General features: G+C 43.2%; 3 protein-coding genes across 9 annotated transcripts; 1 reads left to right on the top strand and 2 right to left on the bottom strand.

Annotated features, from left to right (window-relative positions):
* Window positions 1-7652: 7652 nt before the first annotated feature.
* Window positions 7653-17979, bottom strand: Zfp639 (zinc finger protein 639). Of its 6 annotated transcripts, none has more exons than XM_063282536.1 (8): window positions 17855-17979; window positions 15354-15557; window positions 14536-14625; window positions 14175-14245; window positions 13622-13690; window positions 11676-11786; window positions 9168-9302; window positions 7653-8860 (listed from the first exon to the last, which is right to left on the bottom strand). In XM_063282536.1, the coding sequence occupies exons 5-8, from the start codon at window positions 13677-13679 to the stop codon at window positions 7707-7709; spliced, it is 1458 nt and encodes a 485-aa protein (XP_063138606.1). In that variant the 5' UTR covers window positions 13680-13690; window positions 14175-14245; window positions 14536-14625; window positions 15354-15557; window positions 17855-17979; the 3' UTR covers window positions 7653-7706. The 6 variants fall into 6 exon arrangements, with proteins under 6 accessions (XP_063138606.1, XP_038959055.1, XP_038959054.1 ...); XM_039103127.2 differs by lacking the exon at window positions 17855-17979 and adding an exon at window positions 17711-17850; XM_039103126.2 differs by lacking the exon at window positions 14536-14625.
* A 22286-nt stretch (window positions 17980-40265) lies between these two features.
* On the top strand, window positions 40266-54620 carry Kcnmb3 (potassium calcium-activated channel subfamily M regulatory beta subunit 3). Its single transcript, NM_001104560.2, has 4 exons — window positions 40266-40587; window positions 47993-48166; window positions 52426-52624; window positions 53679-54620. Exons 1-4 carry the CDS (start codon window positions 40526-40528, stop codon window positions 53961-53963), a joined length of 720 nt encoding a protein of 239 aa, NP_001098030.1. The 5' UTR covers window positions 40266-40525; the 3' UTR covers window positions 53964-54620.
* Window positions 54621-61373: 6753 nt separating this feature from the next.
* Pik3ca (phosphatidylinositol-4,5-bisphosphate 3-kinase, catalytic subunit alpha) lies at window positions 61374-135142 on the bottom strand. 2 transcript variants are annotated; one of them, XM_039101610.2, is made up of 21 exons: window positions 134998-135142; window positions 91135-91562; window positions 90390-90599; window positions 89643-89893; window positions 87738-87983; window positions 86973-87058; window positions 84714-84819; window positions 83920-84072; window positions 83707-83841; window positions 79145-79269; window positions 77674-77755; window positions 77257-77421; window positions 76969-77072; window positions 75370-75541; window positions 73113-73219; window positions 72593-72714; window positions 71091-71169; window positions 67338-67508; window positions 65769-65886; window positions 65517-65668; window positions 61394-64854 (listed from the first exon to the last, which is right to left on the bottom strand). In XM_039101610.2, exons 2-21 carry the CDS (start codon window positions 91484-91486, stop codon window positions 64584-64586), a joined length of 3207 nt encoding a protein of 1068 aa, XP_038957538.1. In that variant the 5' UTR covers window positions 91487-91562; window positions 134998-135142; the 3' UTR covers window positions 61394-64583.
* Window positions 135143-144179: the final 9037 nt, after the last annotated feature.

Genomic DNA, 144179 nt, shown 5'->3' with positions numbered 1-144179 from the left:
GTTGGGGTATTCAACTGTGACAGGGGACTTGCCTTGCCTAACATTCATGTTTTGATAACCAGGATGTCAGCTACCCTCGTACACATCTCTTTCTGCCAAGTAGGATGTTGTTTCCCAGGGAGGTCTTGAGAGCTTAAACTTTATTTGACACCTACTTTATTCTACTCAAAATGGAAGTTTCTTAGATTGGTGCAGGTGTTTCTTTTTCTTTTTTAAGATTTATTTATTTTATATATGTGCGTACACTGTCACTATCTTCAGACACACCAAAAGAAAGTGCCTAGATCCCATTACAGATGGTTGTGAGCCACCATGTGGTTACTGGGAATTGAATTCAGAACCTCTGGAAGAGCAGTCAGTGCTCTTAACTACTGAGCCATCTCTCCAGCCCCGGTGCAGGTGTTTCTTTTATGTTGGAGTTCATCCCAGTGGTAGCTTATAAAGGTAAAAGAAAAACCATAAAAGCTCAAACATAGGTTCAGTAAGTGCAGCTGGACAGTTGCTTTGGATCGGGTCCCAGCTTACGTGGCTAACTATAACTGATCTCTATGTTTTCCAAGAACACCAAAGCATAGAACATAACAAAATCTGCAATCTGCCAGAGCATGAGAAAGTTTCCTAGTACCAGCATATGAAAAAGTTTCCTTAACATTATTAACAGCTTAAAACAGCTGGCTAGACAGTCAACAGTTACTAGGCCTTAACAATGTCCTCCACTGACCTCCACAGACACAGGACATGTAAATGGTACACATATGTATGTGCAAGTAAAACACCCACACACATGAAGTAAATGTTTTACAAGAAAAAATGAGTAGGAAAGCAGTTCTGTTCGTCTGTAATCTGTTGGAGAGACTTTTGTAAGCAAGACACAGCACTATACTGGGGAAATGTGATGAATGTTTCTATAGTAAATTTAAGAGTTTCCTCCCTTCCCTTCCCACCCTACCATTCTTTTTTTTTTTTTTTCTTTTTTTTTTGGAGCTGGGAACCGAACCCAGGGCCTTGCGCTTGCTAGGCAAACACTCTACCACTGAGCTAAATCCCCAAGCCCCCACCCTACCATTCTTTGAGATAGGGTCTCAATACTTAGGTTCCAGGCTGGCTTAGAGCTCACAAACCTGCTGTTACAGTCTCCCAAGTGCTAGAATTCAGGTCTGTGCTCTCACTTTCCCTAAATTTGAAGATTTTGTTTTGGGTTGTTTAAGGGACGGTGTCTTTCTATATAGACCTGACAGTCCTGGATTCTGGAACTTACTACTTAGAACAAGTTGGCCTTGGACTCACAGAGATTCAATACCTTTGCCCTCCATGCCAGATTTTTTATAAATTTATTTTTTCTAAGATTTTATTTTATTGTATGAGTACACTGTAGCTGCCTTCAGACACACCAGAAGAGGGCATCAGATCTCATTACAGATGGTTGTGAGCCACCATGTGGTTGCTGGGATTTGAACTCAGGACCTCAGGAAGAGCAGTCGGTGCTCTTAACCACTGAGCCATCTCTCCAGCCCGCCAGATTTTTTAAAAAGTTTTTTTTTTTTTTTTTTTGAGACAGGGTTTCTCTGTCATAGACCTCATTCCATAGACCAGGCTGGCCTTGAACTGCCTGTTTTCCAAGACCTTGGTCTCAAGGAGTACTCTACCACTACCCAGCTAAAATTTGTTTGATAAAAGACAACAGATAACATACCGGGAGTGTCATTCCCCCCCCCCCACACCCACCCAGTGGATTGCTTAGAGACAGTGGGGGGAGGGGGAGGCTCAGGGTATAAAGTTTCTGCTATGACGGCATAAAGACCTGGATACCAATCTCCAGCCACTCATGGGGGAAACAGTAAGCTAGGGAAGCATGTGTTATGGCCTAATGCTAGAGGGAAACCTTCCTGGAGCTGGCTGGCTTGGCTATCAAATCAGTGAGCTCTGGGTTCTTTGAAAGACTGGTTCCAAAGCTAAGGTGGAGACTGATAGTGAAAGCAGCTCACTGTGGACCTCTAGCGACTAATGCACTCATACGTGTACCTGCCTACCATGCAACATACAGCTAAATGCAACATACCTAAGGGCTAGCGAATAACTCAGTGACAATGTGTTGTTTAGTGTGCAGAATGTCCGGAGTCTAATCCCTCTGTCAACAGACAAAAACCAGAGTCATCTGGGAAGAGGGAGCGCCCAACTGAGGAATTGCCTTCAACTAACTGACCTCTAGGCATATCTGTAGGCATTTTCTTGATTAATGTGGGAGGGTCCAGCCCATTTTGGGAGGTTTCACCCCTGGGCAGGGGATCCTTGGTTGTTTGTATAAGACAGCAAGCTGAGTGAGGCTTGGAGAATAAACTAGTAAACATTATTTCTCCATGGTTTCTGCTTCAGTCCCTTGATGTCTCTTAATGATGGACTATAAATTGATAGAGCCGTCTCCTGAGAGGCTCTGCCAGAGCCTGACAGATGCAGAGGGAGATGCTCACAGCCAACCATTGGACTGAGAACAGGGACCCCATTGGAGGAGTTAGAGAAAGGACTGAAGGAGCTGAGGGGATCTGTAACCTCATAAGAACAACAATACCAACCAACCAGACACCCCAGAGTTCCCAGGGACTAAACCACCATCCCAAGAGCACACAGGGATGGACCCATCGCTCCAGCATTATATGTAGCAGAGGATGGTCGGGCATCAATGGGATAAGAGACCCTTGGTTCTACCAAGGCTCAATGCCCCAGTGTAGGGGAATGTCAGGGTAGGGACGTGGGAGGGAGTAGTGAGTAGGTGGGGGAGCAACCTCATAGAAGCAGGGGGAAATAGCAGGTTTTGGGGGGTTACCGGGAAAGGGGTAACATTTGAAATGTAAATAAAAAATATCCAAAAAGGAAAAAATTTAAACATTTTTAAAAAACACACACAAAAAACAAACAGAAAACACCTCAAGTTGCTTTTTGGTCATAGTGTTTGTCATAGCAACAGAAAGTAAGACAATCTCAACACTAAAACACACAGAAATAACTTTAAAATTATAAAGAGTCTCAGGGATGGAGAGATGGGTCATCGGTTAAGACTGACTGCTCTTCTAAAGACCCTGAGTTCAATTCTCACCAATTGCATGGTGGCTCGCAACCATCTGTAAGGGATCTGGTGCCTTCTTCTGGTGTGTCCGAAGACAACTACACCATACTACACCATACTCATAAACAATAAACAAACGAACAAACAAATGTTTCAAAAAGTATAAAGAATCTCAAGGTTAGGTGCCTAGCACACACTTTTAACCCCAGGGCTCAGAAGGCAGAAGCAGGAGAGTTCAAGGTCAGTCTGGTATACAGCATGTTCAAGACCAGCCAGGGCTACATAGTGAGACCCTAATCCCAAAAACAGTAACAAAAGATTCTCTCCCTTTACCATGTGTTCTGGGGACTGAATGGGGGTCATGAGGCTAGAACAGCAAGCACTTTTACCCACTGAGCAGCCATCTACCTGCATTCTTGAGCACTAATAGATCTTCACAGCTGTGCTCATTTAAAGATTGTATTATCTATAAGTACACTGTAGCTGTCCTCAGACAAACACCAGAAGAGGGCATCAGATCCCACTGCAGATGGTTGTGAGCCACCATGTGGTTGCTGAGAATTGAACTCAGGACCTCTGGAAGAGCAGTCAGTCTTAACCGCTGACCCATCTCTCCAGCCCCTGTTTGCTCATTTGAAAAACGGTGAAATACAAGCTTTAGGATGATTGATGTAAAATAAAATATCTTGTGTTGTCTGAAAAAGTTGTTTAACGTTCTATCTATCGTTTGTGGTCGTGGTCTATTTAAGCAGAGAGTAGAAACCAGCTGTGCACCTTCAACCCATGCACGTTCTCTTTTAGGCATCAGTAATATTCAGTGGAATCAAAGGGTGTATTTTCACTTTCTCTTTTTTTTTTAAAAGATTTATTATTTTATTATATGTAAGTACACTGTCGCTGTCTTCAGACACACCAGAAGAGGGCATCAAATCCTATTACAGATGGTTGTGAGCCACCATGTGGTTGCTGGGATTTGAACTCAGGACCTCTGTAAGAACAGTCAGTGCTCCTAACCACTGAGCAATCTCTCCAGCCCCAATATTTTCACTTTCTCAAAAGAAAACGGTTTTTAAAGATGCTAGAGATGTTCCTGATGGTGATTGTTAGAGTATGCCGTGCATTCCTGGACATCACATCAGCGGCAGCTCTCACATGGGAGGTTTTATTGGCAGAGACGGCTTCTGATCAGAGCGTGAAGGGGAAGAAGAGAGATGGCGGGGAAGGGGGAAGGGTGAGTCTTTGATCCGGGCCATGACACATGTAATGCATGTGCAAAGGGATGTGCAGTCAGTGCCATGTCAATGGATGCAGGAGTGGTGCTGTCACCTGGAGATGACTTGTCTCATCTCTAGGTCCAGGAGCTGGCTATAAAGAGCTTGTGGCCGTCCACAGATGCACCCAATGCTAACAGTGGTGGTGCATGCCTTTAACACTCACACTCAAGAGCCAGAGGCAGGTAGATCTGAGTTCAAAGCCAGCCTGTTCTAAAGATCTAGTTCCAAGACAGCCAAGGCTATACAGAGAAAACTTGTCTCAGGGGAAAGAGTTGCTAGATAATTATAAATTGTGTTTATTCTAATTTAAAGTCCATTTGACCAAGATATTAGATCTCTTCTTAGCTAAAATTCCATATTCTTAAATTTCACTCATTTATATAGGACCTATCCAGTTTCTCCCATGTCTATATCACTGTCACATTTTCTTTGATGTCAGTTTGATTGGTGTAGGTTGTGTATATATGGTATACATGTGTTTGGAGGCCAGAGGCTGACATCAGGAACCTTCTAATATAGGTCTCTACCAATAATTTTGTTTTATTTATTTTTTGTTCTTCTTTTGAGACAGTCTTTCTATATAGCCCTGGCTGTAATATTAAACCAAGCTGGCCTTGAATTCAAGTGAGAACCACCCAAGTCTGCTTTTCCAAAAACCATTAAGCTTAAATGTTTGGATGGACTACAGCAGCAATTTAAGGCCTATTAACTCAGTGGGATCTGGTCTCATGCTAAACACATCCAAATGAACAAAACTGAATGGCATTAACTTGTTTTCTTCAGTCTCTGATTGCTATCAGTTAAAATACATATTAAAAAATTTAAGGGGCTGGGGATTTAGCTCAGTGGTAGAGCGCTTACCTAGGAAGCGCAAGGCCCTGGGTTCGGTCCCCAGCTCCGAAAAAAAGAACCAAAAAAAAAAAAAAAATTTAAGTCTGCTTCCTGAAAGCCAAATTCCTTGAATTATGTGTTTTCCAACAAGTATAAATAACTGAACTACCAAGAAGCTTGGAGTGAAGTTCTGAAAAGCACTTCAAGGACAAAGAGCCACTGTGTGCAGTGGTGTAACAGCCAGAGCTTTAGGCTATAGTCCAAACCTGGGTAATGTGACCTTGGCTTATTGGTACCTTGCTGCTCTTTTACAAGAAACTATTCAACTGCTAAGACCCTAAGTTTTAGGAGATACTTAACAGGTTATAATCATATGAAGTGACTTTCTAGGAATACAGGCATGCAAAATAGAAATAGTGAATTGTGAGACTGTTCACTGAGTTATTCATTCTCAGTGTTATGGTTTTAGTTGAGACAGGAGCTGTTCTTGTACCTTAGTCTCCTGAATGGTGAGGTTCCAGGTCAGCTCCTCTGTCCATTTGTTTTGAGGCAAGATCTCAGGTGATCTCTGTTCTACTTCCTGTCTGACACTCAGCCATGTGGGTAAGAATGATCTCAACTGCTAATCTTCCTGCTTCTGCTTCCCAAGTGCTGGGATTATAGGACTGCGCACCGTACTCACCCATGGTTCTTGGTGTTGTATTACTACTCCTGGACCATATCGTTATGTTAGTAAAATACAGCGATATACATTGTTCTCTTGATACTGCCATGTTAGAAGCTATTTATTGCATTATGTTCCCTCTAATTCAAATTCTGAAGTCCTTACTCCGGTGCCTCAGAATGTAACTCATTTGAAGACTTTAGCTTGAAAATACTCTATGTGTTTGAGTGAATGCCACATGTGCAGACACCATAAAAGGATACCGGATAACCTTAGATAAAACTAGAATTTCAGGTGGTTGTAAACCACCTAAGATGGGTGCTGGGAACCAAACTCAAGGCAACAAGTGCTCTTAACCACTGAGTCATGCCTCCAGCCCTAAAGATTCTTTTTTTTTTTTTTTCTTTTCCTTTTTGGTTGTGATAGAATCCCAAACTTTCTGTATCTGAAGACAATGAGCTTCTGCTCTTCAGATCTCTCTCCTGAGTGCTTAGACTCAAGTATGAGCCATCGCCTCTTGTCCCAGGTTTTCAGTGAGTTAAAATGAGCATGGTAGGATCGACTATGATTGGTGATTGAATAAAGACACAGAGATTTGGACATCATAAAATCAGGAGAACACTCCTGTGGCACAGAGACAGTCAAGGTCAAACTGAGAAACTAGGGCTGGATCCTTCCCTAGTGGTCCTCAAAAGGAGCAACCTCTGCTAGTTGTTTCAGAACTGAGAGTTGGTTAAATTTCTACTATTTAAGAGACCTGTTGTGGGGGCTGGAGAGATGCTCAGTGGCTAAGAGCACTGACTGTTCTTTCAGAGGTCCTGAGTTCAAATCCTAGCAATTACATGATGGTTCACAACCATCTGTAATGAGATCTGATGCCCTCTTCTGGTGTGTCTGAAGACAGCTACAGTGTACTTATAGATAATAGTAAATATTAAAACAAAGAAATGACGTTTTTAAAAAGAGACCTGTTGTGTAGCTGTCGCAGCAGCCACTGAAATGTAGACAAAGTACCATACCACAAAGCCTTCACGCCCATTCCCAACTGTATGGTAATACTTGAGTGTTCTCAGTTCGTAGGTAGACTGTTGTCAGAAGTTGGAGCATGACTTTGTAGTTCTCTAACTGAGGAGGAAATACCAAGGGCTCTGGTAACAGGTGCATAGATGAAGACTTAACGCCAACTGGATATAAAGAGTACGAGGTGCCTGCATCTTACTGTCTCACACCTTCCTGGCCTCCCCCATTACATCACATCCTTCAACTCAAATAGAGTCTTTAAAAAAGAATTCACTGGATGTGGTGTTTTGTGCCTGCCATCCCTGCAGCTGAGGCGCTGAGGCAGGACAGTTTGAAACCAGCTTGAGCTATAGGATGAAAGCAGGTCTCAGTGCAGTTATAGCTGTTAGTAACTCCAGTCCCAGGGGATCTGATGCCCTCTCCTCAGGCCTCCATGCACTCACACACCTGGTGTGTTTACAAACAGGCAAACACCCACATAAGTTATGAAAAACACCTCCACCTCCACCACCACACATCCATACCCTGTGTCCTACTTCTGTAGTCAATACCTGTAGCCTACTTCATACAAGGTTGTCTTGGGTTTAAAGAAGGCAAGACAGTGAGCTCTTGTAGTGGGTTTCTTCAGTACCTTGTTTCCTTCCAGTCATGAACTTGGAGCACAGGCAGGAAACTGAGTAGCAGTCACTGAAGTGGTAACTGTGGCTGGCATGCGACTGAAAGCACCAGCACCAAGTGTTACATACTGGAAAGTGAGTGCAGTGCCGCCAGAAAACTTGTCAAAAGTAGTTCAGCCCGGCCGTTTTTAACATTAAAAAAGAATTTATTTTACATAAACATTATGTAAAGATAACAGTCAGGTAGTCTCGTGGACTGGAAGGTGACTGATTAATTCCCTCTCATTCCCAAACCTCATCAAGCAGTCACTACATTTATGAGGCAAGTCAGCTGAATGCTTGAAATCTAGATGAATTTTAAGATCTTCAATTTGTCCTGTTGAATATTCACAATACTGGCATAAATAAATCCCTTCAGACAGATGTGAATTTAGATGCTTGCAATATTCCAACATGCTGGAAAAGCCCTTCCCACAGTCATCACAAACATGAGGGAATATTTTAGTATGCTCGATAGCCACGTGTCTGTTGACATTTGTGTGAAGTCTGCTCCGAAAGCCACATACTTGACACACGAAGAAATTTTTGCATTTGTCAAAGGTGATCTTGCTTAAAAGGCTGCACTGCCCATGGCCACCACTGCCGCACTTGTCACTCAGCTCGATCAGTCTGCGAGCGTGCTCATTGACGACATGGCTGTGCAAGTCCTCAGGGTCACCTGTCTCATGCTCACAGAACTGGCACAGGTATTGCTCATCGCGGCTGTGCTCCTGGAAGTGCAGGTAGAGCTCACTGCTTGAGGAGAACTGCACATCACACTGCTCACACCAGTAGAGGTGGTCACTGAAGTGGGTGTCTGCAATGTGCTGGCTGAGGTTCTCAAAGATCACTGTCTTATAGTCACAGTACTTACAGATGTAGGGATCTTCTTCATGAAGTTTGGCGTGCTCAATAAGAAGCATATTGGTAGAGAAGCTCTCCTTACACACCCGACACACATTCGAGTCAGTGCGCTTGTGCTTCAGGATGACATGCTGCTTTAGGTCGGAAAAATACTTACTGTTGAATTCACAAAGTTCACATTTGTAGAGGCCACTGCTGTTGGCTCTCAGTAATGGCCACTTCTGTTGGGCGGTCACATTTGAAGCTTGGCTCTTGTCAAGTATTTTACAGAGTTTAGCTGGTGGTTCTTCATCAGTCTGGTCCAGGAGGCTCTCAGAGGAATTGTTCTCTGCCTCTATATCATAATCTTCAGAAATCGCATGAACTTCCACAGCAATCGGGACATCTTCCGAGGTGTGAACCTCTATAGGGCTCTCCTCGTGGGTATGCTGATGCCCTGACTCAGGGGAGCCACACTCTTCATCACAAATTTCAACATCAGCAGGCTTTTCTGAAACACAGAAAACCCACAGTTATAGTACTGTCCTATATAAGCCCCATTAGAAACAACCACTCCATCAGAGCCAGTTGTCCCAGTGCTGTCACACTGTACTAATAAAGCCCCATTAGAAAGTCTTCTCACTATTGTAGCACTGCACTAAGTCTGTCTCATTAGAAACAATCCTATGAAAGGAAGTTACAGTGTACTGCTTTTAGCTGATCTGAACAAAACATGCAGAATGCTCTTATGAGACTGACGCACTACCTACTGCGCTAACGAGGCACCCTGCAGAATGCTCTTAAAGAGTTCCGCTAACCTGTGGAAAAGACAGTGTGCTCTAGAATCCTAAGCACAGGGCTGGGAACCAGGCAGCTCTGACTCCTGCTTCTGGCCTTGGTTCCATCTGTAAATTTGGGCAAGTCATTTGCTGTCTCAGGATCAGAATCATCATCTGTAAGAAGAATTTGGAAAAATATTTTATATCAAAGCATTAAGCATCATAAAATACTAATTTTAACAGCAATAGAAACTAACAACTTAGACTTAGCCTTGTAGGACTTTTATTATAGATCCCTAAAGATACTGAGAATATGCCAGAATAGCCAACCCACTGTCTTTGTTGATCTGCTACTTTCACTGGAGCACGCTCTGAACGTCCTAAGGAAGAGTAAGCTATTGAGTGAGGGGTTGGGGATTTAGCTCAGTGGTAGAGCGCTTGCCTAGCGTGGGTTTGGTCCTCAGCTCTGGGGAAAAAAAAAAGATATTGAGTAAGATTAGTCTCATTCTCTCCAAGTTAGCACAGAAACTGAAATAAGGGTCAAGAGAGAAACTGGACCGCAATATGTGTGTTTTAATAGACTTTGTTTTTAAAAGAACAGTTTTAGGGGAAAAATTTGTGAAAATAGGATAAAGTGTTCCTAATACAACACAAGCATTTCCCTGCTATTAATGAAATAATATAAATATAAGGCACTTGTTGCAATTAATAACTGACTACTGGTGCCGATACATTTTAGTAATGGAAGCCCACACTTCATCCAGACGTACTTGGTTTTTACTCAGTGACTTTTTGGATCCCACATTACATTTAGTCATGTCTCTCTAGGTAACTGGAAGCTAACTGTTCTAAGGACTACTTTATAAACATTTTGTAATGCCCTATTAATGACATTCTTTTCATGATTACTCATGTAATTATGAGTCCATGGGCAGTACTAGGGCAAAACCCTAGGGTACACACTATTGAGCTCCCCTCCACTCACCTGGCTAATGTAACATTTTGGTTCTGTACTGTCCTTTCCTACCCTACTCCCTGGAAGCACTATGAAGCCCACACTAAGAAGTGGAGCGTGGGTTCCATCTCCTTAAGGAAGGAACACTGATATAAATAAATGGGAATTCTTTTGAATTTTCCCCTTCTATCCCTATTTATTCACAAAATCATTTATAGCAGTTCAGATTCATGTTTTCTCAAATTACTTCAGTTCTGGCTATTGGGAGCTTTCACTTTGTTTTCAGTGCTGGGGTGGGAGCCAAGGCCTCATGTGTGGTAGACAAGCAATCTGTCAACTGAACTCCGCCGAGGCCCTCAAGAGCACCTACAGTTGGCTCTTATGCTCCTTTAGTTCATCCATACTGTGTGTGTCATTTTTGCTTTTCAATATTTCCCTATTTTCCAGCACCACAAGATACTCCAAACACATCTTGTCTATTTCCTCCCCAGCTCTAGAACCAGCCATGTATGTCTATAGGACCCTTAGTTCCTTGGAATTATAAACCAAGATCTGGACATAAAATGTGCTCACTACTACGGTTACTTTTTTTTTTTTTTTCTTTTTTTTCGGAGCTGGGGACCGAACCCAGGCCCTTGTGCTTGCTAGGCAAGCATTCTACCGCTAAGCTAAATCCCCAACCCCTACTATGGTTACTTCTTTTAGGTCTCAACTAAAAAAGCAAACCAGTTCTATGAACTCTCACAGGTATAAGATGTAGGTCTGTGAGCATGCCTATATGTGAGCATGCCTGGGTATGAGCATGTCTGTGTGTGAGCATGCAAGTTAGTACTGTGCCAGACATGGGCTCACACTTATGACTGAGTCACAGATGGGGAGTAACAGTGGGAGCACCTTCTTTTTTTTTTTTTTTTTAAAGATTTATTCATTTATTATATATAAGTACACCATAGCTGTCTTCAGATACACCAGAAGAGGGCATCGGATCTCTTTACAGATGGTTGTGAGCCACCATGTGGTTGCTGGGAATTGAACTCATGACCTCTGGAAGAGCAGTCGGGTGCTCTTAACCGCTGAGCCATCTCTCCAGCCCGTGGGAGCACCTTCTTATCACTTACCAGTGCTCTTAAAAAAGAGCAGGCCAAGACTGAGAAACACCAAGTAGCTGCTTTCCATCCTTCCCCTCCATCAGCATTCCAGGCTGAGAGAAGTGGACAAGGCACTTCCTAACACTTGACTACCAATACTCCAACTCCAGATCACTTGGGTTTATATCAACTCTTAGCCAACTAAAAAGGACTTGAGTTTGCTTAAAAAGGGAAATTACTAATTTGATTTTAAAAAGCTTAATTTTTTTACATTATAACAAAATGTTTGCCTGTCTTGAAACCATAAACTCACATTCAAACTACCTTTTCAGATAGTTCCCAAGGGAAAATACACACAGACAGTTTCTGTTTCTTTTTTTATTTTTTCTGTAGTACTACAGAGGAGTCAGGTCTTGCACGATAGGCAGAAACTTACCCACACAGAGGCATCCCTAGGTCCTGTAAAAGCAAGTTACAGAGTATTCTGGGAAATAGGAGACATACCTTTGTTGTCAAAATATTTTAAGTCTGGCTGTCTCATAGAGCAAACACTGTAACAATGATCAGAAAAAATTCCACTGACTCCATCTGCAATTCTGCTTATTCCAGAAGAATCTGAATGTAAAACAAAATGAAGACAATTCTCAGCACAGGAGACTGATGCATATCTCATGATGTGATACACGAGCTTGCCAATCTTTTGTCTACTTCTTTTTTTAAAGATGGGACGCAATGCCTTGCACATGCCAGGCAAACCCTCCACCCTGACCTATATCCCTAACCCATATTTCATGATTTTAATGAGTTTCAGTAGGAAAAATACAGCAAATTCTTCAGCTTCATACCTCAGACCAAACACTAGCATTTGGCTTTGGAAGAGCTGATTAGACTTAACAGAGCCAAGTGGTGCTGCACGCCTCCAGGGTCAGCACTGCAGAGGCTAAGGTGGATCAGGAGTGAGACCAGTCTGGGCCATACAAGATCTTAACTCTAAAATGAATCTAAATAATATTAAGAACAAAAACTTTATTTATTTTTAGAAACAAAAACAGTGGCTAGAAAGAGCTCAGATACTCTGTTGTAGAAGTCTTGGGTTCAGTTTACAACACCACATGCTAGCTGACAACTGTTAACTCCAATTCCAGAGAAGCTGACATCTTTTACCTCCACAGGCAAAGGTTTGTGATACACGTACATTTATGTAGGCAGAACACTCACACACATAAAAATATACCTTTAAAAGCTTTTAAAACACAAGGAAACATTTGCCTTGTAGTTCAAATCGTATAAAGTATACATATGTAATATTGTGCTAATATTTAAAATAGTGAATTAACTACCATGGCCAACCAAGAAGGCATGCCACACAGTGCCAAGAAAGCATAATACATGAGAACTAGTCTTGAGAGCAGAGGCGGGGGGGCTTGTGAAGAGCAGCATCCCAAAGCCAGGACAGACAAGGCTCACTATCCTCAGAGGGTGCATGGGCATGGGACAAGCTAATGGGTATGTGTGAAATGGTCCTGGCTGTCCTGAAACTTGCTCTGTAGACCAGGCCAGCCTCCAGAGACCAGCATGCCTCCCCCCCACCCCCCCCACACACACTGCTGGGATTAAAGGCATGAACCACCTGCTGCACCACCACCACCACCACCACCACCAAGCCTCTATTTGTCACCTAACCTCCCTCCCTCTTTTTTTGAGATTGAGTTTCCTGTAGCCTAAGCTGGCCTCACTCGATCTTGCCTGCCTACCCTTGTCAAGTGGTGGGATTAGATGTGAACCCAGGGCTTCATGTATGCTAGGCAAGCACTCTATCCATGGAGCTACCTCCCCAGCCCAGAGCTCTTTTCTATATTAACACAGGAGAGCCAACTCAATTATAGATTATACAAAGTGAAAACTGAGGTAGAGAGATGGCTCAGTGACTAAGAGCACTTATTACTCTACAGAAAACCTGGGTTCAGTTGTAGCATCCAACTGATGGTTCACAACCATCTGTAACTATAGTTCCAGGGAATCTAACACCCACTGTTGACCTCCCTAGATACCAGGCATGCACATACAGATGCAAATAAACACACACATAAAGTTCACAGTTCCAACAATAGTGTGTAAGATACAGCTTCTTTTCCTCAATGCAAAATATTTCCTGTTGAAGTTACTGCTGCACCTTAAGTACAAATTATGACTCTGACAGGCAAAATCCAATTCTACCACACGAGGGATAAGCTTGGAAATCTAGTTTTCAGTATTTCAGTCCTCAGAGGTAGGCTGAGTAGAGTGTAAAGGTGTAAAGCGTCCCTGTAGCACTCCACCCGTATGATAATGAATATGCAGAGGATGTAGTCTGGGTTCTCATACCAGGAAATGGTCTAGACTTACCATTTAAAAATGGATGGGAATAATAAGAAGCCACTACTCTTTCAGTAATTCAATTATAGACTAACCTGAATATCGAGAAGGGTGTAAAGTCTTCCTTTTTCTCTTTTTAGGATATTCACTCATATCTTTTCAATCTAAAAACAGAAAAACATTTAACGGGCATCCACCATGCCACTACAGAAAGCACTATGCCCCCAAACAAGCCTAGACAAAGCAAACATACACCTTTTAGTCCCAGAACTCGGGAGGCCCAGAAAGGCAGAGTTCAAGGCTTGCCTGGTCTACATAAGTAGTTTCAGGCCAGCCATGGTTACAAAATGAGACCCTGTCAGACACGTACAAATAACCCATTATGCATATAGGCATACACTTTCTACAGATTTCAACCTAAAGATGGATGTTTCTCCTTAAAAATAAACTTGTGAATCTATATCAACATAATGGCTTCCAGGAAAAAAAAAAGTGTTACACAGAATCTTAGAACATAAATAATTTTCAAGAAAGAAGAATCTTATGAGGTCACATTCAACATTCTACTGAGAGTGTAGCAACTCCAACAACTAAGGTCCCATGAGCCACTGGAAAATTTACTAATTAGTTTGGCTGTATTCCACTTACTTGGTATAACTCTCAATACTGCTGTGAGAAAAATGAACTACAGGCAGGTTTCCACGAATGGCAAGAAGTGCCTACAAGTAAGAGACAAGCAGTCAGATAAGCACAGCGTCACTGCGTGCCTTCCACGCATTAAATTAGCAACAGAGAGAACTCAGGCATATCCCTTACGCTTTCTAAACGACTTTATACACATAAAATATGTAAATATCCACTCATACATACAAGTTCCTATTTCTCTGAAACAAATGTACCTTTATAGTCACAGCTATATCTTGATACCAAAACCACAGAAGAAATCTGTATTAGTTTATGCAAGCATTAAAAAAAAAAATCACAAATGGCTGGTCAAGGTGGCACACACCTTTACTCCCAGCAACTGGGAGGCTGATGAACGGAGATCTCTGTGAGGTTGAGGCCAACCTGGTCTACATAGTTAAGCTTCAGGTCAGTGCTACAAAGAGAGACTTTGTCTAAATCAGATAAATATTACATATAAACACACACACATATCAAGAAAAAAGTACAAATATAGACTCATGCACCTAAAACTGTGCAAGTTTTTACACATCAGTGCTGATTTACTGAATATCAGTTACATACAGATAGTATATCTTCATTCACTCAGAACTTGCTAGTTCTGTTGGTTACACCTTGTTATAAATTAGTAAACTGCGACGTAACAGAGTCAGGCCAGCTGGATATTTAGTACATGTGGTAGGGTTAGATTTGACCAGAAGTCTAACCAATTTTAAAGTACATGTTTCTCAATTTATTGTAGTTTTAGAAATAAGAATAGATATAATGACCCATTGATCTCAAATTAATAAATTAAAGCTCTCCCCTCAGCTTAGCATCTGTCTGTGCTGCAGAGAGCAGGAGGGAACACCGTAATCTGCCTTTACCTCGAGTCTTGCTTTTTAGTTTCTTGAGACAGGGTCTACCTACCAGTCTAGCCCTGAACCCTATTGTGACACTGTCCTAGCCTCCTGAGTTTTTAGGTTACAGGCACCCCAGGCAAATATAAGATAAATATCTCGTTCTAGTGGAAACCTCTCTGAGGGGCATTTGCCACTTCTGTATGTCACATGTCCACACACTTATTAAGCCCATTCTTATTGCTTATGTCATATTCCCAACAATCCAGGGAGGAACACAAAAGGGCTCCCTTATCAAACTCACCTCATTCTAAGCAAGGAAGAGACCAACGCCAATAAAGTCCATTGCAACATAGACCGAACCAAAGGCCCAAGAGTACATGTCTTCGGACTTCTGGCATCAGGTAACTAAGTATGCATGTGTGAACCCTCACTGTTCCATACTGCCACCAGCAAGTCCATCTTGCTTCAGGTTCTTAAGCACGAATAGGAGAGGGGAGGTGATCATCTGAAAATTTGACAGGCAGACTCTTATAGAAATGTTAGATACACAGACAAAATGCCTCATCCAACACCATAAACAGCATTCTTTTGGAAACAGCATTTCTTATAGCCCATATCCTATTACATTCTAATATCAGGGAGAACACAACTGTCATGAGAATATTTCAGGTTGTACAGAACATAAGGAAACCAAGTATGGTATTACAAGTACTTAAAACTGCAATTTGGATTCGGCTTGTCAAATGAAGAAGGTGGAGGGGAGTAACTTTTCAGGGCTGAACGTCACCAATGCTTCATTAAGACCACTTACAACCAAGACCTGTCAACCAGCCTGCACATAAGCAAAGAGTGTCGGATTTGTGTATGCACAAGTGCTTTCATAAAGACATCCGGGTGTAATACATGCAAATGCCACAGTACAGGAGTGATGTGAGTCCTGGGGACTGAACTCAGGTCCTCAGACTTGGCAGCAGGTACCTTACCCACTGTAAAGGGAGCCGGCCATCTTGCCAGCTTGAGAAAGTTGGCTTCTTAATGAAATGATGTAAAAGCCATATAAACTTGTGCTCACTAGTTATCCTATCAAAAAGATTGTGAACCATCTGAAGCTCATCCCTCCCCAATTATACACAGGTGTCACTGTAGAAAATCAGGACATTTGAAATTATATCACTTAAAATCCATTCACTCAGAAAAAAAGGTGGTGATATAACCATAGTTTATTTAAAAAAATAAAATAAAAAACAGCTTGTGGCACACATCTTCAATCCCAGCACTCAAGAGGCAGAGGCAGGCAGATCTGAGTTCAAGGCCAGCCTGGTCTACCAGGACTGCCAGGGCTATTCAGAGAAAGCCTGTCTCAAAAAAAAGAGTATTGTGGCCCATGCCTTTATTCCCAGCCCTCAGGAGGTAGAGACAGAAGGAGGTCTCTGAGTTCTTGACCAGCCTGGTCTATACAGTATGTTCCTGGCCAGCCAGAAGTATATAAAAGAATAAATGGATGGGACGTAGTCATGTGCTAATTCTGATTTTATATTTGGTGTTAGGCAGTTTTTTGTTTGTTTGTTTGTTAAAAGCACACACCACTACTGGCTTGCTCTCCATTTTTTTTTTTGAGAAAACATGGAAGAAAGAAGGAAAAAAAATGTATCTCATTTTAAAAAGGCCCAACCCCATTCTCAGGCAAAGGGCAGTCATCTTCCATATAGTAACAGCAAGAAGAGCACAGTGGCTCACAGCTGACATCCCCAGCAGTCAGAAGGCTGACTCGAGATTACACAGAAAGACTCTTGTGTCCTAAAAATCAAAAAAAGCACATGGCCCACACATAGGCATCTTGGTACCTGGAATCTTCCAAACACTTAATAGTGCTTCCCAGAGACAAACCTTTTCAAAGGTTTCTCATGCAACTTCAGATGGCTTTACACAATGCCAAGATACATGTGTGTGTGTGTGTGTGTGTGTGTGGTCTGGAGGAGTTAGAGGAGATCATGAACCTACTCCAACTGGGTACTCTCTCCAGTGCCCAGCACCGAATTTTTTGAGACTGGGTCGCTGCGTTTTTAAGACATTTATAACTTTATTTTTCACATCCATAAAAATAACTATTTTCAGGGCCGGTGTGATAGCTCGGAAGGTGCTCACTGCTAAGCCTGACGCCCTGAGTGCCATCACCGGAACCCACATGGTGGGAAGAACAGACTCTTTGAAAGTTGTCCTCTGACCTCTGCAGTTGCGCCATGCCACACGTGCTCATGCATACACGCAATAAGCACGTAAAATTCTCAAACATAAAGAGAATTTTCACCTTCTAATTGAAGTCCGGCGTGGTGGCACACGCCTCTTAGCCCAGTCTACTCTAACACGCCTCTTAGCCCAGTCTATGCTACACAAGACCCTGTCACAAATAATAGGAATTGAAGCGGCATTCGAAGAACGCTTGTCCAGTGTGGCCTCTCCTGAGAGTCGCTGTCCGTGAGGACACAGGGCTCAGGCCCCGCTGGACTCCAGCGTCCCCCACGGGAGCGGCCTCCTGCAGGCCGGCATAGGCCTCCCCGCCACGGAGTCCACCCGAGAGGCCGATACACACCGGGCCAGCAGGCCCCGCTCGCCCCGCGGCCCTCGCTTGGCACGCAGGCCCCGGAGGCCGGCCCTCACCTCACGCAGCAGCGCAGCTCCGGAGAGGCCCGCCCGGATGATAGTACGGAGGGGGCTGCCGGGCCACCGCCCGCGCCCTCCCCAGCCTCCTGCGCCCTCCCTTGCCCTGCCCTTCCCTGCCCGCCAGGCCCGGGCCGCACTCACCGGGTCACCCCGCGCATGCGCCACTGCAGGCCGCGAGGGTAAAGACGGGGAAGGAGGGGTCCGGGAACCCTAAGGGTGGGGGCGTGGCCTGAGCAGAAGCGGGCGTGGCTTCGTGTTAGGGGCGGGGCCTGGCAGCCGGACCTAGATTAAGAGAGGCTAGCGGTACAGAGAGGTCTAGCGCCCCCTGCGGACACATTGCCGCCGTGCCACCCTCCCCTCTGAGCTCAGCGCTCTCCTGCACAGCGGTTCCCTGAAAGCCCACAGTGATCAATCAGCAGTGTCTTCAGGATCATTAGTGTTTCACGCATGGTGGTAGTACCGGGCTAGATAAGTCCAGGAACGAGAAAAAACGCGATGTGACTCGAGCTGGGTCCTCAGACCACACCCTGGGTTCATGAAGTCTTGGGAGATTGGAGGTGGTGGAGTTAGAGAAGGGAGGGCTAAAGAAATGGCTTCACCAGTTAAGAGAGTACTACTTTTCTTCCAGAGAAAGCATCCACATGGCGGTTCACAAACGCCTGTACTGTAACTCCAACAAAAGGGATATGATCCCTCCCCAGGCATACACCTCCCCATACCTAAGTACTAAAAAATAAAAAATAAATCCTAAAAGAAGTTCTGGTGGAGAGAACCGAGGCTATCACAAAGGATTGGATTCCGCCATTTAAATCCTTTTCGTCATTAAAACCTTGATCGTCAATGAGGAAAGGATTAAATCAAATGAACATAAATAATTGTGAACGTATTTTTTGAATTATTCCTCGGGCTGGCAGTAGAGTTCTTGTGCTGGTCTGTGCTTGGCAGGGTGATTACTGAGATTTGAGCACTCAACAATAAAAGTAACGGTTCAGAGTACGGCTGTGTGTTTTCTCGCCCCTCCTTCAGTGTTTAGAACGGACTCCAGGGGCTAGAGAGATGGCTCAGCTGTTAAGAAAACTGGCTCCTTTACTAGGAGACCCCGGTTTAATTTCCAACACTCACAATGAGGTTCACATCTACCTTTAAATCCAGTCCTAGGTCACCTGAAGCCTTCTGGTCTCCATGGGTATCAGGAACACAAGTGGTGCACAGACATACATTCTGGCAAAACACTCATACAGATAAAAATAAGAAATATTAAAAAAAAACATTTTAAAATGTAATCCTAGGTCTCCGCTACCTCTAAGGAGGCACTCCACCTTCCCAACCCCTAATCTGGGTGCGAGTTGAAGATGTTTCAGTACAATTAGAAAAAAAAAAAAAAAAAACAAACTTGTGAGTGTTACTCGGTTTTGTAATTTAAGCACCTGGGGTCCAGCTAATTGTAAGTGAACAGCTAAATCGAGTCGGGGTACCTTATTTCCAAGATCACCTGCAAAGTTCCAGCTGCAGTTCGTGTCTCACTCACCCAGCTCCCTGTTCTTGCTGTCAATCACCTGTATTCAGCCGGTCGTCACTGACCCCCGTCACCCACGCCCGGGGAAGTCCAGCTGTGAGATATTGGAGAGACACAGCTTGTTTGCGAGATTCAGTTTGGTGACCTCATAATCTGTAGGCGTTCCTACACAAATAAATATTTAGGCGCACCAGTGTGGCCCAGATACAGTAAGGAAGGATTTGCAGACATTCTTTACTCCTAGTATACCTAGCATCTGGTACGGAATAGGGAATTGAGGCTTGATCAATACAAGACTGTTGAATTTATAAAGATGCTGTCCGCGGCCATTGGTTTTTCACTGTGAATCTAGTACAGGTCACAAGGGGGCGCCATGCGATCTCCGTCAGTTAACAGAGTTTCTCACGCTTGCCCTTGGGTTTGACTTAATTCTACGGAGCAGTTTTATTCCAAAGCATTTTGTAGTAAAAAGTAAACACGCGTCCTCTCTTGCCTGAGTCGCTGGGAGCGTGGGAGGAGGGGAGGAGGGAGAGGTGGAGGAAGGGGGAAAAGAGGGAGAGGGGGGAGAGAGAGAAAGGGAAGAGAGAGAGAAAGGGGAGAGAAAGAGAAAGGGGAGAGAGGGAGAGAGGAGAGACAGTACTTAGAAGCCAAGCATCATTGTCACAAATGATCAGCACGTCACCAGGAGAGTCTTTCTTGATTCTCTCTCTCTCTCTCTCTCTCTCTCTCTCTCTCTCTCTCTCTCTCTCTCTCTTTCAGGACTCCCCCTTTCCCTTCCCCATCTAGTAGCTAGGTAAACTTTTGAAAACCCTAGGATAACATTTTACAGGAATATTTAACCACCATCCTCCTAACTTTTCCCTACAGATGTATCATAGCTTAATTTTTCCCTGATCACACAAATGGTTGTTATACAGTGAATAATAGAACAGAATAGAAAAAAAAGAAAACGACCAACTCCCACCCCCTGACCTGATTCCCTTGGTCTGCCTCTCCATGACTTTATACCTGCATGCGCACATATTTTTCTCAAAATCGGATTATTGTTAAGTGGCAGTTTTTTCAGTTACATACTTTTTCAGACTATAAATACTCCTGATGCAATTAAAATGTTCGTGGCACCTTACGATTCCTGCAAGTGACCATATAAAAGTTAAATAGTGATGTTTAAGTTGTTTGCACCTTTTCCAAAGACTTTGCCAAGCCAGGCATGGTGGCAAATTATTGTAATCCTGGCACTTAAGAGGTGGAGGCTGTACTAGGGTTTTCTAGAATAACAGAACTTGTGGAGTGTGTGTGTGTGTGTGTGTGTGTGTGTGTGTGTGTGTGTGTGTGTGTATAAAGAGAATTTATTGGAATGACTTACAGGGTGCTCATCAGCTAATCCAACAATGGCCAGCTATGAGTGAAAAGTTCTAGAATCTAGTAGTGGCTCAGCTTCATGAAACTGGGTGTTTTAGCTGGTTTTCCGCATAAACTGGGATCCTGAAGAAGTAGGCTCCAGTAGATGTTCTGGTAAAGTGAGTGCAAGCCAGCAAAGAAGAGGAAGGAGGGGGAGGAGGAAGAGGTAGAGAAGGAGGAGGGGAGGAGGAGAAGGAAGAGGAGGAGGGGAGGGGAGGGGGAGGAAAAAGAAAGGAGAAGGAGAAGGCAGAGGTGGCTTCCTTCTTCTACCATATAGGCCTCCAGCAGAACTATGGCCCAAAATCAAAGTGTGTCTCAAGATCTACATTAAAGGTCTGTGTCTTCCAGCCTCAAGTTCTGGATCAAAAGCTTGTGTATACCAGCCTCAAGATCTGAAATCCATTTCTGGATTGTAGTTCATTCCAGATATAGTCAAGTTGACAACAGAAAATTGTAAATTCGATTTTTCAAACCCTATTTTTAATAAGGGTTCTTTAATGCTTAAATCTCCCTTTTAGCCCACTACCCACCAGAGGTAGTGGGAAAGAGAGATTATTAGGATACTGGGGAAGTAGACCTGTTTGGAAATTGATCTTTGGAGCAATCCAATCTGTGTTGTCCGGAAATCAGTAGTTCAGTTCACAGGAATCACCATTGGGAGCTCAAATCACTTGCGAACAGTCCACAAATATGCCAGTGTCCGATAGCAAATATGACCTAGCAGGAACAGCCAGGCCTCCAAAGAACCCACATGAGTCAGCAGGAAGGACCAGGACCAGGACCAGGAGGGACCCCAGAAGTTCTCTGCCATGTCTCTCCACAAAGTGAGGATCAATGAAGATGAAGACTGGAGACCAAGAAGCATTGCATCAGGCCCTGTCAATGTCTGTTGAGTCCTATTTATATTCCTTCCGAATAGTACATGTCCTCCCGCAGGTCTTGCCTCACCGTGTGAGCCTGTGTCAGCTGACGTCATTGTGCCTGAGTCAGTGGAAGTGGCAAGAAGGTGCCTGAACACCAGCAGCAGAGCTCAGCAACACAGTGTAAGGCACACCGATACATGCATGTCCTTAGCAACACAGTGTAAGGCACACCGATACATGCATGTCCTTAGCAATACAGTGTAAGGCACACCGATACATGCATGTCGTCAGCAAACAACATCGAGGAGCAAAGCAAACGAATGCTCCAGCTCCCACTGTCTGTGGGGTCATATTATTTATATTCCTTTACCACATGTCCTTCCACGTGCTTGCTTTAGCAAAACATCCTTTCACCTGTGTCTGCTTCAGGGAAATATTCCTTCATTTGTGTGTCCACTTAAGGAAAATATTCCTGTCTGCCCTGGCGAAACACTATCAGACACAACTGACATTTCAAAGAAACCAAAAGTTTTCACTTCAGAGCATAGCCCTCACAGAGGCAGAAGGACCAAAAGTTCAAGGTCACGATCAGGTACATAGCAAGTTGGAGGTCAGCCTGGACTATGAGGCCCTCATCTCCACCTATATTCCAGGAACATGATTTGGATTCATTAGCGAGCATTTAAGGCCTCCTGTTTAGCATTTTCAAGGAAACTTCAGTTAAAAATATCCTTGTGTTTCTTTTATGACAGACATGAAAGGCCACAGGGGAAATCTTTTCGGTTCTCTGTAAGCTGTAACTGAAGTATTTCCACATCTGAGTTTTGAAATCTCAGCATCAAGTGTCCCACATGCTGAATGGTAAGCCCAGGGACTAGAAGACCCATCTTACTATAAGAGCTAAGAGGTCTATAAAACAAAAATGCCTCTAACCCATAAGCCCCACTTGCCCAAGGACAGACAACTTCTTGGAATGCTTGGGGTTGTTTATGTAAGATACCACACTGTGTTTCCCCTTCCGTAAACAAGTGTGGTTGCTTATAGCAACACACACCTGCATGCTAGGCTCCGGGTTAGACTGGACTATGTTGACGCTGTCTCAAGAAACAAACACAGAAGAAGTAAGGTAAAGAAAAGCAACGATTAGGGTGTTCCCTCCCTGCTCGATACAGAATGTATGCTTGCCTCTGATTGGATGGAGGTAGGAAGTACATAGCACTGTGAGTTTTGCCTTTATAAGGCTCTGACTACTGTAATTTAGTGTCATACTCTGAGCATTCCATACGGACCTGACCAGTATCCATCATCCCGGCCAACATTTAATAAAGCTTGCTTCAAACTTGACTCAAAGTCTGTGGTAGTGATCATATTTCCACCTGGTGGAGTTAACACTGACCTGCTCTTAGCGTTGACTAGCCAAACAGAGCAGCAGAACTTCCCTTACCAGAGGCTAGCCATTATGAAATGATTGCTCCTTGCAGTTTTTTTTTTTTAACTTCTCCTTGTGGAGGCAAAGCAGGACTCCATACATCTTTCCCACAATTCCTTCCTCCTCCTTCCATACCTCCTTTTCTCACCCGTCTTGTCTTCCTCATCCCCTTTCCCCTTCCTCTTCTCTCCTCTCTTATTTTCTGCCCGAATTTCTTCACACAGTCTTCCAGGCTGTTCTGAGACTCACTATATAGCCCAGGCTAGCTTCAAACTCCTGATCCTCCAACCTCTGCTTTACAAATGCAAGGGATGTGAGCTATCACAGGCACATCTGGAAAACAGACATTTAAGATGTAAAAAGGAAAGTCAACTATGGGTAAAGAGCAAAGGAAGGGGGGGAATGGTGGATGTTTCTACTTCACAGGGTCATTCATACTGATGCAGATAAAGGGGGCTCACCTCTCCCAGGGCACTGGGCGGGTGTTCATGTCAGACACTGAGGCTGTCAACTACAGCAGCCTGAGAGGCCCCCTCATCTTTTAGGAACCTTGACTCAGGTAAAAACAGATCCTTAGCTTAAACACAGAAAAGAATTTCTTGACTGGTCAGTGTGAATCAGAGCTGGAGATTGTTATGTATACACACACACACATATATATACATACACACACACATATATATACATACACACATATATACATACATACACATACACACATATAAATATACACACACATATATATACACACACACCACACACATATATACACATACACACATATACACACACACATATATACATACATACACACATACACACACACCACACATACACGCACACACATACACCCACACCCACACACCACACACACACATACGCACACACACCATACACACACACACCACACACACACCACACACACACATCACACACACATATACACACACACCACACATACACACACACCACACACATCACACACACATATACACACACACCACACATACACACACACCCCACACACATCACACACACGTACACACACACATATATATACACACATACACACATACACACACATATATATACACACACCACACACACACACACACACACATATATATACACACATACATATATACACACATATATACACACACCACACACACATCACATACACACACACATCACACACACACATACACATACACCACACACACACACACCACACACACACATACACATACACCACACACACACCACACACACGCATATATATACACACATACACACATACACACACATATATATACACACACCACACACATACACACACATATATATATACACACATATACACACACACCACACACACATCACATACACACACATCACACACACACATACACATACACCACACACACACCACACACACACATACACATACACCACACACACACACCACACACACACATACACATACACCACACACACACACACCACACACACACATACACATACACTACACACACACACATACACACACATCACACACACACCACACACACACATACACACACATCACACATCACACACACACTACACACACACACACACACACACACACACACACACACACACACACACACAGGTGAAGAGTTCTACATCTTCACCTGAAGGCTGCTAGCAGAATACTGGCTTCTAGGCATCTAGGATATCTAGGATAAGGGTCTTAAAGCCACAGTGACACGCCTACTCCAACAAGGCCGCACCTACTCCAACAGGGCCACACCCTCTAATAGTGCCACTCCCTGGGTCAAGCAGTTACAAACCATCACACACAGTGAGAAAGCATGAGTGGAAGCTCATTGTCCTCACAAAAGTCAGGTAAGGGAGTCTGAAGCCATTCTCCTCAAAGGGTTGATAGGGTATTGACATGGGGGTTTCTGTGGAACACCTGACAGGGCTACATGTAACAAGTTAGCAGCCTAGGACACAGGTTGGAAGACATAGGACATCTTCAGGATAAAGAATCTTGTTTGAAAATTACAGGAAATGTCAGGGAGAACGCCCTATTCAGGGTCTCATATCTTCAGGCCTTGATCCTGCTTCACTGTCATTTTAGCATGAAATTGCTCTATATGAAAAAAATGTTCTATGTCAGTCATCTTCACAGCAAAGCATATAATATTAATTATTTGAGACTTTCATACAATGCACTCTGCCTTAGTTAGGGTCCCCATTGCATGAAGAGACACCATGACTAAGGTACTCTTATACAGGACAACATTTAATTGGGGCTGGCTTACAGTTTCAGAGGTTCAGTCCATCATCATCAAGGTGGGGGAAGCATGGCAGCATCCAGGCCGACATGGTGCTGGAAAAGCTGCTGAGAGTTCTATATCTTGTTCAGAAGGGAACCAGGAGAAGACTGTCTCTTGGCAGCTAGGGGGAGGGTCTCAAGGCCCACCCCCACAGTGACACATTTCCTCCAATGAGGCCACACCTACTCCAACAAGGCCATGCCTCCTAATAGTGCCACTCCCTATTGGGCACTATTATTAAATAGGGCCAAGCATATTCAAACACCTAAGTCTATGGTGGCCAAAGCTATTCAAACCACTACACACTCCAATCTTACTTTCTCCCCATTCCTCCCAGGTCCACCCTGGCACCCACAAACACAGACACAGACACAGACACAGACACAGACACAGACACAGACACACACACAGACACAGACACAGACACAGACACACACACACACACACACAGAGAGAGAGAGAGAGAGAGAGAGAGAGAGAGAGAGAGAGCCAAGTTCAATTTGTATTGTCCATATTCTCATTTGATCACAATCAGACTCCCAGTGACCAACCCATTAAAAAACCTGAGAACTCCCCCTCAACATTACTCCCCAGAAGCCAACAACTGGGAAGGGCTACACTTCAACATCAAAGAGTGGAGTAGCAGTGATGGCAGACACAGGCGTCAGGTTGAGTTACAAAAGTAGCAAGATGGCCAGCTATTCATCGGCTGAAACAACTGAACAGTTCAAAAGTGTCCAGGAGGGCAGGAAAAGGGATGACAGGAATAGAGAGAGGGCAGGGGACTGAAGCTGGAGAAACAGAGAAGTCTCTAAGGAGCCAGAGGCCAGATCACAGGCTCTGGTTGCCAGCAGGGTTCCAGAGAACTGTCTTCAAGATTCCAGACCCCAGGCCAAGAGCTGTAACCTTAGCTAGTGTTAAGGGACCAAGGAATCTCTACTTCCTAGCCCAGCACAACAGCTGTACTTAAGAGTCCTGCAAGAAGGCTGTAAGAAGAACATTGTTGCTCTTCCCACCTGTCTGCTGTTGTCAATCACTGCAGCCAGAAGCTGAGAGAAGCAAAAGATACCAAAGGCAGGCACCGGAAGAGCTTTCTCATGTCCCACCTAGGTAGGGAGGGCAAAGGGTCTGTCCACCAGCTGATTATGAACAATATTTGAAACTATCAGGATTAGCTAGGTCTGGTGACATAAGCCTGGAAGCCCTGCTCCTTGGGGGATGGGGCGGAACATCACACGCAGAATGCTTGTTTCATGCCTTGTTTATGTAACTGCAGTCGGTGGCGGTCTCTGCCTACAAGAACGTTCAGAGTTAAACATGTGTTACCTTCGCTGGGTGGAGGGGGGTGTGGGTAGCAATGCAGTGTCTTAGGGTTTCTATTGCTGAAAGAAACACCATGACCAAGGCAACTCTTATAAGGGAAAACATTCAACTGGGGACTGGCTTACAGGTTCAGAGGTTCAGTTCATTATCATCATGGCAGGAAGCATGGGAGCTTCCAGGCAGACAAGGTGCTGGAGAAGGAGCAGAGTTCTGCATCTTGATGGGAAGGCAACCATGGAGAGACTGGCTTCCAGGCGCTAGGAGGGTCTCAAAGCCCACGCCCAGGGTTGGGGATTTAGCTCAGTGGTAGAGCGCTTGCCTAGCAAGCGCAAGGCCCTGGGTTTGGTCCCCAGCTCCGAAAAAAAGAAAAGGAAAAAAAAAGAAAGCCCACGCCCACAGTGACACACTTCCTCCAACAAGCCATGTCTCCTAATAGTGCCACTTCCTGGCATTATTCAAACCACTACAGGCTTCTTGGAGAATTGTTAGGGATTAGCCAAAGGACTAAGAGGAGGACGGCGACTGGGCATAGGGAAGGCGTGGACAAAGGCAACTGTGCTTCACCAGGTGTCCTAGACCCATTCATTCCTGCTGCCGAGATGAACTAGAAAGGCAGCCCAGAGACGGTGCTTTTTAGCTCATAGTGAACCTCCCAGGCCTCTCACTGTATTAATCTGTATTAATTTGTTTTGAAGTTTTAAATTTTCACTACTACTACTTTTCAATTTTTCCCTTTATTTTAAAGTGTGTGTGTGTGTGTGTGTGTGTGTGTGTGTGTGTGTCCTTCTTTAGAAGACATCCCTCCACCTCGACTTTTGAAGCAGGTTACTCATTGGCCTGGAATTCTCCAAGTGGCTGGGCTAACTGGCCAGGAAGCCCAGGGTCCTGCTGTGTCTGCGTCCCCTGCCCTAGGATTACAAACATAAGCCACCTCACCTGGCTTTTTAGATGGGCGCTGGGGTTCAAACTCGGATCTTCATGCTCCTCCAGCAATCATTTTACTGTCTGAGCCATCTCCTAAGGTCTACTTTTACTCTCTTGAGACAGGGTCCTACGTAACTGAGGCTGGTCTGAAACTTACTGTGCAGCCAAAGAAGCTTGACCTCTGACCCTCTGACCTCTACCTCCTAAGAGCTGGTATCACAGGCATGTATCATCAAGCCCAACTAAGGCTCAGTCAGTTCCCATGCTGGGGTAGGGCCCACAGAATCCCCCTTGTGTAGGTTGATGTCTTTATGCAGGTGAAGGCAGACAAGTTAGGCCAAGGCCATGATTGGACAGTAAAAATATTAAGGCGGGGACAAAGCTTTTGTAAGTCAGGAGATAAGGAGAAGAGAGACGAATCTAGACAGAGACGGGGAAGGATGACCCAGATCAGGGTGGTCTTGAATTGCCAAGGTAGCTGGGATGAATTTCTGTAGGCAAATTTATCTTATCTAGGTGGGCAGTTTATATCCTGACCAATTGGTTATAAGTTTATTGTATGGATGTACTGTGGATTGAGAATTTAACATATAAATCTGATTGTTGGGTTAGTTTGTTGAGTCTTGATTTTAATGGGTAGTTGGTAGTTTATTAGAGTATAAACTTCCAGGGGGCAGTAGTTGGGAGTGTGGGTAAAGTCCGTGGCAAGGAGCCTTGATAGGCCAGCCCCACGCTGGACTTCTAGAATCCTGATTTTACTGGGTAGCTGAAACCAGAGAGTTCACAGCTAGCAGAGAGCCACTGGGAGAGATACTAATCTGGGATAAATTAATGCTAGTAACAATGGCCCATTAGAGCCAGAACTAGCAAGGGAGCGAGACCGCCAGGGGTACGCATTCAGAAATATTCCACCACTTTTTTAGTTTAACTGTAACCCTCCTGACCCGGCCTTCCAAATGCTGACAAAGAGGGCTTGTCTGAATGAAATGACTGATCCTACTACTGAGAAAGTTGTAGAGTGTTCTGAGCCTCAATCACACTAGAGAAAGAGACACTCACCCCATCCCCAACCCCCAATGACCAGGCAGGAGACGAACCTTTCCTGGAAAGCTTTGAGAACACATCTAACATGATTTGAATTTGTCACATGAAAACCCAAAGATAAGAGTAAAATGCCAGGGAAAAGAAGGGCTTAGTCCTCAGGCATAACACTCACAGTGACTTGATCCCATGCCTCTTAGCACATCTTAATTTATCAACTTTGTTAAGGCAGGGTGTCCTGTATCCTAGGCTGTCCTTGAACTCAGGATCCTCCTCCCTCAGCTTCCAAAAGTACTAGAATTACGTGCCTACTCTACTGTGCTCAGCTAACACTGTATGTTCTTCTAAAAATTTATAGTTTTAACTTATATGTAGGTCTTTGAACATCTTAAGTTAATTTTAACATATTGTGTGAAGTAGCATAAGGTTAATATAACTTTAAAAATTATATTTAGTGTGTATGTGTGTGTGTGTATACAAGAGAGGGAGGGGGAGAAGGAGAAGGGGAAAGAGGGAGAGGGAGAGAGAGAGAGAGAGAGAGAGAGAGAGAGAGATCTCCTGTGTATTCCACAGTGTACACATTGTTGGATCTGGGAATCACCACACAAACCACTCAGACACCACCATTCTCAGTCAAACAAGGATGGTTTATTGAATGCCACACCCCAAGATTGATCAATGAGGACCACAGACAAGACTCGGTAGCTGATTGGGAGCTGATCGTGACATTGAATTAAGATCCTATTGTACTTTTAAGCCTAAAATCCACAAATATCTGTTGTGCCAATCAGGATTTAGGGGTAGGAGATTTCCTCAGGAACGTGTCTTTGCTGTACACTTATCCTGCTCCCACTGGTTGGGGTATTCAACTGTGGCAGGGGATTTGCCTCACCTAACATTCATGTCTTAACTTGTGAACCAGGCTATCAGTTACCTATGTGTATGCTTCTTTCTGCCGAGTAGGATGTCAGGGAGGTCTTGGGAACTTAAACTTTGGAAACTCGACCCTCTTCTCAAAATGGAAGACTTATTCCAAGTAGCTTCTTTTGTTGGTGTAGGTGTCTTCCTTATGTCGGGGCCCATCCCAGGGACAGCTTGTAAAGGCAAGAAACCGTGAAAGCTCACACACAGGTGCAGGCGGTGCTGCTGGAATGATCTCTGTAGAGCAGTCTGGCCTCAAACTCACAGAGATCCACCTACCTGTGCATCCTGAGTGCTGGGGTTAAAAGCGGGCGCCACCACGCCCGGCTTAAACTTTAAACCTTTAAACTCATCAGGACGGGAGTTCAACTTCATTTTAATTGGACACAAGTATATAATAAAGCCGATTGGTCCGATTAGAAGGAGGAAGACTCAGCACTGCCTGTGGAAGTGCAAACATGGCGACTGAAGCAAACATGGCGACTGAAGCAAACATGGCGACTGAAGCAAACATGGCGACCGAAGCAAACATGGCGACCGAAGCAAACATGGCGACTGAAGCAGCAGAGAGAGTCAGCCTCAGAGGCAGAAGCTGAGGCCAGGAAGCGTAGGTGGCTGTGCTGACAGCTCTTACTGGAAAGGACATTAGAATGACAAGGGAAGACAAAGGCAGGAGATTTCTAGAACCCCATGGTGATGCACTGCCCTCTTCTAACTCACTATCCTCTCAGGAAAAATAACAGACCAACGGAACTGCTTACAGAGTGCGTGGAATACCGTGACCAGAGAGAGCATTGGCTCCTACATCTTTAGAAGTAGCAAAGGCAGGCATGGTGGTACATGCCTGTGGGCAGAAGCAGGGGCGTCAGGAGTTCAAGATCATTCTTAGGCACAAAGTCAGTTTGGGGTCTGCCTGGTCTAGATGGGACCCCGGATAGACAGAGAAAGGGGAGTGGTCTGACTCTATGTGAGTCCCACTGTCTTTGCTGTTGGTTTTTGAACACTCGGGATTGGACCTGTAGCCTTTGACATGCTGAGCATGTGGTACTGAGCTGCAGACCCACAGGCCGGCCCTGAATCTGCATTCTCCCCACAGAACACAGCTCGGATGTAGCTGGTGAAAATGTTCCTGTTGTAGATAGTCCCTTGTCCCTGTGGCCTGCATCCTCCACCCTTTCAGGGACTCCCAATCTGGGACCTACCTGGTCATGGAAATTGATCTGACGAGACAACCAAGTTTAATTTGGAAGTTCAAGCATAGAGGAAGATTTGTCCTTGGGGACACTCCCTCTCGGTTCAGAAGCAGGAGACTAATTACAAGGGAACACCTCAGCCGACTGAGAGGAGATGGAACATATTGGGTAATTAGCATTTCCACCCTCAGGGAAGCATGAAGAAGTCTCATCTGACCTTTGTGAACTAATGTGCCCAGGTCTTAAATCCACTTTAACACTAAAAAGATGAGTCTAAAGGATGCTCAGAGCACATGAGAGACTAAATAGGGATCCCCCATTTGGCTTCCCAGAACCTGTCGAATTGTATATTCTTTCTCCTCAGAATTTCTTTATGTGTCTCTGGTAAGTCTGGAACTCACCATGGAAAGCAGGCTGGTCTTGAATTCGGAAAGACCCTTCTGCTCCTGCCTCCTTAGTGCACTATCAAATATATGTTTTTAGTGTGCATGTCCTGGCCCTGTTTCAGAGTCTTTTGATGAGAGGATTTGGGGCAGCTCTCAGCTGCCTTAATAGTAGAATAGAAACTCTGAGACAGGAAACTACTATACAACATATGTGTGGGCAATGTCTTCTTAAAAAGAACTCCAGTAGCATAGGAAACAGTACCAAGACCTGACACATGGATTTTAGGGAACATGAACAGAAGGAACAGAGCCCGCAGCATGTGGGATATGGGATGAAGTAGCCCCACTGTGAGTGATGCCATTTGTCTTGGGCCTCACTCTATTGCTGTGAAGAGACACCAGGACCATGGCAATGTCGAAGTATAAGTGTGAGCCAAGTAAGCCCTTTGCTCTTTGGTTACAGTGTTTTGTCACAGCAATGAACACCCTAACTAAGACACTGAGCTCGCCTTAAACTTAGTCTCTTCCTGGCATTTCAAGTGCGCACAACCCTGTCAGTTTATGTGCAGTTGGAGATGGAAGCTAGGGCTTTATGAGTGCTAGGTAAGCACTCTACCAACACAGGCCGCCTCCCAGTACCAGCATTCTACTTAAAAATTTTTTTTAGGGGGCTGGGGATTTAGCTCAGTGGTAGAGCGCTTACCTAGGAAGCGCAAGGCCCTGGGTTCGGTCCCCAGCTCCGAAAAAAAGAACCAAAAAAATTTTTTTTTATTTATTTTACTTTATGTATGTATGTGTTTGCATGTGTATCCATGTTGACTATTTGCATGTATATCCACCACATGTGTTCAATGCCCATAGCATCAGATAACATAGAACCATGTGGGTGCTAGAATCTGAACCCAGGTCCTCTGCAAGACAAACAAGTGCTCTTAGCCACCGGGGTCCCAGATGGAGTTAGGTGTTTTCCTCTGGAGTCAGAAATGTAGGCAGAGTGCAGTCTCTTCTGGCTTCCCAGGAGTGTCTGCCCCTCTGAAGGTTTAGCTCTTCCTCCCAAGGGATTTGGGTGCAGAGAACTGTTGACTGTGTCCCTTCAGGTCTGGGCGGTGTCTGGACTGCGGGGGACCTGCCGCTCCAGTGCCCCTATCTTCTGGTTCCCAGGGGCCGTATACAGTTTCCTCTTGGGCCAGGGATGTGGGCAGGGGTGGGCCGTGTTGGTGGTCTCTTCCGCTCTGCAGTCTCAGGAGTGCCCACCTGTCCGGGCGGTGAGCTCTCTCTCCCACGGGGTTTGGGAGCAGTGAGCTGTAGGCCGGGATCTGTGAGCACAATTCTCTTTTTACCCATAAAAAAAGCTGAGGCTTTTGAAGACACAAACTGGAGTCTACCTAAGCCTCCCTAGGGCTGCTTCTGGTGGGCGTCAGTGCCTGGGGTGACCCACAAACCAGTGTGAAATCTTAGTGTCTAAATGCGGGAGTGTGTGAGTTGATGTTGTTAATATATGTTACTTTGGGTTTTTTTTTTGTTTGTTTGTTTGTTTTGTTTTTTTTAGCCTGTAGTTGGAGAAGGATACAATCCCTCACAAGAGGGAAGACAAGGTGGTGGGCAGGGAAGGTGCTTCAGCAGGAGCTGCTGGTCACGGGGCATCCAAACTCAGGGAGCAGAGAAGTAGGTAAGTACATCTATTTTAATGTAGGTGAAATTCATTTTATGTTGGTTTTGCTTGAATGACAGCAATCTCGACTGTTAAGCTGGTCCTGCACACTGCTCTTTTCTACCATAAATTCAGACTTTCTGCCACCTGGAGAATGAAATAATTAAAGCAAAGTATTATTAGCAGAGAAAGACCGGAAGAGAAAGTGTTCTCACCTTGAGCGCAGCGTTGAGTCCTTTTGCAATTATAGAATAATCTAATTTCTTAGCATGTCAATGTTTGACCTAAACGATAATGTTTAAAAAAGGAAATTAGCCGTGTCCTTTCTGTTGGAGAATGGAGTTAAATCTAAAGGTATTGGTATATAAGTTTTGTATTAATGAGAATATTATATAAACCATTACCTTTGACTTATGTAGTCCTGTGTGTATGTGCATACACAAACACACACACACACACACACACACACACACACACACACACACACACATATATGGAGAGAGAGAGAGAGAGAGAGAGAGAGAGAGAGAGAGTCTTAAGTAGCAGACTGGTCTTTAACTGTGTAGCCAAGAATGACCTTGAACTTATGACCTTCCTTTCCCAAGCACTGGAATTACTGGTGTGTACCACCACAAGTCAATTCTCCCCCTCTTCCTCCTCCTCCTCCCCTCCTCTTCCTCTTCTTCCTCCTCCTCCCCCCTCCTCCCCCTTTCAATGTTTTGAAGACATGCGCACACCTGTGATCTCATCACTTCAAAGCGGGAGGCAGAAGATCAGGCCAGGGTTTCTTGCAGACAGTTTGAGATAAGCCTGAGTGGGCTATGGGAAACCCTGTCTCAGAATAGTGTAAACTAAGCTAGTGGCTACCAGTTAAATATAGAATCCACACTATCTGTTACTGAATTGAAAGGAACTACTCTCTAAATTCCTTACATAGCCTCTCATTAGGCTCATGTCTGAGTGGTGAGATTGTGAACTTTTGTTGCCAGAAGTCCTTCCCAGGGGGAGACATAAGCACTGTGTACCCTTCTCCTAAGGTCCCAATGACAAACTGACATACGATTGTGCCAAAGTTCGAGCTAGAGAACCAATGAGTTTATTGGGCTCCCTTATATATATGCACAGATGAGGCATCTACAGAGATTTGGATGCTACTTTCCCAACAAGCAGCACTTGAAAAACTTTACCCAGAAGGACTGAGGGTCCCCGGAGCCACATAGATGGAGTCCCCCAACTCCCCAGCTAATATGCTTAGCCTCTCTCTGAGACCATGTATAATTAAAGCAGAGTTGTATACAATACAACTAGTGCTAGGGAGGGGCTGGAGACTCAGGTGAGGGTCTAGTCACCCGTCCCACCCCTCCATGAGAGAGTGTAAATGACACGTCAAGCTGGGATGATTTTTTTGCAAGAGGAACATGGGAAATCATGGACTTGGTAGTGCTCCAGCATTCAGGATATAGACGAATGGTAGTGTGTGAGGCTCCACATTTTGATCCCCAGAACGAAGGGAGGGTCTGAGGGAGGGAAAGAGCTAGATTGTGGTGTTCTACCACGAGTTAGTTATTTATGCATTTTAAAATGTTTGTATTTTACTACAGTTGCAACCTTTTGTAGCCCAGACTGGCTTCAAGCTCTTCCTCACAGATGCTGGAGTCACAGACACACACTTGACGCACACTTGACTTAGTTTTTGTTGATTGTTTTTGTGAGACAGAGTCTTTCTACTAGCCCCGGCTGTCCTGGGAAGTCACTATGTAGACTAGGCTGGCCTCGAACTCACAAAGATCCATCTGCCCCTCTGCCCTTCTGCACCTCTGCCTCTGCCTCTGCCTCTGCCTCTGCCTCTGCCTCTGCTTCTCTGCCTCCCTGCCTCCCTGCCTCTCTGCCTCTGCCTCTGCCTCTGCCTCTCTGCCTCTGCCTCTCTGCCTCTGCCTCTCTGCCTCTGCCTCTCTGCCTCTGCCTCTCTGCCTCTGCCTCTGCCTCTGCCTCTGCCTCTGTCCTGTGATAAAAGGCACAGGCCACTACATACAGTTCACTTTGATGTTAAAGACTAACAGGACAATCTTCCGGCTCATCTTCAAGGTCATAGATGTGGCTCTGGAAAATAGACTAAGTTTATTTCATCAGTATAATCATCCTTAAGTTTTGGTCAAAGGATATCCACAGTATGTAGTGGAAAAGGAATCTGGCCTCTTGTGTGAGGGGAGGGGTGGAGCCTGGGGTGGGAGGCTGGGTGGGCTGATGGTCTTGAACTCTTCCTGTTCCCAGCATTTGTGACTGACTAAAGAGACTGCTGTGTGGGGCTGGAGAGATGGCTCAGTGGTTAAGAGCACTGGCTGCTCTTCCAAAGGTGGTGAGTTCAAATCCCAGCAACCACGTGGTGGCTCACAGCCATCTGTAATGGGATCTGATGCCCTCTTCTGGTGTGTCTGAAGACAGCTATAGTGTATTCATATGCATAAAATAAATAAATCTTTAAAAAAATTAAAAAGGAGACTGCTGTGTGCTCTACAGAGTTCTTCCAGAAATCCCTCTAAGAACCTCACACAGGCTGTGACTCTCCCTTTTCCAGGGGAGGGAGCTTAGATGCACAGAGGCTGAGGAACCTGCCACACACTCCACATGGCCCCTAAACCTGTGATCAGATGACACTGATGACAGTCTTGCCTCTGCCCTGGGCCTGTGGGAGAAAGGTTGGCAGATCAAAAGGGTTACAGGGATAAAGAGACACGTGACTCAAGCTCCAGCTGAATGCAGGGAAACACTGAAGCAACTCATTAAGACAGAGTGCAGCAGAATTGAGCCCAGCTAAACGTAATGACCTGCTAGTGGTGGTGTGCTCAAGCTGGCCTCTTCCGAGACTTGGTCTTTTGAGACAGAGTGCCGTGTTGCTCACAAGGACCTTGGACACCCGATCCTCCTTCCTCTGCCTCCCCAGTGCTGGGAATCCAGAAGCCATGACATTGCGTCTTCTTTCTTCTGCCTGTTTGTGGTGTCTTGTTATCTGTTCCACTGACTGCTCCTTGCCACGAGGCTCTCAGCTCACTCTGCAGGACCCCGGGGCTTCCCATGGCTTTCCTTTCTTCACCACACTCAAGGATCTGGATTAACTGTACTTGGATCTCTATTTCTGTATGTCTCCACACCAGAATGAAAGGGCCCGGTGGGCAGGAACTTCTCTGCTTTCGCTCACAGTTATACCGAGGGCCTAAAAAATTCTGGTCAAAGTGTGTATTCAATAAACCCTTTCCAGAATGTTGCTGTTTGGTCTGCGTTGCCAAGGCCACAGAGTGCTGTGCGGACCACAGCCCTAGGGAATGGGATGAATTAGTTATGCTGACTGAACTGGAGGCTCCTTCTCTAGCACCCTCTGTTTTGTCTGTGAGCCAGACTTCTATCCAGACCTCTTCTTGCTGCCCTAACATCCTTTGCGGGAGGGGTTGGGGGTTGGGAGAAATAGCTCTGAGTGTCCTGGAACTTATTATGTAGACTACTCTGCCCTTGAATTTAGAGATTCCCCTGTCCTGCCTCGTCCCCACCACGGCCTGGGCCCCGCACCCACCCTCCCCCCTGCCCCCTCCCACCCTCCCCACTCTCCCCTGCCCCTGCCAAGTGCTGGGATGTGCTACATCCTCCAGTGCTGTCTTACCACTTTTGGGCTTTTAATTTTCCTCTTGTCACAAAGCTCTGTGCACTTTCTGCTTACCTGCTTCCTCTCATCCTGCACCAGGAGCTTTAGTTAGAAGGAATTAGGTGAGTCTGTCTGTGAGTCTCTGATACAGAGCTAGTGAGCCTTTGGTTTGTGTGTATTTTGAGACTTCATGTATCCCAGACTGGCCTCCAGTTTACTAAATAGCCAAGGCTGGCCTTGGGCCCTTCCTTGTTCCCCCGCTACTTCCACCTTTTAAACGCTAGGATTACAGGCAGACATGACCACACCTAGTATATGTGGTACTGGAGGTCGAACACAGGTTTTGTGCACGCTAGACAAATACACTACCACATGAGCCACTTCCCCAACTCCATTCCAAATTTCCCTGTGTGGAGCTGTGCCAGTTGAGTTCATCAAGAATCTGAATGTGTGACTGACATAGAGGCATCAAAGCTCTGTCTTGTTGTCAGTAATAAAAATCATGGATTTCAAAGCCATTAATATGTTAAAAAAAACAATAAGAAATGCAAGTGACTGAAGAACGGAGCCTTTGAGATTGTGGTTCATACACTCATTAGTCCGGGTTCTCTAAAGAAATAGAACTGGTAGAACACATGGGCTTTACTAGGTTGACTTCCAGGGTGTTTGAAGGGGTCTCAGAGAACACCTTGGCCAGCAGATGTCATGATCCAGAGAGGCAAAAAGGCAGTTTGGTTCAACACAATTCAGTACCCAGTGATGCTTCAAACTTGGAAAGTCCAACCTGGAATAGATTATTTTAGGCACATTTAAACACATCACAATTAGGTAGAGAGCTTCCTGGTGATAATTAACTCAATCCCATGTGTACAACAAAAGCTTAAGACATGACTACACCAGAACTTCCTGTAAAGTTCATCTTCCATAAAGATGGCTCCTATAGATGAACTGGGCAAATAAGCTCAAGTTAAGGGACATGGGAAGGATCTGGTGTGCTCTCTGCTACACAGGGAATGAAAAGGTCACAAGGCTGTTAACCACCTCTGCTCCCAGTCCTGGGCAGAAAACAGGTTACATCACTCCCTTTGAAGAGACAGCCTTGAATGTTTAACATTCCCGGTTCTGCTACTGCTTATCTGTGAGCACCAGGGTTTCCATGCCATCTAAGTAGTTTAGCAAAGACTGTCTCACATAGTAGTTGCTCGATCCACAGGGCTGGAAGTCTTAGCATTCCCATTGTGGCACTAGCTGGCCTTCGGTCTACATTGGAAGCTCGGAAAAGTTGGTTCTCATATCGGCAAAGGAATGCCACAGTAGCAGGATGGTGAACTTGCCATCACGAGTGAAAGCAAGCAGACTAAAAGCAAAGTTTCCTTCTTCTGAGTCTTTTTATTTGGGTCACCACTACAAGGTGTCCCCAGTATTAACGGTGTATCTTTCTCCTTTACAGGAGAGCCCAGAACTTTGAGTTCTAATCAACTTGACAACCAAGATTAGTGTCACAGTTGGTTATGTGCACAGGAGCTCCCAGCATTCTTTATGGGCCTTTTCCTTAAGTTTCTCTGTGTCATCCTACCTATCCATAAACCTGCATTTACTTGGAAAGAAATTAAAAAAGTGTGGCATCCTGTGCCATTTGGAATGAGTCCAGAGTTGTGATCTCAGCTCCTGATCATCTCTATACACACCTAGGCTCAGCTCCAGTCCTGAGCTTAGTAAAGTAGCCCTGTTGCTAGGAAGGGCATCTACCTCTTCCTGCCTCTGTGTGACTTAGGAACACAGCCTCGTTCTCATCACGTCTTGTCACCTCTCCTCTGCACATCACTTTACTATCTGTGTTGGGAGACCTTTGAGATGGGAGGACACAGTTCACTTGGTAACTTGATGTCATGCCACCCCTAGGATTCTATTTTAATTGGGAAAATCGTGGAGTCAACTATCATTTTTAACATGTCCAGAATTCCATGCATTCTGTAGGAGCTAAGAACAAGGATGAATAAGAGAAACGTCTTTCTCTTTGAAGAGACGCTACTCTGCAGGCCAACAGAAGACAAGGACACAGTGATTTCAGACTCACCATTTGTGGCCATGGTTGGGTAAAGATGGGAAGGTTGAGTACGAACTAGTTAATAACTGAGGAGGAGCAAGGCAGAGTGAAGCTGCAAGAACAGGAGACAGGAGAGAAAGGCTTCTGGAGGCAAGAAGTATGAGAGGGGCTGGAGAAATGGTTCTGTGTTTAAGAGGGCCAAGGTTCACTTCCCAGCAGTCATGTGGTAGTTCACAACCATCTGACACTCCAGTTAGTCCTGGGTCTCATGCTCTTTTCTGGCCTCTGCAGGCACTATTCATGCATGTAGTACCCAGACATACATGTAGTCAAAATAGTCATACATATTAAATGAACAAATTAATTAATTAAAAATGATGGGATATATTGTCATAGAGTTTTAAACTGCTGGGTGTGGCAGTTTAAACAAGAATGGTCCTTATGGGCTCAAATATTTGAATACTTGGTCCCTGGTTAGTGGAACTGTTTGAGAAGGATCAGGAGGTGTGGTCTGGTTGGAGGAGGTGCATCACCGGGGACAAACTTTGAGGTTTTAAAAGACTTATGCAGTGCCCAATCATCTCTCTCTCTCTCTCTCTCTCTCTCTCTCTCTCTCTCTGAATCAAGCTGTGAGTGCTTAATTATTCCTTCACTGTGTATCATGGACTCTAACTCTCTGAAGCTGTAAGCCCAGTTAAACACTTTCTTATATAAGTTGCCTTGGTCATGGTGCTTTATCACAGCAGTAGAAAAGTGATGCATACAGTTAGAATTTTTCAGTTGTAAAAGTAGAATTCTTAGGCGGTTATACAGCTGGCCCTGCTCAAGCAGCTATCACTGGGTCAGATAGTCTCTTGTAGCCCATCTGGATGCAACAGGCAAAACTAGGAAAGGGAAAACTGAAAGGTTCACACATAGCCCCTCACATTCGTCCTATTCCCCAAAGGCCACACTCCCTATATAAAGTCTTCAGGTTCCTCCCATCCTTGCAAGCACCTCTTTCCCACAGGAGAGGGTCCACCCTTTTGAAATAAGAAGTATCTTCTCTTGAGGTCAGTCTGGACACTTGCTGCCTCCTGTTTCTTTAAGCTGTCTCAGAAAGCTAATAAATGCACTGTGATAAACCAACATGACCCAAAACAACCCGGGGTGAAAGGGTTTCTTTGTACTGGGTACACTGGGACATCACAGTCCATCAATGAGGGAAGCCAGGGCAAGAACTCAAACAGGACAGGGACCTGGGCACAGGAAGGGACCTTGGAGGAGTGTCGTTTACTGGTTTGCCTCCATGACTTAGCAAGTCTGCTTTTTTATAGCACCCAGTGCTACCTCCCTGAATTCTGATCCTCTTGCTTTTTTTTACCTTCTGAGTGGAAACTATTGTGTCTTCGATAAAACTAATTAAAAAATTAAACTAATTAATATTATGAATATTAATAATAATAAAACAATGTATTAGTGTGTGTGTGTGTGTGTGTGTGTGTGTGTGTGTGTGTGTGCGCGCACGGGCACGTGCACACACAACCTGTTCAAGCCCGTGTGTGGAATTCATGGAAGGACATGGAAACCAGGCTTGGCCAGACAATCTTTGACCCACCAAGTCACCTCACAGATTCGTAAACCTATTCTTTTATTTAGAACAGACAATTAACCAGAAAGGGCTACTATATTGAGCCTGTACTGTAACAATTTTTGAAAAAAAGAGAATGTGTCTGGGACAGAACATTTCCTCTTCTTATACGTTGTATATTAGGTATGTCTGTCCCCAATTACACAGAGTCCCTGGGGGCTCAGAACTTTCCACAGCCCTTTTGGTCTCTATGACAATGCACCTGGTGACTTCAGAGGAAACACGGGTGACAGGCAGAAATAGGTGCCAGGCAATGCAGAATTGTTGGCTGTAGAACCACCCAAGTCCTCCATGAGCATCTACTCTTGAGCTCTGCCTTTCGGCCAGGCTGCCTGAGTTCCCACCTCTTTAGGAAACTTCTAGAGGCCCGGCAGATCTAGATGCAGCAGGGGTCCTGATGGCTGTGGCTAGGCAGGGAGTTGGGAACTCCCTCTGGGACTCCACTTCCGATGATGCGTAAGCTTCCTGAGCTTGCAAAGGGCACATCCCAGGCGAGGAGCATCCGATCCAGCCAGCCCGTGGCCTCATGCAGCCCTTCAGCATCCCGGTCCAAATCACACTACAGGGTGGTCGGAGGCGCCAAGGGAGGTAAGTCCCCACCTGAATCTCCCATCAGTGTGCATCCTGTCCAACAAGGCCAGCGCAGCTATAATACGGCAGGCTGAAAGCTGAGTTTGGTAGGCGCTTTGAGGAGTCCAACTTGCAATGCCTGTCAGGTACCCCCAACCTCCACCCCACCCCCATCTTTGGTTGCTAGTTTGAGACAGGCTCTCGTGTAGTCCAGGCTGGCCTCAAGTTCTCCACACAGTTATGAATGAGCCTTCTGTCTCCTCTTCTCCAGTGCAGGGACTCCAGGCATGGACCAGTGTACCTGGATGCATAGGTGACATAGGCGGGGTGGGCTGTGGATCCCAGCACTCAGAGCAGTGTCCAGCAATACATCTTCTGTATGAAGGAATGAAGAAATGGCACAAGCCTTTGGTCCTATTGCTGGAGCCTTAATCCTCCAGATCAGGATTCAGGTTCTGTCTTCCCACCTAGGCAGCTGTATGACTCTGGGTCTTTGCCCCTCATCTTATCCTGCACTAGAGACGCTTATCTTTGTATGCTCTAGCAAGAGGTGCCTTCCTGGAATTCTCTAAACTAGACAGGTCTGCATATCTTATGTACATCATCATCATCATCATCATCATTATAACTATTATTATTTTGGGTTTTGTTAGTTTGGAGGTTTTGCTTGTTTTGTTTTCTAGTTTTGTTTTGTTTGTTTTTGAGACAGTATCTCATGTGGCCTGGGCTGACTGAAAACTCACTATGTATTTGATGCTGACTTTGAGCTCCTGATCTTCCCGCCTCCACCTCCCAAGTAGAGATTACTGGTGTTAACCGCCCAACTATGCTGAATAAGTGGGAAGTGAAAAAGATTATTTTAGGACCTTTCTCCTCAAAGCAGAAGAATTTTGAGGTTCAGGGATGTGGGGCCTTGAACTCCTGTGCTAGGGTTGGGGCAGCAGTGCAGTCAGAAATGGGCAGAGGAGAGGAGAGCCATGCCAGGCTTTTGAGATAAGATATTAGAGAGGTTCTGGCATGTTCATGGGACGGGGACATCTTGAAGCCAAGCTCTCCCACTACAGGAAACGTGAATGCCTTGTTAGTGCTATAAGCAGAACTCGGAGCTGGGTACCCACCAACCTCCAGTTTTAACTACCTTCCTGGGTATTTTGTTTAGGGCATGGAGGAGAAGAAGGAGAGGCAGTGGATGGGTTGGGGGTGGGTTCCAGGCTGGTAGAAGGGCCAGATCACAAAGTAGAGAGGCTCTCCTAGCTCTGAATTAATGCTTTTACGAGCAGATCATTACAGCGAGCGGCTTCGTGGTAGGAGACCGAATAGCAACCAGCCAGCAAGTGAAAATGAAGACGCTCCTCATAACACAAACAAGAAGGAAGACAGTCCAGTCAGTCCCCAACTCACCCCGGTCTCACTTTCATTCCTGAGATGCAGAGTTGAAGAGCTGCCCTTTGTGCCCACCCTGAGGTTGGTGGTAGCTTTTATCAGCCTCCTTTACTATTTCAAAAAAAGTTGCTAAGAACTTTTGTATTTACAAAACAAATGCCCAGAAAGGTTTGAGAAATGCCCCAAACCTCCTTTCAGTGGAAACAAACTTCAGGGAGGTGGCAGTTGAATACACAAGCCCCTCGTCACAAATACATGGGGATCCTCATGAGGTGAACCATGATGCATGCCTAAGCTACAGGGAGTTCTCGCATAGTCCAGATGTCAAAGGGCAAGGCTGCTGGTTTCTGTCCCAACCACACCCAGGCAAGCTATGGAGCTAGGGCTAGCCTATTTGTGCTGTTAGCAACTCAGTTTGCCTCAGCCTGAGAAGGTGGCATGGGAGCTTCTGCTGTGCTCTGGTCTGATTGGAAAGTCACCCTCTGCAGGGAGGACTGAGCAGAGAGGATTGGGCAGAAAGGATTGGGCAGGGAGGACCAAGCAAGTAAGACAAGGCAGGGAGGGAGGAAAGGACACAGAGGATACTGGTTGATGGCTCCAGGACATCAATATCCCTGGTGAAAAAAAATTAAAATGCTATTGACTCATCTCACTGACTAGAAAACAATGAGATCTTCTTAATCACTCTGAGATCCTGGGATTAAAAAGTGCTTTTAATACCACTGAGTTCAGCCCATACAGTGCTGTTACAGTGTCAGAAACTGAAGACAAGCCAGTGATGTTCAACTCTGAGGATGCAGGCAAGAACCGCATGCCTTACCTGACTGATGGACTGAAATCACAGGGAGCTTACAAATCATTGCTAATGGCATGGGGATTAAGTGGAAAATACGGGGTAAAGAAAACTATCTAATAAAACAACTCTATCTGATGTGATCATATTTTCTTAAAACAATATGAAGACAGGAGGGGTTGGGGATTTAGCTCAGGGGTAGAGCGCTTGCCTAGGAAGCGCAAGGCCCTGGGTTTGGTCCCCAGCTCCGAGAAAAAGAACCAAAAAAAAAAAAAAAGATATGAAGACAGGAATAATCCAGGAACCGGACTGTACTTAAACTGACAAACTTGAGGAGCTGGAGAGATGGTGGAGTGGTTAAGAGCATTGGCTGATCTTTCAGAGGACCAGGTTTGGTTCCCATACCCACACAGTGGCTCACAACCCTCTGTGACTCCAGTGTGTGTGTGTGTGTGTGTGTGTGTGTGTGTGTGTGTGTGTGTGTGTGTGTGTGTGTGTGTGTGTTTCTCTGTCTTTCTGTCTCTGTCTCCGTCTCTGTGTGCACACTCATGTGCCCTTGGAGCCTAGAAGAGGGCATCCTAACCCTGAGAGCTGGAATTTCAGTCAGTTGTAAATTCTAGTCTAACATTGGTCCTCAGCAAGTGAGCCATACCAACTCTTAACTATGAGCCGGCTTTTGAGCACTTCAGCTTGCTTTTGTGACATTTTGACTGACAACTTTCTTTATGTCTGTGTCTTAGATTTATAAGAAATTTAAAACAATATTATCTCCTTACACCCAACCCCTTCTCTTCCTATCTCTTATGCAGTCTCATGTAAACGGGGTCTCCAGCTCACTGTGTAGTCAAGGGAGAGCTGCCTTCTTTCCAGCCCTAACCACAGGAATTCCAGGCCTGGGTCTCTGCCTCCCTACTTCTATTTCCTTTACCCTCTGATTTAAACATCTTTAACCTCCCTTTCAAGAGCCAAATGGTCTACAATTTTGATATTTGTAGGCCCAGATTCTTGGTTAAAGTTTATTATAGTCTTAGCACTTAGGGGGCTGAGGCAGAAGGATCAGAAGTTTAAGGCCAGCCCTGGTACACACAACCACACAGAACCAGAACACGGAGCACGAACTCCCTGAGGATTGCCACAAGTTTATAAAATTCCAGGGACAGTTGGAATTTCCTTCCTCTTCCCAACATCCTGTTATAAAAAGGATTCTTCTTGTGGTCACCCATCTAAGGGTGTGTGCATTGTGTCTACCCTTCCCTGGCACTGAATCTCAGGTCCTTTGAGGTCCAGGCTCCCCCTGAATGGCACATTAATCTTTACTTGGCTAGACCTGGGTGTGATTTCTGTCTCTGTCATTGTATAAACCTGATTGATACACAGAAAGTGAAGCTTTACTCTGCCTTTTGTTCTTTGTGCTCTTTTTAAAAAACAAAACATAATTTTGCCCAGCCTCAAACTCATGGTCTTCCTGTCTTTGCTTCTGACACCATGCCCAGGCTAGGGTTTGGGTTTTCAAGTACCTTTAGCCCTCCCACCCTCATTTTTAAGCTCTAGTCGGCATTGACCATGTGAGGCAGAAACCCATCGCTTCCACAGTCATAAGGTACTCGGGTGACTCCCCTTCTTCCTCATCTGCCTGCCAGCCTCTGCGTGCACTGCAGAAACCACCCTTTCTAAAGAGAATCTGCACGCAGATTTCCAGACCTTAATGATCACTTTCTCCATGGAATCGAGTCCTCACAGTGGAGCTCTGACTGTTGGCCTCCTGCAAACACTCGGTATTAAGTGGGAAGAAATAGAAGAGACGCCTCAGGACACTCCTGCCCCTACTCCTGACTCTTGTCAGAGTCTGACGGGTCTGCTGTTTTCCTGCAGTTGGCCATGTGAGTCAGGTATAAGAAGCACACAGACAGTCTGGGGAGATGGCTCTTGGGGTAAATTGCTTATCTGAATGCAAGAGGACCCATGTTTGACCCTTCAGAACACACACCAAATGCCAGATGCTGGTGGAGCCTGAAGGAGGAGGATCTCTGGGCTTGCTAGTTGGCCTAGCTTAACCCAGGAGCTCCAGCCCAACCCATTGAGAGACCATGTGTCAAGACATAAAGTGGAGCAGGCTGGAGAGATAGCTCAATGGGTGAAGAATTTGCCATGTAAGTGTGAGGACAGGAGGAACCTCTAGACCCCATGGTTTAAAAAAAAAAAACAGCTGGTTCAGTGGTTAGTGCCCGTTACCCCAGTGTTCTAACAGTGAAATGGAAGGAAAGCCAGGAATGTCCCCAGAGACTCCTACTCTGGCACATGTAATGGTCAAAAAAGAGAGACACTGTCTTCTGATTTTCTGATTCCATATGGAACTGTGCACCAAAATGGCGCGTGCACTTTCACGTGCACACGGGTGCACATGCATGAATGCACACACAGAGTTTTTCTTAAAGAATTTCAAGAAATTAAAAATTCCCAGGAAGGGCTGGCAAAATACCACACCCAATAACTTGAGTTCAGTTCCCAGAACCCACATGGTGGAAGGAAAGAACTGATTCCTGCAAGTTGTCCTCTGGCTTCCATACCAGAGCCATAGTAGGTATGCAAACCGATCCTCATTACCCAAGATAAATAAATGCCTCGCCCTGCCCCCAATCAACCCTATCAAGCAAGGCTTGCTGGGTCCCATTATCCATAGAGATGTAGCTTCCCTCAGGGAAGATTCCCCACCACCACAGCCTGAGATGCCAGTGGAGAGAAGTCAGAAGATGAGATCGAGTGTGGCGTCTGCTTTTGGAAAGGGCCTTTGCTGGGCTCAGGATTTCATAAGCGGTTTCAGCAGACTGACCTGAGTTTCCACACTTGGCACTGCATTTCTCTGGCTTATGGTTTTCTGAAGCCTCTTAAAATGAAAAGACGCTGGACATAAATAGCTGTTGACCTTGGGACATAGAGAAACTGTGGCAACTGGAGGACACAGACCCGATCACTGGGAAATCAGTATGGTTTGGGCAGCTTGTCCGCAAGCAGGAACGTGGCTCTTGTGATGTTTTCAAAGGGCAGAAATGAGCATTTAAATGAGAACTGTCATGATTCTAAACAATACCATCTTAGAAAAACCCATGGAGAGCTGTGTGGCTGGATGCTGCCCATGGCTGCCATGGTGTGTGGCCCTGATGGCCTTTACCACTGAGCAGACACCCCTGGGAAGAACTCACCACAGCTCTTGGGAGAGGAGAGGTGAAAGGAAGCAGAGTAGATAGATGGGAGAAAGTGCTTAGTTTGCAGATGGAGGGATGGGGAGTGGGGATTAATCCTGTAGACCAGGCCACTTAGGTGACTGGCAGGTAGGGGAGGGGATGACGACAAGAGCAACCTCCTGTCTCAGGTCCTCTTCATCCATCCTAAACGTGGCTTCTCCATTCATGTTTTCCAAACAGAATTCATGAGCATGTGGAGTAACCACATTCAGAGAGCCATAGAAATCACTGAAAGATGAACAGGCCCAGAACATGAATCACATAGGACAAAAGAGCCACAGCCAGGAAATTGTCTTGGTCATAGATAGGCATCCTGAGATGTCTCCAGGAACTGCAGTCTCTACTTGGTAGTTTCTCCATTCCGCCCTCCCTTTCTTCTTCCAAAAAAGGAATTAAGAGTGTTTCTGCGTGTGTGTTCCTCTTTGTCCTTATGTGCACCTATGCGTGCAGGTGTGTCTGTGGAGTCCAGGGTGTTGGATTCACTGACCTAGAGGCGCAGTTGTGAGCCTCCTGATATGAGTGCCAGGATCTGACACTGTCTCCAGCAAGAGATACGTGCTCTTAACAGCTGACCAGCCCCTCATCTCTCCTTTTATTTCCTTTTTTTATTATAGGGTCTCATGGAGCCCAGGTTGGCCTCAAACTTACTCTGAAGCCCAGGCTGGCCTTGAACTCCTAATCCTCCTGCTTCTATCTCCTGAGTGCTGGGATCACACACATACACCATCGTGTGTTCTGCAAGGAGAGTAATCTAAGATAGCTACGCTTTCAGTTTTAAGTGAGTGCGTTTATCACTCATGTAGTAGGCAAAGGTAAAAGAATGACAGCAAGCAAGAGGTAGCCTGAAAACACCATCCCCTCAGGGGCTTGCGATACCCAGAAGAGTGGGCAGAGGACACCTGCTCAAGGCAACATGCTTCGAAGTTGAACCTGAGAGGTTCCAGGTGTGGCGGTATTCTCTCCATGGATGAGCCTTCCAGCTTCCGGTTCCCATCAGACATTTTTATGTCATGGGACAAACAACAGTAACCTTTTTTTGGAAAGGTTTTACCTTTCAGGGGCTCTGGAAGCAATGAACTTTTTGTTTGTTTTTATTTTCCTGTATATGTGTTGTATAAGTGTGTGTGTGTGTGTGTGTGTGTGTGTGCATATGTACGTGGAGGCACTAAAGCGATGCCCTGAATGGTTCTGCATGAGCTCTTCCATAGTATTCACTCAACCAAACCCAGAGCTTACTGATATGGCCACGCCTATGGACAGCTTGCACTGGGACCACCCCTCACCCCTCCCACCCTCACCCCCCAGCTCCCACCCCCTCCCACCACCCCCAATTCCCCCACTACCTCTGCCCCAGCCTGGAATTATAGGCAACTGCCATGATTACCTAGATCTACTCAGATTTAACTGGGATCTAGAAACAGGAATTCGAGTTCTTTAATTCTTTATCTACTACATTTTCCCAGTCCCAAACTGTGCACTGTTTTTTATAGTCTTAGCTATCTACCATTTGCCCCTTTCTCTAACACGGACATAAGGAACAGCCTAAGGACTCTTGGAGTGTATTTGATTAAAAAATCCAAACTTAAACCCAAACCAAACCAAAACCAAAACAACAATAACAACAAAACAAAACAAAACAAAACAAAACAAAACAAAACAGAAAAACTAAAAACTGGACTGGGAGAAGGGAATCGTCCTTGCTCTCAGAGTCCATTTTCAAACCTTAAAAAAAACAAACAAACAAACAAACAAAAAACGAACACACATGATGACTTGGCAATATAATATACATTATGCCACACTCAGTTTTTTATATCTTAAAAAATATTCAACAATGTATCATTTTAGTTTATTTTGATAGCGCCGGTTCTCAGATCTGAGCATGGGATCTGGGGCAACGCAGGGAACCTGCTTCTGACTTCAGGGAACCAGACTTAGGTTTGCCCGAGCTCAAAGCTGGAGCTCTCTCAAACTTACACAGCATCCTTTCTGGCTTCCCCCAAAGGACAGCACTTCCGGCCTCAGGCATAAGCAATGGAGATCCCCTGAAGGTGCACCCAAAACTTCCATCGAGCGCTGGTGAGGACCGGGCCACGCTGCTGGGCATCGCCATGATGGCCTCCTCCGTGCTGATGTTCTTCCTGCTGGGGACCACTGTGTTGAAGCCCTTCATGCTCAGGTGAGACACGGGCTCCCAGGCGGGTCCAGCTCCGCACTGGAGTTCATTCGCGAGCACACCCTGGAGAGCTTGCCTGTTCGTGCTGGAGACAGTGGTGGTAGGGGAGGTGTGGAACTCCCCGGTGTTCACAGTCCACCGGTTCTTCTGCACACGGTTGCCTTACCAGTTGAGATGGATGTGGTTGGTAGCAGAAAGGCACTTCTGCTGGAGAATGTCAGCTGGCGTGTGTAGTACAACCAATTAATGCTTATCCCGACAAGCTTACAAATAAGACTCCGACTATGGTTTTTTTTATTTGGTTTTGACAATTCCCGGAGTGGGGGGTGTCACCCTTAATCTACTTTTCTAATTGCTCGCCTGGCTACCTCCCCAGTAGTGTACCGGAGATACTTGCTCATTCTCCTGGCCACGTGCTCACCATCCCTCTCTCTTCAGGGTGGCTTCCTCCCCTCTTCTCCAACCAGATCACTCAAAACCTACTTCCCTCCAATCCCTCCAGTCTATTTTATTTAACCAATAGTTCTAAATCAAGGATCAAAGTTTGCACCACACAAGCTTATAACTGTGAGGTCTAGACACTTGGGTACAGGATGTCGCATCACAGTCCAACAGAGCAAATCTCCACAGGCCTTTTCTCAGGTACCAGGGACAACCTCTGCCCCTGCTCAGCCTGAGGACTTACGGAATCTTGCACCTACTCGCTCCCTAAATTGCTGTGCCTCCTAGGATGCCCAGAGCCTACTTCACTCCTGTAACCAAAAGGGACTGTGTGACCCTCAGTTGGACATTTGTAGCTGGCTCTTCATTAGGGTTCTGGCTTTCTTTTCTCCCCCTTTTCCTGTTAATCTTCTCACCTTAAAAACAAACAAACCATGAATGCATGCATGGCCTGTGTCTGAGCGAGCTGAAGAAATTTACACACACCCCTGCCCAGATTCAGAGAGAGGGAGAAGAGGTGTGAAGGGGAACAGTTTTGAGGAGTCAGTTCTCTTCCTCAGCCATGGGGGTCTTAGGGATTGGACTCAGGTTTCAGGGTTGGCGGCAGGAGCCTGGACGTATCTCCTCAGCTGGAATTACAGGAGGCTTTGGGCTGTTAAGTACTGGGATTTAAACACGGGTCTTCCCCAAGAAGTAGTGTGTGATCTGAACTGCTGAGCCATGTCTCCCGTGCCCAGCCTGCTTGTTTAAACATGTGATGTAGCAGGGGCACAGTTGCAGGATCTCTGTAGTAAGGAGTGGTGCGGGCGTAGCCTGAGCATCCAGTGTTCATTTCTGCCTCAGCATTCTCCAGTCTCAGGGAGCAGTTACGGTTTCTAAGGGTGACAGTCTTTCTCTTCACCCCTCATCTCATCTTTCAGACAAGGGGACAGAGAACTGGGGGAGATCGAGCCGCAAAGTCCCAGAGAAGTTTCACTTCTATCAGAGGAACTATTGGAGTCAGTTTCTTTAGGGATTCCATCCCTGAAGCTACCCATTCCCCAGTAGATGGTTTGCCTTTCTCTTTTTAAAACTTCGTGATTTTCTAAAGCTTTTGATTCTTTGTGAGTTTCACATCATGCACCCCGGTCCCGCTCATCTCTCCCATCCTTCCATATCCATCTCATCCTTGCAGCTTACACACACACACACACACACACACACACACACACACACACACACACACACACACAACAGACAGCATCTTACCATAGAAGCTCCAGTGTGTCTGTCACACTGTGTCCCACAGGGTATCCCTCTGTCCACACATCTTCACTTGCAAATGTTCATGCGTCACTGGTCTGTTTGAGGTCTCTGGCTTCTGTGACATCATCAATACTGGATCCTCTTTGTAACGCCTGGTTTTCCTCTTGTTACCCCGTGTCACGGAGATCCTACTGTGTTGGATCAGCAGGACCTGTCATTTCACACATCTCAACAGTTCACAGATGGTACATATTTTGGGGTGGGCCAGTTCAGACTCCCAGATTTGGGCCTGGGGGTAGCTGAGCTGGTCAGCCCACTGGCTCTCCCGCTCTACTGAGGCAAGTCTTGGTGAGGCCCCCAAATGGCCATTGGCAGGTGGCAGGGGTCAGCTCTCCTACTCTCTTGCCTACAGGGTTGGCTCATCCATACGCACACCACCAGAGCACTTTTCACTGTGACACCCAGTCAAGGTTTGAGGGCCCACTCTCCCAGATGCTGCAGCCTGTGAGGCGCTGGGCCAATGCTCCGACTCATACCCTCTGGACTGGCTCACCCATACCTTTGCCATCAGGGCAAGCTCCACTGTATTGCTCAGGCAGGGCCCTGCCTCACAAATGCTACAGCCAGTGAGGAGACAGGACTAGCCGTCCCGCTCTCACAAACCCAGGGTCAGCTCTCCAGGCTACTGCAGGTAGCAAGGGTAGCAGGGGAAGACATCAACCCTGTACCTCATGACAGAGAGGGCAGTTCTGCACTCTCACCCTCAGGGTTGGCTCACTTGGACTCCCTCCACCAGGGTCAGCCAGCTCTGCTGTGCTGCTCAAAAACTCTGGCTCAGGACCCTGTGGACAGCTTTCCTGAGTGCTGGAAGCTTCAAGAAGCAAGTGGCAGTGGTGGTGCTGTTACCTCCGCTACCCATGGCAGATGAGTGATGAGGTCAGCTCTCCCACAACCCCAGCTGCCAGACCAGCTCCACTGTGCTGCCGGGTGAGGCACTGGGTCTACTCTCCCTAGTGCTCCCTCTGGTAAAAGATGGGGCTAGCTCGCTAAGCGTCCAGTGAGGGGCTGGGGCAGTTATACACAGTCCCTGGACATCCCCATGTTCTCTGATGGTGATATGAGCCATAGACCCCCACCACTGCACAGCCATGGACTCAGACATGACCTCAGTGGCAGCTTGGACTGGTCCTCTCCATGGTCCTAGGTGGCTGGACTGGCCACTCACAACAGACAATTACTTTTTACCCTTGAGTCCCCAGTTTCATTTCCATGCCCCCCCCCAAAGATTTATTTTTATCGGATCTCAATACAAATGGTTGTGAACCAGCATGTGGTTGCTGGGATTTGAACTCAGGACCTCTGGAAGAGTAGTCAGTGCTCTTAACCACTGAGCTGTCTCTCCAGCCCACCCATCTCTCTCTTAATGTTCAAGCTGCTCCACTTGTCTTCTCTCCTATTTGACCACCACATATTTACATAGTGCGGTGGCTCCTGTGGCAGGCTGGCATGGCCATTGTGCTGGAGGGTGCAGGTGTGTGGGTGGCATGGTAGTCAGCAGGTCTCTGTCCTTTTCCTCTGGTGCTGTGCTGCATGGCCTGGATTTGACTTTATGTCTTTCTCTTTTAATTCAGTCCAGAATCTCATCCTGTGGGATGGCACCACTCAGTGTGGGCCTTCCCTCCCAATCCAGTCTAGAAACTTCCTTACACATAGGTATGGTGCCGTAGGTATCCTAGGTATCCTAGGTATCCACAGTGTGTTCTAGCTTTCCTTCTGTTGCTTAGGTACAGGACTGACTTTCCTACTGCTGTGATAAAATACCATGACCAAGGGCAGTATGTGGAAGATTTATTTTGGCTTATGGTTCTACAAGGATAAAAGCAGGGAGGCATGGTGGTAATCAGGTGTTGCGGCAGGACCAGGAAGGAGAGATCATATCCTCAACTGCAAGCACAGAGGTCGGATTCCAAGCTTTGATCCTTAGATTCTCAAGGCTCACTCCAGTGACATATTTCTTCTGGCCCGGCCACACTACGACATCTCCCTACACACAGTACCGGCCGGGTACTCCAAAGGCCCACTCTCACCAGGAAGATGGTGGCTGCATCTAAAGTGACCGCATGAGAGACGGTGGGTTATCCAATGTGACTCTTGGTGGCTCAGCAGTCAGGGTAATGATACGCAGTTCATATCTCCTAATATGTGCCTCTTAACTACTATTAGTTTAGAGATTCTCGGGCCTCAGCTCAGACCTCCTGAGCTAGAATCTCTGCAACACTGGAATCCACACTAGTCAGTCTTGATGCTAACACATAGCTCTAGGGTTGATAGTATTGTGCCAGGGCTAACAGAGAGGAAATACACTCCTAGGATGAGAACCGAGGCAGACGCCACCCAGCTCTTTTCCCATCTGTGTCCCCGACTTTCCCTGACCAGGATGCGATGTTTGTGCTGACGTATGTGACGGGCAAGTGGCTTAGCATGCCTCAGAATTCGGAAATTGATTTTCCAGTAGCTGCCTTTAGAACCTAACATCCGTACTTAGGAAAAACATTTTTCTTTTTTGAATTTCAAAGCTCTCCCAGAGAAGAATCAAACTGCACCACTGTCCACACACACATTGCAGATGATTGGCTGGACTTTGCCTTCACCTGTGAGGGTAGCTGCCAGGGCCAGGGGACATACCCTTGCCTGCAGGTGTTCGTCAACCTTAGCCACTCGGGACAGAAAGTGCTTCTCCATTACGATGAGGAGGCCATCAGGACCAACCCCAAGGTAATGTGAATTTGACAATTAAAACTTCTCTGCTGCCCTTACATAGTGCTGTCCTGAGCAGGAAAAATCAGTTCCCTTCTAGTGAACATTTACTTTTTTGGAGGGTGCCACATAACCCTGGATGTTTCCAAACTTAATGCAGCCAAGACTGGGGATGAACTTTGGAAGCAGTGGTGGGATTGCCATGATGTGTTATGAGCTGAGGACTGAACTAGGCAGGGCTTTGTGCACACTAGTAGGCTCGACTGAGAAAAGCTTCAATTACCTCAGAATTATGTTCACAGCATCACGGTCAGGATAGGTGAGGCTGAGAGCAGTCTTGGAAAAGACATGGGGCAACCAGAAAGGAGAGGCACATTTCAGTTTCCTTGCTTGATGTGAAGTCCTAAACGGGAAATGTCTCCTCCATATTGTAGCTCTGGTTAAGAATGAAATCAGTATCCATTCAGCCACACGGGTAATTCTTAAGGCATTTAAAGAACTTTTAATTTAAATAACTTATACCACTAGTCCATGTGATTTATAGTTCACAGGTAGACTTAACTCTAAATGTTTCATTAGCTGACATGCTACAATTTAGTGTTGTCGGTCACTAAACACTTAATCTCATGGCTTCTGGTTTTCAGTTTTGGATGTGGCCATTTCTAAAATCATACATTAGAAAGCGTGTTTGTAGGCATGCATGTTATGGTACATCTCTGTGTGTATGTGAGCATGCCTGCCATGCTGTGTGGAGATGAGAGGCTGGCTCACAGGCCTCAGGTCTCTTCCATGTGAAGCTGGGCCTAGAACGGATGTGGTGAGGCTTGGCAGCGAGCACCTTTGCCTGCAGAGCCATCTCCAGGGCTCCGTCTCTCACATTCCCGTAGTCCCCTCAACATGGGAGCCCAGATATGAACAGACATGGTCATTTCATTCTGTGTGCTCCTGCCAAGCACACCCCACCACGGTACAAAATGAGCATGTCTCTCTTCTGCCTCCTCACCATAGTATTAGCCTGGAGCCTTAGTGCTGGCCACTGGTAACAGAGTTTTTCCCTCCTCCAAACTCCTAGTGCTTTTACACACCCAAGTGTCACGGAGACAGGGATCATCTGCTCAACAGTGCCCTGGACATCAAGGAATTCTTCGATCACAACAATGGAACTTTCCCCTGCTTCTACAGTCCTGACGGGCCCCTGGGAGTGGTCCTGAGGAAGTCTGGCCACAAGGTTGTCTTTCACTGCTTATTTTGGCCTTTACTGACATTGCTGGGAGGCGCTCTGATTGTTGGTTTGGTTAGGCTAACACAACATCTGTCCTTTCAGTGTGAAAAGTATAGAGCAGTGGTAAGAGCTTAAGCAGGAGCTAGAACACATCCTGCGGGCTGGCGCAGGTCTACACTGTACAGTGTGGCAAAGAGTCAGGGAAGGAACAGAGAGAACTGAAGAGGGAGGTCCCACCTCTCCAGTTCCAAGATGCTCCAGATGAAGACTTGACCACTGCCAGGCAGACTTGTGATCCCAGCCCTTGGGAGGCAGAGGCAGGAGGATCAGGTTCAAAGGCAACATACTGGGGTTGAAGAGTATTCCCAGGCCCTGGGTTTGAGCCCCAGTACTAGAAACAATCATATCTGCTTACAGACCTGCTGTGTGAGGGCAAAGGCACAGCTTTCCACACGAGAACGTCTTTAAATGTTGACCATTTTCTATTAATTCTAAACAATATGTACCGTTTCAACAGTTTTTCCAATCTCCTTCACACAAGCCATGGAAGCAGTCTTCTCCTCATAGGCAAAATTAATTCAAGGCAGGTCTTTATGTGACTTAAGCTCTCCGGCAGGGGAGGGTAACAAGCCACTGCTGAGTCTGTCTGTCCAACACTTAGCAGCTAGCTTATGAGGTTCACATGAAAACATTTCTCACAGGAAAAAAAAATATTAGGAGCTGGGGAGATGGCTCAGTTGGTAAAACATTTGCAGTGCAAGCAGGATTACCTGACTTGTCAGACACATTAAAAAAAAAAAAAAGCAAACAAACAAAACAAAGACAAGGACTGAGGGCCAGCCCTGAAGTTGCTCTGGTCTCCGCACACCTACACATGGACACACACACACAGATTCACAGCTAGTAGTTCATTACTACAAGTAGATAAAAGCCACCAAAAGAAAGCCCAGGCCCACATTTACTGCAGTTGGTTCTTCACACTTCATCCCAAGGGGAAAACCCACTCTTTACAGTTGCTCAGATATGGCCTTGTACTGCACCAGCTCTTTTTACTTTGTGGCATCATTTTCTACTTGCTCCTTTCTGTCTCTGCTTGGTGTGGGAACAGGAGACATGGCTACAAGTGTGAAGTTAGCTGTAGCAGAATCCAACATTTACCTCAGACAGCTCACGCTCTAGAATGGTCCCATGATGCATAGTCAGCCTCCTGTAACAGTCAGCCGGGGCCCTGGAGATGGCTCAGTGGTTAGGAATGCTCGTCTCCCTTGCCAAGGACTTGAGTTTGGTTTCTGGCACCCACATGTCGGCTCATAACCACCTGAAACTTCAGTTCCAGGACATCTAACCCTCTTTGGCCTTTGCAGTCAGTACATGCATGCAGTGCTCATACGTACATGCAGGCAAAACAGTATATACATAAAAGTTTAAAAAGCCAACAAAGTGACTCCTAAGTGTCACGAGACTTCCAACAAGGCCTAGATTAAAGTGAGTGTATGAGCTGAGGAGCCTGCTGTTTTCCCAAAGTACCTCAAGGTGTCTTTACAGTTCCACACATAAAATGAAAAACCCTTCATTATAGACAACGGAATGAGACTTTTGAAACAACTTTTGCCCTGCTGGTGTAATCAAGCCACGCTTGACTCTAAGCCCGTTGAAGGACTGTTCGTTATTAAGTTTAAGTCACGATTCGTGAAGTGGGTGGCTCAGTAGTGTAGCTGCTATAGACAATGGGTCCGGTTCTCTCACCTTCTGTGGGTGGGATGAGCAGGCTTTTTCCAGGGGCCAGCCCTTGGGAATGTCGCTTTTGATGATCTTTAGGCATAAAGATCCGGGGTGTGGAACAGCAAGTTTAGTTTTGATAACTTGCAGAAGTGATGCAGATACTGTGGCTGTGAAACCCTTGCACTGAGCTGAAGCAGCCCACTTGGTCATCATTGGTGGCAGTAGAGAGCAGGTAAGCTCTGACAGGTCTCTCTCTGCTACCCCACCCGCTAGTCCCTTGGCTAACTGATCTGCTCTGTAAAGGTTGTGAGTGTTGCCTTGTACAGACCTCCCTATAATAAAATCCTAAAATAAAATACATGTGTGCCGATATTTTTTTAAAGCTTACCAAAATCCCATAAGTGGAGATTCTGTCATTTTCTCAAATTAAAGATTTCCTAGTAAATTTGAGTTCCAACTTAACATAGATTTTGTGCTTCCCCTACCATCCTCATCACTGAAGCCCCAGGTGTGTTTCATCGTCACAGAGGCTTTCCCCGAAGACAGAGGCTAGCGGTTCATCCCACGGAAGACAGACGTCAAGGTGAGGAACAAGGACAATTTGACATTCAACACGTGGCAGTCCAGCAGGCTGAGCTGTGAAGCGGGAGGCATCGACGCTCATTCATGTATTCTTACCAAACGCATCCCAGACTCTCCTGCACCGCGGATAGAGGGAAGGCAGTTTGCTTCTAAACAGATGCTATGTATATTCTAGTTTTCAACAGATGTGAGAAAACAGCCTGTTTCCTACCCACTTTTACACATATGCGCACACCTGCATGTATGTATGCATATGTGTGCTTAAAATACAAGAGTGTCTAATTCTGTTTTTCATGTTCAGGCCTCTGAGTTTTCTTTTGTTTTTACTACTGGGAATTGAACCTAGAGTCTTGTGGCAGGCACACTCTACCACTGATACTGTGAATGCATACTAGCCAAGGTATTCGATAATAATTCCTTATGCTTTAGAGAAATTAGCATTCATCTCTCTGCTACTCATTGCCAGGGCAGAAAAGAAAAATAAAATTGGTCCAGTTTTTCTCGTCTTTGTTTTTATGGTTTTTGGAAACAAGATTTATTTGTGTAGGCCTGGTTATGCATGAACTCACAGAGGTCCATCTGCCTCTGCCTCCTGAGCACTCTAAAGGTGTGCCCTACCACACCTGGCTTGACTCAGATTGTCAATCAGGTGTTCTTGGTAATTACAAAACAAAGTAGACTGTTCATAGTAACACTAGTTTGCCTTTTAAGACAAACATCAAGAGGGATTCTCAGAGCTCTTGGCTTATACCACACAGTAAGGACCATTTAGATACAAAGTAAGTTTTCTTTTGGAATGAACAGACTATGGTGCAGACACTGACAGACAGTGGTAATTAGCACTGTCAGTCTGTGCAGTCTCAGGCTGAACCCCTTGCTGGGAATAGTATGACAGCAGCTCATCTTTGTGAGCTATAGTCATCTATATTCTAAGTCAGGTTTGCAACCTTCCTAATTGTGCCTGCCACCCTTTAGTACAGTGCCTCATGTTGGGGTGACCTCCAACTATAAAATTAGTTCATTGCTACCTTTTTACATTTCAAATGTTATTCCCTTTCCTGGTTTCCTGTCTATAAGTTCCCTATCTTCTCCCCCTCCCCTTCCTCTATAAGTATGTTTCCCTCCCCTCCACCCACCCCCCTACCGCCACGCCGACATTCCCTTGCACTTGGGGTCCAACCTTGGCAGGACCAAGGGTTCCTCCTTCCACTGGTGCCCAACAAGGCCATCCTCTGCTACATATGCAGTTGGAGCCATGGGTCTGTCCATGTATACTCTTTGGGTAGTAGTTTAGTCCCTGGGAGCTCTGGTTGGCTGGCATTGTTGTTCTTATGGGGTTGCAAGCCCCTTCAGCTCTTTCAGTCCTTTCTCTAATTCTTCCAACAGGGCTCTCGTTCTCAGTTCAGTGGTTTGCTGCTGGCATTCACCTCTGTATTTGATATGTTCTGGCTGTGTCTCTCAGGAGAGATCTATATTTGGTTCCTGTCAGCATGCACTTCTTAGCTTCATCAAGCTCATCTAGTTTTGGTGGCTGTATGTGTGTGTGTGTATATATATATAGGCCACATGTAGGGCAGGCTCTAAATAGCCGTTCCTTCAGTCTCTGCTCTAAATTTTGCCTCCATATCCCCTCCTATGGATATTTTTGTTTCCCCTTTTAAGAAGTGAAGCATTTGCATTTTGGTCATCCTTCTTCTTGAGCTTCATGTGGTCCGTGGATTGCATCTTGGGTAACTTGAGCTTTTGGACTAATATCCACCTATCAATGAGTGCATACCATGTGTGTTTTTCTGTGATTGGGTTACCTTACTCAGGATATTTTTTAGTTCATTCCATTTGCCTATGAATTTCATGAAGTCATTGTTTTTGATAGCTGAGTAGTACTCCATTGTGCAGATACACATCTTTTTTTTTTAAAAAAGATTTATTTATTATATATAAGTACACTGTAGTTGTCTTCATACACACCAGAAGAGGTCATCCAATCTCATTACAGATGGTTGTGAGCCACCATGTGGTTGCTCGGATTTGAACTCAGGACCTGTGTAAGAGTAGTCGGTGCTCTTAACCACTGAGCCATCTCTCCAGCCCAGATACACATTTTCTGAATCCATTCCTCTGTTGAAGGGCATCTGGGATCTTTCCAGCTTCTGGCTATTGTAAACAAGGCTGCTATGAACATAGTGGAGCATGTGTCTTTGTTGGAGCATCTTTGGGTATATGCCCAGGAGTGGTATAGCTGGGTCCTCAGGTAGTTCAATGTCCAATTTTCTGAGGAACCTCCAGACTGATTTCCAGAATGGTTGTACCAGTTTGCAATTCTACCAACAATGGAGGAGTGTTCTTCTTTCTCTACAACCTTGCCAGCATCTGCCGTTGCCTGAGTTTTATATCTTAGCCATTCTGACTGGTGTGAGGTGGAATCTCAGGGTTGTTTTGATTTGCATTTCCTGATGACTAAGGATGTTGAACATTTCTTTACGTGCTTCTCAGCCAGTCGATATTCCTCAGCTGAGAATTCTTTGTTTAGCTCTGTACCCCATTTTTTAATAGGGTTATTTGGCTCTCTGGAGTCTAACTTCTTGACATTGCTACTTCTTAACTGTAACGTTGCTACTATTGTGAATCATAATGTAAATATTTGTGTTTTTCAATGGTCTGAAACCCCTGTGAAAGGGTCGCTTGACACCCCCACCCCCAGGTTGAGAACTGCACATGAAGAAGCCTTGTTGGGTTGAGTTTTTCTGGGGCCAGGGTTAAAGAACACTAAGAATGGTTCTATCTAAAGCCTCTTACAAAGACTCTCAACTTGCTCAATGAACAAATGGAGAGCAGCAATCTGGCTGAGAGGAGAGGCAAGCTCATTGCACAAGTGTGTGCAGTTGTCTTTTCATAGTCCTGTGCTCCCCAAGACATTAAAGTGTCCTGCTCAAAACAATGTATTGTTCTTAGATTTTATTCAGCTGAGCTAAGTCCAAAGACCAAATGACAATAGACCATCAGCTGCATTTGAAGCATGAATTCTTGGGAGCCTGGTGGAGGGTACTGTATTCTCAGCACTATGAAGCTAAGACCAGAGGATCTTGAGGCCAGCCTGGGCTACACTGAGACCCTGTACCAACAATAAAATGACAAAACCGTATAAATCCCCCATCATCACCACAACAAATTCCTTTGGGTTCCATAATCACATGTGATTTCTAGAAACCACATTTCTCAGCTACTCTTACGAACATACATTAAATCTATTAAAGTACTTTTTTTCTTATGAACCAACAGAAATAACTACATTGGCTAATTCATACTAGAACTAAGAAGTTTAGTAGGGACTTTTTGGAGACAGTACCTGAGGCATGTTCTGAACTTAGTAATGTGGTGGGATTGTAGCCACAGGTCATCATACCCTGTTTATGGCATGCTGGGCTCAAACCCAGGTCTACAGTCTACACATACTTATTGGGCTCTCTAACAACTGAGACAATTTCTCGCGCTTTAGTAGGAAACACTGAAGGTTCAATATATCTTGCTAACCTAGAGAAAATCAACAAAAACAGTATTTAAAAATATATAGTTCTGGGGCTGGGGATTTAGCTCAGTGGTAGAGCGCTTACCTAGGAAGCACAAGGCCCTGGGTTCGGTCCCCAGCTCCGAAAAAAAGAACCAAAAATATATATATATATATATATATATATATATATATATATATATATAGTTCTGCCACAAAATTGTGACATGGAGATGAGGTTATAGAAAGTCCACGTGATCTATAAAATTGTTTTCCTTTTGCTACTCACTGCCACACAGATTGGAGTCTACTGCTGGTAGTGAGTGAAAAGTCAGCCAACAGCATACTATAAGAAACTCAGTCCAGTCCCGCCCACCCCACTCTTTCTGAAGCCCGAGAAGCAAGGTAACTGCCCCATTCCCACTCCCTTTGCTCCAGCTAGCACACGACATGGCTGACACCCTGCCATGCCCAAAAGCCAAGCAAAGGAAGAGGCACCTCATAATACAATGGAGGGGCACAACTGCACACAAGCGCACTCAGACTGCCAATCCAATCTGCATGACTCCATTAAACTCAGGTCCCTTCTGCATTTTAGAACCCTGGTAAGTGTTTACTACTTTCATTATAGATCCTTAGCCAGTGCTAGCAAAGCAACACAGGAGTGCCGGGCGCCAGACGTATGAAGGCACCTGAGTTGCTCTGCTGATAAAGCTCTTGCAAAAGTGGCTGCAGCTTTAACATTTTAGCCCCATTCCCTGACCCTACTGTCCCCTGTACCATGAAGAGCATCACATGTGAATCTGGCTTGTAAACCTAAAATGTAGGCTCCCCTGTACTGTGAGAGTTAAGGCACAGAGCGGCAACTTGGCTATTTCCCTTACAAACCTTTGGAGACGGAATTACAGGGGTTATCGGGAACGCGGTTCTTTTGAGCTGGAGCCCAACATCTTTCCAGAGAATAATTATATATATAATATATATATATATATATATTATATATATAGGCTTCCTAGGCCACGCCATGATCTGTTTACAATTTTAATAACTGAAATGTTTTTGTCTGTCGGTTTAAAACAGCTCAGCTGTACTCCTCTGTCATCAAGAGTTACTAATTAAAGATGAGGTCAAGACTGAGTTCAGCCTTGGAAATTCCAAACTGGAGGCGATTCCTCTCCAGCACGTGCAGCGCATCCCTGTCGCTCCCAGGCTTCATGTGGACGGACGTGCCCCTTAGTGCTTCTCCCTGCTCAGGCCCTTCCCCCACATCCTGCTTCCTCACACATCTGAAGCATACATATCACAATCTATGACGCCACAAAATGCCTTTGAATTTGGCGTTTTGGCAATGTTGTAGACATCAAAAGCAATTCCTTAATATTCTGTAGTGTGTGGGTCTAGCCCAGGTCTGCAGTTTGCAGAGACACAGGAAAAAAGTGGAAACTGTAATATTCAGAAGAGATTAACATATTGCTGGAAGTTACATTTCCTCAAAGAGCTGACAAGTATGGACATTAAACTTAGAAAAATTATGTTAAGAAACATACCGAAGTTTAGATGCTGTGAGGTTTCCACTGTACCCCTAAAACAGGTTCCTCATCTTTTCTGTGATGCCACATCAGCTCCCCTGCTGATGAGCAGAGAACTCAGACAGACTGTGCTGTCTATGTGATAATTACCGATCTCTTTCAGATAAAGTTCAAGAGGGCATGCACGTCTAATCAAGTAATCATTTCCTGATTAATAAGAACTACACTTTACACAAAATACTTTATGAGCAGCTGTTTTCATCAAAAAACCAATAGTCAGTTTCACAGTTGAAAAAGTTACACATTTAAAATATTTTACAGGTCATCATATATTCACCAGGTTCCCATGTCCTGATGGGCAGTAATATAAAGCATAACAGAAGGGACAACCTCAGAGTTGATGACTCTTGACACCACGTTTTACAGAGGACATGAAGAACCACAAAAGTCTCAGGTTCTACCTTAAAATAGCAACCAGATTCCATTCTTCTTTTTTTAGAAAATCTAATTAGAAACATCTTTAAAAACAAACAAAAAGCAAACAAACAAACAAATCAAACTCCACAGTAAAAACAACAGATTTCAAATGAACAGCAGTCTAAAATCTTCACACTAAAGTTGTTTTGTTTTATAGCTGAGAATATGGTAAAAAGTTAAAGCATGATTTAAGAGTTACTTCTTGCTACAGTGTATTTAGTTTCTTTCTTTAGATTTGTTTTCTTTCCTTCCAGAAAAAAATCACTGATGAAGCATCCCCACATGACTTAGTGTAACTATGGAGCCCAAGTCATTTATACAATATTTAATGACAAGGTCGGTCACCTACAGACCAGGTCTGCAGGACTTTCTGGTACTGAAGCACCTGGGAGTGAGTGGCACATTATTGCTCTCTGGAAACAGATATTGATCACCCCAGCTTCATTCAAGTTTGGCTTTTGCCTTTTTGAATACACCAGTTCTCCTTTCTTTACTAATACCCTTTATAGAATATAGACTTTCTTTCAAATAAAATCAGTGTGGTAGTAAGTGACAAAATAAGCTATGTGGCTGTGTTTTAATTGTGCAGAGACCCTGGGAGGTGATACTGCGGCAACTAATGAACTAATGTTAAACACACACACACACACACACACACACACACACACACACACACACCTATCAATTTTGTGCAAGGAGGCTCGCGGCTTTTTTTTTTTTTTTTTTTTTTTTTTTGGCACTCGGGAAAACAGTTCTCTGTAATTCCTCAGTTTCCACCATCAAAGTTGTAGATTTGTACCATGTCACTGAGTTTGACTGTAATAATCCCTGATATAGAGAAGAATGGGATGTTAGTACCTAGCAACTGCATATCTAAGTAACACAAAGTGTTAAATGCCAAGTTTAAATAAGTTAGGAAGTTTTCTATATCTGCAAAAGAATCTATCTGGTTTTCTGCATAAAACAGAGTTTAAATTCTGCTTAACTATTCCAAGACAGTTTACAGAACTAAGTTCCCCTAATCTTCAGGTTTTTCTTGTTGGCAATAATATATACATGCTTTAGTGAAGTACCTAAATCTTCAATAATTATGCCCTTTAAGGGTTCTAAAATAGGCAGATATTAAGAGTATTTTTATTAGAGTCCCCTGTTTACTATTCAAAACTTCTATATATGTGTCTGACCTCACGGTGAGCGCTTTATTAAAAGGATTGTGTTTTCTAGAGTGTACAGCGTGCGCTCTTCATGAAGATGCTCTCCAATAACGCCTAAGCTAGGAACTGTCAGTAAATTATTGCACTTTTTTTTCTTTTTCTTTTTTTTTCTTTTTTTTTTTTTCTTTTTGGTGTGGCATCTGAGTATCTGCTAAAGCTATTTTCTAGGACATGAATCATTCAAACACGGAGTAGAAGTCTAGAGTGACCACTAACAGCAGCCCTACATCTAGGATGGACGCTCCTCAGAATGCTCACCAACGCACTCCGTGACTGAACGGGATCATGAAGTCGGAGTGAGACCTCACCACTTGGAAATGGGACATGATAGTAAAAATGGGTTAATGTCCTACTTTTATCATTGGATATGGATACACAGCTTATGAAGGTAAAAAATTCATGGTTTCCAGTCTCTCATATATAATGTAAAAAGTCATTCATGACTGACCTCAGCAGAGGGACTTAGGAGTCAGGATGATAGTCTGCTTTGCATTCATTTCAGTAACTGATCTCATAGGATTGTGCCATCTCAACTACAGATGGGTGTGCAATGAGGGCAGCGTGTAAAAAACGGACAGCAGAGGAAGGAGAGCATGTGCAGGTCAATCTGTTCCTTAAGGAGTCATACAGGGGTATCTGGGTAAATGGAATAGTGCCTGAGCCTCATCTATAGACCGAGAAAACCTAACCATGCTGTTACCAACAATAAAAAATTTGGGGTGCAAAACAATGCATGACTATGGGACAGATTATGTAAATAAAGAATATATATTAATGATAGTTTCTATAATATAAATAGCCTTTAATAAAAAAAAATAATCTTTTTAATAACATTAATACTCACTTCTATTTTCTGGAAAACATGCATGAAAAAAAAGTATTCAGTTCAATTGCAAAAGGAGAAACAATCAGCTTAAAGTGAATACTGTACAAGTCAGGAACAGGAGCTCCCTGCTGCCTCTCCTCTGTGGTTACTGCTGTACTTGACGCGAGCCCAGAATTTCCCTAGGAAATAAGTCAGATCCTTGTAAATACTGTCCAGAGAGAAAAACAACAAAAAAACAAAACCCAACAAAAACACAGCTGTCTGCAGGTATCATTCGTGACTGCTTTCAAAACCGTAGGTGAGACCCCAAGTCCATCGAAGGGTTGTTTGTTCAAAGCAAAAAGCAAATCCCTTCACCCCAAAAGTTGTTCCTCATTAAGCAGGGAGTCAAAATACCCACTTCCAATCATAAGTCTGAACAGCATTGGGAAAATCAGAATTTTCATTCTTCTTCAATTTCATGTAACTTAATATAAGCTTCAGCTTACTCGGGCCTACAGCAGTCAGCTTGGGTGTCCACATCTTGGACAGAACACTGGCAGACAAACAACAGCATTCTCTTTTCGTCTCCATCATTTGTATGTATTTTGGGGATTTTTGTTTTGTTTTGTTTTTTTAAAAAAGATACAAACAATCTTCAAAGTTTACCTTTTTTTGGACTTAAGGCATAACATGAAATTGCTCATTATTCTAAAGCTGAATTTTGAAATGAACTAGTTTAGTGCTATCAAACCCTGTTTGCGTGTACAGTGTTTCAATTATAGAGCACGTTGTTTATGTTCTTGCTCGAGTCCTGATGTTGTTCCTGACTGTGCCATCCCATGCCACCGTGTGCCTGCTGCCACTCACTGCCATGCAGTGGAGAAGCTAGGCACCAGCTCGCAGTCCCCAGCTGCCATCTCAGTTCAATGCATGCTGCTTGATGGTGTGGAAGATCCAGTCCATTTTTGTTGTCCAGCCACCATGATGTGCGTCATTCATTTGCTTTGTGAAATACTCCAGAGCCTCTTGCTCAGTTTTGTCTAAGGCTAGAGTCTTTCGAATATATGCAATATCATCGAAAGACTGCAGTTCTGGCATTCCGGAGCCAAGCATCATGGAGAAAAGGTTGATGAAGAGATTGGCATGCTGCCGAATTGCTAGGTACGCCTTGTAACACATCTCCTGAAACCTGTGTGGGGAAGAGCATCTGTCAGTGAACGACTAGTCCCTGGCCTGACAGAATTAGCATAGCTATCTTGGGCAAGGGTCTAACAGCTACCATTCCTCCCCCTTGGCTCACACTATTCTAGAATGTGCACTCTGTGAATGAGTACTTTGTTGCCTATCAAAGCATCTGAAACAGTGCTTGGAACATTGGAGTTCAGTATTTATTACATGTCTGAATTGGTCTGTACTAAAGTAAGGCTTTGAGGGTTACTGACTTATACACACAACAGAATTTCACAGAAGACCTTTGAAGTCTAAGACAAACTACCAATATATCAAGGTGGTCGGAAAACAAACAAATACACATTAAGAATTATTGTTTGCTGGCTTTATTCAGGTTGGAACCAAAAAATCATGTCGTAAGCACTACACATTACTTGACAAAATAAAGTAGGGTCTAATTATCTAAGGACAGCCAATAATTAGAGTGTGTTATAAGGTTTAAGGGTTACTTCCTTTGTAGGCCTCACTTAGCTCAATGAATGATGTCATCTCCACCCACCCCGTCCACATCAGACAAAAGAGAAAAACCAAAGACTGCTCATGCCTCCTCTCCAGCCAGCACCCCTGCCCCAGTGTTCAGGCAGTTCCCTGCAGTGCCGTGGGCGCAGCCTTTGAGCTCACCTCTCAAACTCTCTGGTCTTTGTGTACTCTTGTGCTCCTTTACTAATCACTATTAAGAAATCCTGCGTCAAAACAAACGGCACACGTTCCCGTTTATAGCCAAATTTTTTCTTCTTGTGATCCAAAAAGTGCCCAAAATCTATATGAAACAGCTTTCAAAAATAAGAAATTACATTTTAGTTTAACATGCAGACATACAAGATCTTAACTTAATATATCTGAAGATGCACAAAGCACTTTAAAGGCCACTACCTGTCCGTCATCTTTCACCATGATGTTGCTGTTGTGCCGGTCTCCAATTCCCAAGATAAAGGTTGCCACGCAGTACCCAGCGCAGGACCGAGTGAACAGGTCAATGGCTGCATCATATCTACAGCAAGGAGATACACACCTCATGGGCAGTGTGGAAATGGAATGGCTGGGGCTAAACTGGGGAAATATGGCTGAAATTTCTCATTAACATGAGGGGGAAAGTAGGTCTGAAGACCTGAGAAATTCTGAGGCTCTTTCTCAAGGGATTTTTTTAAGCTGTTCCTTAGAATCCTAAGCATAATTCTTATCAGAATAAAAGAAATATCCATCGTAAGTCTCTTTCTCCGTGCTATATGCAGGTGCAGTGTGTGAAGGTCAGGGGTTAACGCTGGGTGCTTTTATTATCTTATTAAGGGTGTTTTTATTTATGTGCTTTTTCTGTGTGAATGTAAACCACCTGTGGAGGTCAAGAGAGGGCGTGTGATCCCATGGAGCTAGAGAAGATAGGCAGTTGAAACTACCAGATATGGTGCCAGGAAGCACACCTGAGTCCTCTGGAAGACCATCATGTGTTTTTAACAACTAAGCTACCTCTTCAGTATCTCCCCACCTTATTTTTTGAGACAAGGTCTCTCACTGAACCTGGGGCTCACCACTGACTAGACTTTGGACAAACCAGACCCTAGATGGAGCTGTTTAGGCTCCTTGCTTCGAGCACACACCATGAATGAGGCTTTAAAGGGTGCCAGAGACTGAGCTTGGGTCCTCACATTTGTGCAGTAGTGCTTCCGCCAGCCAAGTATCTGCACAGCTCTACAGTCCCCAGTAGTTCTTACACTATATCCCAGGCAACCGTTGAACTCACAGAAAGCCCCTGGGTTAGCTTCTTGAGTGCTGGGATAAGCCACAAAACCCAGGAGAAAATTAATTAAAAAAAAAAAATAAAGATAAGGTCTTACTATATATATTCCTGGCCAGCCTGGAACTCCCTATGTATATATTAGGCTGCCCTCAAATTCAACAAACATCTGCCTGCCTCTCTCTGCCTCTTCTTGTAGTTTAGGCTGGTCTGGAACAGAAAATCCACCTGCTTCTGCCTCCTAAGTAATGGGATTAAAGGCATATACCACAACTGCTAGCTTTGGAAATTAATTTCTAAAATATCATCTTTTAAAAAACAAATTAGAAGTAACAACTTGAATGTATGTTACTTTAGAAAAAAAAATATTTTTACTTCTAATTTTTTATCTATGTATGGGCATGTGCAACTAAGTACAGGTGCCATGGGGCCAGAACCATGGGTTACTGGGAACTGAAGGCAGGTCTTCCTAACTGGTGCACGTGTCTCCAGCACTAAATGTCCATGTTGCTTATAAGGAATAAAAGTAAGAACGAGAGACACAAAGTGAATGATAAGGGTCCACCAAGGCATAAGCAATTCTTGTTCACTCCCAACAGCCTCCAATGTTTCAAAAGTTCATTCTCTTTCTCCTGAGCTCAGGGGTTTTGTCCTTATTTAAGAAACCCACTGAACTACTAGTATCCCCAGAAGCACAGGCGCAAACTCACATCTCGCCCTTGTTCTTGTCCTTGAGCCACTGATGCAGCGTGTGGCTGTTGAACTGCAGTGCCCCCTTCAGGCCTCCTTTGCACTGAATCTGCATGATGGTGTGAGAGTTTCTCACCACCTCGATGAGACCCACACAGTCCCCAATGGATAGACAGCCATAAGGTAGCATGCTGGAAATTGACAAAGGCAGAATTTTAAAACAGCAAATTTTTTAATTAAAGTAAAAATATAATCAAACCATTTCCGTACTTCCCCCTTTAATCATTCTCATGCACATTCTGTTGCTCTATCTCAAATTCACAGCCTCTTAATTTCCTTGTTGTAGATACTTACACATATCTTCCTAATATGTTAAGTATAACTTACTCAGTCTATATACCGTCACTTGTATGTATGTTTTCAGGGCAGACCCCTGGGATTGGACAATTTAGGGGCTTTTTCACCTGGGGGCACTGTCTCCCACTTTCAGCATTTCTTAGTTGCCTGCAGTCTTTGTCTAGGGTTGAGGGCTCAGATGATTTCCCTTATCCTCATCAGTCTACTGGCGCCATCTTTGTACATGTCTCATAAAATTGAAAATATTTTAATAGGCTCAAAATATCTACATTCAATTAATAAATTAATCACACAAATAATCTTTGTCTTAACATACTCTTTACTTTTTTAAAGTGACAAACCTATCCCTAAAAAGCAGCCTATTTAAAATAAAATTATTGTGTGTTAATGTGCCATTTTGTATGGAACAAAACCACCTGCATTAAATATAGCCGTGAAGGGGACTGGATAGACAGATGGTTAAAAGTGCTGGGTGCTCTTCCGATGACCTAGGTTTGATTCCCAGCACCCACATGGCTCACAGCCATCTGTAACTCCAGTTCTTGGGCATCCTTCTACCTTGTGGTGGTTTTAATATGCCTGGCCCATGGAGTGACACTATGAGGAGGTATGGCCTTGTTAGAGACAGTGTGTCACTTCGGGGGTTGGCTTGAGATCCTTCTCCTAGCTGCCTGGAAGTCAGCCTTCCTGTTTGCCTTTGGAACAAGATGTAGAATTCTCAGCTCCTCCAGTACCTCTGAACCTCTAAGTCAGCCCTAATTAAATGTTGTCCTTTATTAAGAGTTGCCTCGATCATGGTGTCTTCACAGCAGTGGAAACTCTAACTAAGACAGACCTCCATGAATACCAGGAATGCTTGTGGTATACATATATACATACATGCAGCAAACGCTCATTAAAAAAACAAACAAAAAACATCGAGAAGACTTTCACATTTTTTCAAAACTTTTTTTGGTCTGGGTTTGATGGTCAACTGTAATTTTAAAAAGAGATTAATTCATTCATGGGTCATTTTTTGTCTATGCGTGCACCTGTGTGGGTTTACGTGCTGCCACTTGGGTACTGGAAACCAACGCTGGTCCTCCACACGAGCACCAACTGTCACTAAGCACGACTGCGCCTCTTCAGCCCCAGCTGTTCCTTCCCTATGCACTTCTGTACGTGACACACATGGGCAGGCATATGTGGGTATTTGTTTTGCTTTTCTTTTTGAAATAGGGTCTTGGCTTGGGATTTGACCTCAAATTCAAGATGTTCCTGTCTCAGCTTCCCTCATGCATGGCTTACAGGTAGGTATATGCCATCATACTTAGTTTTGTATGTGATGTTTTAACCAAGTACATGAAGAAGCATGCATATACAGGTAGCCAGGAAAAGGAAGGATAACGTGGTTTTCCTTGATACTATTCTGTAGTTTAGTAAGATATTTGTGTTGTAATGTGGACTATAAAACTGTATCAATAAACTTGATGGTGACATCTAAATTGACTTGTGTTCGTATGCTTTAACACAAATCATACATATTTGTGTATGATATAATAAACAAAATAAAAAATATATATATATATATTTTTATTTAGTCTTGATATGGAGCCCCAGTTAGCCTGATATCCACCTTCACCTCTTGCCAATCCTCCTGCCCCAGTCTCAAGTATGGGATTACAGGTGTGCACATCATGTCCAGCCACAAGTATCAATGCTACTTCTAATCTCAATTAGAAAGTCTAAACTGAGAAATACGCTTTTCACAATTCTAATAATCCCTCTGAAATTCAAACTTCATTACTGGCAACAAAACTGCCATAGTTGTTTTTCCTTAAAAGGACACAGGAAGGGTGTTTATTGTCAAAGAAAACACCTGTCAAATAGCCTAGCTGAATTCTGGCTTGTCTGTTAGATGTTTAAGTTTTGGTATTTTGGAACAGGGATTTGCTATGTCCAGGATGGCCCTGGACTTTTTAGGTAGTCCAGATTGGCCTGAGCTCTGGATTTGTCTGCTTCAGTATTCTGACTACAAGGCTTATAAGGCAAAGTATCTATACTTGATTTGTCAGTTTGTTTTTAAAGTAAAAATGGTATTCCATGAAAAAGCACCTAGTTCTACAACGTACAACCATAAATGCTCTTCTGTGGTCTAACCATATTTGTGTATATGGACGATGTGGTTTTAGGTTCTTTTATCTTGTACTGAATATTAAAGAGACACGCAGTGCATGCAGTCAAGTGTGGCCATGGCCCTGACAGGTATGCAGCTCTGGAGCGCTCTTCTTCTGTGGAGTTGGAGATCTGGAGCAAGCCTGACATCAGACATGGAGATGCAGAGCGTGGAGTCTCCTCTGCTGGCTTTCAGTCTTGCTTTGGTCCAGTTTTTCCTCACTGTGCTCTTTCCTTCCTTTTAAAATGATAAATGTAAGCTCTGCACTACGGGGCATGTTGGAACTATGTAACTGTGCTCGGATGTAAGAGGGGATTTCAGTTAGGACATCGCCTTGGGTCTCAGAAGAACTTCTGAACTTAAGCAGTTGAGATGGTGAAAGACTAGGGAGACTTCTGAAGTGGGACTTCCTGTATTTTGCACTCTGATATAGCTATCAGCCGTGGAGGCTAGTGTGTGGAATGTGCTGTTCTGCAGGAGAATGGCCCTCAGAGGCTCACGTATTTGCATACTTAACCCCGGCTGATGAACTATTTGGGAAGGAACAGGAGGTGTGGAGATGTCTCCAGGTGTGGGCTTTGAGGTTCAAAACCACTGGAAGCAACGAGTATGAGAGCACAGAATATTCTGCAAAGTTAGGGCAGAGAGAACACAGATAACCACAAAAAACTGGGGGGAACAAAGAAACTGATAAAAGCTTCACTTTCCTAAGCTTTGTTAAAAATTGATAAAAGGTAGCATTAGAATTATTGAATTTCTATGATGAAACTGACTTCTGAAAAATATTTTTAAGTTTGTGTGTGTATGAATAAGTGTATGTATGTATGCATGTGTGCATGCATGCACATATATGTGTGGGTACCTGTGGGGTCCAAAGAGGGTGCTGGATCCCCAAGAGTTGGAGTCATAGGAATTTGTAAACCACCCAACTCCCAAACTCTGCTCCTCTGCAAGAACAACAAGTGCTTCCTAACCGCGGTCTGTTCTGATCCTAATGGTGATACTGGGGGGGGGGGGGGGCAGCCTTAAAGGCACTCACAAGGCAGCTCTTTTCACTTGGTCTCCTCGGCTATTGGGACAAACAAGAGAACAAAGGACAAGGCAGGCAAGAGTGCCTCTTCCTACTCACTACTGGGCTTTTTTCTTTGGTTGTTTTTTTGGTTTTGCCAACATTTTTAATATAGGTCTCTAGAGGCTTCTACCATTAATACTTTAGTTAATTCTTTTAAGATAATTTTCAACTCATGCTCGGATTACCTACCGAAGGTCAAGGCCTTGGTTTTGCCAGATGTTCTCCATGATTCGGATGATCTGAAGGGTTAACATGTCTTGCCGTAAGTCTGAAATTCAAATACATGTCACCACTTAACACCAACGGTATCACTGTTGGTATCAGATGGAGATAAAGAACTGTATCCAATTTTCAAGGTAATTCATAACATAGCAGTTCTTTAATTTTTAATCCACTTCTAAAATATTTACACAATCATCTGGGTAACAAAGATATTTAAAAATGTTCCAAGTCTACATAGAATATTTATCTTTATGAAGAATGGAGTCTAAGTTTGGTTATAATGTTATACTGGGGCCAACAGCACTCACTGTTGAGTTTGTTCTCACAAGCCACTGGTGAGCCCCATTTCTTCCTGCAGTCCATTCTCCTCGTAAGTCTCTCAGAAGATTGCATGGTTCTCACTTTTGGAATTAGTTGTTGAAATATCTTTGTCTAAACTTTAAGCTATAAGAGGGCAGGCACTGCCATAGTCCTAGGGCCTAGCACACATGCTTAAGGAATGGACGCTATGCAGACCACCCTTGCACACAGAAAGTAAGCCACGGCAGACAATGATTCCAACGCTCCTGATTCTGAAGGACATCAAATTTCAGCTCAATTGGGGAAGGTTGATACTAAGCTGACATTCATCTGGAGGGTGAGATCAGGACCTGACTGCCACCTATTTGAAGACGTCTCTGAGATGATAGTTTTTGAAACAAAGTCTCATGTAGCCCAGGCCGGCCTTCAATTTGCTATGTAGCTGTAGAAGACCTTGAACATCTGATCTTCCTGCCTTCATTTCCCAAGTGCTAATTACAGTTGTGTGCCAATGTCCAGCTGCAAAAACTCTCACGAGGAGACTGTTTCAGTGCAGTATCGCTACCACTTATACTCATTTACCCTGCTCATTCCCCTCCTGCAATGTCAGCCTTCCTCAGCCCCAATGTAGCTGAGGAGGGTAGATCAGCTTGGAGTCTCATATCCTGGGTGATTTCTTAAGCGCACACACTTTTTTTCTCCTGCTAGTCTGGCTTCTGTCAATTTAATTCACAGTCTGACCCAGGAAATGAATAAGGGCAGAGACTTGCTACTTTTGCTTTCCTACTCCCTGGGGAATGGGTAGGAGTACTAGACTCAGAATTATAGGAGTCAACCTTCAGTTATCTCACCTGGTTGCTAAGATTTGGAACAAGTGAGTTCCTTATGGCAGGGGAGAGGGGGGCATCTACCTTCAAGGCAGATGAGGGAAGCTGAGAAGTGTCTGCATCTGTCTACATTCTCCCGACCCTGGGTTCAAAAATCATTAAAGCATAACATCCCAATTCCCCAAACTCCTTCACACACACACTGTAAAATATAGGACATTCCAATATTGTAGATATTATACACCACTCCTTAAATGGTTAAAAGGTCACCATGGTTCATAAATATCCTGTGTATAAAGACAGCGACATGCACACAGCATGAGCTCACTGTGCTCTCCTCACCATCGCCATTTTTAAAGATGATCTCATTGTTCTGAAACAGTAGCTCTGACATGATGTCTGGGTTCTCCCAATTCAACCACAGTGGCCTTTTTGCAGAGGACATAATTCGACACTCTTCAAGCCTGTAAAATAGTTGAAGGTTTTACCAGGCACTGTAACTTTTTATACTTTTAGTCTTTGGGTTTACTTAAAATGCACACACAATATAACTTTTTGAGGTGTTATAAGAATTAAAACTTTAAAAAAATTAATCTTAAAAATGTTTATATATAAAGCCAATCTAAGAATACATAATTTGTTTTATAAAGACCATTCTCAACTTCTTGTCTATAATATCAGAACTTCTAACCATAGAAAGATTTAAACTATTATCAAAGAAGCAGAAACTAAATAAATGTAGCTCTAGTTTAAGGCTATTTTACTATTGTTGTTTTGTAAGAATGGGAGAAGGTTGGATTTTGTTAAGACTTATATGGAAAAATACTTAATAAAACATATCAAGAGAGGGCATTAAGCTTACCTGAGGTTTCCTAGTTGATGAGCAGGATTTAGAGGGGACAGAAAACCCTGCAAAGCATCCATGAAATCTGGCTGTCTCATCTGTTCAACCAAGAACTTCATCTGTACCTGATAACAAAGCACAGCCCGAATGAGAAGTGACGTTCATAAGGGAAAGTAGCAGCCGCTTCCTTCGACACTGGGGATGTAGCAGTGACATGTGCTTCTGTTCCCTGGGCCAGGTGAACTCTGTTGATCGGGAAGTCCATGACTGGAGCGGTATTACTGGGGAGCAGTCAGGGTGGGAGCATGATTCTGGAAGCCAAGCTCTGCTGGCTGACATGACTCTAAGCAAAGTTTCTCAAGTTCTATTTGCTGACCAGCTATGACTTTCATAAATGAGCATGCATGAAAACCCTGCCCTGCTGCCACGCGTCTACTGGTTGCTTTCACAGCTGAGTTCAATAAGTAAGGGCAGACTACATGGCCTGAAAAAGTCAAGTACTGACTCCTGGCACTGATCAAGTCTGCTGGTCTTTATTTGAGGACAAGGAAAAGACCAGGCTACTTTAGATCTGAGCTTAATATTCTTTTAGGCTTGTTAGAAAACTTCAAACATTCACACAGTTAGGTAAAAAAGAGGGAGGATGGAAAAATCTGGAAAAGCACTTGCTATGGAGACTCTCACACTCCATGCAGTTTATATTGTGCAGATCTATCCATCTATTCCGAACTATCAAGCAGTATCTGACATGTTTAAAGAAACTGTTCCTTTATTGAAAATAAAAAATATGATGACCCAAAAGAGGTTGGGGTAGGAATGCACAGGCCTCCCACTGAAATCTGAGGAGTGAGGTTCCCCACTTCTCTAATATTAAGTCAATAGCTAAAAATTCTCCTTACCAGACTAGGCAGCTCTTCTGAGTAAAGGTAAAAAGACTGAGATCTCTGTTCTACTCCAATATTGGCACAAATACTGTACTCTAGCAAAACATAAAGCTATCCACAGGAACCATTTGTTATTAAGAGTCCTCACCATAATCTCATTCAGGCTGCCAGTAAGTTGAGTCATGAAACCCTCTTTCTTAACTAAGCCACAGTACAAGAGTCATCAGTAATGCAGACTCAAGCATACTTAAGAAATTATTTTTTCAAAGCTCCTGCAATATAAATAATTTTTCCCTAAATTTCAAAGCAGTGCCCTGTTGCTCAGGATCACCATATCAGAAATAGTACAATTCTTTCTAAGTTTTACTTCTTTTTACATTTATTTACTTACTCATTTGTATGGACCACACAAGACACTACACCAAATCCCGGTTTATATGATGCTGAGATTAAACTTGTGTGTGCCATTCATATACCATCAACAACTATACCTTGGCCTGTTTCATATATTTTCTAATAATGTCTATTTGAAGTTATATGCTGCACTTTTTTAAAATTAAGATTGATTGATTGATTGATTATAAGTACACGTAGCTGTCTTCAGACAGACGTACCAGAAGAGGGCATCAGATCCCATTACAGATGGCTGTGAGCCACCATGTGGTTGCTGGGATTTGGACTCAGGACCTCTGGAAGAGCAGTCAGTGCTCTTAACCACTGAGCCATCTCTCCAGCCCCTGTGCTGCACTTTCAAAGAGTCAATTCAATCATATATTTTAAGGCCTCTAAATTAATACAGTAACTTTCTTTCAGATTGACTGCGCCAACTTTAAAAAAGTTGTTTTTCTTTCCAGTATTACTAACATAGATGTTGGAAAAACCTGACTCTGTACTGGTCATTTATGTTCCTCGGGACTTGTCGGTAAATGGAATCTGCTCTATTACCAGAGGGGAGGCAAGGCTTGTGTTTTAGCTGGCAGTAATGAGGAGGGTGGAAAGGTCCTGAGAACCCTGAATATGACATGTGTTTGCTGAGTCCAGTTAAACTCACTTCTACTGACTTTCGGAATCATTACCGAGATTATAAATAAGAATCATTTTAATTACTTACAGCTATATAAAATGGGCACATAGTGGGCACCACTTATGCTCAAAGGAGGTGATATGCCTGTCATGTGATTAGCTTCTTTCTCCTGAGCTCTCTGTGTTTAAAGTATTGTTTCTATTTTACAGTTGAAGACAGTGAGTCCTAGAAACCTACATAATAAATTTACCACACAACTGGCAGGCAGTAGAACTCAAATCCACATCTTAAGAACTACACTGTACGTGTGCACTGGGTTTCAACTTCAAGGGAAGTTTTCAAACCAATGGGAGAGCCATTCACACACCTTCTGTGTCTCATCCTTCTTCTCCTGCTTGAGGATGTCAGTTAGATTGATGAGCTTCTCCATGGCCTCTACCTGTCTGTTCAGGTGCTTCAGATACATCCCACAGGCACGGCAGTAGGACTCCAACAGCAGGCCGAACCTCTGACTGACAGTCTTATTGTGCATCTCAGATCTAAAAGAACAGGCAAAATTTTTCAATGTGTATATATGGTCTTTTTATTTTTTGCTTATTTAATGCATATGGGTGTATTGATGCCTGGATACCATGTACATTCAGTAAATGTCGAGGCCAGAAGACTGCTAGATTGTTGTGAGCTGTCATATGAATTCTGGGAATTCAACTTAGGTCCATCCTCTGAGAGACAGCCAGTACTTTAATCCCTGTGCTATCTCTCCAACCCCACAAGCAGTTTTGTTTGCTTGTTTTAAGTGTCTGGATAAGGCAAAACTGTAATCTTGATCAAGAGGGTGTGCAGAATAGCAAATACATGGACAAAGGCAGTGGGCTTGGTTTTTATTCTAATTCAGGTATTGACCTATATCTAGTCTTAAAATTAGCACCTATGCTTTCTCAAAAGATAGAAAAACCCTTTTACTAGTCCAAAACATGTTTTAATCAATAACACAATGTTCAAAAACCTTCCAATTTAGAAGAAAATGGCCAAGTGTCTCAGGCAGGTCTTGGCTGTGTAAATGTTATAACAAACCAGGGATTTTACTGATTTAGGCTGACTTGAGTTATTTTTCATGAGAAATACAAAAGAAGCAAGAAGAAAACAAGAATAATAAAGTAAACTGAGGCAAGTAAAAAGTTTACCAAGTTTCTCAAGTCCTGCAAGCACGTTTATATTTTCCCAACTGCCTTTACATTTATTTTAAACATAGCTTCTCTAAATATCAACTTTAATAAAAAAAAAAAAACAAACAAAAAATTACAAAAAACCAAAGCTACACTAGACACAAACCTGTTTCTAAATGTCTTGTACTCTAGATGGTTTGTGACAACTTTGAGGACTATAGTACACTTCCAAAGTTGTTTTCCTTTCCTCATTCATCCCCCAGCATGCACACACAGACACACACACACACAGACACACACACAGACACACACACACACACACAGACACACACACAGACACACACATACATACACACACACAGACACACACACACAGACACACACACCACACACACACACACACGCACACCTCTATGAAGCATAGGCTGGCCTGGCAGTTGTGATCCTCTTGCCTTAGTCTATTTTCTCACCAGAAACCTGGTGAGAAAATTATTATTCTGAATTCCTAGGTAAGATCTGTATTTTGGGACAACGTCATCTATGTATACAGTGAAACCTATTACAACATTAATTTGCATCTGGCAAATTTTACTTGGCTCAAAATAGAAGCAAATCCTTAAAAAGGTATTTGTATTAACAGCACAGAATTCAATTCTGACTTATGTTGGTCATTTAACTCCATAAAAAGAGCTGTGCACAGCGCAGCTTTCCCGACAGACTCAGCAGTAGGATTCACAAACTCACTAGGGCAGTGAGCTATACATATCTGAGGAACTTGGTAGGGAAATCATCCGACTTACTTTAAATGCCAAAAGAAAAAATGGCCAATCCTTTGATTTGTCAGTGCTTTCTTGAGTAAAAATCTCACAAGCAGGTTATCCAAATACTGTTCATATTTTAAGACCTGAGGAATCAGAAGAAAAGCAACAAAAACTCAGATGAGTAGGGCCCATTTCTCTATGGCTGGACTTACAGAAAAAACTCTAAACCAAGCAATAAATGGATTTTTAAGAAGCATAAATGTAATGCTGCTACTTTGGTAAGCTGTACGGAGTGGAGGAAAGCATTTTCAGCTTTTGGTGTCTTACCTGTACAAGCTGGATGAGGTACTGAGAAAGTTTGTCATCTGTTAAGTATTTTTCCAAGCACCGGACAGCAAAGCTCCGAACCATGGGGTCTGGGTAGTTACAGTCCAGGAGCTCCATGGCTTGCTCTGGTTTGATTGGAGGCCAATCTTTTACTAAGCAGTACATCTGTGAGCAGAGAGTAAGAGTACAACACATATGAAAATCTAAAATAGTTTAAACATCTTATTTAAGCTTAAATGAAATAACTTAAAATTTGCTTTATATTTTTCAATACAATTAGTTTTATATAAGAAAATGATTATGACTGGTGTTCTCTTAATTATATCATCGTAATAATGTATACTTTTCCCCTAAATTTTCTGAGAGTCAATTTAAGGAACACATGAATTCTGTGCAAGAGGCCCTAAATAATCTTACCTGGGCCACTTCATCTCTGGAATTCCACTTGACAGACAGAAGCAATTTGGGTAGGATTTCAGGAATAGTTACACAGTAGTGTCTGTTGGGGAGGTAATAAACACATACTGTCATGTGAAGGACTAACATCTTATTCCCCATCATGCATCTGTATTAAGTTCTAAGTTTATTATTACTACTAGCCTCCATGAAAACCCAAACTTGTGTTGAAGACTAGGGTTGTACATCTATTTGCACATCTATGCAGACAAGTTAAAATGGTAAAGACAAAGGATTCAAATGGAGGATAAAGGCGAGCTGACAGTTAAGAACAATTACATATACATTACTCTGCTTTTCACACACTCAAAACAGTTCACCTCTGTGAACTTCATGAGCTTACTAGACAAGACCTAAGCTCCACAGATTCTCTATAGAGTATGAACTGCAACTCCTCCAGTTAGAGGCAAGAGTGTAGGGTGAGAGAGCCGATGGGTAAAGGTGCTTTGCACCAACCAAGCCTGATGTGTGCATACAGTGGAAGGGCAGCTGACTCCTGCAGACTGTCCTCCAGTCTCCACATGCAGACTGTGTCACATCAGACCCCACCCCCAATAAATGCAATGCAATAAAGGGAAAAATGCACCAGTGTCTCAAGTAGCAGCAGGAAAAAATGTAAGCCAATAAAGCCATCAAGAACTGGTCTAACACAGACTAGTGTATGTGCGCGTGTGCATGTGTTCCTGCTTGAACTTCATGTTCTAAAAACTTCCAGAAAAACAAATTGTCAGTCTGAGTATGTGCTTAGCTTGTAAAAGGCTGTAGATCAAACTGCTCCCATCAATTAAAACATTCTCTAAAAAGCTTGGGGATATGGATGTACCAGGTTGGTGACATGTGTGCCTAGCATGCATGAGGCCCTGGGTTTCATTCCAATTTCCGGTACCTTGTAAACCACCTGTGGGGACACATGCCTGCAATCCTAGTACTTAGGAGGTGGAGGCAGGAAAATCAGAAGTTCAAAGTCATCCTGAACTACAGTTCTAGGCCAGTTAGGCCCGAAATCCTGCTCAAACAAAAAAGGAAAAATCAAACAAAAAACAACTTTTAAATGTTTAAGTAGCAACATAGAATGTTTTTCTAGAAAGAAATATCTGTATCTATACTTTTGAAAAGGTTACCATCAATAAAAAAAATAACATTTAAATTACATCCTATTTACTCTAATAGCTATGGTAAAAATATGGGTAAAAACAAGCCAGGAGTGATGGGCACAGCTGTAATCCCAGCATTAGTTAGGAAGCAGAGTTGGAAGATTTCCAGGGAGAGCCAGCCTGGGTATACACTGAGTTCAAGACTAACCTAGACTACAGTGAAAGACTCAGCCTCTAAAACAACAACCAAATGGTGTTCTGGGTCACTCTCATGGGTTCCCTGGCAGGAATAAAGTCCCTTGGCCTTCTGCCTTGAGAGCCTCACTCCCCACACTTGCCTGTGGCTCCATAGGAAGTCTTTCTCTTGTTCAGTGATTTCAGACAGTGGGTCCCGGGTACAAAGTGCTCGGAGCTGTTCCTTGTCATTTTCTCTTAACTCATTGTCTCTGGCTAGTCTGTTACTCTGTAAACAAACGGTATGATTTTATATGGACTTTTCTGCCATGGATTTCCCCAGAGATTCATGAATACATATTAAAATAGCAAACTGATGCTTACTAAACGTCACACAGCTTGTTAACTACTGTAAGAACACCTGAGCTACTTAAACCAGCATCTGCAGAGCAGGTGCAGGTACGTGGCTGTCATCACTACCAAGCGGCAGCACAGCGACTCAGCCTAGAGTGGGGCGAGGGGGAAGAGCCAGCCTTTCTCTCCCTGATGAGGCCCTTCCTACCCTCCACTAACTATAGTCTGATAATGCTTGGGACTGAAAAGAGTAAAAAGTAGTTGTACACTAAAATAAAGATGCAAACCCTTTTCATGTTCCTTGCTAAATCATCCTCATAACAATTGGCAAGCTTCTAAATTTAAATGTAAATTAAGAAAAATGAAAAGATGAGCTCACTCATTAAAGCACTGTGCATTTCAACATTAAGGAGCTAAACAGAAAGTAACAAACTTATTATATAATCTCAGGAAATAGATTTATTCTTTTTGAATACAGACTATTGCCTTCAGGTCTTTAATAACAAACATCTCAAATAATCCCCGAGTATTACCATGTAACAAAACAAAACAACCAAACCAAACCAAGAGGGCCCATGAGACAGCACACTGATTAGAGAAAGATGCTTGCTGCCAAGCCTGACAACCTGGGTTTGATCCCTGGGACTCACATGGTGGAAGGAGAGACCCACTTGTAAGTTGGGTATGTACACCTACCTCCCACCACTACAAAAAACAAAAGACATACGTGTACAATGGGTCATCTGAACAGTGACTATAGATACTTATTAGTATATTATTCAAAATGGTATCATTTTCTAGCCTTTTGGAACAGTACATAAAGAGGATTGCTCCTTGCCATCTGGCCTTTATATACTGATGCACCCTGCAGTTACACAATAGGGTGAGGAGGTTCTAAGGGGACGTAATCGTTGAACAAGCACTTTTAAAGTATGTACTGTACCCTGTCTCATTCTTGCTGTTCATGTTACAAAGTAGATCCTACTCAAAGAGCACCCATTCTAGTAGCAGAGTTTTCTAAACAGTCAGTCTCGTCTAATGGAGAAACTGGATGAAAGCGAAGGACAGCCAGTGATGAAGAGGACAGAGACAAAAGAGGTGGGGGTCCAGCATGTGAGCTGGCAGCTTAGGCTGACAAGGGTTTCACTGAGAGCTACCTAGGGGATGAACGCCATGGTTTGATCTATGTTTCATGATGCCTTTTGTAGCTGTTCAAAAAAAGAAGGGAAATCAGTTAGGAGGCTACTACATGGGTCTAGACCAGAAACCTGGTATCTTAAATCATTACTAATTATCATTAGCATGCAACAGACTTCATCTGCTTCTAGATTTTTACTTTTAAGTTTTTTAAAGATTTATTTATTTTATGTATATAAGTGCACTGTAGCTGTCTTCATGCACACCAGAAGAGGGCATCAGACCCCTTTACAGATGGTTGTGAGCCACCATGTGGTTGCTGGGAATCAAACTCAGGACCTCTGGAAGAATAGTCAGTGCTCTTAGCCACTGAGCCATCTCTCCAGCCCTGCTTCTGTATTTTTAAAATGTTTATATGTTAATGTGAAATAATTTACAGAAAATCAGGAAAAACAATTGTACTACATATTTTATTGAGAACCTAAGCATAATAAAAAGTTTTCCCACATGTAGCTCAGCTTGAAATATCGTGGTCAAACTGTAAGTAATACTGTTATAACATAATATTTGACACTGAAGGCTCATACTTTTGCTGAAGACATCATGATGGCCATTTTTCATGCTGAAAATTATAAATTATTTGCATTTTTATTATTTCATCATTTCATTATAAATCACTTCATTTATGTCACATGATCAAGGAAAGAATTCTTCATCACTATTTTACTCTGTATATACATCTGCCTTCTGCATTTCATCATTTAGAAACGTATGAAATAACTTTTGATGACGAACAGTGCAGTGCTCAGTTTGTATGCCCAACATGACTGGACTGAGCAAAGCTCTGTTAGTGAAACACACTGTGGCCATGAGAAGCTCTTGAGAGATGAGGGAGGAGGAGGAAGAAAGTCTCCTCTAAGGTAGGAGCATCAGCTAACAGAGGGGAGGGAGACCTGGACAGAACAAAGGGAAGAAGGAAGCCTGTGTTTAGGCCTCCTCTGTCCCCTTCCCAGCAGCCACCTGGAGCGCCACCATGAAGCTGCTTTGTCCTATGTATGTTTATTCCTCCCTACCTCGAGGAATAAACATGAGCCAAAAACATGTTTTCCCTTCCTCGACTTTCTGTTTTAGATTTTTTTTTAAAGATTTATTTATTTATTATATATAAGTACACTGTAGCTGTCTTCAGATACACCAGAAGAGGGCATCGGATCTCTTTACAGATGGTTGTGAGCCACCATGTGGTTGCTGGGAATTGAACTCATGACCTCTGGAAGAGCAGTTGGGTGCTCTTAACCGCTGAGCCATCTCTCCAGCCCAGATTTTTTTTTAAAAATTATTTTACATCAACAAATGTATATCTGTGGTCCATAAGGCCTGCAGAGGTCAGACAAGGGCAATGATCACCTGGAACTGGATAGTCATGAGCCGTGTGTGTGTGTGTGTGTGTGTGTGTGTGTGTGTGTGTGTGTGTTTATATATGTAACATATATATTACACACACATATATCAAATATGAATATAATATGGGTCCTCTGCAAGAATAAGTGCTCTAATCTGCCAAGCCATCTTTGTAGCCTAACTTCTTTGATTTTCTCAGTGTATGCTACAGTAATAAAAGGTGATACACATCACGGGACATGAAAGAAATACCACGTATGGGATAGAGTTTTAACACAAAATGTAGATTGAATCACCCCTGTTTAATTACTGACTATATAAATACAGACTATTGTCTGCCACTGGACATATATTTTCAGTCATCCTACCCTCCTGAGGATATATGGTGTGACACTGCACTTAGAGACAGTGTCTGAAGCTGTGGTCCTGAGGTAAGGTGGGCTTTCCCTGTCTCCCATGGACTTTTGGTTATCCTTGGAGACATTTTTGACTGTCAGTTTGGTGCTAGTGGTTCAGAGGCCACAGACACGGCTCAGCACCCTGGCACATACCACATATTCTACAAGCAGGATTCACTTGGCATTCAATGTAGGCTGAGCCTGAGAAACAGTGATGCCCACATTCCTCTGCTTTTCCCAAACTGCCAAATTAAAGTCTAAAACCCTACAAAGGAAAAGCAGGCTTTATAAACCTGGTATTTGCAGACTCATTTAAATCCTGATATTCTTCTTATGTTACTACTGACTACATTGTACTATACTGTACTATTGACTATAGCACACTATACTGTACTGCCTGCCGACTGTAATGTACTATACTATATACCAACCACAGTGCACTCACTATTCTGTACTGCCGACCACAGTGTGCTATACTGTACCATCAACCATACGTAGTGTGCTATACTGCACTGTCAACCACAGTGTGTTACTGTACTACTGACTATATATATTACTGCTCTACTTTCCAGGTTATTATACCCTCCACTTCTACATCTTTGTATCTTGTTAGTCTTCCTTGAACATAGAAGGAATGAATAGAAAAGTACCTTAACATCTAGAAAGACTCCAGAATTTTCTTACACTTAAGAAACATTTCTTATATATCTAAGTGGCAAACCAAAGTGTTCTATAAAAATAAACACACTGTAATTCACAAATATCAACCCTTATAAAGTGTTACCATTGCTTTCAATTTATTCTGTTCTGTCTTTACACTGTGTGCATAGGAAGACAATGGTTTAACAGCTGTCTGGCAAGGTGTCCTTGGAGGGAGCTCTTGTGCACTGCTATCACTATGGCTGGCCAGGAACATATCGCAACCTCTGCTCAGTATTAATCAGCAGCTTATTAGCAGTTCATAATCTAACTAGCTCTGATGCTCAAGCATAGAGTAGTTACACTGTTTCTAGAGGTGGTGTGATGAAGAGTTGCTTCTGCTGACTTCAAAGTTCACCTCATGTTTATACTTTAGCCTCAACTCAGAGGTTTTTCCTGGGCTTGATTTCCACCAGCTCAGCTCTACCCACTCATTTGTTATTCTCATCGTAGTATTGTTCTTCCCACCTCTGTGCCCTTACCGTACCGTGCTGTATGGCCTACTACTTCATTATAGCATCTACACCAATGTTTTATATACAGTGGCATCTAACAGGGCTTCAAATAAAGCAAGAAGAAACAGGTACAGGTGGAATAAGAGGATATAGAAAATGTTCTTTACTGCTACAGAGCTCAACAGTATTCAACCCAGGACCAAACAACCCTTGTACACACAGAAGAACATGCTCATCTCTAGACACTACTGCTGAGGCATAAGAAGCTCAGAGTGTCCTCACCAGTCCTGTATGAGAGTAACTGAATCCGGCTTCTCGGGACACAGACCAATTGGCATGCTCTTCGATCACAGACATATCTGGAAACTTCACCACACTGCTGAACCAATCAAACTCCAACTCTAAGCATGGAGTTTCCTATAATAGAGAAAGGTTATTATATATAGTGTGCTTAGCTGACATAAACAAACTAATTTCTGATAATAAAAAGCTTACTTTATTTGGATTTGACCCAGTAACACCAATAGGGTTCAGCAGATCTTCCAACCCATGTGGTACAGGCCAGAGATTCAAAGCCATTTTCCCGGACACTAGGGTGTCTGTATAATCAAACAAGTTTATGTTTCCCCAGGCCAACGGACAGTGCTCCTTAACAAAACAAAGAAAATACTCATGATTCTGTGAACAAATCACACATTTCCAAATACGCTTCTTTTGTGGGAGGAGAATTCAACAGTCATCTCTACATAAAGTCTACTAAAGCCACACTGGTTTTTCAAAATTAAGAGGTTTTCTATTGTGTGTTTTCTCTATTTTCAAAAGGACATGTGAAGCAGCCCAAGAGTGAGTTGTGTGGTCACTCAGGCAGTCACTCAGTGTGACTAACAAGTTATACTGACATGAACTCATGATGTACTTATTCATCAGAAATGGACTCCTCAGGCTCTCCCAATGTGCTCTTAAGTGAGGAAGTCACTAATATCTCCCAAGGCTTTAGTCAGTTAATACTTTACTAAACAAACAAACAAACACACACCATGGTGGCACATGATACTTGGGAGGCTATGAAGAACAATTCTGTGTTCAAGGGAACCCTGGGTTACATACATGGCAGGTCTAGGCTAAGACACACACCAACCAACCAACCAACCAACCAACCAACCAAACCAACCAACCAAACAAACAAACAAAGAGCGAGAACTCCTGCCCATTTTGTGAGTGAGTTTGAATCAGAGGCACTGGGATTTTGGACACAGCCATAGTTGATTATTTAACGTGAGACACTTTACCTCCTTAGCACCCTTTCGGCCTTTAACAGAGCAGATTGAAAGGCAAAGGCGGGCAGCACGAGGAAGATCAGGAATGTATATATCATAATTCAGCCATTCATTCCACCTATAGAAAATTGACAAGACAAAGCTTTACCCTGAGTGTACACACAGCTACATAATGTATCAACACTAAAGACAAGGCAAATGGCAATCAAAGAAAGATATCAGTCAGAGCTGTACTAAAATGACCAAAAGTTGGGGGTGGTGCTTACACGTTTAGCCCAGCGTTCATGAGGTGAAGGTACACTATGAGTCTGAAGCCGGCCTGGCCTATATAGCAAGTTCCAGGTCTGCCAGAACTGCACAATGAGACACTGTCTCAGAAAGCCGGGGTAAGTATGGGAGTGGTGTGTGCGTCAGTGTTATTGGTCGTACCTCAAGGATGACACTCTACAATACAAAGGACAGGTGGCAATAAATGCATTAAGAGGAAGCCTCATGCATAGGACTAAGTATATCATTTGTTACAACCAAATGGAAACTGGAAAGCCCTGGAAAATGAACAGATGTATACCCTAGGACCAAGCTCCACCGTGAACAAAACACAGTCATGTGTTATCCACAGACTGCTAATTAAACTATTCACAATATCTTCCGACTGCAAATCCAATCCAACACTGAAATTAAGTTGCAGAAGCCAGGGTACTGGACATACATACATTCAGGCAAACACACAAAATAAATAAAATCTTAACATTTTTCCAAGTCTACTGTCGTATCTTTTGAATAATTTCAAAATAATTTCTGATTTTTATTTTTATAAATGCAGAAAGTTAAAAAATTTACTAACACTTTTCATATTACTACCCCAGGGATTTAACCTCTACTTTAAAAAGGATTAATTTTTTAAAGATACATTTTTATTTTTTATGTGTGCTGTGTTTATATGACATGAGTGCAGGTGTCTGCAGAGGCCATCAGAGGGTGACGGATTCCTGAAACTGGAGTTATAGGTGGTTATGAAGTGCCCAACAGGAATGCTGGAAACTGAATGTGGGTCCTGAGGAAGAGCAGTACTGCTGAGCCATTTATCCCGTCCTAACTAGAAGCTTTGTGAAGTAAAGACTAAACATAAGAATTTTGTAACTTGTTTGTTTGGTCAGGGTGAGTGTCAGTGAGCCCCAGGCTGGCTCTGAGCACCTATGTGGCTGGAGATGCAGCTCAACTCCTGATCTTCCTCCCACAACTAGTAAAAGCTGGCAGGCTTGCTAGTTACTTTATTTTTCTAAGTGTCAACATAGTAGCAACTACTATGAAATCTTACTTCTTCCTTTTCTAAGTGTTACTCTTGGTTCTGAAACAACCAGGACAGATTATTCTGGGGCCCCTGCTTGGGTTCCTGGAATTCTTTGGATTGGCTCCTAAAAAATGCTGTTTGCAATCTCCTACAATCGGCTCACCCCAACTCCAGCCAACAAGGAGTATGAATAGGATATGAAACTGTTGTCATGGGATTGGGGATTTAGCTCAGCGGTAGAGCGCTTGCCTAGCGAGCGCAAGGCCCTGGGTTCGGTCCCCAGCTCCGAAAAAAGAAAAAAAAAAAAAAAGAAAAGAAAAAGGTGTGTGCTAAGGTTGAGCCACACCACAACCAGAAACTGTTGTCATGTGTACCACCTACGCTCAATGACTGACCTACAGGCTCAGGTAAAGTGAAAGCTGCCTCTCCTCACCCTGACAGACAAGGGACTGTTACCCTGAACTTGTCCTAGGCTCTAGGACATTCAACTCTGGAAAAGTAATAAAGATAGCCTTTTTCTTCTTTTAACTGTCAGAACTCAATCTAACTTGGTTGTGGAATTTCTCTGAGGTCTCACTCACTCCTCAGCTCTACTGCATTCTATTAAGTCCATCTTCAGTCAAGGGGTTGAATCTTATCCTCATGTCTCTCACAAGAAAGACAAAGAAACAGGAGGTCTGCAAGCTCTGGACCCACTTCTACTCCCTCATCAAGCCTAAGCAAGAGTAAAATCCCAGCGTACCCAGCAACCTTCTCTCCCACAACTGAATTCCTAAGTATCTGTTCTTGGGAGCTGTTTGAAGGAGAGTGCCTTAAAGTTCAGGTCTTGAATCATTCATCAAGAACAAGACTTTGACCTTGAAACAATGGGAAGATCGAAGCCAGTCACAAAAAGTCCTTATGTTCTATATGTAGATAATGGACATGCAGATGAAATGCATAAAGCTAATGACATGAAACATTTCTAAACACCCTCTTACCTAGGATTGGAACAAGGGACTCTTTGAGTATTCACATTGTCACATAAGGGTTCTCCTCCATGGTAGATACCTGTTCGAACATAGATCTAAAAGAAAGAAAGAAAAATGTATACTATATACATGTATATACATACATACAGACATGTCCACTACACACACACACACACACACACACACACACACACACACACACACACACACACACTTATATATAGGCATATGAACACTCAACAGAACCAATGTAAATGAGGAAATCACGAGGTTTTCCAATCACATGGTTTCTTTGCATAGCTTTACAACTAACTGATGGAGTCTCTGACCACTCTTAGGTTAACATTTAACTACAAGCCTGAAGCACTATGCACGAAATACAGAGACCTTCACTTTTCCAAGATAAGCTGGTATCGGGTGTTCTTCAAACTCCTGAAGCTAGGGGAACAGTTCACAAAGACATTAAAAGCTCTGTCAGTATTTTCACATAATGGGATTAAATGAAGACTGTAAAAGAGATCCTCTTTAATTCCAGTCACTGCTTTACCAAACAGACTCTGAAACCCTGACTCTGAGAAGCCCACAACTATGGGGATTTAATCACAGACAGAATCGCAGCGGTGGGAAAGCTAAAGTGGGTATAACTCAGGCAGGATTCATGGACCTTTTACATTCTCTGAGAGTCACCTGAAAAACTAGAGGGCAACAGCTTGTATTGTGCTCAAAAGAGGCTAATTTAAAAAATCTTACATCAACATCAGCATTTGACTTTACCTTATCAATGTCTCGAATATTTACATTTACATAGGTTGCACACAGAATTTTTATTCTGAGCGCGCTATTTATAACCCAGAGGGATTTCGTAGCAGTCTCCCCGTTCATATAGGGTGTCGCTGTGGAAATGCGCCTGGAGTAGGATGGCATTGTGAAGCTATCGATCGGCAGCTGAGAGTACAGGCTCTCCTTGGCCATCAGCATCAAGTTGGGCATCCTCCCCAGCATTATACAGCTTCTTATGTACTGTAAGAGATCACAGAGTGAGGGGAGAAGCTACTTCGCACAAGGGTCTTCTCTCCTGTAATAACATGTAGGAATATTGTGAGCATTTACACATTGAGTTACAAAGTGATTTTAATAATTAAGCATAGACCACACTTGGTAGTAGCTGTTTATTTATAGTGTAGTTAGAACCTCTGAATATATTTATATAAAATAAAAAGTTAGGGCCAACTTTTGAAACTATTATTTTTGGCTTATTTTACTACAACAATATCAGAAGTGATCACTGTAATAGAATAGCAGGTAAGCCTGACAGTGCATGTCAAACCTCACAATTAAGCCTTTCTCAGGGTCAAACCCCACCCTACTCCCTCCAAGCAGTTCCTGAGAAACATTTACTTTATTGAAACAGTAAGGCCTTATAAATGAGCTGGTATTGTTACCTACACTGGTAACACTTAGGGAATGAATGGAGGAAGATGAGGGTTTGAGGTTATTTTTAGCTACACGACCAGTTTGAAGCCAGTTTGGGCTATATGAAACCCTGTCTTGAATGAACAAAATCCCAAACAATAAAAATAATAAGTAAACAAAACTCAAAATAACAGATATTTTTAAAAATGTTAAAATGGGTAGGTATGAATTTCGAGGTAGCACGATGTATGTCTGCAGAGTTCAAGCTCCTCCATGACTGTCTACTTCACTGAGAGAGGGTAATTTCCTGACTGGGGAGCTCACCAAGGACCAGGCTGGCTGGTCAGAGAACGTCAGAGATCCTCTTGTCTCTGCCTTCAAAGTCAGACACAGGTTGCCAAGCCTGGGCTTTTATGAGGTGCTAGGGGTCCGAACCCAGGTCCTCCTCACATTTATACACACACCAAACAATTTACAACTGCCCCATCCTCCCAAGCCTAAGAGAGCCCAAGAACATATGTGTACATGTGTACTTCTATGCATCAAGTTCACAGGTCACCCAGAGTTGGCTTTCTCCTTCTACCATATGAGTCCGAGGGATCTGACTCAGGCTACTAGGCTTGGTGGCAAGTGCCCTTATCCACTAAGCCATCCTGCTGGCCCCTGACCAGCCTGTTGTTACTCTGTATACATCGTAACTCCCTACTTTACCACTTAGCACCAACTAAGACCAGTGTCTATTTTATTAAACAGTCACTGGTGTGTCTATGCTGCCATTGCTTCTTGTCGGGATTTATTCAGTGAACAGAGAAAGAGAGGAAGCAGGTTAGTAGTGAATTTAATAAACCAAGATTCTATTTTAATATTGTCCCCACATCCTTGCTAGGAGCAGGTAGGTTATGAAATGAATATTTTATGGTTAGTATAACTACTACATCTTCCAACTCTAAAATAATTGCATTATTTAAACATAAACAGAAGGGGGACTGGCTGAGAACAAGGAGATCAGTGGGTGTAGGTAAAATCATTCATCCCAACGGGGGTGAATATGAGCAAAACACATAAAATACACAAATGTGATAAATGATCACTAGAGGATATAGCTCATTGGTATAAGACTTGGCTGGCATTCATTATTAGTACTAAGCAAAATTCAAATATGCTAATAAAAATAAGCTTACAAATGATGTTTCCTAATATTCACTATTATCCATCAAAACTCTGTGCTAAGCACACGTGCAGCTCTGTGCGGGCATCATCACTCACCTTGTACTGACTCAGAGGGTACTTCTCTAGGAAGTACTCATCACAGCCACACACTTTGAGAATGTACTTGCCCTGGTATTCTAAGACACAGAGTTTCAGCTGCTCCGAGGACAGCAACATGCTCCGGGTCTTCTTCCTGATGGCCTCAGCAATGACTTGCTCTGGCACGCAGTCATGGTTGATCTTCAGAGTGTACTTCTGCTTGTCGTTGTTTGGAGAGACTATCACCCAAATCACCACTATGATTTGTCCTGTAGCAGAAAGACACTGTTAGGCGCATTACTGCGTCTATTTCATCTCTCTGAAGACAAATTTGAAGAAGTGTTCACTGTTCCTCTAAGTACAACCAGCAACTATGTGTAGTTAGCCTAACTGGAGGTAAAGATCGGCCTAAAGGCACAACATCCAAGGCTCCTTTTGAGTGGGCTAGCAGATAACAAGGACCCATGGCTGCGCTGAACTCCACTTTAAACTTTAAACAGAGAGTCAGCTCTAATTCTGTTAGCATTCTGTGCAACAGTGACTTCTAAACTCAGTTCTTCGGTTTTAGTGAGATAAGCATTTACCAAGGGGTGAGTGAGTCAGTCAGTAAGGAGGAGTAACTGCTCTCCAGAGATTATTACTCTGCACTCAGCTCATGGTGTAGCAGTCCTTGTCTTAGGTTCATGATCCAGTTAGCAAAGGGCAACTGTGCAGAAGCAATCAGCATGGCTACGGAAGATCCCGCTGCAGGGACTGCCTCCTTACCTTTATCTAACTTGTTGTAGATGTGCTTTGGCAGTTCTGGGGAAGACTCGACATTTGGAGGGTAGACATACATTGCTCTGCTATGAGGCGAGTTGAGATCCCGCAGGTCCACGGCTTCTTTGCAAACATTCAGAATGTTCCTTCGGAAGTCTTGGACTTCTGGATCTTTAACCATATCAAATTCACACACTGGCATGCCAATAACAAAACCTAAAAAATACGATGTTTATAAAGAATGTAGGGCAGATGTGGTTTTTATGAACTGAGAACTGCACACATTTAGAAAAGCACAAAAGAAAAGTTTCTATGAGTTAAAAAGAAATCTTTGATAAATTCATTTTTAAGAGGACAGCCAATGCTACACAGAGAAATCCTATCTTGAAAAACCAAAAAGAAAAATAAGTTGATGAGGCTTCAAGTATTTTAAATATATTATATACATTGTCCATGTACCTATTAATATTATGATAGAACCTTTATCAACTTTTCACAGTAATAAAACTTGGCTATAAGAGATCTAAGTCCTCCTACTAATTGTATCCCTTAAGTAAAACCCTACAGAATATCAAAGTGTTAAGAAGCTCTATAGCTCAGTAGAAAAAAACTACTTTAGATTTTTAAATAGAAATCTAAAGATTACAAAGGTAATAATTCAAAGTATCTGAATAATGAAATAAAGAGGAGATGTCATAGTTATTTGCAGTTTGGCAATGACAGTGTTGATTAGTTGAAAATTGTATCATACCAATTTCTCGGTTGAGGATCTTTTCTTCACGGTTGCCTACTGGCTCAATTACTTTTAAAAAGGGTTGAAAAAGCCGAAGGTCACAAAGCCGTCTTGTTTCATCGAAAAATTCTTCCCTTTCTGCTTCTTGGGTAACACTTACGAAAATGTAAGATGATTCATCTTGCAGAAGCTGATGGAGAGGGTATTTCCTGGCCTCTTTGAACAGTTCATGCTTGATGGTGACTAGTGTGGCCTCACGGAGGCATTCTAAAGTCACTATCATTCCATTTGGGAGTAAACATTCCACTAGGATTCGTGGGGGCATCAAGTGGATGCCCCACAGTTCACCCGAAGATGGTCGTGGAGGCATTGTTCTGACCCTCTGCAAACTTTACATAGAAAACTGCTTTATGGAGTCAGAAATATGGCTGTCCCCAAAGAGTGCCCTGAACAAGAGAAGAAAACCACCTGTTAGAGAGAAGCAATTCCTAATCACACACTGACGAAGGCATTGAGAAGTGTAAACACTCACTTCCTGTTGTCTGACTACTCAGAGCAGTAGTAACTTATGTGTTTTAATCTAGACAGTTACTTTAAACTAGGCTACAAAGATTTTATTACAGAAGACACTAGAAAAACACATTTAATTATATTTAATGAAAAATTTAAAAACATTGAATCGATTTTCTAAGCTGGGTTTCATAAAAACAAGCAACAGAAGAATGAAAAAGCAAGCTGTAACTCAACCAGAAATTACCATCTCACCAGGTTTGGTAGTGCAGGCCTGCAACCTCAGCTCCTTTGGCTGAGGCAGGAGTCGTCGCAGGTTCAAAGCTAGCCTGGAATGCTTAGCAAGCCTGTCTCAAGAACAAGCAGCCAATAGGTTGGGGATGTGATGGAGTTAGTAGAGCACTTGCCTGGCATACATGAAGACTGGTTTCTACCACTTTTATCATTGCCACTCCATCATTTTATGATGTAACAAACATGGTAAATTTTTTAGGTAACGGGTCCTCACTTATTTAAGTATAAATATAGCCCAGAAAAATCCAAATACTCCTTCTTTACTCTTTCACCCAGCATATACAGTAATGTGAAAGTAAATGGCTCAGTCTTTCCATCTTAAATCTTTGTAATTTCTCTTAAATATTTTTTATTATTTTAAATCCTTTATATATAGGTGTGTGCACATGTGCATGCAGGTGCTTGTCGAGGACACAGGTAACAGCTCCCACTAGAGCTGGAGTTACAGGCAGTAGTGAGTACCTGATGTGGGTAATAGAAATAAATTCTGGTCCTCTGGAAGAGGAGTATACATTCTTTTTTTTTTTTTTTTTTTTTTTTTGGTTCTTTTTTTCGGAGCTGGGGACCGAACCCAGGGCCTTGCGCTTCCTAGGTAAGCGCTCTACCACTGAGCTAAATCCCCAGCCCCAGGAGTATACATTCTTAACTGGAAGCCATTTCTCTAGCCCCTGTTACTTCCTTTCTATTGGTAGGGGTTGGTTTTTTGTGCAGGTGATACTGTTAGATCACGCTGGGGTTTTGTTTGTCTGAGAGAAGGTCTAAGACAGTCCAGTCTGGCCTTGAATTTTCGATATATAACAGACTAGTCTTGCTTGATGTTCTGATGCTTCTAATTCCACCTACTGACTGCTGGGGTTATGAGTGTGATACAACGCCTGGCTTCCATTCTGTTTTTAAAGGAATTCTATTTTTGCATGTGTATGTAACTGCAGAGGCCAGAAGAGCATCAGATTCACACAGGTACAGCTGAAGTTATGCCTGATGTGGGCACTCAGAAGTGAACTCTGTTCTCTACAAGAGTATCAAGTATTTTTAACTGAAAATCCATCTCTCTGGCCCCTCAATTGTTTTGGTTTTGGTTTTTCAGGACAGGGTTTCTGTGTAGCCCTGGAACTTACTCTGTACACCAGGTGCCTCCCTAGTGCTGGGATTAAGGGCTGGTGCTACTCCCAACCCCCCAATTTGGTTTTTAAAGTATATTGTTATATAACAAAATATCATCAGTTACTTTCCTTGAAGCATGGTGAGTAAGCTGCACCAAGTTTTAATATTCTTGAGATGGATTGTTTTAGATGCTGAAGGACCTATGACTGACTCTCTGTTTCAGTACAAGGTTCACCTCGCTTCTGGTTAAGTACTTACAATATTTTAAAAATTATTAAGCAGTACTAGGAGTGGAAAGACTCAGTTTTAGATGACAGCAGTCTTGGGAATTCATTTGGAAGATGCCATTAAACCTTTTAAACACACAAGCTTACAGCTGTTGAGACAGCTCAGTGGGTAAAAGCGCTTGCTGTCAGATTCCAGTGACCTGAGCTCAATCTCTGGATCCCACAGGGAATGGGCTCCCAGAGCTGTCCTCTGACCACATCTGGGCCATGTACTCAAGGGCTCAAGCCTCTCCTCCCCACACCTTCCAAGTCTTCTCTTAAAGAGAAAAAGAGAAGGCAACTTCCTGCTATTTACAGGGTTTCTTTCACTCAGTGAGACTGAGAAGTCAAGCAGCACAGAAGCAGGAGATGTGAAGTGAGAAGGTATACTGGGGGGTGGGGGGCGGGGGCGCAACAGCAAGTTAAGAGCCAACTCCCTCTTCCTCTGGCCTCCAATGGTACCAGTCATGTACACGGTGCACAGACACACATTCAGGTGAAGTACTCATGACCAGACACTCTTTAATGTGATCATTCTAGCATGCGGCATGTGACAGCAGCACACAGGAGCTAAAGAGAATACTGGTTCCTCACCAAGGGGGTGGTCCTGCCCCAGGACCATGTTGGGTGCTGGGAAGGTGGTGTCTTAGGTAGGGTTTTATTGTTGTAAAAAGACATGATGACCATGGCAGTTCTTATTAAGGAAAACATTTAAATGAGGCTGGCTTATAGTTCAGAGGTTTAGTCCATTATTGTCATGGCAGGAAGCATGGTGGCACACAAGTAGACTTGGTGCTGGAGAGGTTGCTGAGTGCTCTACATCTGGATTGGTAGGCAGCAGGAAGAGAGTAACACTGGGTCTGGCTTGCACATTTGAAACCAGTCCATCCCCACTGCCACACTTCCACCAACAAGGCCACACCTCCCAACTGTGCCACTCACTATGAGCCAATGAGGGTCATTTTCATTCAAACCACCAAAATAGGTAAGGAAGAATGAGACAGCTGTCCTCTGGCCCTTATTATATGAAGTCCAGGGTGTGAACATCATGTGGTATGTGTAATGCTAACTAAGCTCTGAATTCTAGAGCAGAAGAAAAGCTATGGTGGACAGACTATAAACACAGTGTGCCCAACTGACTCAATGAAAATGGAGAGAGAAGACAGCCTACAGAACATAGCATAGAAACAGAGGAATTAAACAGGGAAGGAAGTATGGGGCGTGACACAATCTACAAACCTGCCACCCTCAGTTTCAGGTCCGCCAACATCTAACCCATCCATCATATGTCCCTTTACGTAGTTTCCCCTCCTCCTCCACCTTCATTCCCACCCATGGGTACAGACTAGTACAGCAACCTAAATAGTCTCCCTTCAATTCTGTTTGCATCTTCTAATTTATCTTCCATCACAAGGCAGTATGACCTAGACTAAGATCCCAGCCTTCTTAGAGATCTGTATGATAGCAGTTCTCAAAGATGCACAAACAATCATGAGGTGCTCCAGAGTGACCGACAGCACATCAAAGGTGGCAAGGCAGAGGAATCCTGCCATCATTAGCTTTCTGTGAGGCCTGGGACATAACGACTGGAAGATCATGACTAAATACAAGAAACTTTATTTTGATAGTTAAAAATATTCTTCAGGGGTTGGGGATTTGGCTCAGTGGTAGGGCGCTTGCCTAGCAACCGCAAGGCCCTGGGTTCGGTCCCCAGCTCCGAAAAAAAGGAAAAAAAATATTCTTCAAATGTACAGAAGACATCCACTAGAGCAAGCAGACTTAAAATGTAATGAGCCTGTCTCTCATGTGTTTACTTACATGTGTGCAGGCGCACCTGTGGGCACAAGGCTGTCTTCCTTAATTACTCCACTCATTTACAAGGGCTCCACAATGGCCTACAGCTCACCAAGTAGGTGAGGCTGGCTGGCCTGCAAACCCAGGGGTCAGCAAATCATCTCTTCCTCGTCAAACTGTACCAGAATGCACAGTTTATTGTGGGTATAGTGCTCAAACTCAGGTCCTCATGCCTGTGGGACAAGCACACTTACCACTCAATTATTTATCCAGTCCCATGTAGTTTTTGTATTTTAAAAGAAAATTAACCACATAGTAAAAAGACCAGATGAATCAAATCCATGTGCACAATTACTAACTGTGCACTTGAACTGTGACTTAAATGAAGGCTTTAAATGGACATTTAACTCCTCCCCCCAAAACAAATGCCAGCCAAACCACACTAAAACAGCAGCTGTTTATGGTTTTCTTTACTGAATAGTGCCACAAAGTCCCCATCACAGAATCACTGAACACCTACTAAATGCAATAACCCAGAATTTCATTTGTTTTCTAGGAAAAAAAGAGAAGGCTAACAGGATAGACAGGTTATTGATTTTATGGCTTTCTATACAATGGTATGGTTATAGGTTGTAACAGACTTTTCAGAATTTAATTCTCTTTCCATTGATAAGCAATGTGGTCATAGCCATAATCCCTTGAAGATACTGGAAAATAGGGACTGACTAGCATCACAGATATAACTGCACAGCAGCCAGGACATATACCTTCCTATTTGTTTGATGGTTTCTGCCTTCTCTGGGCAACCTCAACAAAACTGCTATCCAGAGCACACACATGGAAGTGTGGGAAGCAGAGGGACCTCACAGCTAACATTTTGCTGCTATGTGGGCAATAATCCTCTGGGGTGTGTGGGCTCTAACATTCTCCATGTAAGTAAACCAAAGATCAGAGATGTAGCCCTTAGAAAATGGACTTTCATTTAAGGAGGCTGTTGGAGTTTAAACCCATGGCCCCACACATGCAAGCATTCTACTTTTTGCTTTTTATACAAAGTTTCATTATATAGTCCCGGGCTGACCATTATCTAGCTATACAAACTAAGCAAACCCAAACTCACAGTACTCTTGCCTCAGACTCCTAAGTATTTGAATTATGGGTACATGCTACTACAGAAAGAGATAAGTTGCTGAAAAATCCACTGGTTCACAATTTTGGAACTATATGTTCATTCTTATACAACAAAGAGTTTTTGAGGACAAGATCTTATTAGCCTAGGCTGGCCTTGAACTAACTACTCTATTACCTCTATGTCCCATGTGCTGTATTAGGCTCATGCTATTATGTCCATCTGAAAAGGACAGAAAGGAAAAGGAAAACTGGCTTTGCTTACCCTCGTATTCTACTTACATAAATAAACTGTTCCATTAAGGTGGTCTCAGTTTCTTAGACGCATGTATATGTAATTTATTCCCTCTGTACGTCAGTGTCACATTCCTCATTATCAAGTTCAACCACGTGCTGCCCTGTAGCCCGTTGCAAGCTCGTGAGAAGTGGAGGAATACCCCACGTCGTCTTCTCAGCCCGGGCCACCTGCCAGATCACTGCAGCACACCCTTCTACTCCTCATGGCTAGCTAGATGCCATTTTACCAGACTATGAAGCAAAACTACTACCCAACTGTAGATTGGGAGTTTATATAACAGGTGCACAAAGCAGAGACTATCTCTGACTTTAGAAATAAATATTTAAAACATATTTTTTAAAATGTATATTCTATCTGTATCAGAAAGCCATGAGCAATAGGTAGGCCATCTGGAAACTGTAAGCTTAGATGCATCTATGCTGTCTGAATTGGCAGCCTAAGCATCCAACAGCCATGACTGCTTAGGTGAGCACCGTGTATTTTTTAGATCTACATGTTCTACATACACAGACTGTACAAAGTTTTTTGAATAACCAGTTTTTTATATTTCTGATTCTTACGTATTGACTTATGTAAGGTACTTTCTACCTTTATTCTTAAACCAATGGGAAAACAGTGTTTAGTTATATATCTGTATTACATCTCTTTATTTGGTTACTAGCGAGAAAACAGAAATACTATTTTCCAAATCTTACCAAATGAGTCTTTAGTCTGACTTAGAGCAGAAGAATTAAAGATGTCCTTGAAGGCTTGCTATAGAAGCAATGTGATTCAAACGTGCTTAATAATTCAATAGTTTGGTTACCCTATTTCAAGATTATTATAAATACTTTGAGTTAATTAATCCTTTCCTTAATATTACCACAATCTCTTGTAAGTGTTTATAATGTAGCTTTACACACTCATTAAACTAATTTATACCATGCCTAACTTCTTTTTTTTTTTTTTTTTTTGTTCTTTTTTTCGGAGCTGGGGACCGAACCCAGGGCCTTGCGCTTCCTAGGTAAGCGCTCTACCACTGAGCTAAATCCCCAGCCCCCCATGCCTAACTTCTTACTAGATTATGACTTTTTCTAGGATTTTAGGGAAACGGACTCAGAAAAGGGGGGGGGGGGATAGAAAATTAAGTAGAAAACTAAACTGTAAAAATTATTCCAGGAGGCCTCCCTGCACATTTGTAGCAGATGTGCAGCTTGGTCTTCACGTGGGTCCTAAACAACTGGAGCAGGGGCTGTCTCTGACTCTGCTGCTGCCTATGGATCCTGTTTCCCTAAAGCCTTGCCTGGCCTCAGCGGGAGAGGATGTACCCAGTCCTGCAGTGACTTGAGTTGCCAGGGTGAGTTGGTATCCAGAGTTGGTATCCCAGTTCTCAGAGATGAAGGGGAAGGGAAGGTGCGGGGAGGAACCATGAGGGGGGACTGGAAGCAGGAGAGGGCTGTAAAGTAAATAAATAAATTAGTGGGGGAAAAAAGAAATTATTCCAGGAAAAACATCAAGGGCTGGAAGATAGATACAGCAGTTGGGATGGTAAGCAAGAGGCACCTAAAGAAAAGAGAGTGCTTTGAGGCCAGCTGCACGGGGGTTCTTGGGAAGCAAGTGTCCTCCAGCACCATGTTCTAAGCCCCAGTACTGGCCTCTAAGGTTTCCTTTCTGTAAGAGCCACTGAGCGGTAGCTGGAACAAATCCAAAGAGACAGCTGTGATATGCACCAGCTCTGGAAAGATGCTCTCCCATCTACTTCCTTCAGAATGCTGTCCTTCACTGACCTTTACAAGCGAATCCTGAGAAAACAGGCTTTCAGTGAGACACAAAGGCCAGTAGAGTAGAAATGAAATTCTCATGACAATATGTAGGAACTCTAGACCCTTAAGCAAGGGATGCAATTTGTTTTCATATTAAATTCACATTCGCAGAACTACAAAAGGTGTTATGAAAATATATTTCTGTAATTATCACAGCAATAAATCAAAAGTTTCCTGATGTGAGGGCAATGGGTGGCTTAGGGAGTATCTGTGTGTTGACAACATTTTTAAAATAATGACAATTAGGGTCTAGGTAAACAGTGTGCATAATTGTAGATTGTATACAACTGTAATTGTATAATATATAGATTTTACAGGGTCTCATGTTGTCCAGGCTGGCTTTGAACTCACTATGTAGATAATAATGACCTTTAACTGCTATCCTTCTGCCAGCAGGACACTAACCAGCTCATCCAGCTAAACTGTACTTTAAGGACCATGACCTGAACAGGCAGGTTAAAAGGTTCTAGTGTGATAACAAAAACAATTTCACTTCAGAGTCACTAAAGAATACAAATTAGTAATACCAGTTTTAAGTTGCTAGGTAAACCGTGAACTTAAAAACACAACTATATGAACCATATCTTCAAATGTGGGGTAGAAAATTTTAATTTTATAGGCCAAGCATGTGGTTCAATGGTAAGAGTACTTGCCTAGTATACTTAAGGTTCTGGTTAGATTCCCTACAAAACAAAAAATGCAAGGACAATAACAACAGCAAAATCAAATTTCAGTGTACCTTAAGATAAGCTAGCATTTAGACTCGAAAGGAGACTAAGCATTAAGGCAGTGGAGACAAAGCTGAAGTGTAGTACTTGCCTAGCAGGTGCCTAGATTCGATCTCAATACCCACAGTAAAAGCAGGGAAGGAAGAACAGTCCAGGTGAAGGCTTAAGAAATGCAATTATGTGACAAATGGGATCTCATAAAACTGCAAAGCTTCTGTAAGGCAAAGGACACTGTGGTTAGGACAAAACGGCAACCAACAGATTGGGAAAAGATCTTTACCAATCCTACAACAGATAGAGGCCTTATATCCAAAATATACAAAGAACTCAAGAAGTTAGACCACAGGGAAACAAATAACCCTATTAAAAAATGGGGCTCAGAGCTAAACAAAGAATTCACAGCTGAGGAATGCCGAATGGCGGAGAAACACCTAAAGAAATGTTCAACATCTTTAGTCATAAGGGAAATGCAAATCAAAACAACCCTGAGATTTCACCTCACACCAGTGAGAATGGCTAAGATCAAAAACTCAGGGGACAACAGATGCTGGCGAGGATGTGGAGAAAGAGGAACACTCCTCCATTGTTGGTGGGATTGCAAACTGGTACAACCATTCTGGAAATCAGTCTGGAGGTTCCTCAGAAAATTGGACATTGAACTGCCTGAGGATCCAGCTATACCTCTCTTGGGCATATACCCAAAAGATGCCCCAACATATAAAAAAGACACGTGCTCCACTATGTTCATTGCAGCCTTATTTATAATAGCCAGAAGCTGGAAAGAACCCAGATGCCCTTCAACAGAGGAATGGATACAGAAAATGTGGTACATCTACACAATGGAATATTACTCAGCTATCAAAAACAACGACTTTATGAAATTCGTAGGCAAATGGCTGGAACTGGAAAATATCATCCTGAGTGAGCTAACCCAAACACAGAAAGACATACATGGTATGCACTCACTGATAAGTGGCTATTAGCCCAAATGCTTGAATTACCCTAAATGCCTAGAACAAATGAAACTCAAGACGGATGATCAAAATGTGAATGCTTCACTCCTTCTTTAAAAGGGGAACAAGAATACCCTTGGCAGGGAAGAGAGAGGCAAAGATTAAAACAGAGACTGAAGGAACACCCATTCAGAGTCTGCCCCACATGTGGCCCATACATATACAGCCATCCAATTAGACAAGATGGATGAAGCAAAGAAGTGCAGACCGACAGGAGCCGGATGTAGATCGCTCCTGAGAGACACAGCCAGAATACAGCAAATACAGAGGCGAATACCAGCAGCAAACCACTGAACTGAGAATAGGACCCCCGTTGAAGGAATCAGAGAAAGAACTGGAAGAGCTTGAAGGGGCTCGAGACCCCATATGTACAACAATGCCAAGCAACCAGAGCTTCCAGGGACTAAGCCACTACCTAAAGACTATACATGGACTGACCCTGGACTCTGACCTCATAGGTAGCAATGAATATCCTAGTAAGAGCACCAGTGGAAGGGGAAGCCCTGGGTCCTGCTAAGACTGAACCCCCAGTGAACTAGACTGTTGGGGGGAGGGGGACAATGGGGGGAGGGTGGGGAGGGGAACACCGATAAGAAAGGGGAGGGGGGAGGGGGATGTTTGCCCGGAAACTGGGAAAGGGAATAACACTCGAAATGTATATAAGAAATACTCAAGTTAATAATAAAAAAAAAAAATCAAAGAAATGCAATTATGGGGGTTGGGGATTTACCTCAGTGGTAGAGCGCTTGCCTAGCAAGCGCAAGGCCCTGAGTTCGGTCCCCAGCTCCGACAAAAAGAAAAAAGACCAAAAAAAAAAAAATGCAATTATGAGGAGAGTGCAGAAAAGACAGGAGGACTTTATACTAGCACATGATTTTAGTTACAAAATGCTTTCATGGGGATGTGATGGGAGTTTTCTAGTGACTTCTTCTTGTCCTTGTGACTTGAGCATGGAATGGCTCCTACAGGCTCATGCATTTGTCCACTTGGACAATGAAAGCTGAAAGAAGTGGGTACTGGTGCAGGCCCAACTTGTTTGTTCTCTGCTTCCTGCATGGTGATGCTATGTGACCTGTTTGCCTGTGGCTCCTGTCACCTGGCCTTCCCTCCATACTGCTATGTCTTTCCCCAGAATGACAGAACTAGAAGCCAGACAAATAAACCTTTTTCACTTAAGCTGCTACTGTCAGGGTATTTAACAAAGCAATGGGAAAGAAACCAAGACTCACACAAGGGAGAACATCCTAATTTCACTGGAACAAAGACCAGTCAGTCAAAAGTGAATGGTAAATCAGGCAACTCCACAAAGCCCACTCACAGTATCAAATCAGAATGGCAGGACTTGGTAAATTATGATTTTAAAACATAGAACCCAAAAGAGCAACTAATACTTCCCAATGGAAATGACATTATTATTTTTGCTCTTAGTTACTGTTCCAACTAGAGTCCTTTTTCACTAACAGCTTAGTCTGTGAACAGCAGCATGTGCTGGTATGACAGGAAGGATCAGAGGTACATGGCAAAAGCTAAGCAGTCCAGACAAAGTCAAGAGTGATCACAGCTCTGAAACCCTCAATACCTAGGGACTGAAGAACCTGTAAGTGCTTTGGAAGCCTCTGACTTTTCAAATGCCATTGTTACAATGTGTATTACCTAGTCTTGTCCAAAGCAGAGGCTCCCAGTCAGCCACTGTTTCTGCTTTAGTAGGAACTGCTGTCTTGAAGACTTGCCCAGTCAGGGCAGTTCCTTTCTCCTTTGCTTCACGCTCTCTGGGAAGTACACTCTTCGCAGCTATATACATTTAAATACTGCTCCTTTGGGTAGGAGCTCTCACATCTATAGACATTAAAAAGGATGTATGTGTCTCTGACTACATACCAACCTTATAACATGCCTAAGAGAGAAGTTTAGGTCAGCTATAGACTTCTCAGTTGAGCCTATCTATGGCTGTCTGCTTTGCATGTGTGCTTACATCCATAGACGTTCCCATAGCATGGTTCAAGACAGAACTAGCAACTTTCATCAAAGATTCTAGCAGACACAGTATAGATATCCATTTGTATCTAAGCATGCTCCACTAGAAGGTCTTGTTTTGGAACATACTTTTAGTAGCATTCCAAACAGTAACAGATTTATCCGTACTATCTGCCAAGCTGCCAAAATGGCTTGGGGAGAAAAATCAAGGATTAGAAAGATCCACCATGGCTCCCTCTTTCAAACAGTTCCCTATTTGGTGAGCTGGGAAGTGATGGTTTCAGTGCCTGGAACCCCAGACTCCCAGACAAACAAACGTACACACAGACACAAATGACGAAAAAAGTAAATATTCACATCATTGCCCTAAGTGTTTATCAAAACCGAGTAACGCCGATGTCTTCTCTTCTACTGTTGGGAATCACAATGCTGATCTGCCAATACTTCCTTCCAGGCCAAGGAAAAGGTGCAAATGAATGCTATTAATTTGGTTTGCAACAAGAAAACAACCTAATGGTTTTTCAAATAGAGACTTGTTGGGCTAGAGAGAAGGCTCAGAGGTTAAGAATGTTGCCTGCTTTTCTGGAGGCCTTGAGTTCAATTCCCAGCCACATGGTGGCTCATAACCATCTAAAATGGGATATGGTGCCCTCTTCTGGCACGCAGGCATACATGCAGGCAGAACACTGAAATAAATAGGTAGATAAAAAGAGAGACCATGGAAATTAAAAGAGGAGGAATGGCAGGGAGAGGGGCAGAGAAAGGGGATGAGGAAGGGAAGGAAGAGGAGGAAGAGAAGAAAGAAGAGGAGGAAGAGGAGGGACAAGAGGAAGAGGGAGAAGAGGAAGAGGAGGAAGAGGGAGAAGAGAAAGAGGAAGAAGAGGGAGAAGAGGAAGAGGAGGAAGAGGGAGAAGAGGAAGAGGAGGAAGAGGAGGGACAAGAGGAAGAGGAGGAAGAGGAGGGACAAGAGGAAGAGGAGGAAGAGGAGGGACAAGAGGAAGAGGAGGAAGAGGGAGAAGAGAAAGAGGAGGAAGAGGAGGGACAAGAGGAAGAGGAGGAAGAGGGAGAAGAGAAAGAGGAGGAAGAGGGAGAAGAGGAAGAGGAGGAAGAGGAGGGACAAGAGGAAGAGGAGGAAGAGGAGGGACAAGAGGAAGAGAAGGAAGAGGAGGGACAAGAGGAAGAGGAAGAGGAGGAAGGGGAAGAGGAGGAAGGGGAAGAGGAGGAAGGGGAAGAGGAGGAGGAAGCAAGCAAGCAAACAAGCAAGCATAGAGTTACTCACAGAGGAGCTGAGTTTGGTTCCCAGCATTCACATAGGCTGTTCACAATTACCTAAAATACAATGGCCTCTTCTGGCATTTATGAGCACTGCACTCAAGTACACATACACACACACACACACACACACACACACACACACACACACACACACACACACACACACACACACACCACATAGATGCCAGATAAATCTTACACGCAGAGTGAGACCTTGGAACACACAGCCCAAATGGGATGTCTCCATCAAGTTCCATTCCCCTAGGAGAGATAATGGAACCCTTTAGAAGAAGAAGCAAAAGAAGGGTAAGAACCAGAAAAGATGAAGGACAGACAACAGGAGAACAAGGCCTTGTAAATCAGCTGAGCAAAGGCCATATGAATGCACACAGACTGATGCAACAAACAGAGGATCTGCACTGGGCCCTCCGCAGATATGCTACAGCTTTCACTGTAGCATTTTTATGGGGTTCCTTACTGTGTGAAAGAATGGATCTCTAATTCTTGTACCTTCTCTTTTCTTACCTTTTGTTGGTTTCTCTTGTCAAATTTGATATGGGGTGTGTGTGTGTGTGTGTGTGTGTGTGTGTGTGTGTGTGTGTGTGTATGTTCTTTGTTACCCTGTCACCTTTTTGAAGCTTGTTCTTTTCTAATGTGAAATAGAACAAGAGTGTATTCCTATGAGGAGGGGAGTTGTAGAGGAACTGGAAATACATTTGTATTTATATCTACATAGAAGGATCTCTCAATTGGAGAATGTAATTCATTTATATTCAAAGTGATATGAACTACATAATTCTCAATATGTAAGGTTTTACTACAGGCATTGTGTGAACTTCTCTCTCTCTCTCTCTCTCTCTCTCTCTCTCTCTCTCTCTCTCCCTCCCTCCCTCCCTCCCTCCCTCCACCCTCCCTCCTTCCTTTTCTTTTAATCCTCCTCTGTGATGATTTCTCTAACACTGTTTTGAACCCTTGTTTATCATTTTGGGTTTTTTAATAATAGATTTCTTTTTTCATTATTACAAGGTTTATAAGAATATCTTCAGATTATACAATAAGATACACAAGGGTAGAAACAAAAATATAATGAAATAAAGTAATGTAAAAGTTTTAAAAAGATAAATCTTTTTATTACATTCATATGTGCATGTGTCTGGTGTGAGCATCTCAGAGCATGTGTGTAGTGCTCTGGGCACCCTTGTACTATGTGGGTCCCAAGGACTGAACTGAGGTTGCTAGGCTTGGCAGCAAGTGCCTTTACCTGTTGAGCCATCTAATTTGGCATAAAAATAAGAACAAAACCAAACAAAACAAATTTACTTAAAAATATGGAGTGCTTCTCAAATACATCTATCAGTCTGACACAGGAGAGAACAGGCTAGTTTTCTACCCAAACAGAAACCATCTAATGTACCTATATACAAAAGAAACCCAAACGCACACAGGAGGAAGTCCTTGCTTCCTGTTCATTCATCCCAGGTGGGCAGCCCTTAGTTGTTGGAATGCTGTAAATAACTCAACTGTGTAATTCTCCATCCAGAAGTAGATTACAAAGGGGGAACCGAGCCCTACAAGGACAGAGTATTCATTCCTGTTCTTCACATGAGGGTTAGCTCCTGCACATTCTGTCTAGTTCTTATCTACCCTTGCTGCTGTCTTTCGTCCCAATCACAGCCTCAGCCTTTGTGCTCAACCCATCTCCTCAGAGGCTGCTGGAGCTGTAATCTTTAAGTACTCTCTCTTCTTATGCCTGTCTATTGACATATACTGACATTCTCACAAAAACACATGGCAAATACGCAATACACTAAAATTTTATTTTACTAAAGCAGACCACTAAATGTTTAGTCTTAACCTGCTCATCTCATATGTCATATTGATCCAAACCAATGTTCCCAGCCCCAATTCATGGCATAATTGTCTAAATGCCTACTTACATGAATGCTTCATTTTTTTCAGACTACACTCTGATAAAGATGAAATTTTATTATTTGCTTAGTTACTCTTCACAGTAACAACACTGAACACATAAAATGTAATACACACTTGCGTTTTAAAGCTGCTGTTTCCCCCCCAGGAAGCTAGAGAGATTGCTCAGTGGTTAAGACCACTTCGCTGTTCCTGCAGAGGCTGGTTTGGTTCACAAGTTACCTGTTAACTCCAGTTCTGACTCCTTCTACCTCCCCACGCACCAAGCATGGTACACACACATACATGCAGGCAAAGCATTCATTCATATAAGTCTTTAAACTTTTTTTAAAAAAATGATTTCAGCCATAGGAAAACTACTAACTTACAAACTTCCTAAATTTTATACATATTGGTGGCTTACCAGATCGTGATGCTAAGCCTCTATTGCTGAGGACACCACACACTTCTCCAGGACAAGGGGAAATCAAATTAGTCCTGACAAGGAAAATCCTCCTTGTCAAAGCACTAGAGGGTGCTGTGCAGGCTCTTGAGACAGGGGTCACCAGTAGTCCCATGACCTGTGAATCCAGTGAACTGCAGTAGTGACCAGTCAGTGTAACAATATGCCCGTGGGTGCAACGGTGGCACAAATGTTATAGGCAAAACCAAGTGCTTCCTGATAGGACTTAAGGCACGTTCTGAGAAGGAAATGCATGTCTGGTCCTATAAATAATCCAGCTAAGAATTCGTGGTGGGGAGCTCATATGCAACAGGAGTGAAGGTACTATTATCATTTGTTAATTGTACTTATTATCAGACTGCCCTCTAAACTGCTATCTCTTTTACCCATAGATTAGTGCAATTCACAGACCTCTTTAGTGAAGTTTGTGCAATGGGCAGTGGTTTATGCAGAAATTCACAAATGATCAATATGTAGAGAATAAGTGTGTATAGAGTGCTCAGTTACAAATGAGACATCTGAATCAGAGAGGGTACAGAAAGACTGTTAGAACCAGAGGTCAAAGAAGACCAAAGTGAAGCAGTATTGCTTTGACAGTAAACTTGTCAGGCCAACTGATCTCATGAACTCATCACAGCTGTGGTGGCCTCCACAAGATCAGGCCAATAAACATTCTAGCAGAGGAGAAAAGGGAGTCATAGCCTTTTCCCTAGTTGAGAAGCTATTGACACTTGATGGCTTCTGGGGGAGGGAAGAGTCAGCTATCATTAAAGGTGTAGCCCTCTGGTAAATAGACCATGTTTGGTGGTCAGCCGAGAAGAAGGAAGACCGAAGTGTGGTTGCTTCAGATTTTCTTAGATGGGGAACAAAAATACTCACAGGAGGAAATATGGAGACAAAGTGTGGAGCAGAGACTGAAAGGCCATCCAGAGACTGCCACACATGGGAATGCATCCCATATACAGACAACAAACCCAGACAATATTGCAGATGCCAAGAAGTGCATGTTGACAGGAGCCTGATATAGCTGTCTGCTGAGAGGCTCTGCCAGAGCCTTAGAGGCAGATGCTCACAGCCAACCACTGAACTGAGAACAGGGTTCCCAGTGGAAGATTAGAGAAAGGACTGAAGTAGCTGAAGGGATTTGCAACCTCATAAGAATACAATACCAACCAACCAGACACCCCCCCCCCCCCCCCACCCAGAGCTCCCAGGGACTAAACCACCATCCCATGAGAACACGGAGGTGGACCTATGGTTCCATTCATATATGCAGCAGAGGATGGCCTTGTCAGGCATCAAGGGGAGGAAAGGCCCTTGGTCCTATCAAGGCTCAATGCCCCAGTATAAGGGAATGTAAGGGCAGGGAGGTGGTAGGGAGGGAATGGAGGGAAGGGTGGGAAGCACCCTCACAGAAGCAGGGGAGGGGGTGGGATAGTGGGTTTCTGGAGGGGAAACCAGGAAATGGGATAACGTAAAATGTAAATAAAATGCAATTAAAACAAGAAAAAAAAGTGTATGAGCAACAAAAAAATGGACTTGGTAAGTTACCTAAAATAAAGAGGACTAGAAGCTGAAAGGGATTGGGAGTATGAGATCTGGAAGGAGAAGAGGATGAATATAATCAAAATACATTGTGTGTATAAATGAAATTTTCCAAAAACAATAATATTACATATTTTTAAAATTACTCTCTTTTAGTCAAGGTGTACTGGTAAATGCCTGCAATCCTAACACCATGGAGCCTAAGAGAGGAGGATCATGAGTTTGAGGTGAGACTGCACTAGAACAAAACAAAAATGACAACATTTCTCTGAAACGTATTCTAACTGCCTGCCATCTGCCTCATTTCCTCTCAGTGACATATTATCACATTAGTCATGACTGAAAACTCAACTAAGAACTATTGACCAACTAGTGAGTCACCTTCTACCCTCAGGCATTTCATTAGAGTAAATGTGAGGTGAGGGAGGGAACTGTTGGGCACTATGCAACCAGAGGATGGGGACTTACTGTTGGTACAAGCAGCACACAGCCAGGTCTGAGTAGTTCTGTGAAAAACCGCAGCATCAATGTGGAGACGGAGTGTTTTTCATCTCCCTTTCAAATGCTGACTATTATCTGGCCTTGTTGATGGACAATGCACTGTTATTTGAAATGATAGTTCCTGTGCCTTGGTGAGCAGGTAGAGCCATTGATAAACATCCCCACTATGTTCCTGTCAGTGGGATACTTTCATCTTTAATTGCTGATGTGAAGCTGACTAACTGAAGCAGATCCGTAATCCAACTTGAAGTTAAAGTGCTTGCTCGTAAAGTCTGTCCTATGAGAAAGCCCTCTCACTGGGCCATTTAACATATCACTACGCTGTTATCTAACTGCTTCACCTGATATAGATCATCAGCAGACTTCTGCTGAAATTCAAATAAGGCACAGAGGACTCCAAGAAGTTAATGTTGCACCTTCACTAAGGAGCAGCTAAAGAGTAACTCAAAAAAGAATAATGCAAAGATTGCAGGGAAGAAATCCAAGTCCCCAACTTAAAAACACAGGCTGAAGGGACAGCAGCATAGCCTAATATGCACACACCCAATTTGGTGATTACAGGGATGAGTGGGCAATGGAGTATCTTGATGGGGTCATATGGGGACAGTATAAATCACGGAACCTGCATCAGGAGCACATTCAAAACCCCACTCTTTAATTACAGTATTAAAGCTACTTCACCCAGCTAATACTAATGATCTGACAGACCATATGGTATCATTACCATTTGATAATCACATGCCAACTTTAAAGCATATAAAAGAACGAACACACACACACACACACACACACACACTCCTTAAAATATTTCCAATGTTAATTTCCAGAACACACCTCAATGGTAGAGCACTTGCAGAGCACTGCTCTAGGCTAGTGGTTTAAAAAGAAATACCTTTTGATATAGATCTCTAAAATGATGAAAAAAATTGATTTTCTATTTTCTTTGTGTAATCCTCCAAATTACAATAACTACTTTGTTTTTGTTTTTGTTTAAATGTCTTTTAGAATCAGAGAACTCAAATAGTCTTAGTTTCTTTATTACAACTGGATCTATGGCACCCATCACTAATCTACCCACAATAATGCTATCATAAGGGTCTAAATGGCAGGGCTGTATTTACAACTGTGCTTTAGTTTCTACAAAAGCACAATTCTGAGAAGAGCATGGGCCATTAGCCCAGAGTTTAAAAAAAAAGAGAGAAAAATTTTCTTTGATCAGAGTATGAATCTTATTTAAATCTCATAATTTAGCCTAGAAAAAGGAACCGAATGGTTCTATTCTCTGTCACACACTCCAAAACTACCAGAGCTGTCCTCTGCCTGTTGTTGCTGTCACTGTCCTCTGTATTGGTATGTGATGGCAGGAAGATGACCTCAGCCTGGCTATTTTCAGTGCAGTTCTTTTCTCTTGTCAGGATGTCATCTTTCCAAGACAAAATTCTGGCTCTTCTCCCTATCTGAGCACATATTACAAAGTCCCCACAATACATATGCAAAACATCTACTGTTAAACACTTATTTCCCTGATGTTAGATGCTCCCCTATTTAGGGATCAGCTCAGGAAGGTACTCTGATTAAGCTTCTGGCACAGTGCATTCAGCATGTGGGTAGTCCTGGGTTCAGTCCACTGAACCAAGATAACAGCAGCAAAATGTCTAGGCTTACATGCTACACTTCCTCTTAAAGACACCTCCATAAACTAAAATGGCTAAAGGCAGTGGGGGAGTAAATGAAAAGCAAAGCTGTTCAAGCCCCACCCTCACTTTCCAGCAGAAACTCAAAGCACTAACTTCTCTGAAGTGCCTATGGTCTCCAGCAGAGCTGACAGCACTTCCATGACTCTCTTTGGTTTTTGTTGTGCTAGAGGCTGAGCCCAAGGCTTCTCAACCGCTCAGTGAGTTCTCTGCTACTGAGCTACTGTCAATGTTTTTTTTTTTTTTTTTTTTTTTGGTTCTTTTTTTTTTCGGAGCTGGGGACCGAACCCAGGGCCTTGCGCTTCCTAGGTAAGCGCTCTACCACTGAGCTAAATCCTCAGCCAAACAGAGAATTCTTTTTTTTTTTTTTTTTTTTTTTTTGGTTCTTTTTTTCGGAGCTGGGGACCGAACCCAGGGCCTTGCGCTTCCTAGGTAAGCGCTCTACCACTGAGCTAAATCCCCAGCCCTGTCAATGTTTTTATCACTACTAGACCAGAAAGTTATTGGAGAAGTGACCTGTCCCTCATTCAACAAGCATTCCTTAAACAATTAAACAGGTGCTGCCAGAAGATGGGTGTGGTGGCACATACCTTTAATCCCAAAATTTGGGAGACAGAAGGAACTCAGAGACCTCTGAGTTTGGTCAGCATGGTCTACAGAGGGAACTCCAGGTTAGTCAAGGCTACATGTCTCAAAACCCCAAAATACTGCCAGGCATTATATGTGTATGTGTGTGTGTGTGTGTGTGTGTGTGTGTGTGTGTGTTCATTTGGGTTCTTATGTAGAGTTCCAGCTTTTTTTTATCTCACAATCTACAAAGCAAAATATAGTAATTATAGAATGAAATTTATTTGATTGCTAACCTTGAATTCAACTTGATGGAACTTAATCACTATGGAAACGAAACTCTGGTGAGGGATTTTCTAAACTAAATGAATTGACAGGAAAACCATCCTAGAAGTGCATTCCATGGGCTGGGGTCCCAGCCTAAATAAAGAAGAGACGATGAGCTGCACACTAGCAATAAAATAATCTGTTTCCCGGCTCTACAGCTGCCTCAAGCTCTTACCACCATCATCTCTCCATGCCCCATCCCCACGGAGGACAGATAACCTCAAACTGTGAGCCCAAACAAACCCTTCCTCCAGCCCCTCGGCAGGTATTTCTCTGTGTGTACTCATGCATGTGTTTTACAGAAGGACAAGGACTTCTGACAGGCCGAGAATAAGTAGGGCTCCTCATTTTAGGTAAGCAGGATGAACTGAGGCAAAAATCCCTGAATGCACAGTACTCCGTCTCTCCCTCCACAGTTCAATTCCTGTGAAAACACCACAACTGGCTGGCTGAAAGTGGTATGGAATTACGTAGCTGCAGCACACAGTGGGCGCAGACTCAAAGCATGACATCATGGCCCCTTTTATGCTGCCCTTCCTCATCTTACCACCCTGAGCTCTAGTCTTACGGGATCAAGCTTTGCCCTCATAGTTTTTTCTGTCTGTGTAAAGAGGGACCATTCTTCTTCCCTAGCTATTCCCATTGGTTACCATGCCAATTGTACTTACCTTCCAAATGAATCCCATGTCTCATCCTCGTAAAATGCAGAAATGCTTTGTTACACACAGAAACAAAGGCCAAGCAGAACCAGTTGATACTCTGAGAATATTTTAATTTGAAGCCATTTAAGTAAACAAACTTAAGATCAGAAAGACTGATCGATAGATGTGACGTGCATACTCAGAAGCAAGCCTGGGTACCAGAAGAGGGTATCAGATGCCCCTGGAGCTGGAGAGACAGTTAGTGGTGACCTACCATGTGGGTGCTGGGAGTTAAACCCTAGCCCTGTGGAAGACCAGCCAATGCTCATAACAACTGAGACATCTCTTCAGCTCCCTCGTGATTTAAAACCATTATAGTTAGCATCCATAAACTACATGTAGTCCAGCCCCTGAACTCCCTATTTTTTTTTTTTTTTTGCCTCTACCTCCCAAGAGCTGGGATTACAGGTATGTTCTACCATGCATAATAAAAAAGATCTGTTCATGGATGTCCTGCTGTGGCCTAAGTTTACGTCTAGGTACAAGACATTGATTTTGTAACTTCCATTATATATGATTGGTTATTGTTTACATAAAGGAAAGCTACAGTTTTATATTACAGCCAAAAGATAGTTTTACTAATTAAGAGCCAAAGACAGTGCTCTGAGGTAAGTGCCACAGATCCAAGTGCAAAAGCCACTGGAAACCTGAGAAAACACATTCTGTAACATGCACTAAAGGGTTGGCTTCTCTAATTCACCAATAATTCCAAATACACATACACACGCACACAAATATATATATATATATATATATATATATATATATATATATATTACAGCAAAAGAAACTTTGTCAGAAAACAGAGAAAATAATGAGTTCTCAGTGTCCTGGTTCCATTTTTATTTGATCGAGGAGCAAATTAAGCTCGTGGAAGTCTAGTTGTTAGAAAGATAGCATTCAGATTGTTATTGGAAGTTGAAACTCTCAAGGGACATGGCAACAAAACTCAGATTCAATTTTTATGTATTTACTTGTTTTTTTGAAGACAAGTTCTCGCTATGTAGCCAGAATGGCCTTAAAAGTACTATGTAGCTCACCCTGGTCTTGAGCTTGTGGTGGCCTTCTTGCCTCAACATCCTGTGCACTTCTGTAAGTAACTCCAGTGAAGTCACTGCTCACTACTAGCAGCACGAGGATGGAACTGTCTCTCTGGTCTGTAGCTGCCCTTCCTATCTGCGGTGAATGGAAAGCCTCCTCAGAAAAATTTAAATATCAGAACTAAACACAGAAACTCTGGCATGTGACTAGTTACAGAAATAAGGATGTCCTTGTTGTGTAAGTATGATTCGTTAATGCCTTTATTTGGAAAATAAGGATGGTGCACAGAGACACACTTAGATGCCATGTTGACAAGAGCTGGACCTCTGATAATGTCATAAAGTGAGATTTATTGCTGGGCCACATGATATCCAATACTATGTGGCAAAACTTTTCCTAGGGACATACAACACATGTGCACTCACCCCAGATAGGGAACCCATGACCCACCACAGTAGAGAGAGCTCCAAAGTCCACCTTGATGGACCACTGGGTTTTAGTGTAAGGGTCTACTTGTAGAAATGTGAGTAAGGGGTCACTTACAGGAGCAGAATGACTCAAAGACAGCTGCATCACTAAAGCCCAGCCCAGCATGGGTGACAACTCATGAATGCTGGGGACCTACAGCACACTGCACAGCCTGCAAGCAGCTCCACAGGTGGAGAATATCCTTTCCAGGTGCCTTAGCCGCTCTAGTGGCTTCTTTGGTTTGGTATCAAAGAGTTTTGTAGTTTGTCTTGTCCGTAGTCTATCTAAGAACATCTCTGTAGCTCTGCTCCGTCAGTCTGACAGAGGGACTCCCAGCTCTTAGTGCTTACTCTGGTAGGGAGGGGTCTAGAGGAGCTGGTCAGTTCAGGGACTTTCCCTTTGAAATGTTTACCTGGAATTCCAGTTTAAGGCCTCCCCTGCAGGATGAAATGTTTCAATCATTCATTTCATTCAAAGGAAACTGCTACACAACACAAACATGGCCTAGAGGCTTTGGAAATGGTTTGTGTGGGGGATTCAGAAAAGTCTGGAAAAAATGGCTGGAAGAACCCTAAGAGTGCTGCTAAGTGGAGTTTCATGGATGACGGAAGCTGAGAAGGCCAGACACAAAGACAGAGAGGACTGCCCATGAGGTTTCTCACTGCTGGCTAGTTTTATGTCAACCTGACACAAGTTAAGATTTATTTGAGAAAATGTCCCTAGCAGACTGGTTTGGGGGCAAGCCTGCAGTGGATAAACATTGATGTGAGAAGGCCCACTTCACTGTGAGTGGTACTATAACCTTGAGCTGGTGGTCCTGGGCGCCATAAGAAAGCAGGCTGGGCAAGCCACGAGGAGCAAACCAATAAGCAGCACTCCAGTTTCTCCCTTGGACTCCTGCGATGATGGACTGTGATGTGGAGAAATGTGAAACAAACCCATTCCTTCCACCAAGCTATTTTAGATTATTATATTTTTTCACAGCAATAGAAACACTAAGACAGATAGGAACAAGGATTCCACTGAAAAACTGGACCATAGGTAACTGATGTAACATACTAGCAAATAACTTGCACTCTTTGTCTATGCACCAAGACTTTGATGTTGAACTTAAAAGTATCAGACCTGAAGCTAGAAAGCTGGCTGAGTAGTTAAGAACACTGGCTGCTCTTCTAGGGGACTAGATTTCCAACAACAGAATGATAGTTTACAACTGTCTATGCCTGCAGGTCCAGGAGATCACATACCCTCTTTTGGTGCATCGGGGAAGACAGAAAAGAGCAGTCAAGAGAGAGATGCCCATGGGAAGGAGCATCTGTAATAGCAGCATTGAGACCAACACAAACACTGCTGCTGGTTGCTCTTTAACTGCACTCTTGACAGGGATTTGTGTCTGCTGTTATGGAACACCTATTACTTACTAAGTCCAGGAACAGTTTTCTATTTAGTGTTTACTACGTTGTGTGTGTGTGTGTGTGTGTGTGTGTGTGTGTGTGTGTGTGCGCTCTCCTCTCATGCTATCAAGCCAGTTCTTTAGCATAACTAATGCTTTAAGTGAAGCTGATATGTAGATCTGAATGCATATTGTTTATGTCAATTTCTATGCAAGGAGTTCCCCAATAATGTTTAGAATACCAAATGTTTGAAAGGAGAATAGATTGAACAGTCAGCTTTAACATATCTTAGAGACTCACAAAAAAATCATATAGAGCCATATACATTCATACGTACATATATGTATATATATAATTATTTGTACAGGAAGAACCACTCATCTCTAACTGAAGTAACACAATTACTTATTGATCAGTGGTTCTGACAGAACTGACCAGCCACCACAGTGACACAGCTGACTTTTTTTCCTACTTTAAGGTGAGTAACTGTATGCCTCTAATGCCAGTCTAAGACAGAAAGACCACCAACAATTAGAGGCTAGCCTGGATTATATAGTACAAGGCCAGCCTGACTATCATGGAACCAACAAGTGAATAAATAAATAAGACGCTCGCTATAAAGTAGCACAGAAGACTACATAAAAACACATTTTCTGAACTAGAAGACATAAATTTACAAAAACATCAACTCTCCCCAAGAAGATTTATGCACTGATATAATGCATATACAATAACCAATATATTTGTAGAATTAAGTGTGCTGTCACCAGTGTTTAAAAAAATTCAAAGAAAACAAGGAAAAACAGAGGCAGTGTGCAGAAGGATCTAGCTGGAGACTAAAGAATATAACAAACATACAGTCTACACAGTGATGAGATACAATTCCACCCAAGCTGGGCTTGCGGTCGTCTGTAGTTCCAGACACTTTGGCAGCTCAGGCTGGAAGATCATTTATGCAAACCTGGGCAACATAGCACGACACTGTCACCACCACCACCACCACCACCAAGATACAATGATTGGGGCTGGAGAGAGAGTGCAGTGGTTAAGAGTGAGTACTGCTCCTGAAGAGAACCAGAGTCCAGTTCTCAGCACCTATGTCAGGTGGCTCAGAACTGCCTGTAACTTCAGCTCCAGGGGGATCTAATAACTCTCTCTACAGTTTCCATGAGCACTGGCACCCATGTACACACAGACATATATATTGAAGATAAAAGAAATATTAAAACAATGCTTTAAAACAAATAAAAAAGATACAATGTGATACTTCAAGTCAAAAGGAAAAGACACCTAGAACTAGCCAGACACTGGAGCGGATGACGGTGGTGCACAGTGGTGGTGTATGCTTATAATCCTAAGCTGGGTGGGCCAGCCTGGACTACAGTGTGAGACTGTTTCAAAATATGAAAAAAAAGATATGTTTTTTTAAATTTAACTTTACATTAAATTAAAGCCTCCTCTGAATAAATTGTATAAAAATAAAACCATGTAAACACTGCAAGAAAACATGAGATAATGCTTTTCAATATGCATAAAAAAAACTTCCTAAATAAAACTAAGCTAAAAGGGAACAAATGTAACAACATATGGAAATAAAAACTGTTCCATGAGGACCACACACTAAAGGAGAAACAAAGTACAAACAAGACAAAGCTACTTGCTACTCATAGCTGACAAAAGTAGAAACTATAAGTAAGAAGAGAGACATGCAGAGTATGGACTGAGAGTTCATACAAGTAATGCCAATGGCTAATAAAAACCTCATCTTCACTCTCATTTACAAATGCAAATTAGATACAACATTTCACCTATCACACTTGCCAAATTAAAAACCCTTAAGGATCCCCAGCTTCTTAGAAACAAATAAGGAAAGGCTCTGGACAGACAATTGTTATTCCCCAGATCTCTCCAAAAGGTAAGATTGGTGCAAGACATTAATGGGAAAGCCCTGTACAACAAACGGAGACTAGATCAGACAAAAGACCATCCAGCTTCTAGAGGAGGTACGACAAGAAATGAGTACCTGGCTGTCGATGATGAGGCAAAAGACTGCTGCATTTAAATACTGTGGGAAATAACCAGACCAGGGACTTTATGCCCCCCAAACTATCACAATAAAAGGAAAAACAAACGGTATTTCTGGACAATGAGATCTCAAAGCTTTACTTCCCCTGTACTAATCCTCAAGCTTAATCAGAAAATGGCCTCAAGTTAATTAAAGGTGGAGGCTAAGAAAGAAGGAGATACCACACATTGAGACTAGTGGAAACTAACACAGTGGTCATTAGCCTAAGTAAAGAAAGGCTATTCTTCACACTAAGTATAAAAGTTAAGTCCAAACTAGAATAGAGAAGACAGAATCTGTTATAACCAAAGTAGAAAATGTTCAGAAAAAACCAGAAGTTTTGATTAGAGTCAGGCAGCATTAAGGATATGTTGAAGAATGTGTGTGATTTTCATAATAGAAAAAAGGCAAGTAGAATTTTTAGAAGGAAAGAGTCCAAGAATTAAATAAAATCATGCTTCAAATAAAAAAAAAAACCAGCAATTTTGAACTCGATGTGGTGTCTCTGAAAAGATAAATCCTGAGACCTGACTGCTAAGAATACCACTGTGATGTTAAATGTGGTTCAGAGGAGAAACCCATCAACAGTATTCCATTTGGTTGTAAATGGAAACATTTTACACACCTAAATGTAAATACTATTCACTTCAGCTATTAAAATCTTCTTACAATCAAAGTGAAGACTTCAGAATGGGTATAGAACAAATTGTCACCAATCCTTGTCCGAGTATAAAATGTAAGAGGACTAAGAAGGGAAACCTGGACATAATTAATATAACACAGGAAGCAATTAGAAATATTACTAAGTTGGTATTTGGGAAACGGAGAGTTCAGCATCTTAAACATGGAAAGAGGGCCTGGGAAATGGCTCGGTGTTAAACTGCTTGCCCTGTAAGCATGAAGACCAAATTTTGGATCCAGAGAATCCATGTAAACAAATGCAGGGTGGGTGAGGTGCCTGGGGAAGCAGATAGGATATCCAGCACAAGCTGGGGAGCCATACTGTCAAGATGTAGATGTGACTGATGGTTCCTCTCATCAGCTACATGAGAATGCACATACAAATGCACACACAAAGGAGAAGAAAAAAAACACTGGGGGTGGGGGTAAGACAGACAGACAGAGACAGAGACAGAGAGGGGGGGAGAGAGAGAGATGCTGATTAGGCAGGTTAATAAAATCAAGGGAACAGGTCTGTTACGATAACTCACAGGTAAAGTACCTGTCACACAAACTTGATGACCTGTTCAATCCAGGATCCCAGGTAAAGGTATAAGAACTGACTCCACAAGCTGACCCCTGACCACTCTACACAAGCATCCTGGTGCATCCACACACACAGACCATACACATGACAATAAAATTTCAAAGATTAAGAAAGAGCAGGGTTAGGTGTAGTGGCCCACACTCAGCACTCAGGAATGAGAGGCAGACCTGTGAAATCTACAAGCTGGAGGCCAGCCTGGTCTACATTATAAATTCTAGGCCGGTCAAGACTGAACAGAAAAAAAACCCACCCCAAACCAAACCATTAAAGAAACACTAGAAAATTTTAAAACTAGGATTAGGATGCTTGCATTAATATCCTTTAAGTCCACTGGCTACTAAAAGTAGCCATCCTGTCTCTCCAACACCTTTATTATTTTATTTTGTTGTGAGCATGTCAGTGTGATGTACAGGTGTCCATGTGTGTATATATACTTGCAGGTATGTGTAAGCAGGCACACATGGAGGCCAGTGGTCGATGTTGTGTGTCTTCTTCATTCTCTCTTCACCTTATTTTAAGACAGGTCTCTGGCTTCATCAGGAGTTCACTTAGGTGAGTCTCAGGAGTGCAGGTGCACAACCTGCGTGGCTTTCTATATGGGTTCAAGGACACCATCCATCCTCATGCTACCACTGTATGTGAGTTGTGGACTGGGAATGTACTTCTGCTTAATATTGGGGAGAGTGACAGATATCTGCTTTTTATGCATCTTTCTAGCTACTGAAGAACTCTTTTGGAAATCTTTTAAGATAAAACAATTTTCTAGTGTTTGGCTTATTTCAAAACATGGGTCCCTAACTTCTCTTTTCTTGGTTTTGGTTCCAGAAATATTGGCAGAAAAAGTTGACAGCTGGATAGAAGGATATTTGAAGATGATTCCACTGATCCAAAATGTTTCTTTTAAAAGAACAGATGCTACTAAATGTTGTGTTGCTAGCATTTGGTTTAAACCACAGCTACATGTCCTCTAGGCTCCTAGGATCTCATTCCACAGCTGGCCTCTGATTTCTGTCAACACCTTAGAACAGTCTTCAGCCAGGCTACAGAACTAAGCTTCAGATGCCCACTTGAAAACGCACACATACGAAGGCCTTTGCCCTAAGTGCTTCAGAATAAGAGGTTTTCGTACATAAATAAGTCAGTTCAGATTAATCAAGTATCTTTGGTCACAGGCATATAGCCTGCTCTGTCAAAGAAACAAACACACATTATAGGCAGAGTAGAGAAGACCCAGTGTGAAAGAAGATGGCAAATAGCTCAGTATCTATCCATTCAACAATCAGTTCTATCCTACAGCAATAAGCGTTAGTTTGTAAAGTGACTACGATAAACAATATTTCTACTAAATATCTCCTACTCAAACAAAATAGTACACTATCTGAAAGCCACAAGAAAAATGCTCAAAAAGAAAGGTTAGCTTTATAATAACAGTGTTTGCTATGAAGACTGAAATCAGAAATGTCTTGTGTTGAAGTTCCTGTACTTATAAATCTGGGGGAACAAGAAGATAATTTCTCCAGACTTTATTTTCCTCCCTTAAAAAAAAAAAAAAAAGGGATTATGCACTCTTTACCTGACTTGCTTACCAAACAGTTCATCTGAAAAACAAACAAACAAACAAACAAAAAAAAACCCAAAAATCCCAGACATTTGCTGTGCAATGATTTTGCAGCAGCTTTGTGACAACATTCAAGATTTTAAATAAAATGCAATGTCAACCTCCAGAGGCTCTCAAATCTTGTGAAGAGATGCAAATAAATGAGTGTAATTTAGCATGTATGACTCCAAATCCATGGAAACACTAAGGGAGAGTTGCTTGCCTATGAGTGCATTCAGAAATCTCTCACACAGATTATACATAAACATGACTCAGACTGCCAGGTCAACAGCTATCAAGAAGGTAGAGTCAAGACAGCTGGAAGGAAAGCCTCAGAAGGCCTGCTGAGTGCACCGGAAGCAGCTCAGAGTGCCAAACAGAAAAGAAGGCTGTTCTATGAGACCAAGCAAAGCATGAGCACACAGAAGTGGGTGAAGGCCAGGCTGTGAGGAAAAGGGGCAATAACAGACAGAGCACCTTTCCCTAGGGCTGGCTTCCTTCACATCCTGGCCTATGCAAGGACTCACTACTGTAGACCTGTTAGATCATAATTTCAAGCATCTGGGGAATTTAGATGTAACAAAATTCCCTACATGCTAAAGCAAAGAATAAGACTTTCAGAGCTTCCAGGGACTAAGCCACTACCTAAAGACTATACATGGACTGACCCTGAACTCCGACCTCATAGGTAGCAATGAATATCCTAGTAAGAGCACCAGTGGAAGGGGAAGCCCTGGGTCCTGCTAAGACTGAACCCCCAGTGAACTAGATTGTTGGGGGGAGGGTGGCAATGGGGGGAGGATGGGGAGGGGAACACCCATAAGGAAGGGGAGGGGGAGGGATTAGGGGGATGTTTGCCCGGAAACCGGGAAAGGGAATAACACTTGAAATGTAAATAAATACTCAAGTTAATAAAAAAAAAAATTAAAAAAAAAAAAAAAGAAAAGAGAACAAAAATTAAAAAAAAAAAAGAAAGAAAGAAAAAACTTCCAAGTAAAAAAGAGTTCCTGTGGTTATTCTCATAAAGTCCATCTGAGAGGAGCCATGCAGGTCCTCTTGGTCACTGAGCTTCAGGTAGGCACATCTGAGAGTTGAGGGTGCTCACTGCGAGTGAGCAGTATTTGCCTCTCTCCCTGACTTTCTTCTGTAAAACCTATTCCTGATAGCTTGTTCATGAAATTCTGCCAGTCACCACACTGACAACTCTAACAATACTATGGAAACTTAAACAGGACAGTAAGCAAAACCTGGGTGAGATAATCCAACCACACAGTATGGGGCAAAGGGAGCATTGATTATGAGATGAGAAACAAGAGAGATTTCTAAGCAATACACAAATCTGGCAATCAGTTCAATCAACTGGGTACTGCTACTGAGAAACAATTATTTAGGCAAGTTAGCACATTAGAACAGAAAAAGATCACAGGAGAGATGTGGAGACATTATGAGAACAAAATGAAGTGTTAGTCCAGCTCCTTTCTGAAGTATACCCGACTCTAACATGCACATGAAAGTGACTTGTGTTTGTTTGTGTGTAACATAACACGCACATAACAGAATTTCATCCATGTCAAGTGCTGATTGAGTGCACAGGCATAAAATCCTGTGTGAAACAGAAACACAGCACAGAAGAGAATAAAATGTACTGACTTCTTAAGACACATTACCTGAATCTTCATACTCTCTTCTAACATCTTTGTTTTCTAGTACACACATAGTACATAAAACTATTTACTTTGCTTTATTTACTTAAAAATTTTTCCTTAAATTACTGGAATTTCTTTAGAAATATATATATAAATTGCATGTGTTCATGTGTGCATGTGTGTGCGTGCATGTGCACAGTGGTAGAATTCAAACCTAAACTTTACAGTTTATCTGGTAAGATAAAAAGTTTATATAACTACCTCTTTCCATAGGATATGGAACATAGTTTACTTGTTAACTACTTAAGGTGTTACAAATGACAATATACAGGTGCTATAAAGGAAAATTACTGAGTTAAAACTGTTAATTAAAATAAAAAACACTGGGTTCGGTCCCCAGCTCCGAAAAAAAGAACCAAAAAAAAAACAAAACAAAACAAAACAAAAACTATTGATTTTAAAAGTCTAAAAATTACCCACACTTGTATTCTAACAGCAGCCAGCAGAATTAGAGGGACAGAAAGCTTCTCCCCAGCAAAAGCCTTAGAAATATCCTGTTGTTGACTTCGAAGTAAAGACACTGCCCACTGCCCTGATGCTCTGGGGTTTAAACAAGTCAGTCAGTCTGTCTGTCTGTCTGTCTGTCTGTCTGTCTCTCTCTCTCTCTCTCCCCCTCTCCCTCTCCCTCCCCCTCCCTCTGTGTGTGTGTGTGTGTGTGTGTGTGTGTCTGTGTGTGTGTGTGTGTGTGTGTGTGTGTGTGTGTGTGTGTGTGTAATGCGTGTCAGTAGTGAGCTTTGTCTTCTGGGTTTGTTGTTCATCCACTTCCAGGACAGGGACTTTGTGCTTTTGAAATGTTTGTATTTTAAACCATTTGTCTCTTGAATTTCTCCAAAGTTCTTGGTTACAGCTTTAATTTTTTTTTATTTGGAAGAGAAAGGAATGAGAAAAGAGAAAGTGTCAATGTCTAAAAGTCAAATATGAAATTTCTACTTGCTAAACATTACCAATACTTAGTTAGTTCTCCTAGATGTATACTATTTTCCAAAACATAGGTCTTTCCCCCAGCATCTGGTGAGTCCTTTCCAGAATAACTGTTTCTGGGTTCTCAATTCCTCTGGATTATCTTGATGGTCACACTCAGGTCTTTGTCCAACCCTCACTTTAACTATAATGCATTTCGATATCTAGAGAGCTGGAAAATTAGCTGACCTTGACTTTTGCCTAAAGCTGTCTTTCTCTTACCTACTTACATAGTCTCTCAGACAAAAGTAGGAATTATCTTAATTCCTCAAATGTATTTTTAAGATGAAAATTATGCTATACCTATAAATTAATAGGAAAAACTGATTCTTGTAATAACTAAATTTCCCACCTAGGAACACTTGTGCCTCTACCATACATACAGTGTTTGCTTAACCACAACACATACATTTTTTCATTAAAATAATCTTTTCTCTTACTTCTTTAATTTTTCATTATATTTCTAAACAACTATTATAATCATAAAGAATTACTGATTTTTAAATTGTTTTATATGGAGTTACTCTATACTCTTAATCTGGTAATTTCTCAGTTGACTCCCAGTGTTCCTAAAAATACAGTTATACCTCAATGGAGATTATCTAGTTTCTTTCCCAGTACTCATCTCTCTTCTAAGTCATGTTTTACTGTACCGAAGCAAGACTATGACCTCAAAAGCCAAATACAAAGACAACTATAAAATAAGAGCAAAGACAATCCAACAGTCTGTGGTACATATATTTTATGATTAGCAACTAAGAATTGCTCTAAGAATAAAAAAACTGGCCTTAGATGGCTACAGCAGACAGTTATCTGTGCTTGTGTATTCTGACAGCTAAACACAATCACACATACCCACACTTTTAAATGCCACATGTATTTCATATATTACCCTTTTAAGTTGTCACTTCAACTGTACATATCTATATGAAATGTGCAGTGATCACCTACCATGTGCTGAAAACAAGTAAACACACACTACACCTTGAGAGCCATGAAGCTTCTCGAGAACAGTGATCACCTTTATACCAAGGATGCCAAGCCAAGGGTGAGCTTTACACACAGTAATCTTTTCTCAGGCTAAATTGTGAAATCACTTTTGAAAAATTGTTACTCCCTGACTATCAAGAATTACAGTTATCTTACAACATCTTGTCTTGTGACCCCTGAACTATTACTCTCCTCCTCTGTCTATTCATTTATAAGACTGTGAATTTACTAAATGAAACAGTTTTAACTATATGGGCAGAACTTACTTTACAAAACACCAACCTTTGTCTATAGAAACAGACTAGAAGAGAGACAAAATAAACAATCTAACATGTTTATGTCACATTGTCCCTTCCCAAGTGATCCTCATGGCCTTCATGCAAGCACACAATTGATACCCATCCCAACCGGAAAAGGAAGCAGCCCCTCCATGGTCTTGAAGAGAGAAAAGTATACCCTTGTCTTCATGAGCCAGTTTTATAGCTGGCTCTGCTACCTGGCGAAGGAAGACTCTTACTGGGACTGGGGTAAGATGAGATGTGTTACATTCTAGACCATAACCAGAATACTATGCTGTTTTATTAACTATGTGACACTAGATAAGCCTAAATTTCTACTATGTTACTTGTTAGCTAATGTTAACTTGATAACTGTGAGACACAGACAAGCCTAAGAACACTTTATTGAATGGTGGTGTGTAACAGTTTCGTCTGAGATTGAAACATTCCATCCTTCAGGGAAGCTCCTTAAACAAAAAGGCAAACAACTCAAAATAGCTCCAGGAAGTCCTTAAAACTGACCAAATTCACTAGGCCCCTCCCTCCCAGAGTAAATAATAAAAGCTGGGCTGTGCAGCTGATTCTCAGACAAGCCAAGCTGCAAAGATTGAAGTCAGCTGCCTGAAGAGACTCACTTGGAAAAATGACTCTCCAATTCCTTGTGCTGCCTGCAAGTTACACAGTGTGCTCCAGGTTCTCAGCTTTTGAGAGTGGTCACTTGTGCTGGGTGGGCCATGGTAATGAAGCTGTCTTTTGAGTCATTTCTGGTTCTGTAAGTAACCCCAATAAAACTCAATGGTCCACCAAGTTGAACTTTGGTGGTATCCATACTTGGTCTGTCATGTTTTCCCTATCTGGGGTGAGTGGACATGTGTGTCGTGTCTCCCCAGGAAAAGTTTTGTCATACAACAAATGGTTACTAGCTATGAGGCATTTCCAGATAGTCTTGAGCAGTCTGTAGACGGACTCAACAGTTTCCTCCCCACAATATTTGGTAAATACTTTGATTTATGACTGTCTTTTGTTCTGTGACTATACAAGTTTATACTACTACCTCCAAGGCAGAATATATCATTCTAGACAACCAAACTCTGTGTTCCCAAGACATGCTCACTCATCGTTGTCTCAAAATAAACTCTTACTCAAAACCACATTTGCTTGTTTATTATCCTTGAACAATCTCTTAAATCAGCCACAAAATGTACATTCTAATGGCTTTTGTCTATCACCGTATAGACATGTTTTGTACTTATATGTATTTAAAGGATGTATGTGTATGTTTGGGTGACACAAAGAATACACATCCACAAATTGCTACAGTCAAATCTGCAAGCTACCTGGGGACCAACAAAGTATTCAGCCAATCTAAGCAATAGTTTCTCTTCCAGGATCACGTAACTAATCCAGACTATACTAGAGGCAAGTTACAAGTAACAAAGTCACACTCAACACCATGAGATTTTCATGCTTAGGCATTGACAACAATCACATGGGCAACCAATTCACACTGTAATCTTACGTCTACTTTAAAGCAGAAACTCAATAGTGCATGTGGTTGCAGTATTAAAATTATCATTTCACCACTACTTTACACAAGTGACTAAGATAATTTCATGCAAACAATGTGATGAGATTCCAGTGTACTGATTAGGTGTGGAAATCCAGTTTCCTAATGTCCCAAATGGAAAGACTACACATGTACTGAGGTGTTAATGTGAAGACTAAGGGAAGTAACGTATAGAGACTCTATACTATATTCATTCCTGACATTCATGACATTCAAGTTTAGATTTGAAGGACTTCAAAATTACTGAGAGGGCCTGGGGAAATGGTTTAGGTAGTGTTCCCTGTGGATCTCAATCATGTAAGGCCGGGAAGGGGGATAGCATCGGGCAGGGGGGTGGGGGGTGGGTTGAGCTAGGGCCTGTGGTCTCTGCTACAGGAGGGTGGCTAAGGATGTTTGGCAGCAGTTAGGTGAAACAAGCCACTAAGTTTAGGGTAGAGAGAGATAATAAATTAGTAAGGGCATTATTGTACCCAACAACTGTGCCTAGTAGGCAAATTTAAAGTAATAGGCTGTATGGGAGTGTCTTTTATCCTCAGATTTAAGGGTCTCTGGTTAGGGCTAGTGGCAGCTGAGCAAAGGTAGAAAGAAAGAAAAGTCAGGTTAGGGTTGGTGGCAGCTAATCCTGAACTAAAGCCTGGTAAAGCAAAGAAAAGCCAGGAGCAGCCAGAGTGCACAGTCTGGTCTGGGCAAAGGCAGTAGCAATATTAAGATTACATGCAGCAACTATGTGTATACACACACACACACACACACACACACACACACACACACACACACAGAGAGAGAGAGAGAGAGAGAGAGAGAGACAGAGAGAGACAGAGACAGAGAGAGACAGAGAGAGAACGAGAACTCGAGCGCTTTGAACTGGTCTTTCTACTTCAGCCTCCCCCATGCTGGAACTATAAAGGTGTATCTTCATGCCAGCCTAAGTAACTTCAGTTCCTACATTAGTCACCGTGGCACAGAAGGAGGCATGCTCTGTCATTAGTACTGGGGCAATCCCAAGTCACACTATCTGCACATGCACATCCGTCTCTTGAATTCTACAGCTTTATAAACAGTAAAAACATCGCTAAGTATCAATAAAGTCAGTCTTTAAATCACATGACAATGAAAAATATTCAGCAATTATGCCAAATTACTGATGGAAAACAGTAACACCTATTTAATTTTTAAAAGCATGTAGATTTGGGTTGGTAGAGGGCTCAGTGGATGAAAGAAGGCTCTGCCATGAAGCCAGACATTGAGTGTGATCCCTGGTACCCACGAGGTGAAGAGAAAGAACTCCCACAAGTTGTCCTCTGATCTTTATTTGTATGACATGTCATGAGCTCCCTAGCACCCCCCCGTAAGTATGTAATGTTAAAGCACATATTTTCCTGGCTTATGAGAGATATGCCACCATATCTCATAATCCTGAAAAGTGACTGTGTATCAAGAGCAGTACGGCCCAAACCGCTCAAAGTGAGGTGAGAAAACAGAAACACCTGCTTTGCAGAATTTAAATCTGAGCACCCACAACACTACTAATCCCAGGGAGACGACGTGACAGGAATTTGTGCCATAGCTGTTTTAGAGATTAAAGGGAAACAGATCAAACACATGGAAATAAAACCACATGGCTGCCTTCCTTATTTTCACATAATAGTCATAAAGTTTACATGATGTCTAGTCAGTGTATATGAAATAAATGAAGAAACCCTACATATACATGCAAGATCCAGTATCTAATACAGATTCTAATCCACTGAGAACTGCATGTAAGCCCTGTCACATGTGCCCCCAGGACACGACTATGAACTTCAGTACATGAACACGGGAAAGGGACAGCCAGATGCACAAACAAGTACTGCCTCCAAGTTTTAGCTGGGGTTGCTGCCCTGGCCTCAGGAAGCCGAGTCTAAGATGAGAGAAATCTAAATCTATTTCCTTAATAATACTTGCTGTCCACTCATTCTCCACTCCTATCAAGAATTAAAATGTTGGGGCTGGGGATTTAGCTCAGTGGTAGAGCGCTTACCTAGGAAGCACAAGGCCCTGGGTTCGGTCCCCAGCTCCGAAAAAAAAAAAGAACCAAAAAAAAAAAAAAAAATAAAAATGTCAACGTTTTAATGGAACAGAAATTAAGAAGTAAAGAACTAACTAGTATTCTAAGCTTTCAGAAGGCAGTACACACTAGCTACCAAGAGCCAGGACCCAGCATTCTCAGAATAGAACTCAATTCACTGCACAATGTCACAACCCCAAAACAAAAGAGGAGATGTTGTCCCTACTCTCAAAGTGCCAGGGGTTCTTACTGAATGCCCAGTGTGTGCTGGGCACTCCTAAATGCTTTCCTGCTTTAGTATGATGCTGGCAGTCATGGTGTGAAAAAAAGTTGTTGTTTTTCAAATGAGAAAACATGTGTCACTCAGAGAATACGTAGCGGAGGCAGACTGAATTATGTCCCCAGTAGCACTACTCTGGTTTAGAGTATGTGCTCTTAACCCAGCTGGCTATTCTCTCACTTTCCAAGCTGTCCTGACTTCCGTGGGCCTCAGCTTTGCCAGATTACTCACCCTAATCTTTGCTGGGGAAAACTTACCCGCAGGAGCACACTAACCTGTGCATTTGGTATGCTATCCTCAATAAAGACCACCAGCTAAATATATCCAACTGTGCTTTATTAGTAGTACATAAGCATTACTTAAATAAACATGATTTGTGGTCAGTGGTAAGATGCTCAGTGAATAAAGGCACTTGCCATGAAAATCTGCAACCTGATTTTAATCTCTAGGACCCCCCAAAACGTAAAGGGAATATAACTGGGGGCCACAGGTTTTTTATTGACAAGTCAGTGTTTTTAAATTTTTATTTACATAAGCATTCTGCTACCATGTATATCTGTGTGGAGTGTGAGATCCCCTGGAACTGGAATTACAGACAGCTGTGAACTGCCAAGTGGGTGCTGAGATTTGAATCTTGGTCCTTTAGAGGAGCAACCAATGTTTTTAACTGCTCTCTCTCCAGCCCCAGGTCAATGTTCCACAGTGCACAAGAGAGTCTCTCTACAAGAGAAAGAACTGACTCCATCAAGTTGTCCTCTGACCCTCACATGTCTAACAGCATGTATATATACACACACTAATAAATTTTCAGGTTTTTAATTAAAAACAATTTGGCAGACCTGGGAGTCTTATACTACTACTAAGGAAACTGAAAGCTAGTCATTCCAGGAAAGAACTACTGCTTGGTTTCTTCATACCATTCCTACTACAAAGGCAAGTTACGAACTGCTTTGAAAAAGTCACATTCAACTTTTATAGTTAGCATATAGTTAGAAAAATCAATACAAAATACTGTGTCACTAATGCTTTAATACACCGCCTCTGGAGCATCAGCTGCAAATAACAAGAGCTGTGAAACTTTCAGGAAATCTTCTCAAGGACTCGCTGTTGATACGACCCTTCCTGCCCCTGCTGTATAACACATGCTTTCATTTCAGATAAAGCCATCTAAGTTTTCAGTCCTTCCCCCATAATTTTTCCTGTTAACATGCCTCACACTTGATGCTGTGTGTATCTTATAACCCTGGATTCACAGAACAGTAGCTAATTTGGCAAAAAGAAACAAAACATCTCCAACGGTTTCGGAGCTGCCCACAGCTTTCCTAAGGAAAAAGGACATTTCATTCAGTCTCAAGCGAAAGGCAGTGAGTAAACTGTGAAATCCAATGGTACTTCAGGTCTAGAGCTGCAGCAAGTCCACCATGAAAAGCACCAGGAAAAGCAAGAGCTCTCAAAGAAAAATAAGCCACAGAAATCAGCTTAGCATGCAGAAAAACAAGTACACACTCAAAACAAGCCTAAATATCGCACTGCTTGAGAGGGTCACTGACTAGCGATACCACAAGTAGAAGGTGATCTTGGCATTCACAGAAATGAGTCCTCAGCAGAAGTAGCTCACCTGACAGAGGGCAATGGCCCTTGCTATCTTTCCATGTGCTTGTCAGCACAACTGAGGATACACCTAGAAAAGCCTGCTGTGCCTCCGAATTTGTTTCCAAGATTCAAAACTGCCTGCTGCCATTGGATTACCAAAAGAAGCTAGGGAACATATTTTCCTAGAAGTCTTTAACAGTAAGATGATGTTCAGTGGCTATTAAGAGTGCTGTGACTACTGTCCTGGCTTCCTGCTTTGGCCACTGGCATACACTGGTGACCTACTCTCAGTGCCTGTCACCCAACTGAGGGCTCCCTGTGCCAGTGAGTGACATGACCACACCTGCCTACCATAAGCTTGGTTTTCCAGAGTTACTGATAGAGGGAGGGAGGTTTTTCCAGTGACAGCCACAGAATTTCACACAAAAGCTTTCAAATATGTGTAAACTTACAATCATGCATGCTTTTTTTAAGCTTTTGAAAAACAGAGGAACTAAGAACTAAACTCCCTCTGGGGAGTGGTTTGCTCACTCTGAAATCTGAAACAGGCCTTGAGTACTGAGGCTCATAGTTTGTGAACTGTAAAGCTCTTCAGACATTTCCCAGGTAAAGAATAAGCATTCTGAAAAGCCAAGATCTAAGACCACACGGCCAAATTAAAAGCTGAATGCAGAATTCCAGCACTTGGAAATGTGACACAATATTGTCTTCCCCCCAAGCCCAGCCTTCCTTAAACTATCAATCTTTTATTTTTAATCCTCCAGACAAAGAGAAATATGCAATTCATCAACAACTTATACAAGTGTTTCTCTTTCTTTCTACGTTGTATATTCATGTCTGGGTGTGGGTATGTGTACATGAGCAAATGCTCAGAGGCCAGAGGCCCTGGAGCTCCTGGCACTGTGAGCCTTGTACCATGGGTAACCAAAGTAAGGGCCTCCAGAAGGCAGCAGTAAGCATTCTTAACCACTGCCATTTTTCCACCCCAAAAAGTGTTTCTTAGATAATTCACATATACACTAAATAGATGACCTACAACTGGCATCATTTTCTCTTAAACTACCTTTTCAAGTGTATGGCTACTAATTGATAGAAATGTAAAGAAAGGTATTTTATTTTCAAATGTTTCTAAATTTTAAAATCACCCCCCATCTCCCTATGGAGTCTCACTACACAGCTTTGGCTGGCCTGGAACTCAATGTATAAACCAGGCTGGCTGTGAAGGAAAAAATTCACCTGCTTCTGTCTCCAGGACCTAGAATGAATGCATGCACAGGGTTTTCTTCTCCCACTTCTTCAGCTGATGGTCATTATTACCTGCTGTTCCAAGGTTGATGGAACAGTTCTCTGTCAGTCTTACTATCGCCAGTGACTAAAGCCAGCATCATAACACAGTGGCTCTGCACACTCTACAGACTCTCACAGTACACACTAACTTCTCTACATTCTATTAAACAACAAAAACCTGAACTGTGCCTCCTTGTGTGGTCCCTTAGGAGTTAAGAGGTTTGGTTTTTTAAAGATTTTATTTATTTATTGTATGTGAGTACACTGTCACTGTCTTCAGACACACCAGAACAGGGCATCAGATCCCATTACAGATGGTTATGAGCTACCATGTGGTTGCTGGGAATTGAACTCAGGACCTTGGCAAAAACAATCAGTGCTCTTAACTGCTGAGCCATCTCTTCAGCCCTCTTATGAGTTCTTGAAAATAACCTATTTAAGCCCAGTGTGGCAGCTTATGCCTATAATTCCAGCATTATAGAAGCTGAAACAAAAGGATTAAAGGCCATGTGGTCTACATACCAAGTTCTAGGTTACTGTGAGCTGCATAGAAAGCTCTTTAAAAAAAAAAATCATTAACATGAATATGAATAAACAGACCAAAAATTGTATTCCAGATAGCAACATGGACCTTGACAGAAAGACTCCTCTGTTATAAATCCAATTATATGCTACAAATTACTGGAAGGTAACTGTTCGTCAACAAGTATAATTTAGACAAATTGTTATGCTAACTACCAAAACCAAGTACTTGAATTTCTAGGCCAAATAGAAAGCACATGTTTCTAGCATTAGATATAAATTTAAAATAATCATTTGTATATTATTTCCTAAATGGTTTTATGTCGGAACTTGGGAAATCACTTCAATTTTCTCCTCAATACATTAATGACTCAGCATGCAACACACTATAGTGAACACACGATCCTACTGTACTGAAGCACAGGAGTCCACAGGTACTGCCTGCTGTCTGTCCCCCTCAGACACAGAGCAGCTGTGAGTGTGGCAGGCGTTGAGACCAGAGTTCTTTATTTTTAAGACTTATTTATATTATCATTTTTAGTTACATGCGCGTATGTGCACACAAGGGCTAATGCTCACAGAGGATCTGGCCTGAGCTGCAGTTGCAGGGGTTGCTGGGAACTGACCTCTGGAAGAGAGTACAGGCTCCTAACTGCTGAGCCATCTTTGCAGGCCTTGCAGTCAAAGCTCTTCATACCCAGCCGAAAGAGCTTGACTAACTTTGAGGGAAAGATACCTTTGCTGTAAGCCACCTCTTTCACCACTAACTTTAAAACTCTTCATCACAGCATTCTAAGTTTTAACTCCCTAAACTGAAGAGGCGCAAAGAGGAACGAATATCTACAAGTTCCTTAACCAGGGTCTCTCATTCAGACACTCAAGGGTGAACCTTGAGGTACATTACAGTGTATCTAACATGGAGCCATGAATGACATAATCCTAGGCTTCGTGGTAGATCCTCAGACTTCGCTGTCATGCTGTTTTGTACTTATCTGTTTTATGCAAACACTCGGTTCCTCCTAACAATCACTCTTAATTTTTATTTCACAAGATTCTCCCCACTACTTTCTGTCTGCACAGTGGGAACATGCTTAGTGCCTAGCTTCTGGAATTAGCCCTGAGATCAGTTTTTCCTGTATTTTCTTTATTATTTAGAAATTACTCAGTAATGGTCTCTGAACTTCAAGGATTATAAGGAGATGTCCATGAAGTCTTTGAGACTTCTACTGTAAGTCACTGTTAGTTTTCACTTGTTCCCTTTTTGTGAATGTCAACTCTGACTTTGCTTACGCTAGGAGACCTGTGAGTTCATCACTTCACATGCATATTAGCAGTCTGGCACTTGCTATCTAGGCACAGTGGTTTTCCATTCAGATTGACCAAAAACCCAAGAGTCTAATTGAATGAGGAAACAAAACCAAAAGCCACAACAGTTTGGGACCCTAGCCACACTTGAAGTGGCATCAGTTAGAAACAACTTACTATACAGACACTTTCAATCTGATTAGAGAAGACACCTTCTTCCCTGATGGAAATGAACTGTTGGACTAACAGTCCGAAAGCTCTCCTGGATCTGAACTGAACTCGCCACCTCTACTGAGCAGTAACACCGCCATTACAGCTCAGGACTTCTGTCCAAAGTAGTTCTGCCAGGGAGCACTGACAGGAGCAAGGTTTGGAACACATCAGATTTCAAGGCTATCTTTGCTGCCCTGCATCTTAAGGCTAGATCACTGAGTGCTACAAAGAACATCCAGCAGTCTTTCTGAACCAGAGGATGAAAAAGGCTGAGGAGTTCAAGACGTCCCCTGAAACGCAACATTTAGGGGGAAGGAAGATCCGACCGAATGCATGCAAGTCTCCAGGCTTCCAGTCCAGTGGACCTAGTACTGGTCCACATGCTGCCAGTATGCATGTGTTTGCTTGGAATGGAGGGTTACTTAATGTAATTTATAACATCTCGAAGGTCTCCAAATGAAATCCATGTGAGCAGCAGTGTCAAGGATATATGCTTTTAGAGAAAAAAGTGCATTTGGCAGCAATAAAAACTTAATTGATACTTATGAATTATGACATATTATAAAGAGACATGACCAAAGTGCTGTACATCTAATGCCTACAATGTGCTACTGTCACTGGCTTTAGCAGTGACAGTATCTGACAGACCCAGGTCCCATCCTCCTGGAATTCACATCCTGGTGGAGGACACAGACAAACAGATGACAATAGAGTGAGGAAATTTGGTTACCGTGGGGCACCAGATGCCATGGGAACAGGAAGCAGGAACACCTAACCCAAACTGCACTCTTCAAAGGAGGCAGTGCGAAAGATGAGAGGAGTCAGTGAGCCAGGGAAGCCAGACAGAGAGGACCAGTGTTGCAGGAAGTGCAAGAGGCATCTGCACAGGAGAGCAAGGAAAGGTCAGGGAGCTGCAGTATGGGAGGGAAGGGAGAAGCGAGGACCAAGTCAAGTCAGACAGGCCCTTGAGAGATAGAGCTTCCCAATCCTGTCCATTAGATTTTCACGAACTTTAAAACAACAACAAAACCAGGTCTGTCTCCATGTCAGACAATGCACATCAGAATCTTTCACACTTTTAAAAATGTTCCCTTACGATGACTGTGTATTCAGGACTGAAAAGTGCTGCTGAAGCTTTACGAGGCCAGGCCAGATAGATCCTGGTGATCCTAGCAAAGTGAAGGCAGAAGTACCCCAGTTCCAGGCCATAAACTACACAGCAAGAACCCAGCTCAATACCAGCAGCATTAACCATACAATCCTTCCCCAAATAAACCAAAACCAAGCAGACAAAAACCTGAAGTACACATAATTACATGTTTACTACTCCAAATCTGAACAATAAAAGGTGATCGTAATAAAACCTCTTTGGGCCCTGTTCCCAGCTCTATTAACTGAGCGATGACTTGGACAAGATTGGGGGGAGAAGTGGAAGGAGTCAGAAAGTGCTGGTTTATCTCCCCACCTGTCTGGGTTCACATCAGAATACTGCTTCCTAGGGAAACTGAAGTTGCTCTGTCTACACAGGACAGGTTAAAAAGAATATACTTAAGAGAAACCAGACTTTCCAAAAAACCCTACTTGACAATACCTTACACAACCAACTATGACATTCTATGAGTTCTGAGGTTGGATAATTTTAAAGATCCTAAGTATTTTTGTGGAGGGAAAATCTCTCACGATGCTTCATAAACACTTCATTTAAGGACTCCCCCACTCTGGAATTCGAGATATAGAACAGTAAAATAGAAAGAACTGATCCTTTTAATGCCACTCGAGCTACTAAAGAGATCAAATAGGATTAAGTTCGCTCTCTTCAAATAAACAGACCAACAGAGCAAAGGCTCTGTCCATGACTGCGACTGTTTAAACTCTCTATTCGTAGGGCAAACTAAGACAGTAAGCTGTCTTTAAGAAGTTATCACCGCCTACTTTAGATGAGTATTCTCTTTCTAAATTTAGATGGTTTTTGAAGGGAGTAGTCATTGGGGATAGAGGACCTACGGCAGGAAGGAAGCAGGGCCTCTAGGACCCGCAGGTGCTGTTACCAGGCTTCTACCAATCGAGCTCTCAAGGGAATACACTCTGACAAACTCACTGTTCTCCTTAGCTACCTTTGCTCAATGACAGGTCTTTCATCTACACCCAACTTGCTTGAGATTTAAACCTTAGATAAACTCAATGGTTTTGTATCTGTGTGTTCATCTTTTAATTCCTTCCACTTGGGGAGGCATGCTTTCAAGCATTACGTTGTCGCCAGTAAAACAGCAGCGTTTGTTACCTTATTTCCCTTCTGATGATATTACTACTTTGATGGGGTACCATTTGTTTCAATCACTCGTTGTGATTTTTTTTTTAAATGGGCAAGTACTATTTTGAAAAAATGAACAATTTTTTAGAAGAGGTATGGATGATCACATATTTCCTATTGTCTCCCTTTAATACGTCCCACAACACAAGGTATAACAAAACCTAAAGTTAACAAAACCCAAACCCAAAAATCAAAACCAAACATCAATACCAACCGTACCCTTTCAGATAATTTTGACTGAGAATACTGCAGAACAGTTAATCTGGTAATTAAAATTTTCCAGAACACGTGATGTTTATTTAGACCGTGATCTACGCTGTCAACCAGAACCCCACGCTTTAGTTGAAACAAAAATACCCTACAACTTGAATACACAGACATGGTGGTAAATTCTTGGACTGCAGTTGCAGTGAGAGCCCACTAATCAAAACACCCTGTTTTGATTTGTCCAAATTAATTTTGCAACACAGTATCCTTTATTTTTTTATTTATTTTTTATTTTTTTGGCCCAGGACTTTCCTTACAACGCATCATTAAACACACAGATTCGACATCATACGATGTCAACAACAAGAAACGCTAGCCTCCAATATGGTCCAAAGTGGTTCAAAAGTTGCAGTGGCAACGGCCAGACCTACGCTACCTGGGCTCTACACAAGCCGGTTTCCCAGGGTCCCGCGAGCCCACGCCCCGAGTGTGCACAAAGGCGCAGTGGAGGCACCAGCTTAGGGCTGCAGTCTACTCTGTTCCCCCAGACGCAGGCTGCACAAGCCTTCCGCTCGTCCTCCATCTACCCACGTACAGCGGAGGCTGACACCGTCCGCGAGTGGCGGCAGAGGCCGCACGGTCCCTGGAGCCCAGGGGAGGCACGGAGAAGACGCGCGCCCGAGAGCCGACACCCGGCTCCGGGAAGGAAGGCCCGACAAGAGTGAGGGCGGCGGGGCTAGCCGACACCCGACCCCGGGGCGTGCGGCCCTGCGTGCCCTTCCCGGCCTCCCCGCGACAGCGCGAAGGAGGAGGACCGGGCGGAGGCCGGGTACAACGAGAGGGGCCGCGAGCCCGCCCGCCTGGAGCCCGCCCTCCCCGCCATCTACTCACGCTCCGGCTTCTCTAGGCTGCGCGGCTCCCGCCGCATCGGGTCCCGGCCCCGCGGGCGGCGGCGGCGGCGGCGCCGAGGGAGAGGACAGCGGGCGGCGCGGCGCCCGCCTCCCGGGCCCTCTCCCCCGCCGCTGCGGAGCGGCCCGGCCGGGCCCGAGCGCTGCCTCGCCGGCCGCCCCAGCCCCAGCCTCGGCCGCCGCGGCACCGGAACTGCCGCTCGCTCGACTGCTCGCTCCGCTCGGCGCCGGGCCCGCCGCACGCCCCCACCCCCGGCTCCGCTCGCCGGCGCCCGGGCTCTTTTTCCTTTTGTTTCCAGAATAAACTTTATTGGTCTCTCTTTCCGCTCACATCGTGTAAACAAACAACGAACTCTTCCCCACCCCCTCGGCTCCCCCCTCCTGGGGCAGAGGAGGGTGAGAGCTGAGGAGGGGCCGAACTTGCAACGCCCCGGAAACAGATCTCCGAGGACCGGAAATGAGGTGGAGAAGAGGCCGGGCAATGTGCAAGTTCGGCAACAGTGATTCACTGCGCCTGCGCCCTGCTCTTCCGCCCCAAGTAGCAGTGCGACTCAACGCTGCAGTAGCTCAAGCTGTGGTGTCATCCTGGGACGGCGGACGTGTCAAGCCTATTAGTTTCTTCCAGCGACAGTCTGTCTTGGGAGAAGCAGACAGGAAAGTTGGAGCGAGGGACGCCCAAAGAGAAAACGAAAGGAGGGCAAGATGAAGGGCGGCTATCTCAAATTGGATGCAGATTTTAGGAAGAAGTCTTTTGCAAACACTGGTTTAAATTGTAACTCACTCTGATAGCCCTCTGCAGTCTTTAGACTCACTTCGCAGAGACCTTTGGCTATGTCCAATCCTTTTTCCTTGTATCCCAACTATAAAAGCTGTGTTACAGTTTTTCATTTTTGAGGCTTCAAAATAGTTATGCTGGCTTCAAATTAGATTCAACGTGGAGATTTGGTACTGCGTGACGTATTAATCTCTTTTGGTTGAGAGGAATGAGATATGTTGACTTTTAAACGATATAATCCCAGTAATCCCAGCACTCAGGAGGCTGGCGGGTCCCTGAATTCCTGAGTTCAAGGCCAGCCGGGTCGAGAGATGGGGTGGGGGTTGGGGAGAGGAGCAGACAGACAGACGGTATTCTGCGTTTCTCTCTTAGCATACTGAAAGAATCGAAGGTCCAGAATTGAAGTCAGAGCCGAGTCCGGCAGCCTAGTGCCCCCTGGGATTTTTAAAGAGTAGAGGACGGGAACTAACACGCTCAAAACCGCCACGTGTCCTCAACCCTGTCTTAATGATTCATTCCTCTTGTGTTTCACTGAACTGTTTCTGTATTTCCCGTTTTCTTTCTCACCTTAAGGCCTTATTTTCATCTCACATTCCAGGAAATCTGAGTTTTTAAGTATTTAACTAGTTGTTTCCAGCAGTTTCAGAACACCCTAACCCTGAGTCAAGGAGTTAAATATAACCTGAATTTCATAGTCAATCCTAGGACCTAAAAGCATCATTACCTAAACCGTGCTTTCTGTACGATATTAATAGATGTACTTGGGGAAGAAATTTTATGCTGGGAATAGTTTGCCTTCTAAAGTTTATTTTTTAAAATATGTTAATTACATTATGTGATATCATGTGTCATAGAAAAATCATTTTGGGGGTACTTAAGTGCATAATACTTTACCTTGAAGCAAATATTATTTGTTATATACTTCATAGTTGCTACTTTTGACCTTTTCTGGTGACCACTGATGTTACATGATCTTACTTTCAAAGATATTTCTAAGTTTTGCCTTTGTAAAGCTAGGGGCCAAACTGGGGACTTTGTGTATGCTAGCAAGTCCCCTACTACAGAATTACAGCCTTGAATTCTGTCTGCAATATTACTAAATGTCTAAAGTATATTACACATCTGTGGAATAAAGTCATCATTCAAACACTGAAAGAAAAATGTTTTAGAGGAAAAGAAAAGTTAGATAGTATTAGACTGTGAAGCAAACAAAACCAAAATGCATCAGAATTAAGTAATTTCACCATAATTCTTCCTTTATTAGAATTAGCTTATTTTGTTTGTTTATGTATCAAGTCAATATGAACACATGGGTTAGCCCCTGTCTTAGCACAATCTTCCTGCTTCCTAGTGCTGAGATTACAGGCATGAAACACCACACCTGGTTAATACCGTCCTAAGCATTCTGAGGATGTCCACAATAAAGCTATTGTTTCATGCCAAAACACTGAAATTATATGATCATAGTTATTTGTTTCTGGATTTTTTTTGACGCAATATCTTAGTAGCTCCTGCTGGCCTTGATCATTCTGTACTTCTGTGGATGATTTTGAAATGATGGTTCTTTTGCTTCTGCCTTCCAAGTATGGGGTTATAGGCATGGACCATTATATTCTGCTGCCTTTAGATTTACTACCATTGCCGAGGTGATGATTCACATTGATTATGAATTTCACTGGATCAAGCAACACTGATGGAACTATTGAGACTCTGGGTGTGCCTGGTGGCATTTCTCAAGACAAGTAGACCAGGAAGGTTCTGAACAAATCAATGGATTAATCCTTTGATGGATTCACAGTATAATGGCAGTGTTGGGAGGTGGTGATAGGAAAATGATGGGGCTCAGGGCTCAGTGGGTAGATCAGGGAGTTTAGGGGAAAGCTCTATCTTGTCCTGGTCTCTTCCTACATTTCTCTCTCTGCTTTGTGCTTCAAGAAGTGAGAAACAGTCTACTACCCTGCCACATCCATGATGTTGGGCCCAGGCCCGCCCAGTGGAGAGCTATAAAAGCTTATTCCTTTGAAACTGTAAGTTAAAATTTGGTGCTATGGGGATGTAGTGGACCTACTTGGAGGTGAAGCCTAGAAACAGGAATTTACGTCACCGAAGGGTTGTTCTTGAAGATGATGTTGTGCCGTGCCTCCTGAAGCTGGATCTTGGAAACCCAACTGGGAGCAACAGGAGATGAAGGAGACAGACAAGTGTATAACATGAAGCTGGGACCATTGCTCATATGTGTGAATAGAGACAACCAGCAGCCCATACATACAGTCAGCGAGGTTATTATATTACAACATAAGTGAGGAGACAGATCTTCGTAGAGGAGCAGTCATGGGGATGAAGAAGCTGCAGTTAATACTGTGTACTCTTGTAAGACCTTGCTATTCTACTGAGCCTGACTGTGACTGGAGGAAGGCTTTGCTATTTCCAGGAGTCTCAGCCATCGGCATCCTCACATAGCCTTGCTCATGTCATATGCTCATTCACACAGGGATACACTGGCTCCCCACAATACTATGGATTTGGTTGCCTTCACCTCTGCTTCCTGGATGCTGGGAAATAAGCCTCCTCTGCCATCTGCTTCTTACGTATGAAAGTGTTTTGCCAGAGGCTCCAATGAACAGGATCAAACAGCCACGAACTGAAACTCCAGAAGCCAGTAATCAAAGTAGACCTTTTCAGTTGTTTATCTTGGTTTAAATTTTTTAACATATATTTATTGCTACAGGAGGAGGGTGCTCATGTGCCATTGATGAATGTGGAGGTCAGAGGACAACCTGGGGTAGTCTGTCCTTCTGCTCGGTGATTCTCAGGGTTAGAACCTTGTTGTGAGGCTGGGCAGTGTGCTTTTAGCTGCTGAGTCACCTTGCTGGTCCCTGCTGACACTATTCCTGGGAAATGTGTACAAATGTCTACTCATCTCAGATAGGGAACTGATGACATACCAACTGATGACAGATACCCCTAAGGTCAACTTGCTGGATCTAGGAGTTTTGTTGGGGTTACTTATGAGAATTCCGGTGAGGTGTTACTTACAGGAGCAGAAATGACTCAAAGACTACTGTATCACCAAAGCCCACCCCAGCATGGGTGACAGTTCCCACAAGCTGGGGACCCGGAGTTGACTGCATAGCAGCTCAACAGCTTGGAGAGTGTCCTTTCCAGGCAGCTCTGTTGGTCTTCCTTCCTTCTAAGCAACCAGGCTGGTATTTCAGGCAATGCCTCAGGGTCATCCTTGCAGGTTGGTTTATCTGTGAATGATGCTCATCAGTCTTTACTGTTAATATACTCCTGTTAGAGGAGGGGCCTAGAGAATCTGGTCAGTTTCAGGGACTTCCTGAGGGGTTTTTGTTCCAATGTCAAATCGTTTCATTCAAATCCCACTGAGTTGATTCTTGAGAATTTATAATAAAAACCAACCAACCCAGTTGGAAAATTATTTTCCAACTGAACGTTAATGTTTACTGTGTTGACATTTTCTATAATCAGAACTTTTAAAACTATTTTGGTGTTGATTACTTTGAACCAAAGCATGCACTAGTTAATCATCACAAAGTTGATGAGAGCTAGAATAACTGTACACTGAGAAAGGTGTCTGAGGGTAAGCCCAGCCTAGGGAAGACTCTATCTTGTGAGAACAAACATGCATTTAAAAGGAGAGAACTTGAGTTGAGAAGGCTGGTTAAGGGACTTGCTGTGCCTGAAACATAAGATGCTATAGGGAGGCAGGGTTAAGAAATTGCTGTAAAGCTCAGGAGAGACTTGATATTTAAACTTAAAACAGTGTTGGAAGGGCCACAAGATGATGCAGAGAATAGAAGGTGCTTCTTACCAAATCTGAAAACTTGAGTTTGATCCAAAGGACCCTTGCGGTAAGGAGAGAACCAACTCTAAATTGTCCTCTGGCCTCCACATATGTATGGCACACATGCGCATGCATGCATCACACACACACACACACACACACACACACACACACACACACGCACGCACGCACGCACGCACATGCGCGCGTGTAAGGTGGACCATGCTGTCAGCTGAGGTCCAGGACCAAATGAAAAGGAGAAAATCAGCTGAGCATCAATATTCATCTCTCTCTGCTTCCTGACTGCAGGTGCAAGGTAACCAGTGCCTCAAATTCCTGCCAATCATGAACTCCCCACCATGATGGACTGTACTCATGAAACTGAGCAAGAGAAGCCTTTCTTGAAGTGGCGTCGACAGATACTTTGTCACAGCAAGCAGTAGCATAACCTAACCTAGTCTATCACCATTATTTGCTTTCTCACAGTCACCTTCTATATTTCTACTAAGATCATCCCTCCAATTCATTTGTTTCGATATGGGTCTATTACAGATCTTTCCGCACTCAGTACCACATACAAGGCAAACCTGTTAGGTAATTCATCTCTTCCACTGTTTTTTGTCCCCTCTCATAGCCTTTCATTTTTCTCTAATTGTGAATTTTTTCGTCTAAAACAACATTCACATCTGTTATTTAGAAACTTGACTTCATGGATTTCCTGTGTCAAATCCCCTGAACCTCCTCCTGTATTTTTCTTTCTCTTATTTTAGTGAAGTCTATACCTAGACAGTCTAAGAAAGGGAGAAAAAGGCATAATTTTATTATTCATTTAGCTCTTTAGTTTTATGACTGTATGTAGTACTTTATGATGCCTATATTAATATATATATATGTTCCATGTATTATAACAGATTGATAATCTGGAAAACTTTCTCAAACTAAGGCATCCCAGCTATACCATCTTTAATGAGCTTGTCCATCACCAAGTAATACAAAATAGAATGAAAGATTCTTTGACACAAACACCCATCTTTACTTCCTGACATTTGGCAATTGGCTTTTGATGCCTTTCTGTCTTAAGATTAATTTTTTTCATGAGTTTATCTACTGCAACATCTTACTATTCTGTTACCTTCGTTCATGGTATTACTACTGTCCTGTGAAATGAGCACCTGTGACAATGTATGCTGTTCCTTCCTATCTGTGCTTTTAGCTCCCATAACCTCCTGGTTTAATCCATCCCTCCACTGACAATGTACTTTTATCTTTATTCCATTTTAGTTGCACCTGATCCATTCCCGGTAGACAGAGCACTGGGGATTCTTTTATTCTATTTAATGATATAACCATTGATACATGTGATTGTTCATCTGTGCTGACAACTTACTAGGTTTACAACCACCTAGGAGATGGCCTACAGGCATGTATGTGAGGGTGTTTCCAGAAAGGTTTAACTAGGGAGAGAAGGCTCATTATGAATGTGCACAGAACCATCCATGGCTGGGGTTTCAGAATAAATAAAAAGGGATAAAGGTGGGCCTGTAGAGATGGCTCTGAGAGTAGAAGCACATACTATTATTCTTGCAGAAGACCCAAGTTCAGATCTCAAGACAAACACCAAAACACCAGGTGTTTCACAGGTGTACAGCAATCCCCTCCTACACAGAGAGAGACGGGGGGGGGGGGGGGGGGGGGGGGGAGAAGGGAAGAAGGGAGAGGGAGGGGATTTATAGAAGGGAGAAAAAAGCCAGCTGAGCACCAGTAGTCATCTCCTTTTGCTTTCTGATTAAGAGCACAATGTGACCAGTTACCCCATGCATCTGCTGTCATTCATTCCCCATCAAGATACACTGTGTCCTTTCCAACTATGAGCCAAGTTAAACCTTCCATAAGTTGCTTTCGCCAGCTATTTTGTAACAACAGCAAGAAATCATTCTGCCTGTGTTGAGACTCATTAAGTGTACCACACGTGAATGAATCCTAGGTGTTTTTGTTTTTTTTTTTTGTTTACAGACAGGATTTCTCTGTATAACCCTGGCTGTTCTGGAACTTGCTTTGTAGACCAGACTGGCCTGGAACTCAGAAATCTGCTTGCCTTTGCCTCCCAAGTACTAGGATCAAGGCATGTACCACCATGGCTAACATTTTTTAAAATAATTTCTTTTTTGTTGGTTATTTTTGAGATTGTATCTTAGTTTCATTTTTCTCTTCTCTTCCATCCCTCAAAACTACCCCTTAACCCTTAGATTCCCTATTCATCAACTATTATTGTATGCATATATGTAATATATTTTCACAAATATAACCTGTGTGTACAAAAAATGTCACTTGTATGTATATTTTCAAAGGCTGGCTGTTGATACTAGACAAACAGCATGTGTTCTTGCCTGGGGAGGACCATCTCTCCTGCTTTCAGCTTTATTTAGTTGCCTGTATTTCTTTGTGTAGGACATGTCGCTGTTTGGTTTGGCATGTTTACTGTTACTCCTTGTTCAGGTCACATTTGGGCAGTCATGTTAATGAGAATTTATGGGTGTAGCTTCTGATGGTACCAGGAGACACAATCTCCACCAAACTCTCTGGTCCTTTGCCCCTTACAATCTCCCTCCCCGCTGTTCCTGAACCTTAGGTGAGGAAGCGTTGGGTAGATGTATTCATTAGGACTGGGCTCCACAACTCTGCATGTCCGTTGGTATGCTTTCTGTAATGATCTCTGTCTATTGCATAGAGAAGTTTCCTTGAAGAGGGGTGAGGACTACACTTATCTGTAGGTATAAGCACAGAGAATTATAGTTTGTTGTTAGGGATTATGCTGGTTTGTAGATTTTCCTCCAATAACCATGATTTCACTAGCACTGATTAGTTTGCAGTCTCCAGTACTAGGCATAGTATCCCTCATGTTGAGTAGGTCTTAAGTCCAATGAGAGACATTGGTTACTACCAAGGTATGTGTGGCACTACTTATGGTAGCTGTAGAGTTACTGTGCCCTGCTGGTCATGGAAGTGGTTCATAGGTGTCAGAGGTGGGACTGTTGGTTTCTCTCTCTCTCTCTCTCTCTCTCTCTCTCTCTCTCTCTCTCTCTCTCTCTCTCCCTCTCTCGTAACATGAAAGCTAGTCCTCAGGAAGGGAGCATTTAGTCAGTTCTAGCTCAAGGGCCTCTGAGCCATATTTCTAAGGTACAAGATGTCTTCAGCAATAGGGACTTACCTTCGCTTTCTGGCAGGTACCCAAGGGCAAGAACAATAGGCTAAATGTTTTGGGAACTACATATCCCTTGCCAACAACTAAAAAAGAGGGCTTCTTACTTACAGTACCAGGTTTTTGTTAGGTGGGCTTTGATTCTTGGAGGGAATGAGAATGCTATCATCCCAGATGACAAAAGTTCACACATACATGCAATATACGTATGCATGTGTATGTGTATATGTATGTATGTGTATGCGCATGCATATATACATACATAATTATGTACATTGTAAATTGGTTTGTTTGGTTTTAGATAACTAGTAGTATGATTTTTTATGGCTTTTTAGCCACCCACATTGTTATTTTACCTCTGATGGTCTTCCTCTAATTTATTTAGCTCTCTCCCTCTTCCCTAAGGAGCCTGCCCCTTCTCAGATCAGATCAGTTCTAATCTACTATTCCTCTTTACCCTCCTCCTCCCTCTCCCTTCCAAAGGGGCCCACTTTTCCAGTTTCCTTGATCATATTACTTGTATTCTGTTCCTCCCCTGTCTATTTCTCCCCATGTCCCCCACCCTGGCAATGGTTCTGTTTTATTTTACTGGTTTCTGTAGTTACTACAAGCTATGTACTTACATCTGAAGATCTGGAGTTAGGAGCCCTTAGTAAGAGAGAACAGGTGACATTCATCTTTCTGGGTCTGGGTTACCTGACTCAATATGATCCACAATGAGCTGGGCCTTCCCCCATCACTCACTAATTAAGAAAATGCCTCATAGCTGGATCTTATGGAGGTATTTTCTCAACTGAGGCCCCTCCTTCCAGATGACTCTAGGTTGGGTCAAGCTTATATACTCGATTTGAACCTTTGTCAGCTTGACACACAAATGTATCTCTGTTACGTCACAGTCTTTCCTTTCTTCTTCTTTCTATATGTCCTTTCCTCCTTTTTACCTCCCCTTCTTTCCATTTCCTCCTTCATCCTCCGCCCCAGTTTGAATTATATATAGTTATGAGCCAAATGTGTGTGCTGGGAATTGAACCTGGGCTCTCGGGAAGAGGAACCACTTCTCTTAACTACAAAGCCAGCTCTCCAGCCATCATGCTTTTTTTTTTTTTTAAAGAGCATCCAAGAGTCAGCATACTAACTTTTTTTTTTTTCTTCTCAACAGCCTTTACTGCAGGACCACCTTCATTGCTGATACGGGGACCAGAATACTAACTTCTAAGTGTGAATCTCTCTTTCGCTGTTCATTGTTTCGTTGCTTGTTTTGTTTTGTTTTTGAGTTAGGGTCTCATCTATAGCCCTGGATAGCCTGGAACTGTCCGTGCAGTCCATGCTGAACTCACATTGCTTCTGCCTCTGCTTCTGCCTTCAAGGTGCCGGAGGTACAGGCAT

Source organism: Rattus norvegicus, chromosome 2 (genome assembly GCF_036323735.1).
Source record: "Rattus norvegicus strain BN/NHsdMcwi chromosome 2, GRCr8, whole genome shotgun sequence".
NCBI classification, from domain to species: Eukaryota; Metazoa; Chordata; class Mammalia; order Rodentia; family Muridae; genus Rattus; species Rattus norvegicus.
This window is presented reverse-complemented; position numbering and strand designations above follow the sequence as displayed.

Coding starts and splice junctions, on each gene's coding strand:
- Pik3ca (XM_039101610.2), bottom strand. CDS start 91,486: ATGCCTCCACGACCATCTTCGGGTGAACTGTGGGGCATCCACTTGATG. Junction 77,756..79,144: donor GACTTCCTATGGAGCCACAG/GCAAGTGTGGGG, acceptor CCTCCCCAACAG/ACACTACTGTGTAACTATTC. Junction 71,170..72,592: donor CATCTTTAAAAATGGCGATG/GTGAGGAGAGCA, acceptor TTTGAATTTCAG/ACTTACGGCAAGACATGTTA.
- Kcnmb3 (NM_001104560.2), top strand. CDS start 40,526: ATGCAGCCCTTCAGCATCCCGGTCCAAATCACACTACAGGGTGGTCGG. Junction 40,588..47,992: donor GGTCGGAGGCGCCAAGGGAG/GTAAGTCCCCAC, acceptor CTTCCCCCAAAG/GACAGCACTTCCGGCCTCAG. Junction 52,625..53,678: donor CCATCAGGACCAACCCCAAG/GTAATGTGAATT, acceptor CCAAACTCCTAG/TGCTTTTACACACCCAAGTG.
- Zfp639 (XM_063282536.1), bottom strand. CDS start 13,679: ATGAGTGAATATCCTAAAAAGAGAAAAAGGAAGACTTTACACCCTTCT. Junction 11,787..13,621: donor ACACCCTTCTCGATATTCAG/GTTAGTCTATAA, acceptor TTTTACATTCAG/ATTCTTCTGGAATAAGCAGA. Junction 9,303..11,675: donor AAAATATTTTGACAACAAAG/GTATGTCTCCTA, acceptor TTCTTCTTACAG/ATGATGATTCTGATCCTGAG.